The sequence below is a fragment of the Epinephelus lanceolatus genome, chromosome 2 (assembly GCF_041903045.1).
Source record: "Epinephelus lanceolatus isolate andai-2023 chromosome 2, ASM4190304v1, whole genome shotgun sequence".
Taxonomy (NCBI): Eukaryota; Metazoa; Chordata; class Actinopteri; order Perciformes; family Serranidae; genus Epinephelus; species Epinephelus lanceolatus.
The window spans coordinates 38,853,571-38,988,290 of NC_135735.1; the positions used below are offsets into that span (position 1 = coordinate 38,853,571).

Below are 134,720 nucleotides of genomic sequence, written 5' to 3' on the forward strand. Positions count from 1 at the left end.
TTGTCATTTCTGCAACAGGAAATGTTCAAACGTCTTCTCTACAACTATCACACTATGCATGTCAGTGTGGACACTGTAACTCTTTGTTGCTACAGTGAATTCTTTTATTTTTGCTTTTTACAGATAACTGTTATTTTAATAGGTATATACTCTTACTTACACTTATGCATGCTGACAAACTTGTAATCACTAGTTTCTAGAAGGTCTTGTGTGTTCTCACTAGGTTCTGGTATGGGGAGGTGTAGTGTAAAGTTTGGCACCCCTGCTATAAATGGTACACAAAAAGGACGTTGTCTACTCGGGCAGCCTGCCACCCTGCCTGCTGCTCGTCTATAAAAAGTGATAACAAACACCTACTTCTGAATGACAGCAAGCATGACGAGCCTTCAGTGTCAGCCTGTTGCTGTGACTCATATGGTGAGGATTCATCAAGCCTCACATCCTCTGCCAGGCCCCGGCCTGTCAGGAGAGAAGATTCTTTCAAGCTGCACCAACAAACTTTGCACACTAGCGTCTCCAAATGGTTGAAAACGATTTGAACTTCAAAACCCAGAAATCCTGTAAGGTGACGTCAGTAAACTGCCGTCAGCCTGTTCGTGTTTACCAACCCAACCAGTGTGTGATGCTTTATACCACAGGAAACATGAGTTAATAGGTGTGTGGATGGAGACGGCTTTTGCTTTATTGCTGAGTTTCAGTTTCTAACCTCCTCTGGGAGGAGAATATTTTTTCAGTGATGATACCTGACATTATGATGAATGGGAGGCCTACGTCTATTTCTGCGCCAGTATTTATTCGCCATGGTCAGCTTAGATCTAGCACACTATAAAAGATTATTTATTTTAGCACTAGGGCAAGCTACCTCGTTTGCCTGGCGCAATGTTTTGTGTCATATAGAGAGTTTAGCACTGTGAAATGCATTTAATCCACTTTACATGTCTTAGTAGTCACAGCTTGTTCATGCAGAGGACATTCGCATATGAATTTGCTACAACTGTGCAAAGTGCACTGAGGTTCAACTTACCTCAGATACTATTGTAGGAACGCTACATTTGTTGAAACTGAAAAGCCAATACTTAAGCAAGCTAACTAAGCCGTTAGGAAATAAAGTGGGCCTCTCCTCCACATATTTTTTTTACTTTAGTTTTTTATTTATGCTGAAGAAATGCCCTCCAATGAATGAATAGAGAAACATAAAATCAGATGGCACATTGAAATGTGTTTTAATGATAAAAATAAATCCATTTATCATCAAAATACATGTAACTTGTTTTGGCAGTGATATAAGTCAGTAAGCAAATTACTAACGACGGCGAGCCTGCCGCTGGCACCTACCTGTCCAACAGAAGACAGACCAACTCTGTATAGCTCTTCATCCCCACCCTCTCACCCCAGATTCACTCTTGTTTTGGAACAAGCTTTGTCTGTTTAGCATTTCACCTTACTATATTTACATTTTGGCACTGGTTGCTACCTTTTAATGAATCCTGACCTCACCTGTGAACTGTTTTTGGCAGCTGGTTACAAGCCCATAAACGGCCCGAAATAAAACAAAATAAGAAGAAAGTACAGGTCAAGGGCAGAGTCTGTGCAGATAAACACACTGCCACATATTTCCAGTGGGTCATAAGTGATGATCGAAAGAGATAACTTTGACATGAGGCTATACATTGTTATTTCTTTTTTAGGAAGGTCCTGCATAGCATACCTTTAATATGATTAAAAGGTGATTTTACGTTCTTCTCTGATACAGCTTTATTTATAATTTGTGATTTTATGTTAAATGGGAACACCATTAAAATTAAGAATTCCAATGTGTTTTTTCCATGGCCTCGGAAAGCCAGAAACCAGATAAGTAAGTCTCAAACTTGTGATGTCATCAAGAATAAAGTCTAGAGCTGCTCCATAGTCAATGAATGGGAGACTGATATTGTGGACCCACAGAGTGTTCGTCTTCTTTTTTTATACTGAAATGCGCTTTTGTAGTGTTGTCAGTCCTGAAACATAAAATGTATCCATATACTCCTGTATCCCCTGGGTGTTCTCAGTGTCATCTATAACATCTTTTCCAACTCATTGTCAGTGGAGTAGCCCCAGACCTTATACCCTATGACATCACAAATTTGAGTTTGACCCCCTTAGCTTTTGGATTTGGGAGACAGTTTTTATTGTTTACTAATATTTCTGGACTGTCTTCCTGTCATAGGGATGACATTTGTGAATTTTGAAAATGGGTGTAGTGCCTCTTTAAGGTCTTCTCTGGTGCAGCTTAAATGTTCTAATGCTGCCACTGTCTGCATTTTTTTCACACAGTTATAAGGGTAATGTAGGTTGGAAAGTTACTACGTGGCGGGGAGTGGTATCATAATGGTGGCTCCCAGGGGCCGTGGGGCCCTTCACCATCTTCGTCTTGGGATTGGTGTTGGCACGCTTCCTCCCCGCTGGCAACCAGCAGGCTGTGGGCCCGGGGCAGGGGGAGGTGAAATGTCAACAGCGAAATGCAAATTCATGCTGACAAGCGGTGCAGAAAACATGTTCTCTGCGACTCGGGGAACCTTGATATTTCACAAAGTCAAATGAACATGTCAGCCAACACTGCAGGGCAACTATTGGGTTATTTAAAGAAGAGGTTCAGAAAGCAGGCTTCTGTTACATCACAGGCAGCGGGGACTGTTAACGTGCAGCTCAGCGGACAAGGTTTGTTTTTGTTGTGGTTGTTATCCTCCTTCTCCAGTCTCCCTCTGTCTGTGAGCCATCACTGACTCTCAGAGTGAGACACTGTGTGAGAGTTGGCCGATAGAGGAGACACATACTGGCTCACATTAGTCCGTCATTGCATCACTGCTGCGCTCTCATCCTCCACATCCACCGTCGAACCCGGTTCCTGCGTGTTATCTGTCTTCAGCACTGAGCTCCCTAAAACACTATGTGGCTCACAGCTCAAGCTTTGATTAGCAGCAGGACACCATCAAGACTTAAGAAGCAGATTCTACCTCAAAACGTTATTAATTCAGGCTGCTGTTGCTGTTGATGCTGTTAAAATGGAGATCACAGTGTGAGGATGCTCATAATTAACATCTAACCTTGATTTTCTGGTGGCTTTTTTTTAATCACTTTATAAATACAGCACCCTCTACTGTGACAGTGGGATTCTGAACGCAGTCAGCTGCACGTCATGTCTCTTGCTTTGTACAGATATTCATGTTCCCCAGAGGATGACAACTTTTCTTCTAGCTCCATCAGCAGGTAAAACTTTCAATATGCCCAATACTGGTTTGTTGCTATGCCTTCATAAAGTGCGGCAGTAGGACGACTTGGAAATCAGCATGTCCCTGGTTCCCATGACAAAAAGCCAATGAGATTTTTTTTTTAATTTTTTGATTATTGCAGATAATAATCTGTGTGGCAAACAAACGTTTATGATAATTACACATTTTGTTCAAAAAGATAATCTCCACAAATGAAAACCACTTTTATGATTTTTGAAGCATAAATGCTATCACCAGTGGTAAAAGGCTAACGTTAAGCTATAGGCGATCTACACTACAGTCACATGACTAACATCACTACCACAACAAACACTGCATTTGGACCAAATGCAATGATTGGCCGAGCGTCCATCTCTATCTTCCCCACGTGGAGGCCTCCGACTGACGTAACTGCTTGCGGTTGACTGTCTTGGTTGTAACATTACACTCGCTCTCCTCTTCTGTGTATCTAACGTTACCTTGCCAACGCCAATGTCAATCATAGAGGTAATGAGGACTTAATGGAGGAGGGGGGAGTAGGCCTTTGGAGGGAGGGGGGAGTTGTGGATGTTAAAATTTTGCTGTGCTGTGTGAAATGCAAGAAAGGTAAGAGGAGCTTTAACCAAAAACACATTAAAAAACACCTGATTTCAAGCTGAGGGAATCGGAAGTGCAGAAATGCTACCTCATTTCTGGGTTTTAGGACTCATTCCTGCACCACTCTATTGCGGCCCAGAGAAGGAAAAAGTCAGTTTATTTATTTTTACACAGAATAAGCACTTTGGCTTTTGTCCTCCATCTTCAACAGATAAGTGTGTTAGGGATCTCTATACAGCTAAAATGGAGAGGAGCAATGATAACAACAACCAAAATCTGTCTCACTGTGCATGTGTTCATTTAAATATTGTTTTTACGATGGACTGGAAAATATGTAAACCTATCCTGTGAGGGGCTGAATTCAAACTGTATGTGCTGTACAGTTTGAATTCAAACTGCACAGCACATACAGTTTGAATTCAAACTGTATGTGCTGTACAGTTGGTTTCAAATGTAAAATAGAAGATTATATCAAACACGTAAGAATGAGTGATGAGTTCATTATGCCTGCATTTGATTTATAGCTGAAGATCTGTTCCCTCAGTACAGGGAGTCCTGATGACGCTCGCCGACTCTGTGACGTCTGAGGTCGCGCTCCCTTCTGTCATGAAGTTTATGGATGGTCACTGCGCTGATGAGTAGCTCTGTTTTATGAGGTCATGCCTCCTGTAGACATGAAAAGTACCCTGAGCTCTCGGTGCAGCTGAGAATCAGAACTTCCAAACGTGACGATCAGACATCAACATTTACATGGCAGACGCAACTGATGCTGTATCAGAGTAAATAGAGCATGCAGAAGAATAAACTCCATATGTTGCATATGACCATCAGGGGAGTGACTCAGGCAACTAAAACCTCCAACAGCACCACACACTGCTGTAACACAGCACAAGGATCTGAAAGCATTGCCCGACACAAGGACAAAAAAGTGGTACCCATGTCTGAAACATCCCTGTCTGCACAATTGTCCCCAAATAGAAGCTAATTGCAACAGGAAACAGCTTATTTTTAGACTGTTCAGTAAAGTGGTGAGCCCACACACAAAAAGGCATGACCAAGTGATGTGTCCATGTGAAAAGATCTGTCATGGAGGACATGTGCACATTTGACACAGCCAGTTGCACATTGGCCTGATAATGTCAATATCATTTCCCTCATCTCCTGTCAGCTCGACGCCCGCTCCTTGTCACTGAAACAAGCTGGAAATGGAGAACTCCCACACTCGCTCAATGACAGTGCTGGGGCTGTATAAACAAAGCCCACAGTGTCAGTAATTCAGGGGAGTCCAGACTTTCTCCCCTGCAATCTTCTGTATCACAGACCTGTCTTTAAAGAAGTAGCTCAGCAGTTTTTGCAAAACACTTAGTAGCTTTCTTGCTGAAAGTTAAATAAGGACACCACTCGAAGACCTCTCTCATGTATGTAGGGTAAATCATGGCGCTACCACAGTTAGCTTAGCATAAAGACTGGAAAGGGGGGGAACAGCTTGCCTGGCTTTGTCCAAAGGTAGAAAAATCTGCTTACAGGCATCTAAATTAAAGGTTTAGGCAGATATACAGGCAGAAACGGAATATGATATAATTAGTATGTTTTCTTTTGCCTATAATCACCTGAAAATAAGAATAACTGTGTTTGCATTACCTTAGAAGGAGCCATTTACATAGGAGGCAGGTCCATCTCTACAGAGACTGCCATTTTGCATCACAGTGTCTCCACAGTAATCCAGAATGGACAAACCAAACACTGGCTCTAGAATAGGGCCATTCGTATTTTTGTCTCAGCTACCATAGTTAGCAGCCCCTCCACAACAAGAGTGCTGGGAAGAACACAGATTTTTTTTAATGTGCAATGTGGGATTCATACTTCTGTGTCAAATTGACGCCGTACCTACGCCATAGCCTGACTTGCACCTTCCCAGAAATGTAACTATACGCTGAGGTAACGCAGACCTCCTGTCAATTTTTGTAAGCTGAAACCATTTCCCTCAGTGGAAATGAAGTTTTTATTTGCTTTTATTTCACAGATAAGAAACAATAAATTGTGAAGACAATAAAGCCTCCACAAAAATATCTTATTAAGTCTTGTGTGTGATTTGTTGTGTCTTCATATGAGCAAAGGAAATCTCTGCTCATTTCTAGGCTAAAAAAAGATAAATCATGCAATTGAAAAAAATAAGACCTCAAATGTCAAAATATATATGGAAGTGAAAAGTGAAAATAAATTATTTATTTAAAAGACTTACCAAAGTGAATCAAAATTATATTTAACCTGAAAAAACGTTTTATACACTTATTTTTATTTTGAATACATTGTTGTATTTTTCAAAATTCAAGATCAACACATGAATTTTCAGTTTCAAATTTTATTTTATCAAGTACAAAACTTTTGACCCTAATGTAGCTCTATAAAAAACCTCCTAACAATGAAGAAGTTCTGACCAGGAGGAGTTTCAGCAGGTTGCAATCTGCAATCCTCCTAGATGGCACTAAATTCCCCTATATCTTACACACTGAACCTTTAGCATGTGATATGACTATATCTATAGATGAAAAAAATGAGATGTTAACGTCTTAATTCGTGACCCTTAAATCTGTGCAAAAAAAGCAAAAAAGTGCATTTCCTGAAACTATTTTTTAGTCCCTATTTGTCTCTTGAAACGATGATGAAACATGCATAAACTCCATCGAAGAGCAGTTGGCAGCGTGGCATCAAGAAAAATTGAACAATACTTACCCTTTAATTAACAACTACTGTTGTGGTGCCCTTGAGCAAAATTTAAATATCGTTATTCAGTGATATACCCAAAATAAGTGTGAAAACCTGCAGTGGTGTAATGGATTCACACGTTGGTGTTAAAAGCCTGAGACACCTGGGAAGTGTCAAAATGACTCTGTTCTGTCATTTTGCACTGAGGTGCCCTTGATTCAATTTTGCAACCTCCAGCTGCTCCAGTGTAACTGGCTGGTTATACTAGTTAGTATAATATTAGCTAATATAAAGCAGAGCTGTGCTGCACAAACATGACACTTGGGGAAAAAAAATGTTGTGAAAACCCGTTAATGCTGTGTGATCCGGGCCAGAGACAGCACACAGATTCGTGTGTCTTCCTGGTGAGTCATGTGGCTTCAAGAAATCTGCCATCATGTTACCCAGCAACAGCACACGAAGCCAAGGCTAGCTGGGAATTAAAAAAAAAACAAAAAAAAAACTGACCTGACACTCTCCCTACCTCACCACCTTACCCTCATTCTGTCACACATGTAAATCTGTCAGGTCCAGCTTGACGCGCAGGACAACAATGCACATGCTAACTCCACAAAAACATGTGCAGCTCTCAGCATGTTCCTCGGACTCATCCCTAGAAAATTGTGTTGGCGTACTCAGATTAATTCAGGAGCTAATTTGTTGCTGTCGAGTGAGCCTGGCTGCCATCAGTGCCACAGATCCATAACTTATCGAAAGCTGATTAACACATCAATCCTCCCGTTTGTGCCTGCTAAGAACGCCGAGCTGTGTGGCTGTCAGGATTACTTAAGTGTGAATGGAAGACCAAGGCACGCAGACGTGAGAGCTGTGTATTAACTCTCACTCCTGTCACCACAGCCCCTCGTCATAGTGATACCTCTAGTTGGGCTTTACATTTTAAAATACATTAGAATAATTCACCATGTTTCATAAAATTACAAAGGTTTACTGTACTATGAGTGTAAAAATGAAGGATATGGTGATATGAAGATAGATGGTGTAAAGGTGAGAGAGAATCATGACTGTGTCCAGCTTTGACAAAGCGTCCTTCAACAAGGCCTGCTATTAAAGGATGCCTCTGACCTTTGACCCCTCCAGTCGAATCTCCAAATCTAATGTCAGATATCTTGAGTAACTCGTTCCCAATTGCCAATTTAAACCAAGATTTGAGCTCTGTATTGCTCCTTTGCAGCTCCCTTGGGAGCTTAGACTGTATTTTGCCTCCCGGTGGTGACTTTTGGCAGTCAGACGACATCCAAAAATGTTCCCCCAATCGGCTAATGAGCTGTTCTTTTCGCCAGCGAGCCAAGGAGACAAACTGAGTGTGAGGGGGAAGGGACCTCTGCAGCAGGCCTGTCTCGTGCAGCCACAGCAGGATGGTAAATTGGAGTTGGCGTGATAGGTCCTGACAGCAGCACAGTCTTGGCCATGAGCATAAACTGCCTTGCTTACGTAACCGGCCCCATTGTTACCGCCCTGCCACTGTCATTAAAATTCATTGGAATTGCATGAAATCCCACCCCAAACGCTTGTTTGTTTCAGCAGTGGAAGACGCAGGGTTTGATCAAAGTCAAAAAGATAAAGATTTGAATGAGAGTTGAAGCACAAGACAAATTCAGTGAGACTAGAAGACTACTGGTCTCATCCCACACTTATCGTCACTGGGGGCAAGTGGACGCCCTGCCAAAGAGCAGAGGCAGCACAGTTGAACCCTGCTTCGTGTTACCCGCTGGGAACTGCTCAGCTGACACAACACTAACACTCCTTCACACCTATAAGGCTCTGCTGACACTTCACCACCTGTTCATGGCACTTCTGCTATCAAAAGATGATCACCAGAGGATTTATTTATAGCTGTACATCTGTGAAGAGATTAGGCTTCGAGACAGATGCGAGACACACTTCTTTAGAGAATCAGTTCACATTCACTTTGTCTCGTGATCCTTCTCACAGGCAGCTCTGAATAGTTCAATCAAGAACTATTTTCTCTTTCAGGTTTGATGTGATTCAGGGGGACAGGGATGCTAAAAACAAGTCAGCGTTTTACAAATAAGACAAAACCTGTTGAGAAGATAGTGATGAAACATTTACCACCTGGTAAGTCACCTCAGACCCCTCATGAAGAGATCCTCAAAACCTTAAAACCCTAGTTTAAATTCTGTGGTTTCTGGTCTCTATCTCAAAACCTGGCTGGGCCTCAGTACTCTGTCTTACCCTTTTAGTTAGTAAGGAATCTCTACATGGTGAGTGTGAACAGAAGAAATGATTACTGCGACCAAAACATGTTCATATGTGCATGTGAATATTGTTTTAAGACAGACTTGCTAAAAAACATGAACCTATCCTTTAGTATTTTCCATTCCATCCCCCTTAAATATCTCCACATACTTTCTATTACAAGGGCTGCAAATTATGTTGCACTCTGACAAGTGTTCTTATGGTCTCCATTTTAAAGGAGATGGGCCAGAAAGATCTTATTAGAGAGAATGAATGACAAACCTTCACCCTCTTTATTAACGATTACTAGGAAGGTGCCTTTGAACCAGGTACTTAACCCTGATATGCTCCAGTGGAGCTGCTGAGTAAGCTGGCACTGTGACAGGAAGCTCTCAGGTGTGGCTGTGTGGAAGAATATGAATATGAACCAGCTAAAAGTTCAATCGACTTTCCTGAGTTAAATTACGGCTATTACTATTTTATATTACTATTCATCGTCCTGCTGTTGAATATTTCCACTGTGGGCTCCAGATAATGTAATAGAATTAAAATCCTGTGTGTTAAGGACATACTTCATCCCCCAAATGATCATTCGTATGTCAGTTACTTACCCCGTGTTACGCTGAATTTGTGAAGAGAATGTTTTTCTCGCATGTCTCCAATGAATTATGAATCAAAAAATTGAGAAAATTCTTCTCATTTATCCAGTCGTATGCTCAGTACTTTCGAACAGACTGCCTTTTTCCAACAGTGAATGAAATTCCAAGCCAGACTCCATTGACAAAAACAATAATTATACCTCACTGCACACAGGAGCTGCTAGTCTCCCTCTGCCCTGATCAGTTTGTTTGTTTGCATTACTGTGGGACTTTGCTTAGTTCACATTCAGCAAAGTCACACAATTACACAAACAAACTAATTGATCAAGGCAGTGGTAGCCCAGCAGCTCCTGTGTTCAGTGACGTAAAATCAATGCTTTTGTTAATGGAGTCTGGCTTTGAAAATACGACTTGATATATCTGACTCGGATTATACTCCACAAGTTGTATGAGAGTTTGTAAACAAATGTTTTGACATAATTTTGCTGTTGTTAAATATGAACCTCTTTTACTTACATTTCTCAATAATTTCCTCCATTTGTGGATTCTTTGTTCACCAAAGGCTTCAAGACAAATATAACACAGTGCGAATAATCGATACACAAATGTTAAGGACCCTTTAAACCCTACAACAGTGTGCGTTTAGTTCCCAGCCTCACAAATAACTGCACATGCATGGTCGGAAAAGTGCTTGTTTGTACACTCGCTCTCTCGCACACACACATACGCACTAATATAATGATGCAGGTGTGTCCACACAGTTCAGATGGAATGATTTATTCATAATCATGATAGCATAATAAAACAATGAACATTGAAAGCACTGACAGTTGAACCCAAGGCCTCTCACACACAGCATGCACCACCCCGACCCCAGCGTTCACAGAGACACTGAACATTCCTAACGCCAAGAGACTCCTGGCTTCTGAAAGTCCTCCTTTTTTTTTTTTAACTCTCCGCCCCAGTCAGTTTTTTCCTTGTTCTTTTTTGTTTTTTTTTTAATCCTTTAAATATATTTTGATATAAAAACAAGCCCACGTATGATGAATCAACCATGTTTGTGAACTGCCTCTCCCCGGTTTCCTGTTATTGTCCTGCCCCCCCCCACCACTCCTCCGGGCTGTATTGGTTGGAGGACGAACATGATACTGGCCCCCAAATCCTCTCTTTTCCTGTTCATGCTCTCTTCATGAATACGTGGTGAAAAAAAAAAAAAGTCCCCAGTCTGATGGGTGATGGTGGAGGTGGGGGAGACGGCACTAAAAAATAAAATGGTTTGATAACCTCCCTGAAAAAAAAAGAAAGCAATAAAAAAGATTTCTTAAAAAAAGTAATTAAAAAAAATCAAACCACAACAGTCCAGTTGAAAGACGTGCTGGAGGGAAGTCTGGAGCTCTGTAGACTGGAGGCACTTTAGCACAGAGCGAAGGCCCCACACCTGACACCATGCTGAGGGGAGAGAGGGAGGGAGGAAGGGAGGAAGGATGGAATGACAGAGCTGGGTTGAATTCATGCAGAGCCACATGGTGATACAGAGATCCAGGAATGATGGAGGGAGGGAGGGAAGAAGAAAGAGCACCTGACAAACGTGGAGGAAAAGGCCAGCCTCCCCTTTAGTTAATGCCATGTTTAGGAGAGGAGGAGGGGAGGAAAACATAAGAAAGAAAAGGGATCTTCCAGGTAGAAGAAGAGGAGAAACTTGGACCAAGAGAGGAGAGAGACAGAGAGAGAGTGAGTGAGCAGTGGCAGGTAGAGAAGGAGGGGAGAGCAGTGGCCCATCGAGAGAAGAGGGAACTGTCTGGCAAAAGCTATACAACACAAACAGGAAAACAGTCCTTGTATAGAAGCAGAGGGGGGAGGGGGACACCTGAGGTTGGGGGAGGGGGGTACAGTATGGCAGTCCCACAGGTCAACAGGCTAGGCAGGCAGGAGGAAGGCGCTGTGGTCCCTCTTCTTCTTCTCCTTCTCCTCTTCCTCCTCCTCCCACTTTACAGCTGTGTTGGGCTGTGTCTCACCCCCCTCCTCTCCCCCCATCGCCCCCCCCTGGGCCTCCTCTTCACAGGTAGAGCTCCTTAGCTCTGATATGCTGCAGCTTCTCCCTCAGCATGCGGAAAGAGGGCCGCACCGAGGCGTCCAGGGTCCAGCACTGCTTCATCAGGTCGTACACCACGGGCGGGCAGCCATCTGGGGCGTCCATCTTGTATCCATTCTCTACCCGGGGCACCACCTCTTTCAATGGCTGAGAGACAGAGACAGAGCAATGCTGACAGACTCTCCACATTAACATGGTGATTGATGTTCAGCTGGTGCAACTGACTCAACTGCATCACAACATCCCAGGCACAACAAATAACTAAATATGTAAATGTCACAAGTGGTGAAGTGTGCAGAAATAATTCATAACACAGCCCATATTGCGTCACATTTTCATCACCTGCTCCAGCAATCTAATGGCACAGACCTAATTATTTTGAGGTCAGCACTAAACGTACAAGACACTTCACTAATCCTGTACAAGAATAAATAAGACAAATAAGCACTGGTCCCAGCAATGAAGCCTGCCATCTGCTGGTATACCCTCAGACCTCGACGAGCCACAGAAATCTGGTGTTTGGGTACTTACAATTCTAGGGTAAGGCACGCGCCCAAAGGAGTAGATCTCCCAAAGTAGGATTCCGTAACTCCAGACGTCTGACTTGGTGGAAAACCTCTGTTAGACAAAAAAAAAAAAAAAAAAGAGGGGGGAGCCTGAATTCACACATCACACAAAGGCAGTCAGAGAGCAGCTTAGGTATTTTGTGCTTCCTCCATCTGTAAAAAACAGAATTGGTTTGTTTGCTGTAGTGTTTTTTTTGTAGTTCAAGTACTCCAAATTATTATGTGTGAAGAGTATGAGAATAAACACAAACACCATGTGCTCAGTGAGTTGAAATTCCATGTCAGCACAGGATCCAAAGAGCATGTGCACACGCAGATTTGGAAGATTAAGAGTAGAAAATGAAGGAGCAGCAGGCTGCCACTTAGTTAAACTGCTGCTATCAAACAAAGCCCTTAATGGGATTCCAGTCCACCTGAACTGGTAAACAAAACAGGTTCCAAGAGCAAAATGTCAGATAAAAGCTATCTAAGCTTTTCTATTAACACATTAGGCCTCGTGCAAAAAAACACCTGGATGAACAGATTTGCTCTTAAATGGCACGAATGGGTGATTTAAGAGAATTTGTTGCACCTGCCAGTTTTTCCTGACTAAGAATTTTCTCTTCCCCGTCCGAAATAAAGCATGGCCCGTGTACTGGTAGTTGGAGAGGTGCCAGTTCACCTCCTGGCAACTGCCGAGGTGCTCTTGAGCAAGGCACTGAACCCCCAGCTGCTCATGGCGCCTGTCCATGGGCAGCCCCCTCACTCATCTCTCCATTTCATGCATGTATATCCTGTTTGTGCATGTGTGTGTATTTCAGGCCTGTGTGTATATGACAACATATTAAAAAATTTGAATTTCCTCTCTGGGATTAATAAAGTATATCTTCTTCTGTTACATATAAATGAACGTCTGTTACATTCAAGCCTTTGCCAGACAAGTTCCCACAGCGCTGATTCAGCCTATCGCCGCCAGAGATAGCTCTCTATATTTCACAGTCTCGTTGTCGGGTGTAGTTGTTGGGTGTCTTTGGCAGCTTTCCCGTGCAGGCGCACCGGAAGCGATGCCTTTTACCACAACCAGACGCATAGATTTATTTATTTATGCTAGATTTGTTATATTTTTGTTGTCTTTTCTGTTTGGTACGCCTTTTTGTTTTAGTTTTCTTAATGCATCTAATATCTGTGTGTGAGTGATTCTGTTTAGGGAGAGATGAGATGAGAGACCATAGCAAGAGAGCAGCAGCTTTAAGTATGGCCGAAGCTATGGCAGAAAAAACCATAAGAGCCATCCATGAAAAGTTTCTGGAGGGGTTGCTCCAGATAAAAAGGAACTTTGTGTTCAGAGGAAGGATTAAAATCAAACAAGACTTGAAGAGAGCGCTCCTGGGGTGGGAGAGGTGCAGCGAGCTCACCTGCAGGCATATGTTTTAGGCACACATCGACAGTGTTTGTGTAATTACTCTCACTGCCAGAGGAGGGAGACAAGTGTTCTGCACTCCAGCTTTAACTACTTTAAATCGTCCTTATGCTGTGCTCAAATGAAAGTAGGTGGAGCAGATGAAAACAAATGCTAAGAAAGCGACAGCGCATTAGCTGAGGTCTGCTACCCGTCCACCCCTCGTCGTCTCTCACCTTCTCTCTTAGTGCTTCGGGGGAGGTCCATTTGACAGGCAGCTTGGCAGTGTCCTGTATGGAGGAGGCCTCCTTGGTGAGGCCAAAGTCGCTGACCTTGGCAATGTTGTCGTCAGACACCAGCACGTTTCGAGCTGCCAGGTCTCTGTGGACGAAGTTGTTGGCCTCCAGGTACTCCATGGCTTCACACACATCACTGGGTGCCACAGGGAGACAGGAGAGATGATGAGTGAGGACGGGATGACTAAAATCATAACAACCCACAGGTATGCATCTACTCCTTAATCTGTGTGGACATATTTGTGGCTGTGGTTAAGACTTACCAGGGCACATTAAGTGACAACTGTAGTGCAAATATCATTAATGCAGTGGAGGAGGTAAAACTGGCTAAATCAGAGAATAATTGCACATTACTTATACTCTTCTACTTGCCTCATGTTCGTGTGGTTAAAATCTTATCCCTCACACATCTCTAACAAGCTCATTCAAGGGTTACAAAGCTCGTACTGAAATTAAATTATGAATACTTCCTCCTGGATGCATGTTTTTCTGCCTACTGATCTGAGTGTTTACACTTATGTAATGGTTGCACTCATTTTAAGTTGCGCTGGGTTCAAGCAGCAGCTGAATGACTTGCAGATAAAGCAGCTATTTATCAAGGCAAACAACCTGCATGATGGCTGCTTGTGTAAGCAAAGGGCTTCTTTCATGTTCCCAGTCAAGAGTGTGACACTGTTCTTTTGAAATTCTATTCAGATTCTGACAGCAAAAAAGCAGCAGTTTAGCTCTAAACCCTGAGCTGTGCTGATTAAACGTTTGTCTTTTCTGCAGTAAGTGCTTGAAGAGAGATGAAGAGGACTCACAGTGAGAACTTGAGTAAGCAGTCTCCACCGAGCACGGTCCGTCCTCGGGAGCGCAGGTAGTCCACTAAGCTGCCCTGTGACACAGTTCAGAGAAGGAGGACATTTTTAGCACGGATGGTTCTGGTGAAAAACAAATCTGTGACCCCAAAAGTGTCGGTTTACTCTCAGCTGAGCTACATGGGACAACACTATGTTCGAAACATGAACAATTGTCATTCAAATATCAAGTCTTTTCTTATATACACTGTTCATTCCTATTTGTTATTAAGAAAATTGTTCATATTAGCTTAATTGTATACATTGCCATTCTGGGTTCCATATATGACATTACAAGGAAGATGTGAGATAAGACAACTGATACTACTTTAATATCTGTACAGTAAGTGTGAAGCTACCCAGCAAAGATCTGGATGCTGACGTTGTGTTCCTGGCCAAAAATAGTTGCAGTCGGACACCAAATACTGCAAAGCGGTTATGATGCAGACAGCTAGATGGTTACGTTGTTGTTTCCACGTCCAGTAATGGTCCATTTAGACCTGGGTTTCAAACCAGGAAATACTGATTGTATTGTTGCCATGAAAAAACCCCCCAATGCATGTATCTTTTTTTATTTATGCGACATTTTAGTGACAATTTGACGTCCACTACAATTTTTATGCTATTTATGACATGTCAATTATATTCCTGTGTCATTGTTTTAAGACTGTGGTTTTTCTAAGAGCCAAGATCTTTATCCAGGCTGTCTTTGATCACAGCTTTCCTTCAGGGCTTTCTGCCAGAAAGTCAGGTGACATAGTATAAGATACTGACAGAGTTTATGCGTATACAGAGCTGTGGTGGATGAATGGATAGGGTACAGTTCTTTAACCAAGGAGAGCAGAATTTGAGTCCCATCTGGGTGAAAGTTTATTATTTGGTCATTTTAATATTGTATTTTGACATTGCTGGGATGCTCACAAAGGACGTCCAGCTGACGGCCAAGTAACGTCACGGACATTAGCATAGCTTTACTTTTTGAACTATTTTTGAACCATAATGGGACATCTTTGTTGGATGTTCAAACAACGGTAATTCAGCCTCTAAATGTTTGCTGGGTACCGCCAGCAGTTGTTTTGCTTAGCAGCAATTTTGCTGTCTGCTTATGAAAAAAGATTTAGTAATAAACACGTGACAAACCTTAGCCATGTACTCTGTGACAATGTAGAGACTGCTCCTTTCCTCCACAATTACCCCTAGCAACTGCACCAGGTTGTTGTGCCTCAGTTGCCTATACAAAACAGCAGAGGAAAAGAAAAAAAAAATCAAGCATTAGCATGCTGGAAAACAACTGTGTCCACAAAAGGATACATCTGATGAAAAAGTACTTGAAAGAGAAAGGTGTGCCTGTGTGCGCACAGACACACAAACATATTTGTAGGTGGCGTGAAGGACAGAGCAAGAGTTGGAGGATCTTACGTCATGACAGAGGCCTCGGCGATGAAAGCCTGCGCTGTGGCGTCATTTTTGATGCACTTGACCGCAACCTTGGTCCCTCTGTAGTCTCCAACCATCACATCTGACAAAGACACACAACAGGGTGAAGTTTTTAGTAAAATATGCAAGGCGACCTTGGTCTCTGTTATTATGGCTCTGATGTATGAAATTAAATGATGCAAAGATCCTTCTGAAATCAATTCATCACCTCCAAACTCTCCTTTGCCAATGGTCTGCAGGAGTTTCAGCTCCTTTCTGTTCAAGGCCCAGCCGCCTGCCAAGAGAGGACAGACAACACTTAGCAGACTTCACAGTCAACAACAATCATGCTATGAGTCTAATGACATTACCGTAAAACACACAGAGAAGACCATGTATTAACAATCAGAGCACATTTCTATGATTCTGCAAACCCAGAACTATGGAACTAGGAAATGTATTTAAATATTCATTAGTGAGTTTCACAAACACCCTCTTCTTCTTCTTCCTGAATGATTTATCTTCATTTGGGAGAAAAAGTGTTGATATATTCAAACATTTAGCTTTTCCCAGTTATCCGGTGTTCCGAGTTAGCTGGGTCAGATGTGTACACAAAGAGCAATGGAGAGAGATGGAGGTGGAGGAAGACTCAGATTGACCTTGGGAACTGGTGAAGCCCAGCAGTCGTCCCCAGACGCACAGAGATTAATTACCCTCTAATGATTAATGCTATTAGGACGAGGAAGATAGTGGAATGTTGTAGGAGATGCAGGTTTTGTCGGTATGCTGTGCATGTGCCACAGACTGTATGCTTGTGACAGTATATAAACACAATAATGTCTCTGTGTGCATCGGTGCCAGTGCCCCTGTAGAGCAGTGTAATGAGCTCAGTGTATCCTTACTCCTGGAGAACTCGTCTTGTGCTGCCACTGTTCCCTCCATCAACTTGGGTTTAATCAGCCGGGTGCAAAGGCCATCGGCATCTTTGGTGTAGTGCTGTGGACAGAGTTAGAGAGAATTCAATGCATTTTCAATATGTAAAGACAGAAGTTAGTATGTATAAGTGTTGGAAATAATAAAAACCCAGGTTGTCATTTTCACAAAGGGTTTCACTGTCTGATTTTTTCTTATAACTCTAATGTTGAACAGTCAGCAGTATATTCTGTAATAGCTCACTCTCACTCTGCCACCGTAGACCAAGTTGAATGATCAAGGACTGATGATCAAAGATTAAATCTGAATGGTGAATCTGTGCACAAGCTTTTGATATGCAAAACAAAAGTGAGGCGGATGTTTCCAGCAACTCTCTACAGAAGAACATGAAAGTCGTGATGAAAAGAAGATTCAGGTAAGAGTTGATGTGCGGGGGCTCAGGTGATTTAATATATACGCGATATCGGTGGTGTTTGCTTTCACCAAAGACAGAGAGCATGAGATCCAACATGCATCACTGTTAAAGAGAAGGATGGTTGTCTTGAGGGAATCCAAGCCTCATTTCCATACAAAAGATGAAATAAAACAGGAGGAGATAAGTAGACCATGTGTAAGAAGAGGGTATGGTACTTAGTGCAACAAAAGTTTAGGGGCTCTGACTGGAACAGGAGTTATATTCCATCATAGGACCAGGTCAAACGACCAGGTCAACTAACTGAGATGCCAGTGTTGCTGCAGTGAAGTGCTGCTTTTTTTTTTAACACTGTGCTCCTCTGATCAGCTCCAACTCCAAGGGGGATTACTGGGGGATGCACCTGGGCTGAGCTGCAACCAGCCCATCATCCTTATCATAACGTCACAAATGCAAACATAATGGTGATTAAGTTCTGCAGTTTGACACTTATCTCATCGGATATGGATGGTTTAGATCATCATGGAAAGCTGATTCATACACAACCATGAATTAGAATAAATGCAATTCACTGAAACCCAGAGCATCTGTACTGCAATCAAACATCAATTGAGGTAACAGGATCTGTCTTTAGAAATGAATGAACCTCTGCTGATGACTGACAGAATGCGTTAGGCGGTTGAGGAAGACTCCAGAGTAGCTCCCCTGCTGGGAGCTGCGAAGTTTATTGTGGGAACCAGCGGCAGAGGAGAAGTGTGTGGGTGTGGGAGAGTTCAATGCATGTGATCCTTCACCCCCAGAAACACAGCAAACCAAACGACCCGTCAATATCTGCTCGTCATCATCATAACCTGTTAGACTATTTATGAATGCAAATGCCCCACTTTGGAGACATTTATATGTGTGAGACAAACTGTGAATCAGTGTCTTCCTAACACACATGGGTCATCAAACCTCTGTGTGATCACTGAATTAATAAAGCAAAAAAAGAAGGGTACCCATCAACAGCTAAACCAATGTTACACAATTGCAGCATGGCGAATTGACCACAGTGTAAGTTTGTGTGGCAACCACCAGGGGGCAGCATGGTGAAGGAGGGGTCAGCTCCACTACATTATTCAGCACTGACAATCACACATAAAGCCACATATGTGGAATAACAACCACACCACTCTCCACACATACATGTCTATACACATATTTAGATTTCCTTCAGCATTCATGTGATGTAGCTGTATTATTTGTGATTATATGTGCAGTGTTTTCAAGATCATCATGGAGAATGTACAGTGCAGACATGTTGCATAATTAATACTGCCTGTTTAACACATTACAGTTACATAAATTCAGTCTGTTAATGCATGAAAATATATTTTTAGTAAACAATGGTGCTGGATAAATCAAGGTCTTCCCATATGTAATTAAATCAGAAGGGTGTAATCACAGCGCAAAAATACAGAATGAGCATTGTGGCTGAAAATACTTTTACCGTGCTGTCACACCCTTCGTAAATAACATATGGAGCCATCTCCATCTCACTTCAGCAGCATCACTGCATCCATGTGACTGACATACAGAACATCACTGTGGATGTTGTGATTGACAGAGAGGAGGCCTGGGTGTGCCAGGATATATGTATGCGTGCAGAGTGTATATGCAGGTCCGTGTGAAGCCTGCTGTGACAGGCCAATAAGAGCAGGGCAGGCAGAGCAGGGAGACGATGAGCAAGCCGGATAAACACACAAGAATGCAAGGCATCCTCTCATAGCCTATTATAGAGAGAAAGAGAAGACACGGGGGAATGCAGACAAGGGAGAGGATAAAGATATAGTGAGATCGGGTGAAAGAGAGAGAGAGGAAGGCAGGAAGGGGAAGCAGAGAAAGAGGCTGAGATAGATAACAAAGAGAGGAGGAAAGAAAGCAATATGCCAGGTATCCACGAGGGAGCACAAAGAGAGAAAGAGAAGGAGGGAGGGAGGTGGAGAAAGGAAGTGGAGGCAGAACCAAGCCTGGAGGGTGTGAACAAGAGAGAGGAGGATAGAGATGGAGAGTTAGAGATTGTGGGTGGCTGATAACAAAAATGCATCAGGGATGTAGATGGTCTCGGTGCCAGCTGGCACATTCCTGTCGTCCACTTCCAACGCCCCGCAAGGCAAAGAGATGAGGTCCAATTAAAAGCGTGATAGCCGCCAATCCAGCTCTTCCCTTTATCTGAGAGGATGAAAGGCCTCTCTCTCTCTCTCTCTCTCTCTCTCTCTCTCTCTCTCTCTCTCTCTCTTTCTTTCTTTCTCTCTCTCCCTCTACCATCATGTCTCCTGAACTCCCCTCTCCATGTCCTTCCTCTGAACCGGCGTTCAGATAACAGACAGAGAGTGAGAGGATCAGACAGCTTTTTGAAGAATGTAAACATGTACTTGAGTCTGATTTTTAGGGAAACTCCTTGGGGACACTGAATATATGAGTGTGTGTGTATGTCTTGTGTTTACAGAGTTATGCAATCACACTGCTGCATGATTGATTTAATTTTCTTAATTGTCAATACTGGCATAAAAATTGGAAGATGGATTCCAAGTCTCAAACATAAGATCATAAATATATACAAAGAATTTAAATATGGCCTCAAAAAACAGACTTTTGACAACATAAACATTTCTTGAAACAAAGGGAGACAGTTGAAGGCATATATCCCACCTATTCCTCTCACTGTTGACTTTTTGGGGAAGTATCTACATCTAAGCGGAAAACATGAGCTCACAGGGCATTCTGATTATTTATTAATCGCTGATAAATCCGCACATTACTTTCTTGATGACTCATTTGGCCGAAAGAATGTCAGAAGTTCAGAAAACGGTGAGAAATGCCCGTCACAATCTCCCCCAGAGTCCAATGTGACATCCTCAGTAGGTTATTTGTTAATTTTTAACAGGGAGGAAGTTTCTTTCCTCTTTTTAGAAAATGCCATGTGAAAATACTTTTCTCTGACTCACTTGTTTATCTCACAGTTATCTCTCATCTCGTCTCTCCCCTGTGTGTGTATCTCCCTCACTGTGGTCGCAATGCTTATCGTAATGCACAGATTTGACTGACTGAGAAGCATCGCGTCGGAATGATTTACAACATGCAAATGGTTTTTGAGATTCCTGGTCATTAAAGCAGCACTACAAATGCTGCGCTGGTGTCAATAGAAACGCTCCATCACAAATGAATAATTCTCAGTAATTTATAGGTCTTAGGTTTGAATCCAGACCCAGGGTTAGAGAGAGGGATGGCAGGTTAACAACAGGGACACATTTTGGTCATTTTGCTAACAAGGGAATGGTGCTCCCCCAGAAAACGCTGATGTTACCGCAAATTACGTTTTGTTAAACTAAGTTTATGATAACATGAGACAAAAAAGAGCAGCAAATCCTCACAACTAAGAGGCTGTAAAACATTTACTCAATAATCAGAATAGTTGCAGATGGTTTTCCTGTTTATCGACTAACTGTTTAGGCTCCTCAGGCTTCTTGAAGAAAGTAGTGATGTGGTAAAAAGTTTGTGGAATTTACATTCTAAATCCCATTTTCTGCCACAGCAGCTGTTTCAGGGCAGAATGCATTTGAAAATGTTGTCCTGACTTTCAGGAGAGAGGAAGTATCTCCTGGAACCACATGAAACACGAGTGACCACTGGCATTCTGTTCATAAATGTCAAAGGTTTCATTTTCCAACAAACAACTCTCTTTACACGCTCTCTCTGCGGTTCAGCTGAACACTTGTGACTTTCGGTTCCCGCTATTATTAAGTTTAAAGACAAACCAACCAACTGGCACTGATAATGAGTGGCCAATTATCCTTTTCATCTGCCAGACTGAGAGCCAAGTGTATTATGGGTATCAAGGGTACCATGTGAAGAAAAAATAGGAGCAGAAATGGCAGCTATGTTCTCTGTTGTCCCTCACCTCAACCAGCTGCATGAGGTTCTCAAAATACTCCTCCTCATCAATGGTGAGCTTGCCATTGTGGTAGATGATGCGGTAGTGTTCCACCTTGCCATCGCAGCTGACGCACAGCGTGTAATCGCCAGGATAGTTGGTGCTCTCCCTCACCAGGAACAAGCCCGTCTCCGGAGGGTAGAGGAGCCGTTCAGCCTGCTCTCGAGTTATCTTCCCATGAAACCAGCTGCAAGGAGAGAAGATGGGCAGAAAATTAGAAACAAGACAGGGACAGGAGGAAAAAAAATTGAAGAACAATGGAGAGATAGCGTGGAAAAATAAGGAGAGCGAGAAATGAAGAGGGAGAAAAAGTGAAAGGAGAGAGTTATTGAGGAGGAGACGGTGAATCACGCATCAAAAAATGACAGACGAGGACAAAAACTGACAAAAACTGGCATGTACTGTTTGCATGAGCACACACACACAGTTGATGTAACAATCGTGGACAATAAAGAGACAAATCTGATCCATGCACAGAGATACCACAAGTGCCAGTTCTTGTGACAAACAACTGAAATCCTCACAACTGAAATCCTCATCTCCTCATCTCATCTGACACAGAGCAGATGAGGATTTCAGTTGTGACAAACAACTGAAATCCTCATCTGCTCTGTGTCAGTGCTAACAACATCAGATAGGCCTAAATCCTCCAACGCTCCCTACAACAGATCAAACAGGTCATTTTCACTACACTCGTCAACCAGACAAAAGGATCCACTTCCACCAATCATGGCCTGCAGCCCTCCTCTGAAATGAGAAGTGAAAAACAAAAGCGCAGCGGTAATGGGAAGCCGGCAGCAGCACTTCCAGTTGGTTCAGCTTGAGCGGAGCAGAGGGCGGGGTCGTCTCAACTCCGGGAGCCGGTGAGAAAGTACCTGAACCCAAACAACAGGAAACATGGCGCTCACAATCACACACGCATGGACGCACACACACAAGGAACCCGAGGCAGAGTCGGAAGCTGACACGCAGGCGCTGCAATAACAGGAAAATGCAAAAAGTGCTCAGACGAGGTGGTGGTGGGTAAGACAGGACCAAGTCATCCACTCCCGGCTGAGGTCAGGGAGACCAGGAGATGGACTGACTGAGAGTTTAAAAAATTTATTTAACTCAGGATTCAGCAGAGATAAAAAGCTGTTCAGAGCTGCGCTGGCTTTAACGTGCTCTGAGAAGAAATAAAGCTCTTGCTTTGCTGGCTGCATAACTGCTTCCACCTCACCATATGGCCTGCTGGGTATATCTATAGGCTGCTAATGGATGGATTAGACAGCTGCATTACAGTGAGTGCGTTTACATACACATTAATATCCTTCTTTGGATCATATTCAGAATATGGTGTTTATAAAGAACAGAGAAACCTATAGATTTGTATCTCTGTTAACATGATTGTTAGTATTGTAGGTTTTCTTCTTTCTCTGACCTGTGATCTGCAACTGTTCAAGTGTAACATATCTTAAATATCTCAATAAAATACAGTTAGACTGTAAGAAAATCAAAGTCCTCACTGTAAGGATTTGGAATTTACATATCTTCTGCCTGTATAGACATGTGGTCCTGAGCACTAACACACCATCATCCCGGCAACCTCCACCACAAAACAATGCACCGTATCCCATCAATTTATGACCCTCCTTATGTCACAGGTCGTTTAAGCTGCACACAGTAGTAGCCTACAGGGTCTCTCCACCCGTCTTGGCTAGTGAATGGGTGGTAATCAACAGCTATAATTGATTTAGCCTGTTTTCCTGTGGCTGCCTCCATCACTCCCTCCTCCTCCTCCTGGTACTCGGCCTCCTCAGACAGCGGAGGCCGTTGTGGTAAAGCAGCTTAATACGGGTTGAGTTGATTAGATCAGTGCAGGCAGCTTCTCCGATGGACAGCAGCTCCTTAACTCCCACTAATCCGAGAGCGGGCGCCAAGCGTGGACGGCCCAGAGACACACATAGCCCTTTGGTGGACACACACTAGTTGCTCTGTCCACACCAATTAACTGCAGTTTTCATACATTGCATCATACTGGAATAAGAAAAGGCACAAAAATGTGGTAAACAACCTGGTGGGGACAACAGGACAAAACGACAGCGGGGTTAAACCCCTCGGCTTTCTTTAGGGGTGGTGCTGTTATGTGTGGCAAATGTCTGCCACACGGGGGCAGCAGAGAGAGCAAGCTGTTAGATGCCAGCGAGGGAGGCGATGACTCTATCTGCTGCTGAGTATCAATCGGTCAGGGCGAGAACAGGGACAGAGGACCACAGCTGAACCCTTATGTAACTCAGAAGAGAGGGAGAGGTCTTCACTGAGACATCTGTTAGCGATTCACGACTAATTCAACAAGTCCCTGTGGGTTACAGTTAATGGCTCCAGACGAATGACTTCTGATGACTTGAACGTTTTGAGAAAAAAAACAAACACTTAACTATGCAGTGATCTCAAGAGCAGCAGCGAGAACATGAGGTCAGCAAGTGTAACCATGCAAAATGTTTGGGAGTCTAATCGTTCCTTTAAATCAAAGGAAAATTAGTGCCAGAGTCTACTTAGGCTGTAGTATTGACGGATGTCAGCCATTTCTCTCAATTTTCCCTCAACAAAGACAAACATTTATAGGAAAAACATACTGTGAAGAGAATTGGTAACGGCCATACTAAAGTGGAAAATCGACTTCTTGTCAGACAACAGGAATAATTGCAAGATCAATCAATGTGACCATCTCTCGGTGAAGATGAATCTAATCAGAACTCCGGCAAAGTCAGAGCTTGCATTGGAGTTTAGTAATTCATGCTGCTATTGTGTTCACAAAGCCCTCATAGCTGCGCAAGGCTAATTTAAAGTTACCATTAGGCCTCTTCAGACCACACGCAGCAACATGGCAGAGCTGGGTGACCCAGTGACCACTTTCAAAATGGTGCAGACAGGCAGCATGAGTGGTGGCAAAAGGAGAGGTTAAAGCTTTCAGCAGCAGTTGATGGAGTGAGACAAAGAGGGTCAAAAGTCTGTTTAAATGTTTCCTGCCAACAGGATGTTACAGTGGCGTACCATCAACTCTATAAGCACGGTTGAACTAAAGACTTCTGTGCTTATGGCTGATCTGGTTTTGGAGAGAGAACACTAAACTGTCTTTTCTGCAGAAGCACAAAAGCATAATACTAGAAACACTGATAAACTTAGATAAATGTATTTAAAGGTTGGGTCTGACTTTCAGAATGCTATATTAATTTCAATACATTTATGGTGGAGCATATCTCACAGTGCATCACTTCTCACAGGACAGCAACTACCCCTTTTTCTGATCCGTGAAACACTGGAATTAAAAACTCCTTCTACTAACCTGTTAAGTTAAAATTCTTGTTTATTATCACTTGCAGGATGCACACAAAAGCTTTGGCAATTTTCAGATGACAACATCTCATAGCTATGTGATGATACTGTGGCAGCTTGTGTGCTCACGGCTTTCCTGTCTCACTTCATTTGCATATGCCTCTCGTTATGTTTTTCCTCTTTTTGAAATCGCTGCTGTTTCAAAGAGCCCGATTCAAATGTAGTGCACAGCTGGTCCTGGCCTCTGTGGCAGCCAGACACCGACAAGAGAAGACGCAGCACAAACTAAAAGACTGTAAAAGTTGGAATTTCCATCTTTTGATGCTTTGCCTGACTTTTGAAATCAACACTACATCTTCCCACGCTGCGGGGAACAGAAGTGAACGGGGGTATGACAACTTGTTCACACACTTCACAAAGAAAGAGAGCGTATGTGGCAAAGATGTAGAAGACACATAGCTAAAATTGGTATTTTGATCACTGCTGCCTATCATCAGATTCACTTTGGCAATACATTTTAAAAATACTGTCAAAATAGAGTTAGGTTTGTGTATGTCGCAAAATAAATACATGAGACAATCAACAAAGCCCATACACACACATACACACACACTAATTTGGGTTTGTCCTCCATTACCCTCCGATACTTACGGCATAAGACTGAGCTTCCCTCCTGACTTGACTCCTTCCCTTTTCTGGACATAGTTAGCTGGGATGGTGCCCTCTCTGCCCACCGTGTTCCTCGCTCTGTACCAGTTGGGATCCTGAAACAGCCAAACACACAATGATACAGCCTTAATACTGATGCTAATAACTGAGGTATGTTAACGCGCCATGTCTGTCATGTCCTGTTCCTCATGTTCCTCTTTAAACACACTGAGTTGGTAGCAGAAGCGAAGCAGTGGGGTTAAAATCCTACAGTACTTAACATATAGCCGAGAATGGTACAGTAACCCACTTTAACTCCACTGGTTCAATTACATATTTGTGGGCAGAAGTTGTTGCAGCAGTGAGGGCTGCTGTATATCTGAAGCATTAACAGGAGCCACAGAGCTCCTCTAGCCTAAACGCAACCCCCTGACTGGGGCTACAGAGCTTTTTGATGGAATTCACTGGGATCTCAAGTTTTTTGCAAGATGATACACTGCAACTTATTTTGTGCCTTGTTGATGTATAGCATAGTTTGTTAATTGCATGATTGCTCTGACTGTTAGCAGCATGGCTGTTGATATTTTAATGTATTAGGATATGAGCAGCAGGGGTTAAGCTTTTGGTTGTCTTTTAGTATCCCAATTCAACTATAAACTACTATTGGTTCATAATTTAACTTCAAATTAAATAAAAGGTCCAGTTTGTAAGATTTAAGGGGATTTGGTGGCATCTAGCGGTGAGGATTGCAGATTGCAACCAGCTGAAACTTCTCCTGGGCAGAATTCCGTTAGTGTTCATTGTTCAGGAGGTTTATAACAGGAGCTAAAATATCTTTAAGTCTCCTCCTCTCCAAAAAAATGTACCCAGTAATTTAGCTGGTAAAACACTGAGTAAACGACCCTATTTAGAGTCAGTGTTTGGTTTGTCCCAGGGCTTGACGCTAACTTTTTTCCCAAGGAGCACATGTGCTCCTAAGTTGAAAAAGTAAGGAGCGCACAAAGAACTTCAGGGGCACAATGTAAATTGTTCAAATAATGTGTTTTCCGTAATAAACGTGATGCAAATAGACATTTACAAGCAAAATTATTTAATGAATTTGTATACAAAATGTACAGAAAGGTAAAATCATCAAGTTTTGAAAAAGTATTGCAATTTCATTTTGTCTTTAATGTTATTATCTTATATATATTATCTTTGCAATATGATTATCTTATATAATGTTATTACTATCCTAAAACATTCTCCAGGTCCTCTGAAACTCTGCAGGACTTATTTCCACCCTGCCCAGCAGCAGTACCGTGGTGAACGGTCCCTAACTGCGGGGAGAGCGGAGCAGGCTTCCCCGGAGGTCCACCGCTTTTCCTGGTCCGTCTCCTCCGCCACACTTTGACTTATTCCCACCCAGCCGACAGCCTGGCCATGGAGAACGGTCCCTAACTGCGGGGAGAACAGAGCAGGCTTCCCCGTAAGTCCGCCACTTCCTCCACACTTATTTCCACGCTGCCGACAGTGGGACTTATATTCATTGTGCCGACAGTGGCTTGGAAAACCGCCCAGAACCGTGTCACACGGGGAAGAGGGAAGGCGGCTGTAGTTCCTCCAACATTTGCGGTTAGATTATCTTATTTTTTTATTGACAAAAATATAGGCTGCTTCGGCTCATTTTTTTAAGCGCACATGTGCCCCTAAATATTTTTTACAGTTCGCACACACCTATTTTTAGTCGCAAATGCGAGTGAAACGCTTGCACTGTCGAGCGCTGTGTCCATTCTGGGCCACTGTAGAAACATCACATTGCAAAGTTGCAGTCTCTGTCGACGAGGACTCCCTCCCTATGTTGATTTAAATAGCTCATTCTAAGGTAGCAAAAACATGAAGATTCTTATTTTTAGGTGATTATACATGAAAGAAAACACATTTATTATATATTACATTTCTACCAATATATCCCCCTAAATCTTACACACTGGACCTTTGAGACAAGCGTCACATATTAACACAGGTACTGCAGCCCAAGTAAGACATGAAACACTGCTATGAGTTATTATTGTTGTTGTTTGCTGAAACAAGTCAGTTATATGAAACTGCTGCATTGACTATTTCAAGCTAGAAGAAGAAGCTGTCCTTTTAGCCTGTTATCATTTTAAATTGGTATCTGAAAAATTAAATAAAATGTGGAACATGAAGAACAGTAGAGACAACTTTAGCTGTGCTGGTGTTGAGGTGGGTTGTGGGTAGGCATATGCAATTATAACATAATGGCCTGACATGATTATCTGAGCTAACTGATCATTTTGCATAATTGTTGATTTTCATAATCAAGGGAATTTAAAGCCAATGTTAAAAATATGGCGACACATAGAGAGTGAATAAGGTGCACATTTATCAGCTGGGTAAATAAAGTGTCTACCTGAGCATGAGGTTCCAATGTCAGAAAAATAAACACGGAAAATGAGAACTTTGCTGTCCAGATTTTACTGCTTTTGGGCAGGTTCTTCTGTTTCAGCTCATATGAGACCATATTTGTTGCTTGCCGAAGCCAGATGAAGACATAGAGGTGCCAATAATGGGTCTCTTGCTATGTAGCAGAGAGTCTCCCCTACAGGTGCAGCAATGTGTTTGACAGCTCTGGGGAAAGGTAAGCCTGAGCTGCCACTTCCATCCAGCTTTTATTATTAGATAATTCACATAAAACTGTCTGGATGTTAACGTGGTGGTACAAGCTTCCCGAATAATGATCATTTGGCCTGGATAGCAGCTTTCAGCACTTTTTAGTACAATGTGCAGAATTTCCAATATATTCTGAGCCACCTGTCTACTTACCCTGGTGGCTCCGATGATGGTCAGTAAATCTCCTTTACAGAAAGGCAGGTCCTGTTCGTTGGCAGTCTGGAAGTTGTATTTGGCTACACACTCTGTGCCAGTCGACCATGGTGCCTTAAAGGAATAGACAGAGAGAACATTAATTACAGTGGAGCAACTCAGTTTAGCATGGGGAGCTGAACTGAGGTATTTGTGACAGACGTGTTACAAAACACAGCAACACAGTCAAAAATAGAGGTGACAAGGCACTGAGGATGGGCATGGAAAATCTTATACAAATAGTTGATAGATTTCCCATTGTCAGAGTATGCCTCACTGTTCTTTAGTTTTTGTGGTGTGTTGTGTTCGCTGTCAAGAATGTGCTGGAAAACAGGTTAGTAAACAGTAGACAGCAGCATGGAGGCCAGTAATTAATTCAGTCTCCCTTTCAAACTCGGTGCAGACTAATTTGGAATGATATTCAAGAACTGCTTGGACGGAGACGGACAGTATTACATGGCAGCGCATCAAAGCACTGCACCGGAAAAGGGATGAAAATTAACATTTCGACCTGGGCGTTGTATTTCCATCACTGCTGATCAGAGCTGAAGCTGATAAATACCTGAGACTACTGCAAAGTCATTTGCTCCGGAAATGAACGCTGATTGTAACCTTTCCCCGTAAATACAAAAGCCAGATGTTAGTGGGTGTTAGCTGGTTTTCTGTGCAGTGGGAAAAGGGCTTACATTGACTCTCTTAACAACCATTTAAACACAAAACAGAGGTCTAAATTGATATTTACATCGACCTTATGTGATTTTCACTCATGCCACCACAACTTATAATTGGTAAAAGATAAAAAAGACATAACTGAACATGGCTTGAGGAATAGTAATTCGCAACAATGACCACTATAAACTTCAACCTTCACTTTCAAAACAGGTGATGAGAACTCAAAAATTAAATTCAGTGCACGCAAAGTGATGTGGCAGAGATCCTTGGCAATAATCTATCTCTATGCCTATGCATGCTAACACCACCTACTTCAAAGTCAGATTACCCCCAGGTGGTTGTATGAATCTTGGCAAGAGGCTGAGCAGGCAGCACTGCCCTACAAAGGCAGAGAGCAGGAACTACAGAGGCAGTGAAGTTGAGAAAAAAAGTTTCCAGACTGGACAGCAAACTCTGAAACCAACAGGAAGGTTATTCCTTCATTTTATGCCTTTTTAGGCTGATTATTTCACCCAAAACATGATATTCATAGATTCTACATAAAACTTGTAACTAGAATTACCATCTCACAGTTTTATGCCTCTGCAAACCATTCAAGTTGCAGTTACAGTTTACATCCATGTCTGTCCAAACTGATATGTAGCAATGACAGTCGACAATGCTTCAAATATGGATGTTTCTGCAAAGAAGCTACAAATTCTAAAACATGAATACTCCACACACATCTTCAATCCAGCAGCACAGAAGATCTATACAATTAGCACAGGTTCAAGATGGGTATCCAAGATAAGTGTCACCAATTCAGTATCTGACCAAATGTCTCCCCTTCTTTTCCTGAATTATGATGTTGAGTAATGGCCAGAAAAGTGTTGCAAAACATTATGATGTCACAGCAAAGTTGATTTTTGACCTTTGGATATATAATGTCATCACTTCATCATATCCTATTACACATTTGTGTGAAGTTTTGTCATAATTAGTGTGGACGTTTGTGTGAAATCTGAAGAAATTCCCTCAAGGTGTTCTTGAGATATAATGTTTACAAAACTGGAGCGGATGCAAGGTCACAGTGACCTTGACCTTTGACCACCAAAATCTAATCTGTTCATCCTTGAGTCCAAGTGGATGTTTGTGCCAAATTTGAAGAAATTCCCTTGAGGTGTTCTTGAAATGTTTTGTTCACGAGAATGGGATAGACAAACAGACAACCCAAAAACATAACGCCTCAAACCATGGCTATCGTCGGCATGGAGGCATAAAAATGCAGATACTGCAGTATCATCATCAGGATATGCGGGTCCAACAATCAAAATGTATCTCAGCTTTCTTGTCAATTCTAACTTGTTGTTTAAGGAAATAAACTATATTTTGATTATTTAAAGTCCATAGCTTAGAGGAATTAAAAGTCCATCTGTTTTGTTAGGTAGATGTCATTAAGTCAGTCAGCGTACTATTAAAACGGATGACTGTGGCCATGTCACCAGCTAGCTATCATGTTCTTCTTACTGTAGTTGGTAAGATACAAAGAGTGTGCTAAATACACAAAACAATGGGTAGGAGTTGAATCAAATTGTTAGAAAAACCCCTCCTACATACAGTTTTATGTGTCTACTCCTGACCTGTGCAAGGTAATTGACTGTCTTTTGTCCTATGCCTGCTTGGACAGTCTTAAGTCTCTTTATGAGCCTTCAACATACATAAACAGCCATGTCAAATTAATAAATTAAACATATCTCACACCACAGGTCGGACAACTTTCGCCTTCATTAACTGTATGTTTAACTTTGTGACCTCAGGTAATTTCCAGCATAGCTCCACCCGACTGAGTAGAGGTCTCATCAGCCAGAAAGGAAATAATCAAATCCCCTGTGTGCGTCTGCAGTGTCTTTTAAAGAATAAAATCATCTGTGCTTTCTGTGAAGGACATTGCCTTTTCTCTGGCTCACATTAAATGAAGTTATGACACCACAGTCGCTGCCTCAGAATTTGCTTTACTGAAGATTTCTTGAAAGGCTAGCGGCACTCATTGTCAGTCACTCTGAATACTGTAAATGTGGCAGCTACATGCCTAAAATACGAATGTAAATGACAGCGAGGATAAGGATGCTTTGTGTATTCAGTTTGCACTCTCAGATCAGTACGGGGGGTGTGATCAAAAACATACCACAATAGAGGGAACGAGATGAAATGAGAAAGCCAGAGTACAAAGCAGCAGGTGTGAGTGAGCAGGTAAGGTCCTTGTACAAGCTGCTTTATTCCTCACAACACACGGTACACCTGAATGTGTCGCATGCAGTCTCAGTCAGTACTGCATAATGAGTTTGGATCACTGGTGAGGGTTATGTAGATACAGAGAAACCTTGTTTCTCCACTGTTATTAATTTACATTTGGTCACTTGGACAAAAGGACTTTATGAAAACTGGTTTCACAAGATAGAATGTATTGCTGAGGATATTTCCTTGAGGATCTTAAGTAATTTAACATGTAGCCTTGTGCAATACACAAACTGGGGAAGAAAATGGGCTACATTTAACCTGAAGTTTCATTAACACACGTAAGACCCTGTGTGTGCTTTCCTAAAAGGAAATTGCCATTGATTAATTACGTTTGTTGGCGTTTGATGAGTGAACATTTTAAAACAGCATATTCATGTAAAAGTATTTCCCTTGCATAGTCAAATATACTTGAGGTCAACTGTATCTAGTATTACATCATTACTTGACATCCAACTCTAGTTCACCTCTTGAGTGACCTACAAGTCAGTTTGGTTTACTGTATTTGCTTGCTCAAGGGTTTTTCACCACATGGCTGGATGCTGATAGATGCACAGCACTACTGTATCTGAGCCTTTTGGCCACGGGGTGGTAAGACAACCAACAGGTCACATATCTGCCCCTCAAAATAGTCTGGGTAAAAAAAAAAATGGTTGAGACCTCTTGACCTACAGAAACCCACTGAATAGTTTTAGAAATGCACCATCAATTTTAAGTCGTGATCCCACTGAATCCATAATGCACTCATGTTGCTATAAACCACAGAGCTTTCTCTCAGGGTCTTGAGGCTCAAAAATGCAGAAAAATCTGACATGATTATTAACTGTGACATTACAACATTAATTATTTGTTGCAACTAAGATTCACTATCAAAACAAATGTATCACAGCCTGACTCGTGCAGGGAAATACTGAATTTTCTTTTTTTTTTTTATGTGATAACACTTCCAAAACACTAACAGTTTCAAAGTGTTTAGTTGGATCCCAGCCTTGATCTTTTCAAATTCCAAAAAAGGGGATGTTTATAAAAATGTTCACCTTGACTGTAGAGGAGCACTGTGGTATGACAGATTAAAAACAGCCTGGATCAATAAGGACATGTGAAGGCAGGAAGCAGGAGAGAAAGTAATCCTGCTCTGAAGCTACCACTTGAGAGGCATTAGTCGAACCACTGCGACAGTTAGGTAATGTGAAACCACTAAAACTGAGCCGGACACACATTGATGGATGTGTGCTCACCAGCTATGTGAATTAATATGTTGCCACAGATATGGGTTCCTTTCAGCACCTCTGTGTTTTGCATGCAGTCCCTTGCATGTGCATGAATGCTCACGTTTGTGTGTGAGTGTGCATGTTAGCTAAGCTTTTTTGCAGTCAAGCAGTCTTAGTGAAACTGACACACATTACAGGAAGGTATTAAGGCTGGGTAAGTATGACCAAAAAGTAATATCATGGTATATTTTGAATAATGGTTGCTATAGATATAAAACAAGGTGGATCTTTTTCCATATTCTCTCAGCATCTGTGGTGAGAAGTGTTTTGTGCATATTGCTGAAACAAAAAGGTGATAAATCAACCATAAAAAAAATGAATCATCATCAATTGTAATGATTAATTGATAAGCAAACACACCTATAATTCTCTGGTTCCAGCTTCTCCAGTCTGAGGATTTGCTACCTTTTTGTTCTGTATCATTTTGAACGTAATACCTTTTGATTCTGGACTGTTATTTTATCAAACAAGGAATATAAAGATGTCATATGGAAACAGTTTTCCACTATTTGTTTTTTAAGACCTAGTGATTTATCCAGAAAATAACTGGCTGATTAATTAGTAATGGCAATAACCATTAGTTGAAGCTACGTCCATAATTTAACTTTTAACTTTTGCCTTCCTTGTTAATATGGACTGAGTGTGACTCCATGTAAGTAAAGGGTGCGTACTTCAGCCTCCTAACGTGGTGTGGCTGCTAAGAAGCCAACAGCAACAGACGCTGATTATCCTGAACTCTTTGTTTAGATTTGTGTAGTTCTATGAAATGTAGAGGGGGTAGTGCTCACTCTCAACTTGTCAAATACTGCCACTTTGTCAATGATGTCGGCGTCAGACACCAACGCACAGAGGTACCTTTTGCGGCAGTATGATACACACCAGACACACCAGTTGTAGAGGCAGTGGGCAACAACCCTACTCATCAGATACCGTTGCTTTGTCAGTGATGTCTGCATCAGACATGGATGCACAGAGACACCCTTCTTGATCAGGCCATGTCAGTTTGTAAAGCTACTGGCATCTACTGTAATAAAAATCAAGAAAGTTTGTACAGGGAGGGTGGAAACTGTGGTGGATGAGTCAAACCAACTCAAGACTTTCACCCAGGAGTCCCCTGTTTGTTTCCCATGTGAATATTAAGCCAAACAATAATGTTTTCTACTCGACCTAACCACGTGCTTTGTTGCCTAAACCTAAGGAAACAAACCTAAAAATGAAGTGTTTAACCTACATTGTAAGTTTATTTTGAAAAAGTATGCATGTAAAGAGCAGAAACTGTACATTTACTGTGATAACAAAAGTGTTTTTTGAAAAGACACAATGCATGTAACAAGCATATAATGACATGCAATCTCTGAGTGTCCAAAACAGACACAGGAGGGTAACCACAGTGTCATGTTTACATGTGCAGCTCCACTGACAAAGCGACGGTACTTGACAAGTTGGGTTGAGAACATGTTGGCCTACCTGTGCAGCTGTAAACCTGTACACTGGGTAGGTATATGTAAACAACAACAAAAAAATGTGTGCTTCACTCACGTGCATCCCAGACATGATGAAGGGAATTGGGCAGCAGGTGTCCTCAGGCAGGTAGCGGTCACTGGTCAGCTAGTACCATCAGAGCTGTAACAGAAACAAGCAAAGCATTACAAAACACAACCAACAATCTCTTTACTTCAGAGGCTTAATGCAGGCTACACTCTTATCAACACTACAGATAATGACTGATCTGTCTTTGTCTGCAAGATGCATATGCAAGAGTGGCCATTATTTTAAACCCATAACAACTCAGCTGACAGTGATTATCAAAGTCAATGTTTTAATATCTTATCTTCAGTTTAGGAAAGCCAGTGGTGCATATACATAAAACCTGCCTTGACTGTGAACACTGTAATGTAACGCACATACGAATAATCTGCTACAGCAGGGTTACCAGAGTTTAGTGACATTAGTTCAATAAGAATCCATGTACAGATCTCCGCCAACAAAGTATTTTATAGCACAACAAACTGTGCAAAAACTCAATAAGGTTTCCATGCAATGACATGGCACAGTGGGCATGTTTCACTGGACAAATCGCAAATTATTGCAAATGTAACGATTTCTGTTAATACTCAGTAGTTGGTGATCTTATCCATCCTCCCCATTTCTAATTTTGATGCCTTCGACAAATAAACTTAGCTGCTGTGCTGATAAAAGACAGCAAAAATATTTATTTCTAGCTGAAAGGTGTTTTTTTAACTCCTTAATTATCCGGGTTCCAATAATACTCTACAGATTGGATGCAAAATCTGAAACTCTGAACCTAGGAAATGAGTAGAAGGCAGCTCTCTGGTATTAGCCAAGTCTGCTGAGCATCTTGGTTTTGCAGCCAATAACTAGTCTTTAAAGGTGACCTTGATACAGCGACAAAAAGGAGAGAGGGAGTGAGCTGCAGAGAGAGAGAGAGAGAGAGAGAGAGAGAGAGAGAGAGAGAGAGAGAGAGAGAGAGAGAGAGAGAGCAGGAGAAAGGACGTGAAGACAAATTGTTAGTGATGAGAGGATGTATGTACTGCTTGTGTCTCAGTATGCATCGAAAAGAGTCCATGTCTGGTTGTGTGTGTGTGTGTGCCTAGAAGAGCGTGTGTGTCAAAGCGTGTTGCTGAAAGTGGGTAAAAGAATGTATAGGGTGTTGGTGTGTGCCAGAGAGGGTGTGTGTTTACAGCTGTGCCTTTATACACCCATATCTGCGTGTGTTACATTGTCTTTTTCTGTGCCTGACAAGTGAATGTCTTCTTTATGTGTCTCTTAAACACCACATGGACCGTAAAAGCTTTTCTTATTTCTACTGTGATCCTTCCTTGTCAAAGACGGTGGTAAATCAGTGGCAGCACAGTAAAGATTACAACTGTTTAAAGGTGTAACAATAACTGAGTAAGGCCTCCCGCAGTAGCCTCCATTCAAAGCATCTCACTTCCGAACAGCCAAGAGAACAGGAAGTTGAAATCGGGAGGGAGGTGAATGAGAAGGAGGAAGTAGCTGACGCATATTTTCCAGGGCTTTGTAAAAGGTAGGGAGGTGCTCTAGCTGGAGTCTAGTGTGAGCATGGGTACTCTGGTCACTGCCTCCCTCATTAGACTGACTACAGCCATTCATGTCAGAATAGATCAATAAACATGGTGTATAAAGCACTGCGAACAACTTGAGTATAAACGCATAGTTCAATGATCCAAGCTTAACATGTGTTCTTTAACACCTCCCTTTGAGTTCCCTGCCTGTCTGAGGCGTATACAATTAAAAAAGAGCTCATAACTTACACTTTGATTAAATCTGTATCATGAAAAGTAACATTTTTTTCCACTGAGCGTTTGCCAGTTGTTTTCCACTTACAAAGTAACTCAGTGCTCTGTGTAATTTTAGAGCCATGAAAATGATGCATCTCCTTCAGAGGGCCTGGCTATTGGCTAGCAGGCTCCCTGAGAGCATCTATGGCCAGACTTCACAGCACTGCCATATCCTGTGTTGAAACAGGAAACAGCCTAATTGCAGACCACTGCAGATCTGTATGCAAACTGACAAAGCCAAATATATCCAAGGCCAGGCTGCTCTGTCTGCTGCACCCAGAGGGCACCCGCTTCTTTCCCTTTGCTATTCTTTACGTTTAGAGCAGCACTGCTGAAACAGAGCAGCGCGGCTCACCAACCCACAGCCACACTAGATAGCCAATAGAGGGGAGACGAGTGAGTGCTATTCTTATCTCTCTCCAGTGCTGAGGAATGCCTGCAAGCTATTCAAGAGCTCCAGCATCACACTGCTTACATCGCTCTCCGTAAGTTAGTCAAGTGGTACTACGTAAATCCTGTGAGTGAAAAGCGTTCTTCAATTCAATTTTCTTTGGCAGACTGTGGAGAAAATCCACTGTGTACACTTCGGAGCCAACACTTCACTGAGTTTCTCACAGAGAAGAATGAGGTCCCAACACCCATACTGATAAATGCATTGTGAGGTGCTAAGTGTGTTTAGGCATGCTGCTACAGGTAATGGTCAGAAGTCAAAATATGAACCAGGAAGTCCAGTTTGAAGGCTTATCAGACACCAGGATCCCATTAAAACAGACATTTACAACTCTGCAAAGTTATTACAGCAGTCATGACTTACTCCTCTGTCTTGACACTTGCTATATAAACAAGAGAATTAACAAGGCCACATGATGCAGGGTATTTTCTCAGGTGCATGTGCTTTGCATCAATTGGGCCCAATCCCCACTCTTTGCCCCTTCCACTTCGCCCTAATCGCCCTGTTGTGTGAGTTCATGTCAGGGGTAGGGTGACCTGACTCTTGTTGGGATAGAGGGGTAGGACAAAGTGTTAGAGCTGCTTGGCCCTCCAAACAGAGGTTTTTCAGAGGCACACTCCAAAGCGAGTGTTTTGAGAATTGATTGGCAAGGTGGCTGCACAAGCAACAAAAGAAACTCACTAATGTATTATCTTCAATACAGATTTAAAATGACGATAACCAGCATATTATCTTAGTTTAATGTTGCATTAATGGTCTGTTCCTTAACAACAAGCATAACATAAGGAATCACTCATATGCTGATCAATAGCTAACTAGCCAGCTAGCTAACGTTACATTGTTATTGCTGATTTGTGTATGACAGTCCTGAATTTTGATGTATTTCCACATTGCACCCAAGTGATGACATATGATGCCCTAAATTTAACTTAAGCCCAGCACCATGCTAACATTAGCCTACAGAGCACTGCTACTCGCCTGGTAATGAAGCAATATTCTTTTTATTTTTGATGACTTATTTGATTGATTGATAGCAAGGAACTTAAGTTTTAAACGAACTGCAAGCATCCTTACAGTACAACCACAAAAAGCTGCCTGTAGCCCATGCAAGAGGAATCACCACAGCAGGAGACAGAATATTCTCAACTTCCGGCAACATTTGTCACAACTGTATGTGTAAACGCCACTATACCACTGACGTATCAGGGTCTTGAAAGGTTGTCCTACTTCCAAGGAGAGGTTTTCATCCACTGCCCCTTGTAACTCTTCCAAGAGGCAAAAGAGCACTCGACAACAAAGGGTAGGGGTAAAAATAAACAATGGGATTGGGCCTTGGATTGAAAACAAATAACTTCCAGCTGATATCGCGCTGCATAACAGCAACGCTTGAGCTGAAGTTGACTGTTTGTCCAGACTGCCTGCATTTTTCTTTCTGTAATGAATCAAAAGCCTTACAATTTTTGATGCTATTGTTGGTCTAAACACGGCCTAATAATCTGTATTCTAACCATGAACAAGGCTGCGCTGAGTGCTTGACACCAACACTTGAATCTAAATAGTCTAATTTCCGTATGACTCTTCATATGTTAGGGTCACACTTCAAAGTATACATTTAGCATTCTAGTTCACTTCAGCTACCAGATGTGCCACACACAAGTGGAAATCACTCTCCACTCCCCTCCTCCTAATTTTCTCCCACTGTGCAACAGAAGCTGCTGGTGACAGTGTCATGGCAACACACAGTGATGTAACAGCAGCCTTTGATGTAGCACTTCCCAGAGTGTGGCACTGGCTTTCTTTAGCAAAGCCAGATGACAGTAATATTATTACTGTTTGTGTTTTATGTGCCATTTTCATTATGACTAGTATTGTGTTCTACTTCAACTGTCTGCACATGCCTTTGTGCTCCATGTCTGCTGCTGCAACCTTCTGCGCTGGAACTGCTTTGATGAATCTAGATTAAAGTGATATAGTGAATGTGGGGTCCTGTTGCTCATCTACTATCTACTTTGTATTATATTGTTTCACCATATTAATATTTTACTGCAGTGCGCCTCTAAGACAAATTCCTGCATATGCATTATACTTTTGAGAATCAAACAATGTTATCTTTTATTTCTGTACTACAATAGCATCCAAAATCCTGGAGCTATGCTGCTTTGTTCTACACAAAAAATAACTGCATAGAGCAGCCAAAAAACATCCTATGGCAAATCTGTGTCTTTGTTGTAAGCCGCCCAGGCCTTGTTAAAGACTTCTCAAAGGTGCTGGAAAACAAATCATCTCTGAAAAGACAATCAAAGGTGTCTCTTCCACCTTGTTGCGATAACTCTTAAGATCACTCCTTAGCGTTAGCTGGTAAATGGGTCTTTGATTATTAAAAAAAAAAAAAACAGAGACAGGAAGTCATGAGTTAAAAGGAAATATTTATCTTTGTTCATGACTGTGACAGATATAGATATTGAAATTGTAGTGAGAGGTGGTACGATGTCAATGTTATCATCAAAAGACCATTTTCACTGTGTTTTTGGTGAAAACGCATGGGTCATGTGTAAAAAATACGTGAGACTCCTGTTCGCTCTATGTTCCACAGATGAGTAGCAGCTTAGCCATGTCTGAGTAGCACTGCTTACACAGGCAGTATGACTGCTCTAACCTGTTGATATGGGTGCCAAAAAAAATTTGTTACGTGATGTACATGTGCGGCTATTGCAGGCAGTGTGTTCCGGGCATCAGGGATGAAAACCATCACTGCACGCCAGCAGTGATGCACAATGTTGCTGCTGCTTTACTGAAAGAGAAAAAAAGGATTAAAAAGACTAATAGGTTTGAATTATAGATAATTAAATAGGGACATAAGAGCTGACAAATGTGTTTCCTTTGAAAGGCCTTTGGCTCTCTGCTTATCATATTGTTTCTTCTGCAGCAGAGTTTTATCACACCCTCTCATTATGCACTTTGCTTCTTTTTGCTTTATGTAGATATAATTTGTTACAATTCAGACAGCACCTTACTTTTTTTGCTGCTTTTTAGCTGCTCTGACACTGGATGAGAGACTCGATTCTTTGACAGTACAGACAATAATAGAGTAATAGCACCTATTTTACAATTGTTAGCACTGCAATGAAAATAAGCTCACCTCAATGTAAAAACTTAAATCACCATCTTAGAAATGCACAAATCAGTCCCTTGGTTCCCTGTCAATGGAGCACATTTGTCTCTTGATGGAGTAACAAGCCTTCTATCTCCATATTTCAGATACAGCAGCAAGGTATAATTTACAATTTTGGACATTTATCTTTCACTCTAATCCAGCTCTTATTAGCTGACATTAAACCTGAGCAACACAATGCTGTTTGTACTGGACACCTACCATAGGCAAGCAACTGTGAGAATGTTTAGCTGATTGTTGCTCTGTCAGCTTTCCCTGGATAAACAAAAGCTCGAACAGAAATCACCAGAGAGGGCTGGTGTTTAACTGAGACTGCTGCTGTCAGTTTCCAAAACTACTGTGGCAAAGCCTAGGGTTATGTAAACCAGAAGTCTGGTCCAAGGAGGCCCGAGGCCATTCACAGATTACAGTCCTACTAGCACACCGTCTACCAGAGGTTATAAAAGTCTACTTTTACTTTGGGTGACAATTTAGCTTGGCTCAGATAAACGTCTGTTTAAATAAGGATGTCATTAATTGTGCTGAGGGAAATTCAATTTACTGAGCTTGCACTAAACAACAGCTCCAACTGCATTCAACAAAGGACAGCATTATATAAATTAAGCAGTAAACAACATTCCCATCAAATTCCAAGTTTGTTTAGGCAAGTAATACCACACAAGAGCTCTATATGCTGCAAAGACAGTGCTATACCCAGCACTTAGTGGTTTTACATTGGTGCACATGTGGATATGATTAATATAGCATTCACCCTGACCAAAATCAGGTCAGACTCAGGTGTCTGGCCATTTTCTTTTGTTGCTGTAGCTGAATGATTTGAATATGTGCACCATAATATGGTAAGCTGCCTTCAGGTGCAAACTCAGAGCTAAATATTTGCTTATGTACAGACCTGTCTGTGACTGATTGCCTTCTTCAATTATCTGACTGCTTGGCTACAGCTGGGCTGACAAAAACAGGCCAGAACACCCAATTGCCTCCCTCTACAAACAATCACACATAATCTATAACTAAATTACACTGCTGTTATTGACAGATGGAGAGGAGGTGCTGAGAACTACTGAAAAAAAGGAATTAAAACTGTAGAACGCAATTTGAGCATCAAACCAGGTTCTGTGATATACGGTAATAATCAACCACGTTTAAGACTAAACATTGGCAATTCGACTGTTCCAGTAATTATTGTGCCATCCATGCTGCATGTCAACCTGTGTCAAAAGGTCTATTTAAGGTATGTATAACCACATTTGGTATAGAATACATGCACCATCTATTTTTAAACATGACATAATCCCATCAACAATGTCCTATCTTTTAAATAAAGGATTTTCATGGCAGCAGCACAAGTACAGTGCAGCTATGGCTATCGAACCTTGACTCAGAAGAGACAGAGCAGAGTCTGTATGGTAGAGAGCAAAAGGAACAGGGGGAAAATATGGAAATGTGACCTACTGGGTATGCAAATGTACAGTATAAGCTCACAAAAAAACTCTCACAGTGCTGGAGGCTCTGCAGAGTGGACAGCATGGAACTGTCAACAACAAATGACTCGTGGCTGCATCACATTTCCTCATATGTAAAGTACTTGACAGCTGGCCTGTTTGCAACAGCAAATGATGAACACATATGAAATGGTGTCCAGTAAACAAATATGATACCCATGGTTGGGAACTATGCAAATACAGATGTGTGTACAAAAGTGCAGTGATGCATTTAAGTGTCTGTTACCATTTTATTAGTCATCCGTCACAGTTTAAAATTGACATTTTTTTTGACTGAGCACACACATTGTTACTTTTTAATCACAAGATAAACCCTTCATCTACTTGACCACTTTGCTGTTCAAACTTTGAGCTCTGGCTTCCAGTAACAATGGTGAAGTTGTGTGTGACAAATTTAGCCCAAGCAAAGGAAATGCAAAAGGTCACTTCAAGTGCGAACCAACAATAAGTGCAAGTCTAATGATAAGGAGCACACACACACACAATCTACAGACAACCCTTCAAAACTTGTGGCTACCCAGATCATGTGTTCATTAAATCACAGCTACTGTAAAACTAAAAGGCTGACAGCTCAATAGCAGAAGTAGATCTAACAAGATTGTCAGAGGGGGGAGCACTGCGCCTGAAATCAATCACTTTCTGACCTCACGCCTTTTAATTTGACCAAATTTTTCCCTACATGTTATCTTTTTAGATTGAGTGTTAGAACGTGGTTTGTTTAACCAGAATGACCACCCATTCGGGAGACAGGAGCCCTCAGAGTTGACCCATATTGGACGCCCACCCTTCCTAAAATTAGAGTATATTTTGCCCTTATAACTCAAAACTGTGGGGTAGACATTTCTTTACATCTCCTGAAGTTTTCTCCTTGTGCCTGCTATCAGTCAAGCAAAAGCAGACTTCCGAGTATGTGATGAGCAGGCCAGTCAAACACACGAATCCTTCATGTTGCTTATGTTTTCTGTTTCACTTCTAATATCACTTCTGTTTTTCCATTTGTTCATCATCATGATTGAAAAACAGAGCATTTAATTGAAATGATGTGAGAAAGCCTAGACAGCAAAAATGTGCAATGCAAAGCCATGTTATGGTTTGAAGATCTTTTGATTTTGAAGCCACTGGTCAAGGGCTGATGATGCTTTGCTCATATCATCTAAACTTAGATACTATGTTCTGCCTCTTGCTATGTATGGCTCAAATGAGGTGAGCACATCACCAAAATCAAGCACCAGTTGATCAGGATGTCTTGGGCAAGTAAATGATGTGTTAAGTTCCTTTGGTTACTACCTGATGATCTACAAACAGCACTATACCAGGCCACCTGTCTACTGAACTGTGGCATAGCCTTTGATTTTTGCAAAGGTCAGGACACCATCTGCAACTGTGATTGGTTCTTCTGTTTGACTTGTTGCATACAAAAATGTTGTCGTGCCTCAACCTTCGTCTTGGAAAAGAGTTGAAAGTAATGACGATTCCTTTTGCCTGGTAAAGTTCTTGCCTGACTGAAACTCAGCTTCAGAAATTTTTTCGCAATGAGTCACTGTGATATTGTGAACTTCAATGGTGGGGATATTGTCCTTAGCAAAGAGGTTCAATTTATGTGGAGTGTGTATTTGGTCGATGTTTCGTGCAGGGATGAGATAAAATCACAACCAGTTTTTCCACCAGGCCAACACAAATCTAAAAAGTATTCTTCCAAAACATGAAAATAAGGATGTATTTCAAAAAAAATATAAAAGACCTATTGGGGCCAACTGGGCATATTTTAGAGGATCGGTATCAGCTTAAATAAAGCCGATCAAAATCCAATCCTTTCTGTCCTGTACTCTACTATGTTGTGCACTGCTTTACAATAGCCAAAGGTCATTTGTGGAGGATGAAGCTCAGCTCTGCAAAACTACTGTACAGTCAGAGTGGATGGAGTGCTGCAATGATTCCAGCAAGTCCAAAAGAGTGAGGAGTCTCTTGCCTCAAGACACACTCAGCATAAAGGTTCACCCATTTTAACTTTTATCTATATCATATCAATAATTTAAGCTGGTTAACTTAATAGTTTTGAATCAGAATCTTCAGTATTTGGGTCATAAAGCTCTTAAGAAAATATGGTGTGTCAAATTTAGCATTCTTCAAATGTTATTTCAAATATATCAATCAGAGCAGAATACGAATCAGAAGATACCCAAATGTTACGATCTCAGATGGGGCTAAAAATAACTCATCAAGAAATGTCTTACCACGACTAGCTCTGCAACTAGCGTTTATTTTTAGTTAGATAATCTGTCGATTAATTTCTTGATTAACTGATAAGGTGTTTAGTCTATAGAATGCTTTTCCGAAGGCCCAAGATGATGTCCTCAAATGTCTTGTTTTGTCCACTACCCAAAGATATTCAGTTCACTGTCAAAGAGGGGCAAAGAAAGCAGAAAATGTGCACTTTTAAGAAGCTCGAATCAGAGATTTTTTTTCTTGAAAAAACGTCATACTGATTAATTATCAAATTAGTTGTCTGTCAAATTTATAGTTGACAATGAATCAGTCAACTGTTGCAGCTCTAATGTAATCACAACTGTTTAAAAAGACAAAGAGTGACATGTTTATTTCACTGAAGTCCTCTTCTCAGCACCTCTAGTTACATGTTCACTTTTGCTTTAGATGTGGTTTTGCCCATGAAGTCCTAAAAACAACACCTTGAGCTCTGGCTTGTTAGCTGTTCAACTCTCTCGCACACAGCCCTTTCTTTGGTCTCACTGTCATGACCTGCAGTGTGTGTAAAGCACAACAGACATTGAGTAGTAAGACTGGCAGAGAGGCATTCAAGCTCAAACATACAGACTGGAGAATCTGAGCTGAAGGCACCCAAAGCTGCAAAGAGCTGAAGCCTGGAATGTTGATTCTCAATGGGACTGGCAGTACAACATTTTGACATCAGAAATTCCTTCCATTTATGTTTATATCAAGAACATTTCTTATTGAAGGTCTAAAATTTCTTACGCAAATAAAGTGTTGCACCTTTACCTCGTCACTAGAGCATACAACAGCATGTTTACAATATCTATTACCTGGCAGATTATCTATTCACCTACTTCTGAGGGGTGAAGAGTGGACCGAAAGTTAGATATATTACTCTCCACCATCCTACATCCTACTTACCCTGTCTACAACTCTATCTTACTGTGCCCGAAATCTTAGGGTACAAGTGGTGGCAGTCTCTACTCATTTTACACAAAGTAGGAACCTGATTTGAGAGCTGATCCTACAGTCAAGCCATTTCAGACTGTCTACTAACGTATTACCAGGTTACACTAAATTCAATGAGGCTCTTTATTCTATATTTACACACAGGGTTAAGTGACACGCTCATGCAGAAATCTGTCAACCATCACAGATTTTACCATATCATTTAAGATCTTCCCTTTTCTCTGGGCACATTAGACTATTGAAGGCTATGCTGCAAATGACTTAGCAGAAACACTTAAAAGGCAATAAATTTAAATACTTTTTTGCATTAATGAAGTACCTTGTTTTGCCAGGTATCCAATATGCTGTATTTGCAAAGACATTCTGACATATTCTGACAAATTCTGACAAGTCTGATGGTGAAGTTAAGCGGGTAAGAGCAGATTCGAAATATGTCCTTCAAAAATCACCTGCTGAGTGGTAATCAAAATCAACAGACAACAATCCTTGAGCACATGCCGCGCCAATGATTTAGTCAGCAGGAACAATTTAACACAAATCACACCACTAATCAAACCTTTCAAACCAACAAAGATTAGAAACAAAGTACTAAATATAAACCTTAAAAGCTCAGATACTTTAAATGCAGATCGATTCCTGCTCCTGAACGAGATGGCTGAGATTATACTGGGGAGGAAACTAAAGTTGAGTGAGTATTCTGGTACAAGCAGGTGCAGGGGAAGAGACGCTTAAATCTCAAGTAGAGCAGAGAGACAGGAGAGAGCTGCAAGCGATGGTAAATAATAAAGGAGCAGATCATGGAGCAAAAGGAAGTTAAGAGAGACTGTGGCTTACTCAATCATTACGACTGTGTGCCTGCCTCTGCCATCTGCCACATGAAACATTTCTAGCCATCTTCACCTTTTTTTTTTTTTTTTTTTTTTAAAAAGCTGTGGTGCCGTTTTCACCGTCCCACAGAAACTCTTTTCCAATGTTCTACTCCTCTCGTTGGCTCAGCAGTAACAGGATGCAGTCTTCTTAGTTGAGGCTGCTGCGGTCTTTAAAACATTTACTTAACTTTAAAAATGCGGCCCAACACCACCACAGACCTCCAGCATCAATCAGCAGCTGCACTAGAGGGATTAGATTAGGGATAAGATATAAGTGCCTTGCTCAAGGGTATCTCACTATTAATCGTTTAGGGAGGAGAGGACTGCATGATTAATGACATTTCCCCTGCAGAGATTCACCAGATGGCTCTGAGATTTGAACTAACAACCTTTAGCACACACTTCTGTAACTAGATCACTTTACTAGCTTTACTCTGGGAAGTGTTGAGTCAAACATCCATTTGTCCTGCTCCTTCTAATGGACAGTAAGAAGACATGATGGTATGAGTCAGTTTGAATGTGTTGGACACACCATTTGTCATCAACTCCCAAATGTAACCAGCAAAACCAACAAAGAGCACCGAGGTGGCCTCCTGGAATTCTGAACTGAGCAAGAGGAAAAAAATAATCACATCCTTTCTTTGCAGTAGAGCAAAGGAGTCATGCGCGTGTCTAATCCACAGCCGTCGTCCCCTATTTTTATCTAACTGAATGAAAAATAGAGCAGCGTGACAGAGAAACCTCTCCCAGCACAGGCAGGCAGGCAGGCAGACAGACAGACAGGTGGGGAGACAGGCAGCCCTCGTGCCTGACTCTCTGACGTAACAAGTGACAGGCTCGGGCTCGCCACTGATGACAGATTACAAAAGCAGGGAGGCAGGAATTGGAAGAAAGAAAGGAAGAGGAGAGAGAACCCCCTCCGCCCCCACCCCTTGAGCTCTGGGAGGCTGCTGGACTGGAGAAAGCGGAGGGGAGGAAGGGTAGTGGTGACGGCTTATTGTTTGAGCTCTGTGTGCTGCGGTTCCAGTGTCAGCACACACTCATCCAGGCCTGGCTATTTATATCCTCTCAATATCCATGCAGACGGAGGTAGGCTGCAGTCGTTTTCATCATTGCATACATTATGGAGACGCTGCATTAAAGAGTCTGCCTGCTGTGGGTGCGCCTACTTGTACTAGTTTTCTGTCAGGATTTCCCCATTTTTACTTGGAGCATGTTGGGTGCTGCATCCATGACTGTATAAAGTTTTATTGTTTTTAGAGGCACATATACAAATACAGCAAATAGGCATCATTCAATCAACTAAAAAAAGCCAAATATTTTAAACAAATACCAAACATATTAAAGAGGTAGTCCAGAAATTTAGCATCCCATTTTCATAAAACTGGGGGACTTATGAGAGACATAAAGAAACAAGAATGGTCAAAGTCAAAGCAGAAGAGGCCGAGATATCCATCTTTTACTACCTGGTAATGGTCAAGCTCCAAAACCTCTGAACCCCATTTCCCATAATGCAACTCAATAGCATCTTAAAAGATCAGCAACATCAAGTTTATTTTCCCTAAAGGATAGCAATCCCGAGAGCCACAGAAGACACCAAACAACTGTTTTTACAGGATGAGTTCCTCATGACAAATAAACTGAACCCTATGTGTAAACCTGGTGGAGTGCCTCTCATCTGAAGTTACCTCCTCTCAGCTCATCAAACTAGCAATAATGTGTAACATGGCAGAAGTGGAGTTACAGGGCTCTGTGCTAAGTTATTCTCAAAGGAGTACATGTGCTTCTAAATGAAAAAAAAAAAAAAATAGAAGTAAAACAGAGTTTAGTTACAAACAATGTACTAGTGTTATTGTGATACTGGGATTTCTAGCTTCAATACCTTGAAAAATACAAATTGATCAATACCATTTTTGATACCATGAGCAGAAACTTGCAGTAAGGGTATGAAATTTATAGTTTTTTTAAAAAGATAAATACAACAAGGCTATATCTGACAATTTTGACTTTTCCTTTACTTGGTTAATAGAGGAGAACAGCAGAAAGACTGCAGTAAACATCAAAACGCAGCTGGTACCAGTGTATCGATACTGTGGAAAATGAGAATTGAAACTGTTTTAAAGATTCAGAATCAGTATGTATTGATAAATGGATATTGTACACTATTATATACATCTTGATACTGTGTGTGCTCCTTCTCCGTCTGTGCAATTGAGATGTGAAAACGAGCTAGGGACTATGGAAGTGGAAGTCCCTAGACCCTGGGCATGAGCTGTGAAATACTGACAATTTTAAAACATTGACACAGCTTTTTAAAACACTGAAGTGTTGAAACAAAGCTTTTTAAATGAAATATCACAGAGCGTTTTAAAACTTCAGAGTTGAAACAACTGAAACAACTTTTTAAACCACTATTGACAATACATTTTAATAGACACTACTTGTGTGCTTGCATGTGTGTATTGAAATTGTACAATATTTGCAGAACATGATGCTTTGACACTCTAGCCCTGGTACCTCGAAGTAGACGCTTAAGTGACAGTGAGAGTCACTAACATAACCAAACATTATTCTCAGCTGCCCTGTCGTTACTAGCTGCCATGCTAACTTTAGCCACCTCAGTTAATGCAAAGCGTATAGCCTTATTAGCTAAAACCCTGTGAATTCCCCTCGCTGAAACCTGTGAATCCCCTTTGCCTGATTCCTCTTTCTCTTGGGCCCTGGGTTACCCTCTAAGATTGAAAATGCAGCTGCAGAGGCGTTTCAGAATAAACTCAAGTAGCCATGAGGAACGGAATAAAGGGATGCATCACCCAATGCAACAACAAGACCCTTTCATTCTTTTTAATGGTTAAATTACACTGTCAGACAAAACCTGCTGGATGAATTCATTTTTGGTTCAAGTCTCTTTAGGAGAAATATTGACAATAACAAACTATATTATAATAACACAATCTATGTGATTGAAGATAACATGCTTTGTTCATAACACACAGTCATTTTATACTGAGCATGTAGTGATAAGAGCTAATAAATCAAAGTAAAACATGCTCAAAAGTAAAGTATAACAGCACTGCATGTGTGTCGGACAGTTCCTGCACTTGGCACCAACTATCCATTAGCTATTACGTGCAAGATGCGGAGGCTATCTTGCTGGTGGAGGTATGCGTGTGTCTGTGTTAAAAGGCAGAGCGGAACAGAAGGCTAGAACGACTGAGGACTACTCTGGCCTGAGTGCAAAATGAATGTGGAGGCAGGTAAGAGTAGGAAGCTCCCAAAGTGGTGTGAGGGGAGTTGGGAGGTGGGCACAGAGCCAGAGGGTTGTGGGATTCTGGGAGGCTCTGTGCTCTTTTGACAAGACATCTGCTTGGCAGGTTGCACAAGTACACACACACACACACACACACACACACACACACACACACTCTTCAACCTTTGCTTATGCTGTCAGCGTTACTGAACTCTCACTGACAACATACACACAACCACAAAAGTACACACAAAATGCCCTCATCCTCTGTCCTAATATATGCTGCCATTTTCATACATATGCAAACACCGTCTTTGACCATGGCCTAATATATGCTGTCTCTCAAACACACATACACACACATACAGAAGTGGCTTCAAACATCCCAGGAGGTGAGAGAATGAGCGAAGAGGACGGGGGGGAGGAAGCTGCTTGCTGCTGCTTTCATTGCCTCTCCTCCTCCTTTGATGGCAACACACGACAAGTCCTCCATTCAGACCAGAGGAGGAGGAGGAGACGAGGAGGCAAAGCACGAGGACGGAGACACAAAGAATGTCATTAGCAGCAGCCACAGCGGGGTGCTGGTACAATATGGCAGCGGCATTAGTGGTGACTGGAGCTCCAAATCTCTTAAATAAAAGAAGCATTCAGCGGCAGCAGCACTGACACCATGGAGGAGAAAAATCAGACTCAGTGGACTAAAAAGAACGGAGAGAGGGATCAAATGGAGACTTAGAGGGACGCTAAAGGCAAAATTCGAATCAAAAGGACACTGGTATACTATTTGGCTCAAAATAGAGATTATACAGATTACCTGAGTCGAGAGTAATCCCAAATTGAGAAATTGACTATGCAGATTTAGTGTGTGCAGCCTTTTAATAAGAAGGTTGGTAGACAGACTTGGTTGCCCAAGAGGGAACACAAGGACAGATAAGAGCTGAATTTCCTTTTGAAAAACAAGACACACTCATCAGGTTGTCACATTCAACTAAATGAGTAGACAGCGGTCAGAATCTGGTTCCCTGAAAAACTGTGCAACCATTTCTGATCAGTAGTCCTCCCTTAAATTACTTCTAGACATACAAGTTTGACACATTAGCAGACATTGCATGAAATAACTGGCAATGCATGAATTAACAGACAAATCAATACTGGCAAAAAACTTGATAAATTAAAGGTAAATTGAGTGAAGCTGACCACATGTTCATTTTTCTGTTAATGTAATTATTTGCCTGAGCTACATTCCAGGCCTAGCTGAATATCTAATACCTTTATTTTCTGTTACATAACATTTTCTAACCACAAATTAAACTTGCCATTGGAGTTTTTTGAAATTTAAAAAAACATCTTGTTTCAAGGAAGCATATTGGAATTTGAGTGGATAGAGTGGATAGGAGACAGAGAGGTACAGACAGCACAACAGACATGGGGAGATGTAGAAAGTGAGATACTGATGATACAGAGTGAAAGGAAGAGATGCTCACAGATGGAGAGGACAAAGATCAGGAGAGCAAGGGCATAGCAACAGAGGACTCACAGGAGTGTGCACGACAGAGGATGGATGGAGGATAGAGACGGACATGAAAGTGTTGAAGACAGCCTGGTTTCTTGGCGGAGGAGTGCGTCTGCCGGTCCTTAATATTAACAGCAGTCATCTGTCGGTTCCAATGCCAACCATGAATAATGGAGGCTCCACCCAGCTATGCCAGCACTCTGAATTATTAATTCACAACCACAGACTTGCATTAGCGCACAGTGTGGGGCACAGGCACATTTCGCCTGCTTTGCCTCAACCACATGCGGCACACGCTCACACACAGGAAGTGTGCGTGTGTGCACAGGCAGAGTATGTGCACAGATTTAACACATACACAGTCTTGCATGCATATTCACACACCGACAGGAAGTGAAACGATTGTACTCTCTGAAGAGTCTAGCAGGTTTTTCCCTAGAAAACTCCTCTGGCGCAGAGCTGCTGATACATTTCACATTTTGGGAAACAAAGAAAGTGGTTTATTTAGAATAAACAGTCGGGTCATATGACCATTTCAGAGTCAGTGATTCATAATCGTGGAATTGTGGGCATTCAATCGACATCGCTGTGGCCAAAAAATGCACTGATATATAATAAAACAAGAAGTACTTGGTTCCCCAAATTTTTGAGCAATCAAAGGGACAACTAGAAGAGCAATATCTAGCAAAATAACCAGTTAATAATCATCACTGTTTTAGCTACAACAGTACAACCCCAGAGACAATGTTAACTAGGTCATTAGTTTCTTTTCATAGGCTAGGTTAAGAAATGTACCCTAATTAGCTGAAAGGAGAACTGCCTGACAGATGTAAATCAGTGCAGTGCTGCTTTGATAGCACATCATACGTTGTGTATATATACCAGATATAGGTGAAGGTCTGAGGTCTCTGCGTGCGTCTGTCTGAGTGTGTGTGAGTCAGAGACGAAGCACTGTGGCATGTACTTCTCCCCGTGTACAGTATGCCCTAGTTTAAGCTCTTCTTAAAATCATGCCACATATACAACCGCAATTCGCATGCAAACACAATCTTGTGCACACCAGCAACTGTTACTCTTATCACTGTCTTTGCATCTGTTGCAAGGAGTACCTCACCTAGAAGACAGATTTGACTCCATACCTCTCTTGATCAAAGCAGAAAACAACCGCGCTTCCACACGCACACACAAAGCCAGCCAACACAGCCTGCCAACCAGTCTCTAGTGTCAGGCAGCAAAACAATACACATCAGCTGAAGCAGAAAAAACTGAAACACAGTTAAATGCCAACCGTGAACAAATATAGACGTCATATATAATCATATGGACTGAAAGAACATAGAGCTGAGTTAAAGTATTTAAATGTGTGCGCGATCTACAGAGAGTTCTGTGTAGGCTGAAAACACCGCATTCAGAGTCAGTTTTCACCTGTAGAAGAGGACATTGGGTGATAAGGTGATGGTAATGATGTGGGCTAGAAAACCCAGGTAGACAGTGAAACACACAAGGGGGATCACGGACGAGAGTTTCTGCTAATGCAGAGCCAATGTTTGCAGAGGCAGCAACTGCAATTCTTGCCTGCGGAGAGCAGGGCTCAGGGATTTCTTCAGTAAATTCACAAAAGCTTCACACATACTGCGTGCAGTGATAACCCTGTTCACTCTCACAGCCCAGAGACAGGCATAAACCTTTAAGAGAAGTCTGTGTAAATAGGCCTAAGCAGTATCACCACACCTCTTTTTAATATTCCCCTGGAAGAATTTTGTCCCTCATTATTTCTACTGAAGTATATGCAAAAACAAACAGCACACACTATATATACACATTCTCCCTATTCACCTGTAAGGTAAACTATATCAAGGACTCAATCTGGTCCAATATAATAAAAAAAAATCTTATGGATCTTAGGATGCACCGACTGCATTTTTCTTGGCCAATTCCAAGTTCCAATTTTTCAGCAGCCTGACCTACTGATTCCAAGTTTGGCCATTCCAATTTTCTTTCTTTACAAGAACTATAGTTGACAACATATACAAGTTTTTGACTTTTCTTTAATGGAAAATTCAACTCTATGTTCCATAAAAACACTGAATATTAAATAACTGCACCAGCTTACAGTATCTTCTCTCACTTGCTCAATAAAAAAGTGCTTCAGGTTACTGGACAGAGCTTTTTTTGTACAAATAAAATCCAACTGAAAATATAGTAATAATAATAATAATGCTGCACGATTTGATAAAAATGTGCAATTGCGATTTGAGTGGACAATATCGCGATTTGCGATTGCAATTACAATCTAATTTTTAAAAAAAATGGTATCATGAGTATTCTTACTTGATTCAGTGTTTCCCCTACATTATATTAGGGGGGCACTGACCTGACCTGACATAGTTATTGTTATGGACAGTGTGTAAATAACCATCAACAGACTGAGCACAGTCAAACACGCAGCACGGCACTGTACACACAGCGGAGTGAGCCTGTGTTGCGTTCAGGCATTGTCAAGTAAATGACAAATTCCAGCACCCCATAGCACAACACAGCAGCATGTCAAGTGGGCTGAAACTGATTAAACTTGCTCAATTTTTCCATTTGTTATTATATAGTTTGTTATGGAGTCCATGATTTCCCTGTGACACTTACAAATGTTTGCATAACTGTGCTTGGATGTTGTTTTATGAGGCTCTGGCGGCTTTCAGTTGTCTCTGTCTTTAACGTTACACGGCTTGGCTTTCTCTCGCATGCTTTGTTCCTACCTTTCTCTGTGCTGTTTCAAGTGCTGATATAGATTGGTCGTGTTGCCGCGGGACCTGGTGACTTTAACTTTTAAACATTTACACAACACTTCTTACTGTTCAACGTCGCCGTACCTGAATCCAAAGTATCGCCATGTAATAGCCATTGCGTTTTTTTCGCCACCAACAGCCTGATCATGGTGCTCATGCTCTTCTTCAGCGTCTATGTTGGTCACTGCTGCACGCCGGGTGGTCACCTGACCATACGTGCTGCACACACCAGGATAGCTTGTGGGCATGATGTCAACAAACTCCAAACACTACAGGAGAGGTAGTCACGTTCACAGGCACACACATTAACATTTATTTACATTAAATCGCAAATTGCAGCCTTTTATGCGGTTATTTAATCGCACAGCCTGACATCCTGATTGCGATTAGATTAATCGTGCAGCACTACAAATGAATTGCAGTGTTTCCATTTTTTAGCAAACATGTTTTACTTTCCCAGACAAGAACAGGACCAACAGACCTGAATATGCTCAAACAAATTATTTAAATATCAGAGAAGAATCTGAAAAAATATTATTCTATGTATTGTCTATTTAAAATTATGTATTCGTTTATTTACCTATTTATCTGCATACCATATCTAAATCAGTATTTGTTTGAAAGAATGTAAAGGTGTGTGTATTGTAACTCACACTCCTGCAGCCAGTGGTGTCCATCTGTTTGCCCCACACCTACTGACTGAGCACAGTGCAAGAAGAGGGGATGAGATGAGAGGTGAGGCTGCCACTTTGGTCGGTTACCATCCGTGCTGCTGCATGGTATATGAACCATTGTGCTCACATGCATGTAAGTTTAACCGACTGTATCTGAGACTCTTCGACTGGTCGTCAATTATGGCTGATCAAACTCAAAATTGGCTGGTTACGGACACCTGCCAATCAATTGGTGCATCTCTAGTTGGACCAACTGAGCCACAAGTATAAACACAGCGTTAGTGTTACTCAGGGACTCTATCTAGTTGTTTGAAATGATAAAGGTAACAACTACTGGTTATTCTTTGAGCTGCCACGATTAGTCAACTGATCAATAAGTCAAATTAGGTAAAAATGAATCAGCTGCAATTTGAATAACCAATTAATTGTTATGTGTCATGTTTGAGGAAAAATACCAAAATTCTCTGGTTCCACTTTCTCAAATGTGAATGATTTCTTGAACCTTAAACTTGTGTGACTGTTGACTTGACACTCTTGAGCTGCACAAAACAAGGTATTTGATCACCTTTGGGAAATTGTGTTGGGCACTGCTCATAATTCTCTGGCACTTTGTCAGCCAAACAATGAATAGAGAAAATACTCCAGAGATTGACAATGGGAATAATCATCAGTAGCAGCCTTAGTTATTTTCATTATTCACTAATCTTAAACTATTTTTTAATTTTTTAAGCTCATAAAATGTCCTAGAATAGTAAAAAGCAATGTTGCAATTATCCAAGAGCTTAAGGTGATAACGTCAAATGGCTTATAGAAAAATTATATTCAATTTAGAATTAAACAGAAAACTTTTACATTTGAGTACCTACTGTTCATTTGGCAGGCTTAATGACTTAGATAATGAATTATAAAAGTTTCTGTGTTGTTTCAGCACTAAATCATATTTTCTATTTTTATATGGTAGTGAGACAGAAGGAAGGAACAGGACAGGACACACTATGGACACCTGAGCAAATATCCTGACCTTGTGTTGCATTGTACAGTTAAACACAGTATGACACCGGTGATTAAAAATGTAGAATAAGACTTCAGCCATGTGCCGAATTCACCAACGACATATCATCCAATGCACACAGATATATGGCCATACTCTTATAAAAGTGTTTAGACTGGTCCTGGAGAACTGCTTTACATATAAACAGACTGATACTTTATTACAGTAATAACATCACAGTGACAACATGAAGTTCCCCCTATGCCAATAGCAATAGAAAATCTTCTGTCTGCCTGGCTAAGTGCAGGAAGCATATTTGGCAACGAGCATGAAAATAATCTACAACCTAACATTTATCTAAACTCTGCCCCTTATTCGACACAATGAGGTTACCACTGAAACAAGTCGCAGAATATGCAGGGAGGGGTCTGCGAATCCTAAATGGTTGGCACATTCTTATGTTCCCCAGAGACTCAAAACAGAGCTTTGCAGAAACTTGAGACGGGTGGCTTTATTTTCCTCCGATGCTGACCCCATGGTCTACTAGGGGCTTGGACATGAGTAAGAAGAGCAGATGACCTGCACGTGTGTGTGTGTGACAGGGGATGACCATGTAGTAATATATAGGTCTGAGTGAGCGTGAGTGACTGAACGTGTGTGCAGTAAGTCAAACTGAGAACGATACTGGAATGAGTGGAAGTGTGAAGGTACTTGTGAATGATTTAGTGAGAAAAAAGAAGTGAAAGGCAATGAGTTTGCTATGGCTGCATTTACTATAAATACAAGTCACTACAAAAACTCATCTGCATTACTGCAGTAATCCTCCCATTTCCTCAACTGAATGGCATCATTTATAGGAACCCAGAACTGCACACGTCATATTGAAACACATAAATAGATATTTTTAACAATTATAGTACTCTAAAGAGCAAAGCCGCAATTTCACACAGCAAAGGCCATACATTTAGCGAGGTTATCACTTCCTAAATAGATTGATCACAAAAATGATGGATTGTGTTCTGGGTGATTTACCAGCTTGGCTGAACAATTTCAGGGGCGAGACCCTGTATCAGGTGGCAGAACCATATTGATTTTTCACAACCTGTACTAAGCACAGGACAGAGAGAAACTATGTACTGACATACACTATAATACTCTGGAAATTATATCCTGGCTCTTTAACGGGATACAGTGTTTGCATGAAATAACCAGTACACAGTTTATTCTAGGTATCTGAAGTGTTGACTATTGGTGCTTTCACTAAACATTCACTCATTCACTCATTCATGAGATTTTTGATAAATAATAAACAGTACTGTGGATATAATGACTCAGTGGGTAAAGGCAAATAGTAGAACAACAAGAATAGTCTGATAAGTTCAGAATTACATCAGTTCACTGGAATGCAGCCTTTAAAACTAGGAAAACACTTATGATATCAAGTGAAGACAATATCTCGTCTTGTATCATGATATCGATATAATATACGATATACTACCCACACCTATCACAGTCCATAATATACTGGCTAATATCCATATATATTTGCTGGCATATTACTACAGTATATAGTGGTGGGAATCACCAGAGGATCCACAATACGATATTATCACGATACTTATGTCATGATACAATATAACTGCTATTTTTAAATATGTTGCGATATGCTGAGTATCGCGATTAAATATATTGCAATATACTGCGATTTATTACCTTTTATCAACTGTAAATTATGTCCCCAAAGGAAAACTTTGTCAACATCTGCTTTATCTTATAAGATAAGTTTTTAGTCTGTTCATCTCACTTCAGCCATTTTTTGCAGTAGCAAAATGTATCTAGTGGACTGAAAAAGTAATTAATTATGTAGTTCTAGTGGGCTGCCTAAAGTTTAATTTGTATTTGTCATATTTATAATTTATATAATACAAAAACTGATACTTGGCACTGTGTGACGATACGATATTGCCTCAGAGAAATAGTATAGCTTTTTTCGCCCACCTCAAATTACTAGGTTCTTCTTATTAAAGCTCCAGTAGGCAACATTGTTTTGGTATAATTGAGTACCAATTATGCGGAGAGGGAGAGCCGAGCCTCGGGGGAATATGTGTGGGGCCGCGAGGGAGGGATGGGGAGGGCTGCTGTGCGGTGAGGGAGAGCCGTGGCTCGGGAGTATGTGCGGAGCCGCGAGGGAGGTATGGGGAGGGCTGCTGCGCGATGAGGGAGAACCGAGGCTCCCAGAGAGGGAGAAATAAAACCAAGTAGGATAAAATACTCGCGTGCTCGTCTGGTAGGAGGGGCTCAGGGCAGAGACGAACGAAACCTAACTCAGATGAGACTCAAAAATCAACCATTTTCAGGCTTTCTACCTACTGCAGCTTTAATGAGCACATAAAATGCACAGAATGAAAAATAAAGTCTCAATATGATGATATTCAGGTGCATGTTAAGGTAATGAGCATGGAGCAGAAAAATAAAAGGAGACTGCTGTTGTGCTTTACAAGTGTGTTTCATTGTGACCAATGTTTATGTCAAACTGAAAGAGACTGCTGCCTTTCCTGCTGCAAGGAAAGATGCCCACTAGATAATAAATAACAGTATTAAATGGTCACCACAACATACTACATCTGTATCATATTAATGTTTTAAAGTCTTCAATTACCTGGCTACATCAGAATGAACGGTGAAGATGGGTTAGAAGAGAGCACAGGCATGTGAACTATTGCATTCACTGCACATCAAGTTGTTTGTACACGAGAATAATATGCTACTTAAAAGTTAATGTCCAGTCCCTACTTATGCATGCATGACAACCAGGTGCCATTGGCCCACATGTTGAGTGAGACTAGCTGGTGGACACTGTTTGCTAAAGTGGACCCCAGTAAGATAAGTTGCTGTGTTGGTAACAGCTAATGGTTATTCAAATAACTGATCATAAGTATTGATTCTCAGGTACTGGTGAAGAATATGATATCAGCTTACCCGGTGCCAGCAAAGCATCTTTATTTACATTTTAGCTGCAACCTTTATACAACAAGAAGATATAAACCATTTCCCTAAATGTTGAACACTTCAAGCACAGATTAAAGTGTACTTTGGGCCACAGTACCATGATGACAGGGATGAAACAGTTACCGGTTTCATGATAATACATGGTAAAATGATTTGTATTACTGCTTCGAAATTTAATAATCATTAAAAACCATGTTTGATTACTGTACTTTGAAAAAGTCAGAGTAAATACTATCCAGCATCAACCAAAGTAAGCAACAGTTTCTCAGATGCAGGCGCAGCGATGTGGGTTTGTTGTGTCAAATTCTCTTGTTTACAGAGTGGGCATGCAGCAGGCAAACCCAGTGACGCTACTGGTCTTTGTCCTCATCAGGGACACAAAAACAGGTTATCTTTACTGGTAATGCACATTTGATGTGTGTCATATGTTTACATAAGGTATTGGCTATTATTATTTTAATGTTTATGCAAACAAAAAAGTGCTGCTGGCTTTATATGTGGTAAATATCAATTTTTTGTGGTGAAATTATCTCAGTGTTTGTATTGCTACTTTTGGACATTTTCAGCACCAGTTTGACAACACCATGATAATACTGATAATCACTACAATCAAGATGAAATTTTCATACCGTTTCATCTCCAATGACCACAGTCTCGTTCTGCTAGGATTTCCCTGTATGATAAAATGGCAAAAAATTATAACATAAAGAATTACCCATCTCCACTTCTCTAAATCCATCATTCTGTATCTATTTATGTATCCATCTACCTCTCAGTAAGTCATGGGGCACATCAGCTGGTGCATGAGAAACATGCCCAGATGTAGGCCACAGTCAACAAAAACATCTCTACCTTAACAGGTTTAATCTCTCATTTGAAAACAGGAAAAAATATTTGCTTTTATTAAAACGATAGCCAGACGGGAATTCCACACAAAGAAAAGATCAAGTAAAATCTTCCTTAATTAGAGAAGCCTGTATTAGAATAGACCTCATTTGGGTCACTTTATTTTTCAGCACTCTCTGTGACATCATTAAAGTGGAAGCATTTGTGTTTATCTTTGAAGTGCATGGGATGACTCAATTTCACAAAAACTACTTGGGAGTGCATGGAGCGGCAGATGAAAGAGGAAGTACTGGAGCCTCCCTGCTGAGCTAGGATTCATTGTCATTATCATCATCATCGTCATCAGTGATTCATCCTGTATTCTTTGTAGGACATTCACAATACTGGCAGCAGAGTTTAATGTCTATAAATGAAGACAAGCCATCAACTTTATGCTGACTGCATCACTTCCTCTTTATCTCCACACATTAGCCTGAATATGATGGACCTTAGTGAACCAGGATACTTAGTGTCGCTATGTGCAGGCTAACAAAGAGTGATCAGCCAGTGGAGGGAAGCAACACAAGCCCCACATATAAATGACATGTGGGCAGGGGTTTTTGGTGCAATCCACTTCCTGCTTGACTTAGGAACACTCAAGAGAGGAAGTGTCCAGCTAATTCCCTTGGCCGAAATTTCTCCTTTTGCTCATTAATTCAAATCAGGTGCCGCAGAACCCAAAAATGCAGAGTGATGTCATGCTGCTGATCCGTCACTTAAATAACAGACCATTGTGTCGTGCTGGTTGGCACCCTGGACTATCTCTGGGTATATGAGGAGGGACCCAAAGGCCATATTAAAGCTGGTGACCTGGTAGTTTTGCTTGATGTATGTCTCGGAGCTGAGAAATTCTTCACAATGGCGTTTCTAAATTATCACCTCAGGTAGAAAATCATTATGTGGATAATAAAACATTTCAGCTGCAGGTTACAGGAGCTGGTGGAGGTCATCTGGGCTGTCATGTGACTGATGAGGCTACTTATATGATACCATTAGCTCTTAAATGTAGTGAGCACAAAAACAAAGATTAATAGTGCTGCAACATTTGCACTGCGTTTAAAATGCAAATGTTTTTCTATGATGTCCATATACCTTTTAACACAACCACAGGCTGAGAGGCAACACATGGACAGTGCAAAGAGAAAAAAAGAAACAATAAGCTATGACTTTTCTGAATTGGCATATTCTAGAAATACTAAAACTTTGAATTATCATTATCTCTATGAGAAACAGTTCCCAGTGGGAAATCTCCAGAGGCCGTGGGCGTAGTGAAAGACTGGGCATGTGTCAGGCCTGTGGCTCAACTCATTGCCTACATTGTGCAGCTCGCCAGCAGGCGTGGCAGTAGAAGCCTCCCGGCCTTCAAGGAGCTGCCTGACTGACCGGCCGCTGCCCAGATGGAGAGGCCTCGCTGAGTTTGCACGCAAGATGGCAGCCACAATGCCACTATTCTACTGGGCAGCATGATCACTAGGAAGGAGGGTGGGGGGTGGGTGGGGGCGCCTCTATCACAGCTCAGCAGGTGCTGAACAGAGAAGATGGGAGTCAGCAGTGGGAAAAAGTAGAACCACTGATGATTTTGTTTTTTTGTTTCTCGGGTGCTGATTTTTTTTTTTTTAGACAGCCTGGCACTGTTTATATAGCACCTTCAGTCAATTCTACATTAACATTAAATGTGATAGCTTGATGTACTGTTATACTGCTGAAAGCTGGCGTTTTCCATCCATGTATTTAAGGAGGAAAAAAAGGATTTAAAGCCCCCGTGCAGCAATGTGTCAGTGAAATACTCATAACTGACTTGATCTCTTGATGCTTCACAAGGCAACACTTGTATCGCACTGTAAGACAGTGGTTCCAAACTGTGGGGACGTGGTCCAAAATTGGGTCGCGGGTCCATTCTGGATGGACCACAAGTGACTTGCGAACTCATCAGTTTAATAAAAAACACACTTTATTTAAAAGTACAGCAAATGAGAATGAACAGCTACTCAACAGAGACTGCAAACTAGCTTGATACATGGCTAAACACAAGTATGACGCTAAAAATATTAAACTGTGTGGGCCTCTAATGTCCAAGGAAAAATCTGGACCCCATAGCTGGACCAGTTGGGAACCACTGCTGAAGAGACTTAAATATTATCATGGCAAAAAAATAACCTACAGACTGTGTTGAAATGGCAGATGTAGGTTTCAAGGCAGACACAGGGGACATGTGGCCCCTGGTTAGAGCTGAAACATTGGTTGATTAATAGATCGGTTGACTGACAAAAAACTAATCTGCAACTATTTTGATTATGGATTCATCATTTAAGTTGTTTTTAAAGCCAAAAAAAAACCCCTGAAAATTTTACTTACTTTAACATGAATATTTGCTGCTTTTTAATCAGCCCTTTGTGGCAGTAAATTGAATATCTTTGGCTTTTGGACTCTTAGTTGAACAAATATCAAAAACCACTAATTGATTCATTGGGATTATAATCAGCAGATTAATTGATAATTCAAATAACCATTAATTTGTGCCCTAATAGGAACACATATGTGAATGAGTATGTATGCTTCACACACAACTGTAAACAGTATTGTGATGTGATACACCTTTTCTGTCTCTACACATTTAAAAAGAGGAAGAACTGCAGGTGCAGTGCAGATCCGGTGCCAGTTTCACTCTCTATCACTCTTCCTAAACAAGTGGACCGTGGCACCGCTCGCCACTTTGCATCTGACAATGTCTACAATAAACCTGCATAACTCAGACTGTGCACATACTTTATCAGACACAATAAAATACATCCCGGTGTGCACTGTGTGTATTTGGGTAGAAAAGACTTGTACTGACACACACTATACCAGGCTGCCGAAATGCAGACAGCCATGAAGTAAATGATGTTGGATGCATCTATGCAGAGTGATGTAGCCTACTGTGCAGAGTATGTCTTGCACCATCTGTGATGTCCTGTTGCTCACGAGTGTCAGTATACTGTTAAGCTCTGCACCAGAGTCACCAAGATAAATCCCTCCTCTGCTATTGCACTTGCTGATTAAAGAGACAGCGGACATTGGAGAGAAGAGGCTGGAGGGGGAGAACGTACTAAACGCGGCCATTGTGTTGAGGTCAGCAGGGCCTTGGACAGGCTTCAAATGTGCAATGAGATGGTCAGTGTACAGACAGAGGAGCCATTACTTCCCTGCTGAGCACATAAGACAGGCTCAGAGCTTAACATAAGACAGTAACACAGCTCAGCTCCTCGCAGCTTTAAGGATTGAACAGACAACGATTTTTTCCCCTCATCATAACTCATTAGTAAAAAGAAGAGGCCACTGGCCGACATGCAGCTGGGCCTGCAGATATGTCCTGTCACCTTTAGTCCTTGTCAAGCTGCACCTCAATTAGACTACGACGATCTAGCCGTCAGTCAGTCAGTGTGATGGAGAGAGAGCTATCGACGAAGAGAAGATAGGGAATGGAAGAACTTAGGGTGGTCGAAGATTCAATCTGTGAGTCTACCGCTCACTAGATGGGTCTGACTTCACAGATGGAGAGTTGTACAGTCTCACTATTTAGACCAGGGCTGAGTCATGCTGAGTTTAGAGTGACTGGTATCTCACACAGGGTGCTGAAATAAAACAGTTAGTGCTTAAACTGACTCCAGTTCTTGCACCAAAATAAAAAGGCATTCATTGCATCTACTCCCAGCACAGACACTTGAGGCATTATGTTGAACACCCTAGCATACCAGCAGCAGGTTAGGCCTGACAGACGCAGCATATGGATTCTTAACATGTTGCAGGTTGGTTCAACAGATTCCTCTGGGGATAATGAATGCCAAGCCCTCACACACCCACCTTGCTCCAACCAATCTTGATAACACATTTCTCTAATAGAGAGCCCAAAGCCATCATGCTCCCTCATCAGCACTCCACACTCACTGCAATCAGCAGTTGAGACAGGTGGGCATCAATATGAGGTAACAACTATCCAGTGGCGAAGAAACAAACAACTGATAACTACTCTGATAGATGTTTTTTTTGAACCACTATTTTTTAGACCATTACATAAAATTACTGCAATATTAATGATAAATTAGTGACGAACAAACAAACAAATTGTCTATACCTATCAAATTTGACAGTCCACTTGCCGGATTATTATTATTAGGCAACATGATCTGGAGGGGTAATGTTTTAGATTTTGAGCAGTAACATGTAAGGATAACAGGCGCAGGCACTCAGATAATACTGTAATCGCAAGATTTGTTCCCTGAAAACAACACAGGAGTATGACTGCAAGCGATAAGATGCAAAGATAGCGCTACAATGGAGAGCAGTAGGGCCATTCTTCACCTAAAGTACACGGGAACACCATGTAACAATGCACTACAGACACTACATCACTTTTGTCAGTCATGCCACAGCTTGCAGAGGTATGCACATTTGAGCATTTCAGTCACAGTTACCTCGAATTACTGAGTGAGGAACTAACGTACACAGCCAAAGCTTCAGGGATGACAGACTTCAGTGCTGCTTTGACTCATGAAATCCCAACATTTAACAATAACACAATTTATTGTTAATGTATTTCATGTTCTTTAACCAGAGCGAACACTGATGCTGAAGTGTCCTTGAGCAGGACCCTGGAGCTCTACCAGCTCCGGGACAGTGTTCAGTATCTTAACCTGACCTTTGACCTCCCTGTGGAAGGGTGCAGCAACATCTCAGTGGGGTAAACAGTATGATCACAACTGTGTTTTTACCCCAGTTAGCTGCTGTCATTATAAACAGGACAACTCTGCTTAATCACTTCTCCACAAGTATATACAGTAACGTATTTCAAACAAAGACAAATGCTAAAGAATGTATTCATGGAAGACACATTATATTAAAACAATATCAGTGGAAAGATAGGATCAGTGTTTCCTCAATGCAAGGGGCTGAACCTCAGCTCCAGCCCCCCTGTTTAGTGCAGCGCGGAGGTGGCTAAAATGACTGGGTCCATTATCGGACGGATTCATTCTTCCATGCTCCTCGTCCGCATTTCCCAGCAAAATACAAAACAATACTAAAAGGTAGGAGCACAGGACTGGTATAAGTTTGATATGCACATGGTTTTATTCCAACAATACTATAACTGTCCCTCTACTCTCAGTAAAACATTTTTCCACAAATCCAGGACGGCGCATCCGCCTGTAACACAATGCTGCATGGTTCCCTGTTTAACGGACTCCCATCTTTATCTGTGGGCTTCCGTACAGTGCTGGACCACAGTGTGTCAACAAATTAACTGTGGAAGACAGTGATTGGTAAAGGTCAAAACCGCAAAGCCAACTGCGACCAAGGCGTCCGATTATGGAACCAGGGGAGAGGAAGGTGGGTGACTCGGAGGTTTTGGGCACCGCCACAAAATCGCCCCCGACAAGAACATGACTGCAGGTAATGAGTTAAAAACACAAACGTTGTTGAGCTGTTACCTGTTTTGTTTTTGTTAATGCGTTTGCTGCTCTACTGTCAAACCCAATGAATGTATAGGGGATAGACTGGACGTTTACAATCTGTTTAGACCTAGCATAAATAGTGTCCGATAATGGGTCTCGTGACGTTACAGTGTATATTAACTAGCAGCTAAGGCTAACAGGTTTAACGTTAGCTCCCTGTACCCGTTCAAAGCCGTTAGCCAACATGAAGCAAACCCCGGATAAATACAGGCTACAAAGCCCAAAAATGACATTCCCCTGTGCTGTCCCGAAGCTTCCCGAGCTAAAAAAACGTTGCAGCGGCAGCAGCAACACAACGAGACAAAACAGTGACTGCGCTGTGGGCAACTCACCCCAAAGATACCACTGTAGTGTCGACCAGATGTTGCTGCAAATTAGCGATGAAGGCCCATTAGGATGACTCCTGCGGTCGCGGGGCATCCAGGTTTAGCGGCGGTAAGATAAGACAATCCCAAACGTGGCTTTGCTTTGACGCTCGTCCGTTCCCTGTCTGCATATGTGTGTATGTTTGCGTGTGTGTGGCGGAGCTCTGTGAGGCCTGCTGCTGGAGGAAATGGTCTCCGCCGCTCCGTCAACACAACGCGCATGCGCGGAAGAGCAGCAGAGCCACGGGGCGAGCGGTCTGTGAGCACAACCGTGTGGCCAACAGGTGAGGCTGTCAACTGATGGCTGACTTGTTACTGTTACTGTTACTGTGGGAGGGAGATCTCCCCTGAGCTGTCTGCATGCTTATATTATGGTATGCAGTGGTACAGGATGTATGTACGCTGTGAGATACCGGTACATCTTGTACTAGGGTGAAGTCAGGTCATTTTAGACATCAGGTAAAATGGGATTAATAAGGTTTTACATTGTGGGCTCTTTAAATATTGCCAGCTCATCACCACACATGCTATTGCATTGTTAATACAAATGCGTTTTACATTAAAAACAATCATTTTAATTGGTCTTAGATAATTAGTGTGGACACACTAAGGATTTAAAAATCCACTGGTCCCAGAACTTGCAAGGAAAGCCACGTGGCATGCTGCTGATAAAACATGAAGGTTATAACAACAAAAAAGGTTGTGGAATGTTGCATTTTATTAAATGTGTGACAAGTAATCAAAACATTTTCGCAATAAACTGTACTTTTTATGGAAAGGGGTTTTGGGTGAGCACTTAAAGCATTCAGATAAAATGGGATGAGAAATATGAGTGAAAATGGAGCATTTTCTGAAGTGAAACCAGCTTGTTTTAGGCTACAAGGCGCCATAAAATCATGACTTACCATAAAATCTCAATTCATAGCCCGGGCGATCACTTGCTCAAATCACTGAAGTCAACAGGCTTATATAGGGACAGGCCTTTAGTCCTTTTCACACAAAACTGTTGCTCAGCAAAGATGGGAAATATGATCAAATTGTTTATATAAATCAGTATGAATATTACTTGTATAAAAATTAGGCTTTAAATAACATATCTATGGATATTTTCACGTTCTAGCAATATATTTTCATGTTAAACCGTGATGACTTACATTGTAAAAACGTGAAAAGTTTCATGTTATAAGTTATAACGTGATCATTTATATTGTGAGAGCATGAAAAGTTTCATGTTATAACAATATAGTTTCATGTTATCCGTGTTTTGGGCCATGTTGATGCCTGTTCATTGCAAATAGCCAGGTGTCAAATCACAACCGGAGTTTATGGGTGCACCTCCTCCTGAGACCAAATATTGCATCATAATGTGGAACTTTTAATGCCCTAACAATATAAATCATCATGTTATAACATGAAACTTTTCACGTTTTTACAATAAGTTATCACATTTTAATATGAAAATATGTTGTTATAACGTGAAAAACTTCTTGTTAGAACAATAAACTTTTCACGTTATAAGGTAATACTGACTCATTATTTTTTTCCTGGTGTGGCAGCAATATGATTCCATACATATCAATTATGTGTTATGTTATGACACTTGTTTCACAGCACCCGAGGATAACGGCACCCAACATACTGACACAACACCACTTTATCCTGTTAAAACAATATTCATAACTTGGATTCATTTTTATGAAAAACACTTTTGATTCTTTTGATCAGTGGACCCTTACGGACTAAAGGAATATGAATAACTCATTGGGTAGAAACATATTCATTCGTCATGCTGGTAAATTTGAGTGAATTATGCTCTTCTCTGGTGCTCATGGGTTCAATAAAATGAACTGAACTAACAATGTGTCGCATCTCCATACAGACAAAAGTTTAAAAGATTATATTTGTATGTGCAATCTAAACAGCTATCTTATGCTAGCTCAAGTGGGTAGTCAACAATCCATCTTTATACATCCAAAGAACTAATTAAAAGACCTGCTTTGCAACTAGACCAGGCGTCTAATTGAGACAGGCCTTTATTTGTCAAAATGTGTTGTCACTCTAGGTTAGTAAAAGGGACTAGGCTTTTAATTGGGACTAGGCTTTTAATTGAAGTTTTATGGTATGCTATTGTGTGCCATTTATAGTATTTTTGTCACTAAAATATTTTTTAAAGATGATGCGGTGAGTCCATGTCAGCCACAATAGTCCAGAAATAAACATCATTGTTACACACGCGTAAGCACACACATGCGTGTCCATTGTAGACAATATGGCACCAGGAAAACAGGCAGCAAAAGAACAGGGAATGCATGGCAGAAAAGTTGGACAATGTTTTGTAATGAATAGTAAAGTTACAACAGTGATTTAATGAATTTATGACCAAACTAGAGCCTATCCTATGCAGCTGACATTTAGGCGAGAGGCAGGGTACACCCTGGACAGGTTGCCAGACTATCACAGGGCTGACACATAGAGACATTAATGATTTAACTGATAAATTAATTTAACCATTTGAAAACAAACAAACATGACTGTCCCATTTTTCCAGCTGTCCCATTTTACCTGAACTTGTCATTGGAGTGAGTTAGGGGTTCCCGATGTGTTTGAATGTCCAAAGTCTCTGAAGTATTTTACCTGGCAAAATATTTCCGTTATAGAAATATAGCAGAGAACCATAACAAGTTCTCAAAGTCACGCTCAAGGTAGTCTTCAGAGTTTTCGGTGGTTTACTTGGTAAACCAAAAAGTGTCCCAAATCTCCTGACTTCACCCTACTGTATTCAGGCCAATGATAATTCAGTGCAGTATGTTCAAACTGGACTCCCACAGGTGTTTTTGATTGACAATTTAACTGATAATTGATGTGACCAGTGTTGTTTAAGTATTTCATGCGGTAATTAAAAACAGCTGTGTAGTAGCAGTAGAATAAACTACTGTTACAAAAGACAGCCTCTCTGTCCTGTTACACACTAAACATTTTACAGGTATGTAGATAAGTCCCTTAGGGGCCCCATATTTATTTGTTTTGTAAAAAAAAATTCAAAATTTGGCAGTGTCATTCATTTCATTCGTTTCATGCTGACCATTCCTAAATAAATTTATGTTTAACTAATCATACAGCCCTGGAAGAGGAACCCCTAAATGAAATGCAGTCGGAATTGATGTCATTAGTTACACCTATGCTTATCATGCTGTATGTTAAAATATCTACTGTTAAAAAGGTAAACTGGCAAAACAATCAGTTTGCTGTCAGGTTTATTAGGGCCACTGACATAGATGAATGTCACTGGAAGCGCCGGGGAACATAACGCTGCAGACATCCAGACTTAATGGCCCAATGCCATGGTTTACTGGGAATAGTACATAGTCATTGTTAATGTTAACACCTGTGGTTTTTCTGCTATCACAAATACATGTCTGCTGTTTAAAATCCTATTGCAATGTGTAACTGAACTTTATTATAACTTAATTGCAGTAATATAAGTTTTTATATGTACTTCAGTAAAAATAGTCACTGCCAAAAACAGACTCCACCACAAGTAGTCTTATGGTAGTATTATGAAATGATGTACGTAAGTTGCATAAGCAGAGTAACTCACCATGCGTAATGGCCTCTTTAGCGCCACTGGATAACTCTCTGATGCATTCATGTGTGATTAGCATTAGCATGAATGTTGCAGCTGGTCAAGATGGAGCTAATTCTATCTGCTGTACTTGAATCCATAACACATCATGTTTTATAAACTGATCATACAGCCTGTTTGTTATTTAAATCGTCATACCAAAGTAGTAACAATTATAGCAGTCAAAAAATAGAGTCAAATACAGTTTGAGAACATTAGATGAAATACAAAAGTACAGTGAGTGGCTCAAAACTGCACTAAGTGTAGTAATCGAAGTGTATTTTCCTCAATGACCAAGACCTCTCAGTTTATACACTGTTTATTTATTTACTCATTTACATACAAAGGAGCACCCACTGGCAGCACCAGTGTCTTGTCATAAGATCCAGGCTGGATGTTTATCAATGACTTTTTTTTTTTTTTTTGCAGTCTCAAATGTTTTGCCTACATTTTGAACATGTTTTTAGATCACATTCCCCACAGGCTGTATTTACCAGGCTTGCTTACTTAGTGCTCTCATCAGCAGCTTTATAGAAATAACCAAGGTGGCTAGCAATAACTTAAGTCAAAATCTCAAGTAAAAAATATTTAAGACTTTACAAAGTTGACTACACTCTAGAAAAATGTGAGATACAAACCCATCAGTACTATATTCATCTTGTTTTGTATTGTTCATGTCTTCCTTTTTTCCCCTCACATTAATATCAAGATGAGACTCTTCCCCAATCAAATTTACAGGGAATGTTTTTAAGCATGATTAATTGCAGCGTTTCATCTAGTCTAGAAAAAGAAAAGTGGTTCTGAGAACGGACAGGAAAAGAGGCTACAATGACATTTCTTATTTAGAACCTTGTAGTAGCACCAAGAGATTACTCTTAATCTTCTCTGCCCTTCTCTTTGTACACCTGGTTCTAGACAGTTTTAAGCAAAGTTCTCTCTGAAGGAGATTACAAAAAGTGCAATTCTCATATTTCTCGAGGAGCTGTCATGATTCTTTGTTCTTGATTCTTTTCTATTATTTTTGACAGAACAGCCACGGCTACTGCTTCAAAAAGATTTTTCACCCCTCTGTCACACATTACGTTCAGAGACTGCAGTTTGCTTAAGTGCATTAAATGATTCATTAAATTCAAAGTGTAGAGGTCAGTTAAGTGAGAACCCTGCAAAGCCTATCAATCTGTCATTTATAAATTATGATTACATTTTTTGGCTCACAGGTTTTAACTTGAAATATTATATATATTTTTTGCAATTGAAAAAGAAAACCATGACATGAGGGCTTGATCGCTCTTAAAAAAAGCTACCAGCATAATTTCAAAAGTGCATAGCTGCCAGTCTAAATATAAGGCTGTTTTCCTCTTACTTGTAACATTGAGGTTTTAACAGATCACTGTGCTGACCAAAAGAGAGGAAGTGGTTATTTCACTGAAGGTGGCTGAATCTGATGTGTCAAAAATGGAAAATAATAATTGGGTTTTGCTGCACCTAACTAGCTATAATCCCTGGAGATTAACCTGGTCCAAGATGTTTTTTGGTCCTTGGAATGTGTGTGTCAAAATCCTGTCTGGTCTGCAAAACTTGAGAAATACAGAATATGAATCCTCAGGAGTGCCTGCTGCTACATCTTTTCACTTTCAGTGTCAGTGGTTATAAACTCAAGACACCCAACAGCGCAGAAAGAGTGCTATCAGATGTAATGTAAATTCAAATATAAAGTTTTTCCATTTCTCAATCATTGTTCCTGAGATGTATTCCAAAAATAAATACAAATAATACAAATATAGATTCTGTGTAACACCACCCCTTTTCAGTGGAACATGCTACAGCCATTAATAGAAAAAAACACACCCATTTAAGTGAGTACAAAATTCAAATAAATTGAAAGACAATGGACATGGACATCAGCTGTAGGACAGATGAGTGGCAGATTCGGGTTGGCAGACAGCTTTAGGCTGAACTGTGTATAAGGGTCACAGGGTCAGGACCAGACTGCACATGCAATCTAAAAGAGGAAACAGGAACTGTGTCTGTGCTGTTCTGACTGGTCACAGGATCAGAGGTCACAGATAGACTCACAGTGGTCAGCATTTTGTAAACATATTCACATCGTCACAGAGCCCTTATCAAAACATACCAAAGAACAGGAAACCTTTCCCTCCCAAAAACAAGAGGTGTCGCACGCAACGTGTGGCAACCCCCGGGAGTTTCCAGCAGGGTAAGAGGAAAGACCCGCACTGTGTACTTTCAGACGTGTCATGAAGTTGTTTACACTTTGTAACAAAATATTTACATCATACAGTTGGTCTTTAGCTATAGCCACATACACAATGGCACTTTTACCCACTGTGGAAAAGCAAAACATTCCCTCCTATTGTCCATTTGTAACTAAGTGCATTGTCAGTGAGGCCTCTGTTATGCTGTGTGCAGAGGAATGACAAATTTACACCCAAAGGGTGAGTGGTAGCGGATTCCAACTTCCTGGAAAACCAGCTTAGGGATGCCAATGTCACAGAGGTAGACCCTGCTCTCCGTCTCAGTTAAAGGTAGTGGAAGGCCCAAAGACAGAGTCCACTTCGCCTCCACAGTCGGAGGCTGACCGTTGACCGCGGGATCGATACTTAGGACTGGAGCCCGGTTCTGGTTGGCCCAGTCGGCGGCTGATTGGTACCAGGTCTGCTCCCTCAGCAGTGGGTTCTCGTGGCAATCCAGGCAGTTAATGACGAGGTCGACTGGGCTCACAGGCAGGTCTGCGGCAGAGGAGGAGAAAGGGACATAATGTTGGTGGATGCAGGGTTTTAAAGGTGCCTCAGAAAACCATGAGAAATACATTTTTTGGTGCACTAAAAAAGGTAACCCTCTAACACAATCTTTACTGTTAATCTAAAGGAATTTTAAATGTGAGGAGTCATAAATGGTGTTGCTCCACTAGAGGGCAATATTTATCTGTGCTGGACTGCTGCAACAGGACACCATGAACTAATCCTGTAACAGACACTCTGAATCATGTTTACATTTATCACCATCACTTTGGACACAGATCTGCCCATACACCTAGCATGGTCCTTTCCATTAGTGTCACTAAATCCTGAGTAGACAGGGATTTAATCATCTGAATGCTCTCTGTTGGTGTTTTCTACCTTTGATGCTGGCCACTTGCTTGCTGCTGGTCCTGCTGTAGAGCTGGACCTCATTGGTGACCGACTCCTGCATCTTGACAAAATTGGGCAGGAACAGGATAACCTCCACTTCATGGTTGGCCAAGTGTCTACCACAGCTGATGCCCTGGGCTCCCTGGACGTGGGGCCCGCACAGAATGACCACAGTTGGCCTCTGGTGGACATTTTTTGGGGTGAGTCTGAGGACATGCAAGAGATAACAAAGAGATTACTCCACAAACAAACACAACTGATGTAAGTGTTCGTAAGTTAAACAATAAAGATGTTATCAAACAAACTGCATCATATCCAGCATGCCGGCTGGCTGATATCCAAGTGTAGCCCAGCCTCAATCAAGGACAACATGAGATATGGTTCTTTAAGGACACCAGGAAGCCCTCTATCCTGCCAGTGTACACAAGACGTGTTGTTCAGAGCTTGTCATGCAATTTCAACTCACACTGTGATTCAATCACTTTAAAACACACAAGGAGCAATCACAGCATCTACCTACACTGATGGTAAATACATTACATTCACGTTTACACTTATATGAACTGACAAACATTAACAACAATAATAAAGCTAGAGCTGGTAAAAAGTAAAGAATCTGCATGTTCAACATGGTATGTTTACTGATGTTTGCATTTTAAAACTTTTATACTGGCTACTTATTTTCCTCCCAAAATCTTCATGTCCTATAACATCATCACCTACTTTTGTACAACTGGGATTATTAATCTGTTTTATTATTAGAAACATGGTTTAGGTTAAGGTTTAGGTTTAGAGGTTCAGTAGAACACATAAAAAGCTGCACATTTCTATCAGATTGATTGGAACCCATGCTATTTACTATCGCACGGGCCAACACAGCGATGCAGTGGTTAGCACTGTCGCTTCACAGCAAGAAAGTGCTGGGTTCACTCGGCCAGCTGGGGTCTTTCTCCATCCACAGTCCAAAGATATGCAGGTTAGGTTAACTCGGACTTGTAATTGCTGTGAGAGTGTAAATGTGAGTGTGAATGGTGGTCTGTCTTTGTGTGTCAGCCCTGTGATAGTCTGGTGACCTGTCCAGGGTGTACCCCACCCCTTGCCCAATGTCAGCTAGGATCAGGTAAAAGAAAAAAAAAAAAAAAAAAACTCGTGTAGCTGAGCACCTACCTACATAGCTGTCCTACAGATCCTGCATACCTTGGTAGCTACCAATAGTTGTTTTTTTTTTTTTTTTTACTATTGAACATACAAACAAGAAAGAAGCAATAAACATCTGAAGTTGGACTGAGTGCTTGCATATGTTTACACCTTTTGAGTGTGAATTAAATGACTTGTATGACAGGGAATAGGGAAATAGTGGAACACCATTGTAGTGTCAGTGGGCTTGATATTACAGTACAAAGTTACACTTGATCTGAGCTCACAGTAGTCCCAGTGTAAACTTGAGACACTCAAATATTAGAGTGCCAAATTGATAAAAAGATCTGAGACAGTAAACCTGTTTGTTATATGAGCCTGCGTGCCGAGGTTCTTTGATTTAAATAAGACTACACCGCTCATGAAGGTACACAATACCAAACAGGGCTACTTCAGGCTATTATGCAGTGTGACTGCTCGCTGTAGTGCTATCCTGAGAAAATAAACCCTGAGGAGAAGGTCAAGGTTAACACGACATAACGTATGTAGAAACATGGTAGTAAAGATGATTGCCATGGTAACTGGAAAACAGAACATGAAAACAAAAAGTTGGACAGACCTGCTCTAATGATTGTATAACTATTCAGACAGGGATGTTTGGCACATTGGCGAACATTCTTCTTCTAATTATACACATGACAGCAGCTCTGTGTGCACAACAGATGAGAAGCAGTGTACGCCAGAAACTGACTAACTTCATTCTTTTACACACTTACCAGGCATTACGCTGCACCTTTACACCAGAGCCCAGAGCAGTATTGTTTACCTGTTTGGTCCACCCAGCAGAGTGAGAGCCATCTGACTGGAACAAACGCCGACCGTCTCCAGCCTGCGCTCGAGAGACAGGCCCCAGCGCTCTGCGGCTGCTAGTAGGCGCTTATGAAGCTCATAGGGCACGCTGGGAACCACCAGGCCTGAATCTGCAGAGAGAAAACATGAGGTGAGAGGGGTAGCGTGTTCGTGTTGCTGGATACGTTCTCATGTCTGTAGTAACATAACGTAGACCATGTCAGGATGGATTAGTAGTTAACGAAAACAGCTTCCTGATCTTGCAAACATCTGCCCTAATGAAGCGTCGCTAGGCAAAACACAAGGCACAAAATAGAATTTCTCAACTAATAATAAACTCTGTCATTAACATTCCTCCACTGGTATCAAAGTCATGTCAAGCGCCATGCCAAAAACAGGCCTTGCTTTTAAAAACAATTTATGTAATGTTGCTAATGTTATACACAGTGGGAGTTAGTAGTGGGAGACATTTTGTTTGATTTAATCTATACCTAAAACAGTGAAAGACAGAGCAGCATATATCACATTTAGGGAAATTGGAGGGAATACATCTAATTTGACCAAAATTAACTGAAATAATTTAATATTCAGTAGTATATTTGTACTCTTACATTCCTGCATCCACTGGAATGGTCTGACATGTGTCATATTTCTAAATTGGACCTGCCTTTAACACATCTTTGTAAGCACTATGTCGGTTTTCAATTTATCTCCACCTGAGCACCCTGAAAAACAACAACTGGAGTAGAAGTGAAACCCAGAATCCTGACCTCTAAGATAACGACAAACGCTGGTCTACAGATAAACACAGAGGAACCCATTCCCCAGGGAAAAAGCCCTTCCTCCTCCTCATGACCTGATCTCGTTCCCATCACGGAAGATTCTCCATTTCCTCTCCTGTTTGTCACTGCTGTCTGTGGCAACAAAGGGAAGATTGGCAGCCTTTACAAAACATGACAAACATGAGGCAGCCAGAGTGAGACGCCTATTCCCCGCAGGCTCTGAGTTCACACGCACCAGCACATGGTTTCTGACCAATCCCCAATCCTGAGCTGTGGGATGGGGCTGCACTGGGCTGGACCCCCCCCCCCCACATGGGCTGCTGTCTCAGTCAAAACATACTGCAGGTTGGCGTGACAAAAAAGGGACAAACATCACATATAAATATATGTGCACACCTGCACCTGTATCCCAACAGCTCATGGTGAGAGATCGGGGAGAGCTAAACATGGGGGAAGCATGATAGTGACTGAGCTGTAGAAATTCATGGACTGTAGTTTATTATTTGCAGTTTCTGTATTAGAACATTTTATGTCCACATTATATGCCAAAAGTAATTGCCAGTCACTACATTTTCCCAATAAGCATCAAAATGTCCTTAAAACTCTTTTTAGTGAGCATCCTTTTCTTAAAAAAACACTGTAAAAAAATAAGGCTTTAACTATTTGAAATGGCCTCATATCTTGATGCTTGATTAAGATCTAATGCATTTTTTGAGGTTGTTGCAGCCTGTTTTCGCAGGGTCTCTTTATTGTTGGCTGCCCAACAGTCTCTTTGGGTGCTGCTGGACACAATGGTCACAATTATCCCAATAATGTAAATTCAACACATCTTACTGTGTTACCATGAGGCATGATAAATCATATATCGTCCCATCCCTATTCTGTATTGAACTTTGTATAGTATTTCAAGGAATGCACAGCCTTTGGTGCGGCACTCGTCAATACTTAATAAAAACACTGTCAAAACTCTGTATTTCCAAGGCAAAAGAGTCAGCGCACCTTCAGTTTCAACAATTTCCCCCTTTTCACATTAGGGGCCAATTTAAGATGTTGTCTGTGAGCGTAAACAAATGGTACTATGAATAGAACCATGTGCACGTCCGCATGACCACAGCTCTCTGTGGACTTTCGTTGTGGCAAGTATGCCCAAGCCTTGATGTCTGGTTTTACGAATTGTGCAAAAGTTTACCTTTTGTATGAAACCCTGATCAAATATCTCATGACTACATGTGGATTGGATGTCTTTAAAAACCTGAACATCTCCACTTATTACCACTATCACATTAAGCTTGTTTTTTAGTAACCATCTTTCTTTTGAGAAAAATGCTCTAATCCATATGTCTTGTCATGTGAAGTCACCTTAAACTGTCAGAATTGTTCTCCTCTGTGTATTTCTTGAACTACTGTATTACAGAACTAAAGTGTGTGGGGACCTTTAAAGAGCCTGTGCTAATCCCTAGCTGTCTATTGCCCATGGCACATTAGAAGGGTAATGAAAGTCAAGCTGGGGGAACTGCAAGGCTCAGGATCCCTTTGATAAATAAAGCTGCTGGGAGGCAGTTAAGTCCTTAATGGCCTCCTACAGATTTCTGGCCTGGTGGCTGAGAACTTTGTGGCCTCGTTGGCGTGCACAAATTCGCACTGACACACACGCACAGCTAGCACACACCTCATCCTACAGCGCCCTCGCAACGGGCTGATGTACAAACACATATACGCCCACAACTTTTCACTGTGGCATGCAACATGGACAGAGTGACACACACACACACACACACACACACACACACACACACACACACACACACACACACACACCCTCATACACAAGATAATTACACATAAACACAAAGACTTATGCCGTGCCTGAACCGAATTCTTGCTTATCTTCAGGTTGGCCCTGCTCCCCTCCCACCATTCTTTTATTGATACCGCGCAAAGACTGCCAATATGTTTATGTGGGCTACAGAAATCTGGAACATGCCAATCCTCACGTGAGCGATAAGCACAGGAAAGTCAACTGCTTCTTGTCATGCAAACTGCTGGCTCGAGTGCCAAGCTCAGAGGAAGTGGTAGTTGCACTAGTATGCGCTAATTGCTTTTCAAGCATCCCACCAGGTGCACTTCTTAATAACTCTCTTGCTGAAGTCGCCGCTACCAAACTACACATACGCACGCACACACACACGCTATCTCCTCCTCCCTAACATTCTCACTCGCATGCAATGATTTATGCACAAACACACACACACACACACACACACACACACACACACACTCTCGATGTGGTGCGAAAACAAAACTCAACGGGCAACTAGCTAAACCGGGTAGCCTTGAGTATGCAGTGGCACTAAAATAAACTGAGCTGGAAGCAATCCTTCAAGCATGACAAGGGAACTGACGGGACTGAAAGCAATACACGCTGGCTGGATGCGGGCCATGTGTGACTAAGGCTGCTGCTGGGTTAGGGAGGGTTAGACGAGGCTGTTACATTCCTCCCTGCTGCACTGCAAGAGTTGAACTATGTTGACCTGCACTCTGAGGAGGTAGCAGGATGGGGCACTGGTTCATTGGGGCACAGAAAAGAAGCTTAATGCAGTAATCTGCGATATTCCTTTTTACCGTTTTGGTCATATGTTTGGTGCCAACAGCTTGTTGGTGGGGCCTACTGCTCACTTATCAATCAAACCACGTCATGTAGTGCATTTAATTGGATTTTCCGTTAAAGACAGCAGCAACTCTACACCCTTTTCTGTGGCAGACTGAAGACACATCTGTTTAGACTGGATCTAAAGGTTCACAAATAATAATATCTCATTCTGTATTAAAATGTAGCAGTTCACACTTAAGCATATGCACATTTATTGTAAGGCACTGAGGATAAAAGCATACGCTAAATATTTCTAACTAGGGACGTGCATGACTAGTTGAGAAGGGGATTAAATGGTGCTACCCTTGCTAGTTGGCACAACAAATACTGGTTGGTTAAACTTATTATTAAAATTATTATTATTTTATGTGATTGCTTTCACCCAAACAAAATGCCCTTGTAATTATCACTTATGATTCCTAAAGATTTTTTTCTCCTACAGAATACTGTTTTCAGTGAATGATATTTAGGATAATGAGCAGTGTTCATAATGCACGATGCAAACTGCTACACATTTCAACATTTAAAATACAATCTGGTTATTGAAAAACATAATTTACAACTTTAAATGGCTTTTATAGGATGCAGATGCAATATTTTTTTCCCCAGACATTTAACCTTGTACATTCAGTTACATGGAATTTTGACTATTTTCTGGATGTTTTCTTACTTTTAGATGAGTCAACTAGTCTTAGTTTAGACTTCCGTTTTAACATCAGGGAAATAAGTCATTTGGAACATCCCTAAAGCGGCCTTCACATGATAAGAATAATGTGCTTTGCTCACCGCCAGGTGCGGCGCAGCGGCACGGACAAAGTTCAAATAATTTCAACTCTGAGTGCAGCGCTCGGGCGTAAAATCAGAGCGGTGCGCGACGCCAAGGGTAGCGGTGCCGCTTTGTCAGGCGTTGCTGCCCTCTCCATAGACAAACAATGGGACAGCCAGCGCAAAGCGGTTTTACAGCTGATCATGTGTAGAGGCCTTAATTGTAACTAATTGTTGGGGGGGCATGGTGGTGTGGTGGTTAGCACTGTCGCCTAACAGCAAGAGGGTTGCCGGTTTGATCCCGGGTGTGGGAGCCCCTCTGTGCGGAGTTTGCATGTTCTCCCCGTGTCAGCGTGGGTTCTCTCCGGGCACTCCGGCTTCCTCCCACAGTCCAAAGACATGCAGATTGGGGACTAGGTTAATTGATAACTCTAAATTGTCTGTAGGTGTGAATGTGAGCGTGAATGGTTGTTTGTCTCTATGTGTCAGCTCTGCGATAGTCTGGCGACCTGTCCAGGGTGTACCCTGCCTCTCGGCTCCAGCCCCCCCGCGACCCTCAAGAGGATGAAGCGGTTAGAAGATGCATCAATGAATGAATGTAATATAATATAATAATGTAAAGTTGCAAATCATGAAGTAGGGTAGCATTTCAGGCCATCGTCAGGTGAAACAAACAAACAAAAAAAATCCTGCATACTGTTGATCATTTACACTAATTTCATTTGCAACCTTTCTATCCTTAGACGTTCGTCAGGTAAAATTCATATGAATTTGAATAATAATTTATAGATTCTTTCTAGGGATGGGTCACGATTTTCGAATTTCGAATAGTCGTTTTATTTTTGAAAAATCGATTTTTTAATGGGACTATTACTGTTCGCCATCTTATTTCCCCCCTTTATTTGACATTATTCGAAAAATTTTCGAATAGTTGCCACGATTTTCGAATAGTGTTTTTGCTTGTGCTGCCCATCCCTAATTCTTTCACAGAGTTTAGGATCCCACACACCTGTAGATAATACTTTCTGAAGTTTAAGAACTTTGTAGTAAGTGAGGCCTCCATCAGGTAATATTCATATAAAGGTATGTGGATAAAATTGTCAACACTGCAGCCTTCTCTTTACATGACAGCATTCAGTTTCAGGAGAAGTAATTGATGATACACACATTCACCTTCCCATCTATCCCAAGGTCAGATGAGTTCAAAGAGTTTGTCATGACACACATTTCTTTTGCATCCCGATTCCTCCAAAGTGCTACAGCTTAAGTAAATAAATCAAAGAAAACTAGGAAAACCAGCTGACAGTTGGCTTGCTTGCAATTTGTGTTGCAGCCGCACTTGTTTGCACTGAAGAGGTTTCACTGCACAGCTGGAGTCAATCACACCACAGGAAAGCAAAACAATAGCAAAACTAAACTTAAATGGACTGCAACCTTTACAATTGACAATAGCCTATGGAAACGGGTCTGTCAAACACCCATGCCGTTGTGCTATGGCAACGCTAACACACAGGCAGGCATTTTGTTTTTCTTTCTCTATGCTTGTATTGTTGATTTATCTGTTTACTGGCAAAGATTCCAGGTCAAGAGCACTGCGGTTTGTTCCTGCTTCAGAGGTACTGTTTATGTAAGGCTGTACGGCGGCATGCTAATTACAGAGTACAGAAGATGGGGATTATGATGACAGCCCTGGGAAGCAGATCTGCCTGCACGTTAAGAAAAGGAGGCTCTGCTTGGCAGCTGTCTGCTGAATGGTAGACAGCAGCTCCCTGCTGAGCTGCTCTGTGTCACCACAATCAGATAGACAGTCTGGGATAGAAATGCTGGAAACACCATCACTGCTAATACCGGGCTGTCACCCATAAAGCCTGGTTCCAGTCATCCTAGTCCTATTATTGTTCAAGACAATGGAGATGCTGCATATAGAAGCTTGGATGCTGAACTGAGGGAGAGAAATAACTTAGAAGGCTTTGTGGAGCAGCCAAGGGCAGGGCCTTTATTGGCTTACAACAGGGCCGATACATGCTTGCTTCCCTAACTTATTCCACATCAGCCCTGTAAACTACCTTAGCGTGTGACCAGACAAAGGTGGCGTTTAATCCCTCTAGTTGTAGTATAACACATACACTTGCACCATACAACTCAGCCCTTTCTCCAAAACCACCCACCCTCCACCCTCTCACTGCTCCAGGGCTTGTGTTAGCATGCCATTTATTTATCTTATGTCTGCATTAACCAGTTATGTAACACACAGGTTTCTAGAGTTAATCATCTCTGTGGGACCATTGCAGGGGAGTGTGGGGAGTCAAAAGTCATGATAAACAGTAACCAGGAGGATGTGGTTCCAGTCAGGCTGCCCCAAGGTGACCTTTCTCCAGCCAATGCATCCACTGAGACCCCCTTTTATGGTTCATGTTGTTTTTCTCATTGTGTTCAACAGAATGAGACATTACAGCACATTCCTCAGTGAGAGCTTCTCAGTGCTGTGCTCAGGAGAAAGTGTAAAAAAGTCAACTTTTGGCAGGAGCTGTATTGTCCAAACAGGGTTATTATATTAACAGATGGTACTCCTGGTCAAAGATTAAACACAGTGGGAAAAAAAGACTCCTTCCAAAACAAACACATGCTCACTGATAAAATGTCTACAAAAACGTGTATGTGAGGTTGCCAAAGTGGCTCCATAAAACCCCAAGGCCTGCTCTAACCAGCCCCTGAATACTCATTTTCTTCTCTAATATCCAGTTTATAAAACTTCATTTGACAAAACAAGACACGTTTTGTTTGTTTTGAAAATGTAAATCTATAAAATCAAGTCAAAAATATGTGGATTTGTCAAAAAATAAAAAATAAAAATAAAAAGGCAAAGTGATTTTCTGTAACAGCTGGGATCTGTATTTATTTTAGCAAACATGACTCACACCAGAAAAAATGGTGCATTTGTAAGGAACTATTTTCATCAGTGGATTTAGTGCCCCAGTGAGTATTTGAAACAGAAGGACAGTGTATCATGTTGTTCATGGTCACCCAGGAGTGGCTCAGTAATGTGTTTTTTGTTTCTTAATCACATTGGAGGTTTGAGGCACAGAGGAATAAGCTGCTGGCTCTGGCTGCACACACAATACTTTGTTTTTGTAACAGATACTGATCTATTTCTTGGAATTTTTTTTCATGGACTAGCAGCCCCAGTTCTTCATGGGTCATGTCAGGATCAGCTACAGAATTTCTGAGGCAAGTTGAACATGGGTGTTTAAGCTGAAAGCTGGTTTCACAGGATTCAACAACTGTCTTTGTAACAATATTTGTAGAACTGTCTGTTTTACAAATATTGTGACTGACAACACTACATTGAAGAATCTAGAGTAACACAGGGTGCCATAAGTACACAAATGAAGCCCTAACTCTAGTGTATTCATGTGTGCTGTATGAGTATGCATGTGTTTTGTCCTCACCAGTACAGTACTCTTTGCCCCGATGCTGTGGCACTGTTATCTGTCGGTATATGACAGGCTTCACTTCCAGAATATTCTCATCATGTCGATAAGACAGGGACTTCTGTTCACCCTGTGTGCTCTGATGCTGTGCCCTGTTGCTGTGGCTGTCGATCCCATCAATCTGGGAGAAGACAGCGGCTTTGTCGAACAGAGCCAAGTTTCCCTCAAAGTCGAAGTCTGCATCCATGTTTTCATCGGTCCCGCCTCCAAAGCACTCGTCATCCTTTGTCCTCATCAGCCCTCCGGCACCTCCATTCCTCACGCTGTTTTTCTTAAGTGTGGCCTGTGTGGCTCCTCTGCTGTTAGTTGGGGCTGTAGGGGCTGGAGAACACAGAGACACTAAGATGTCAGCAAAAAGACGTGTGAGGCTGTGTTTGATAGATATTTCAGTCATCGACTTGCACCTATGCCAAACTTTTAGACTTTCTGAATCATCATCATTATCATTATCATTATTATTATTATAATTCACTTGGATTACATTCAGGGTACTTTGGTGGTAAGAAACATCACATTAATTAGCAGGTAGACATCCAAGTTTTCACATCTGAATTGGCATGCAGTGATTGATTATTGCACTGATGCTCTAAAAGAATAAATTAATTGAGAAATGTATTTATTCATAGTAATTTATTGTTAAAAAATCAATTTAGATGGATTTATTTCAGAATTCTGCTTTATTTCACTTTTTAGGAAAATAAAGGTTTTATCAAATCACATTATTGCACATTTATTTCTGTTAATTCAAATGTATATACTGGATATACTGGAATTTATACACACTGGATGTAGCAACCTAAAATTTCACCAGTGAATCACAAATTCAGTTGTATCTACAACCAGCAGTTCACCTTCAACCAATGTTACTGAAGATTAAGCCTGACCTGTAGATATTATATGAACATATAAACACGGAAAAATGGTATTAATGTAGTTGTAAGCAGATGAATGTTATTTGTCAACAGCTATAACTCCTCCTTTGGGCACACATGGGTGGAGACTGGTGTTGAAACAGATAATTAATGACAATATAGCAAAACACATAATATCAAATATGCCTTTACAGGAGACGTTATAATTGCTGACAAATACTGTGCATAAATAAGTACTCAAAAATGTCTTTATAGCTGCGTTCAACTATGTTATAGTTACAAACCATTCATTAAATGCTTGTATACTGCTTATCAATGCTAAAAATGGACAGTCGTACAACATTTCTAATATATCCCTGAGTTCAATTTGTATTTGTGAGTAAACACTGACACCTTACAGCAAAAGCACACAAAGTATTTAAATGGAAGAGGTGACAGCAGCTCACGGGCAGGAAACAGTGTTCCCATCAAAATGTAAAATATTTACATTTATCCCAACAACAGTGTGATAAATGCAATCTAACATACAATTCAGACAGCTATATAAGCACTTAATTCATAACATACAACTTTGGTACAGGTCCCTCGGACTAAATTTTATAAGCTGAGGGTCCAAACAGAGCAGCAGGCTTTGCTCTGGGCTACCACAGGCCTATCTTGGTTTCAATCCAAACCCAAAATGCACAGATCACCCAGAAATCCTCTCATGTCTCAACTTTGCTCACATCCTAGTTGGTGAAAATACATCTGTACATCATCGTGTATTAATGACAGTACATCATCGTGTTGTAAATGCTGTAATCCACACACAATAAGATCCTGCACTCGGCTGTTTCAAATTCTGGCTACATGATAGTGACTCCTTTTATCTTGTGTAACTATGACTGCAAACTTTTCTTAACCTGTCTCAGAAAGTTACTATAACTCGCCGAGAACAAAACACTGCACATTTTACACACAAAACATACAATGGCCAACTGAGCCGCACTCAATTAAGTTTACATACATGTATGTGCAAACAAAAAAAACTAAATGAACAGAGAACAAAAAAAAAAAAAGAAAAACTGGAAAAACCTGGCCTTCAACCCCAACCATGCCGAGCTCTCACGCTAACCAGGAGACAGAGAGGCACAGTCTCACGCTACTGTCACTGTGACAGCTAAGGTACTTTGGACTCTCTCACGCAAGACACTGGGAGGCTCAGTCATAGTATACTGGTATTGATAAAAAGCCACTAACCAACTAAAAGCTAATTTGAGACCTGCCTAAATATCACAATACGGTCTTACAACACCCACTACAGACAGCACTGAGTTTTTTTCTTCCAAAATATGAAGTCATATTAATGTGCCCGATTTCCCTCTAATCACAGACAAGTGCACTACTTAGTATTCATAAGTACATTTCAAATTAGGATCCATTATAAATAGCAAGAAAAACATTATTGAGACTGGTCCAACAAGTTGGGGAGAAGGTTGGTGGGTTTGTGTGTTCACTTCACCTGTGTGAACAGAGATAAAAGCTACCGCGCTTATTAGCACAAGCCAACAATGTCTTTATTTACAAGGAAGTGTTTTGTCATGGTACGAATCAAAAATCTGAATGAACTGGGCAGAGCTCCAAGGTAAACAGGCTAATGAATAACAAGTGAAGAGACAGACAGTGAACTGATTTTTCAGTTTAGACAAATTTACTACCACAAATTAGTATGACTACACAGGTCAGGAATATTTAAAACTGAAATATGAGGCATGATGAAAGTGCACTATTAAAAAGAGAGTCTATAAGAGACTAGATATCAGCTTAGATCTTTGATATTGTAATATTCTAAGTGATGTCTTTTTCTGGTTTTAAAGCTGCATTACTGTTCTAGCTGTTTTATTATTTGTCTTTTCCCAATTAGTCATTATATCCACATTACTAATGATTATTTATCAAAAATTTTATTGTGTAAATATTTGTGAAAGCACCAATAGTCAACCGTACAACAGCATTATCCAGAAATATGATTTCTCGTTATCACCGTGCCCAATTTTTAAGTGATCCCCCAGCTAGTTATCAAACATTTGATACTCAATTTCAATCACAGTTCCTAGCGTCCTCAGTTTTTACAGATGTTACAGGCCTAGGAAATGCAATATTAAAGCTGTTTGTCACCAGAATCCTGTCATAAATACTGTTGATCAATACTATCAAGGAAGGATAAATTAGTTGGATATAAAGATAAACAGGAGACCGACAGTGTGTTAAATCTACAGGCCAAAGGGGGGTAAAGGCGTTCTAATGAAAGACTAAACAGACATCCAGCCATAACAACTTTGCGTGTGAGTAACATCCAGTCAAGAAAAGGAAGAGAGCTGGTGGAGATGGCGGTGAGAGAAAAGCAACAGTGCTAAGCACTGAGCTACCAACATTATAATAGGAAAACTTCTTGTGTCCAGTTTGAATGACTGAACCAGCTAAGGAAAATAATCTGCAACGTTCTTCACCGCCTCAGTAACTACAGCTGATGGGCCTGTGGGCAAGGCACTTAAAACACACAGGAGTTGCTGTGTGGTTACAGGTAGAAGTCCGTAATCACACTGGGAGGCTCTCAGTGCTAATGTGTGGAGCTGTATGAAGCTAAACAAAACATGGATGCACAGCAAAGCCTCTCCAACAGAGAGAAATCTGAAGCAGGGATTTATGGGAAAAACACTGGGCTGCACACAGTTTCACTCCATATACAGAGGTAGAGTGCTGGTTCTGGGAATAGTTTTCATGAGGGCAGAGTCCAGAGGTTCTCTTTTAAAATGCCCTTATAATGAGATCTGTTTGGACCTGATGGAATTCGACTCTGCATCATTCACAAAAGCAGTTCCTAAATTCCCATCCTACTCTCCCAGAAAGATAAATGGCAGATATTCAGAAACCATTTCTGGAATCCGGGATCTTGTATAAGCAACGGCCCACCCTGCTTTCCCTTTCTTTGTGGATGGGGGCTTCTTGGGAGCATGGCATTGCGTGTGAAAGGACCAGCCCTGCCCAAGCCACTCAGCACTTTGGCCCCATGCAATTTGGGCATTAGCTCCCTGGCCACCAGCCTGAGAGCTGGAGATTAAAATAAAAACTCAAAAGGTAAACATTGCTTCCACAATTGATATCGCTTTGGCCTTCCGAGCACACTGGGACAACATGGCTTCCTGTCGGGGAGGGGGGGGCGGGTGGTTTCCTGTGCTGAGCAGGAGTGAGGGAGGGAGAGGAGATGTGGAGAGAGAGAGAGAGGACAGGAGGGCATAGAGGCACGAACACCAGGCTTTGCATAACCTTCTCTTTAGGAACAGACACGGAGAGGGAGGGGGAATGTTTATTGATCTTAGTCACACACATATTGTAAAGAGGAACTTTGGTACAAGCCTTTAGCACGCTATGGGAATCTCAGGGGGGGGGAGTCATAGCAAGACAGCTTTTGGTCCCATGTGCAGGCTTCTGATTAGGAACAAGTGACACAGGGAGTAGAGATTGAGACTGAGTCAACGAGTTGTGAGTCTTGCTGACACAAAATGAAACATGCAGGCTACAATATGAACAAATTTATTTATTTGTATAACTGATTTTTCTCATCTCTGGAAAAAAAATACTTCTTTGGTGCTAGCTTCATCTTCCATGCACAGGAAACGCACCAAGGCAGAGGTCATTTTTACAACCAGGCTGAGGAATATTACACAGTGTGCATTAGCCAATTCTACTGACCTCTGACTTCTCCATTGTTAAGTTATCCTGAGTGTGAAAGTGAACTGATTTAAGTTGATTCTGGCAGAGGCCACAGAGCTGTCCAAGCAGACTTCCTGCTGACTGCATGTTGATGAGAGGAAATGCTGTTTTTAGCCTTTATCTAATCAGGAAGGTTGAGTAACACATTCTGATTTTTACGGCTGCATATGCAACTTGGGACTTGGGAGCATGCAAGTGTGCATTTCTGTATCACTGTGTGACTGAGACACATGACAATAGAACTGCACCGACAAATAAGCATATTTTGTAGTTATTCTGACCTTTTATCAAATCAAAGTTTGGATATAAAAGGTGTTAATTTCACTTTAAAGGTATAGTACACAGGAATGGTCGGTTACGGTTTGCAAACATGGCTGATGAAAGTGAAACTGAAAGCCAACCCCAATTAACCCTCATTTTGGAGCAAGCTTTGTCCACTTGACGTGTCGCCTCGCTATATTTACATTTTTTTCTGCACTGTCCGCGATTTTCATAGCTACCTTTTTATAAAGTCCAAACCACACCTGCATGCCGTGCTCAGGCATGTCCCAAACATAGCTAAATGAGAAAAAAAAATTTTCTTCTACTGGCTCATAAGTGATAAGTGAGAGGGATTACTTCTATATGACCCCATACATTGTTTTTAGGAAAATCCTGCATAGTATACCTTTAACTAAATATCAGAAAAATATTGCTGCCGTAACAGTAAAAACCATGATAAAACCATGATAAAGAGTTTTCAGAACTGACCTAAAAGCGTGCACACGCAGCATAAAAGCCAATCTGGGCAGGACCAGGGCGACGAAATATCAAGAGCGCTACATAATACAGCATATTATCTTTAAAAAAGAAAGCTATATATGACTCATAATACATTCTTAAATGACACTAGACAAGACAGTTCCTTATCAACAGTGTTGGGTAAGGATTACTTTAAAAGTAATCAAAGTACGTTACTGTGTTACTTTTTAAGTAACCAGTTACTTTACTGCGTTACTCCCTGAGTAAAGTAACTCACTTACTTTAAAAGTACTTCCAACGTTACTCCCTGAGAAAAGTAACTCAAGCACTTTTAAAGTACTTTTGAGTATTCTACATTTCCTATTGGGCAATAGACCACAGGGCGCTAAGCCTACATTTTTTTGTCTACAAAATTAAAGTTATGGACCATTTGCCCTTCACTGAGATCCAATTCTCCCATCACAGCCGTCACTTTGACCAGTAGAAACACAGAACGATCTGCTGCCGTAGACAACTGTATGACAACAACACCCCAGCATTTTTAATATTTCCTCTAGGGATGTTACCACACAGAGTAAAAGGGGGAAATGATGGTGTGAAACAGCAGAGGCACTTTGTCAACCCGCTGAGTTAACCTTACTGTCATTAGCATCAAGCTAGCAAACAATGGTACATCCTCACGGTCGGACATAAAGTAATAACATTAACAAATAGCGGTGGGGCTTTTACTCACCACAACTGCAGAGGCTCCCAGCTTCATTTGAAACTGACTACATTATAGACGGTTCGTTATTTATTAATCCCTCTGTGTGTTTATATATTTACTTTTTATCCGCTCTGTTGTCTTTGTAAAGTTAACATATTGCACCGTCATTTCAAACTCAACACTTGTTTCAAATTAAAAGCCCCTTATAACCTCAGCTGAGAGAATCCCTCCATTTTCTAAATAGGCTTTTATTCTGAAACATTTGTCAGAACTTCCTGTGGAAGATACAGTAGCTTGATAGTTTACGTATGGCGCTTCAAATGTAGCTCCTGCCATCTGCTGACGCTTTTAGGTGACTACAACAACATGTCGGCTGGCACATGAACAGACACAGTTCTGGCAGTGACTCAAATAATAGTGAAAGTAATAAAAACAGGACAACAATAACCCGATGACATCACACACACCGTGAAAGACGACTGGGGATAATTGGTGAGTACCAGCGTGTAGCATGTACCAGGCATAATGCAAGTCCTGAGTCTGAAATATGTCTGTCAGCGAGTCCTACTCCACCTATTGAGACTCCACCATAGACAATGGCAGCATTTCTCCGACCACGTAGCGAGCCACAAGCTCCGTGGCTTCTTTCAGACTGATAGGTTTAACGTTATCTCCGTTATTAGAACCAAACGACAGCCGTTGCTGTTTCAGAGCTGAAGGACCAGCGTTCTAAAAGTAACGGAAGTAACTGATGTCTTGTTTGAAAATGTACTTAAGTATTTGATTACTCAAACAGCAAACTAACGCGTTAGGTTACTCGTTACTGCAAAAAGTAATCAAAGTACTCTAACGCTAGGAAATGAACGCGTTAAAAATGAACCCAATTCTGAATGTTACTTTGTAATGCGTTATACCCAACTCTGCTTATCAACACTACAAATCATGGCACCACAAATAACTACAAAGTACTACCACAGAGTTGAATCAACCCGTCTCATAGAAAGTCTAGGCTCTGATATAAACAACAACATTAGCTTCACAATGGTATAATGTTTTGGCTAGGGCCACTGTGTTGCAAGACATTGCAAAATGTTCCTGTTGCTTTGTCTGCCCTATCCTTAGACTGATAGAGCAGGTGGTAACCTAAGAGTCAACAACATAGAGTTAAACCTCACTTTACATTTACTCATTTACAATTCTAATCTCCAAAAAAATATTTTTTCCCCAAAGCCCAGTGTCCAACACACATTCAGCCCCAGCTCCCTGTATATATTTGTTATAACTATCAGTGTATCCAAAGCCAGATATACAGTATCTTTTGCCTCTATGCCACAGAGCTCCATTGTTGTCTAAAAGCAAACCAAAAAATAATAATACATGAATACTGCTGCACTCAAGCAGCAGCCTCCAAGGCTGAAAAAATGAACCCAATTCTGCAGTTGATCGAATGGCCACTTAACGCTGGTTCAAAAACAGAGTAAATCCCAGTAGAACCCCGATGCTACACTGCCTGACTTAACAGCATAAATAAACATGTTTACAGCCTGGTACAAAATTGCTTTTGGTCTCTAGCTAATCTAAATATTTATGACAGCTGTATGGAGGCTGAATTTTTTTTATAACTCACCCATTTACCTTTTCATTACGTTTTAAGGTTATGCATATTTAAGGGCGAGGGCACTTGAGGAACAGGCTGTCTGTGGGGTATCTGCTGCAACACCCCACCACTCGCTTCGCCACAGCTCCAATTTCTCATCCAAATATGGTCACTTCTCACTCCAAACAATCAAAATAGCAACAGCCGAAATTTCAAACTTGAGGCATCAAAACAGCAGTCCACAAACAGGTGATGACCAATAGGTCATGTTAGCTCAGTCCATTACTTTTACAGTCTATGGATGCACTGGCTGGGACTTTCATTACCAGGAACACTACACTATATTCACTCTCATATGAGAAACATTTGTTAAAAGCTACAGTGTCTATTTGTTTAATAAAATTACTGAGCTGTAATTCAAGGAAATAACATATTTGAGAACCATTTTAAAGATGGATTTCTTCAGAGGGAACTAAAGTGTTGAGAGAAGCACTGCAGTACTGCCAGTTAGGGCTACAACTAATGATTATTCCTATGGTTTATTAATCTGTCAGTTATTTTCTCAAATAATTGATTAGTTGATTGGTCTAAAAACTAATAAAATAAAGAAAAATGTCAAGCAGTGTCAATTAACTGTTGCAGCTGTACTGTTGATTTTGGTCTTATCATGAGATTTAGAATCATCACTCAATAAGTGGTATTGTTTTTGGTGAGTGAAAAGTTGTTTGCAAATTTGAACTTTTTAGCATCATGTGACATCTCAGAAATCATTTGACCTGCTGAGAAAACTGACTTCCTTCCTATTGTTGACGAGTAAACATCACACGTCTGTTGAACAATCAAAAAGAGTGATGTTGAGTGACTCTGCATTTTCAGCCCATTTTCAGTCGCAACACTCTGGAAGATACAATAAGGGGTTGGCTAATATGTGACACTGCTGTGTGTCACATTTCCTCCCGTCGATGAACAATATCTATGTTCTGTTCCTCAACAGAGGCTTACTGTATAGCCATCATGCGGTAAATTCCTGTCATGTAATACATGACTCCCAACACGAACTTTGCAACAATAGTTCTGTGAATTGAGAACTATGAAATGCAGCTTCATGATGAAGCAGCAAAATCTTTAAATAAACTGGGCTTTCCTAACCTATGAAAGCCTGTGTCAAACTGTCTCAGCGTTTTAGAGCATTAGTAGAATAACCTGTCAATCTCCTAGTATTTCACTGCATGATCATGCTCTCCTTTGACAGTGTTCACTTGTTTGTTTACCACCTGCAGTGTTAAGTGTCACAGGCTCAGTCGAAAAACCTGATTCTGTTATCTGCAGCATTTGTTGTAACAAACTGTGTATTCTTTACTCATTAGAAAAGCACAAAACATTGGTAACACAAAAGATGTCAAACAATTCAATCATGCAAGCTTAAGCTAAAAGGACTTCAACCCCATGAGACATTAGTTAAGTCTGATCCGATAATGAGAAATTGTTACGTGGCATTCTACAATGTCACTTATTATTATGCATTATAAAACTCTAATGTCAGTTTCTTTAACTATGCTTTCTATTGAAGAAAATCAACTGTGATTGATGGGTGATTAAACTCAAAGTTAACCATCTACCTACCTCTGCGTAGGATGGTGATGGGAGCAGTGCTGGACTGAGAGCTGCTGCTTGTTACATGAGGTTGAGTGACTCTGTTACTCTGACCCTGGCTTCCTGACAGTATCACACTGGGTTCTGTTGCAGCTCCCTGACCAGAGCTGGGCTTGTTGACTGTATTCTGGATATTTAGGAACTTCAAATCCTTGATATCCATGGCACTAGAAGACAAAACAAATTATGGAACCTAATTAGAATTCAAACTACAAGTTTACATCCATGTCTGTCCAGACTCATCTTAGCCACGACAGTTAACATTGCTTCAAATATGGATGTTGCTGCTTACAAATTCTAAAACATGGATACTTTACACACATCTTTAACCCAAATGCCCAGAGAATCTATACAATCAACACAGTTTAAAGGCGAAGACCAAAGATTAGGGTCATCAGTTTAGTGCCTGACCAAATGTCTTCCCCTCTATTTACTGAGTTATGACGTTGAGTAATGGCCAGAACATTATGATGTCACAGCAAAGTTGACCTTTGACCTTTTGGATATACACTGCTCAAAAAAATTAAGGGAACACTTAATCGTCAGTTAAGTCAGTTAAACTTTGGGGATATGAATCTGTCCATTAAGAAAGCTCAAGTGATCAATTTCACCTGCTTTGGTGCGAATGAAAGTGACAACAGGTGCAATGGAGAGGCAAAAGCAAGACAACCCCCAAAAAGGAATCTTTTTTCATGTGGAGGCCACAGACATTTGCTCTCTCCTTATCCTTCCTGACTGATTCTTCTCTGGTTTTGTGTTCTGCTAGTGTCCTTGTCGCTGCTGGTAGCATGAGGTGATACCTGCAGCCCAATCAGGCTGCACAGGTAGTCCAGCTCCTCCAGGGTGGCACATCCATACGTGTGGTGGCAAGAAGGATTGCTGTGTCTCCCAGCACAGTCTCAGGAGCATGGATGAGATACCAGGAGACCAGCTGTTACACGAGGAGAGCTGGACAGGGCCGTAGGAGGGCATCACCCCAGCAGCAGGACCGGTATCTGCTCCTTTGTGCAAGGAGGAACAGGAAGAGCACTGCCAGAGCCCTACAAAATGACCTCCAGCAGGCTACTGGTGTGCATGTTTCTGACCAAACTGTCAGAGGGCACAACGTCCTCTAGTGGGATCTGTGCTCATAGCTCAGCACTGTGCCGCTCGACTGGCACCAGCATTCACCAGAGAACCCCAGATTTGGCAGGTCCGCCACTGGCGCCCTGTTCTCTTCACAGATGAGATTAGGTTCACATTGAGCACATGTGACAGGTGTGAAAGAGTCTGGAGATGCCAGGATGAACGTTATTCTGCCTGTAACAATATCCAGCATGACTGATTTGGTGGTGGGTCAGTGATGGTGTGGGGAGCCATATCCTTGGAGGGTCACACAGACCTCCATGTCATAGCAAACAGTATCCTGAATGCTGTACTGGGATGAAATCCTCAGCACAATTGTCAGACCATACGCTGGTGCAGTGGGCCCTGGGTTCCTCCTGGTGCAGTTGGCCCTGGGTTCCTCCTGTTGCAGGACGATGCCCAGCCTCATGTGGTCAGAGTGTATAGGCATCTTCTAGATGACGAGGGCACTGATGCCACTGACTGGCCCTCTTGTTCCCCTGACCTAAATCCAATCGAGCACCTATGGGATGTTATGTACCATTGCGTCTAACACTGCCAAGTACTGCTCACTGATGCCCTGATCCAGGTCTGGGAGGAGATCCCCCAGGACACCATGTGCTGACTCATCAGGAGCATGCCCAGACATTGTCAGAATTTTTTCAGTTTAAAATGTCATCACTTCATCATTTTATCCTTTGAGACATTTGTGTGAACTTTAAGTTTTGGCCAAAAATTTGTTTTGTGAGGTCATAGAGACCTTGACCTTTGACTACCAAAATTGAATCAGTTCATTGTTCATCTTGACATATTGTGTTCACAACAATGAGAAGGATGGGGTCACATTGACCTGGCTTCAACCACCAAAATCTAATCAGTTTATCCTTGATTTCAAGTGGATGTTTGTGCCAAATTTCAATAAACTTCCTTAATGAAATATTACTTTCACTAGAATAGGATGGTGGTCAACTCAAAAACGTAATGCATTGGTTAATAGTGGTTGAATGGTCAAAAGCACCGTCTTGTAATGATGAGAAATTGTTTGAAATTTTATGAATCTATCATGGATAAAAATGATCAATTTAACATAAGCCCTTTCCACCAAATGTCATTTAGACCTTCTAAAAAGTTTTGACACTAAAAATATAATCTCCCAGAAGATGGTATTAATACACATGGCAGCATGCAGACATTAAGGTTTTTTATGGAAACTGTTGAGGCGGAGGATGAAATACAAACACCTGACTATTTGGAGAGCCTTCAACATACAGTCAGGTCCATAATTATTTGGACAATGATACAGTTGTCGTCATTTTGGCTCTGTACACCACCACAAGGGGTTTTAAATGAAACAATGAATACCTGCTTAAAATGCAGACTCTCAGCTTTCATTTAAGGCTTTTTTCAAAAATGTAGTATGAACCGTGTAGGAATTACAACCATTTCTTCACACAGTCCCCCAACTTTAAGGGCTCATAAGTATTTGGACAAACTAACATAATCATCAATTAAACAGTCAGTTTTAATACTTGGTTGCAAATCCTTTACAGTCAATGACTGCCTGAAGTGTTGGACACATAGGCATCATCAGATGCTGGGTTTCTTCCCTGGTGATGCTCTGCCAGCCCTTTACTGCAGCCGTCTGCACTTCCTGCTTGTGTTTTGGGTGTTTTGCCCTCAGTTTTGGCTTCAGCAAGAGAAACGCATGCTCAGTTGGATTCAGGTCAGATGATATGACTTGGCCATTGCAGAACATTCCACTTCTTTGCCTTAAAAATGTCTTTGGTTGCTTTTGCAATATGCTTCAGGTCAATGTCCATCTGCACTGTGAAGCATCATCCAATGAGTTTTGAAACATTTAGTTGAATCTGAACAGATAATGTAGCCCCAAACACTTCAGCTTTCATCCTGCTGCTCTTGTAAGCAAGACAAGACTTCACTAGAATAAATACAGAGGGTTTATCACAAGATGTAAACCACTGGTTAGCCTTAAAAATGGAAGGCCAGATTAGAGTTTGTCAAAAACCATCTAAAAAGCCTGTACAGTTGTGGAACAGCATACTGTGGACAGATAAAACAAAGATCAACTACCAGAATGATGGGAAGACAAGAGAAGGAAGAAGGGAAGGAACTGCTCATGATCCAAAGCACACCACCTCATCAGTGAAGCATGGTGGAGGCACTGTTATGTCATGGCCATGTATGGCTGCCAGTGGAACTGGTTCTCTTGTATTTATTGATGATGCGACTGCTTACAAGAGCAGCAGGATGAAAGCTGAAGTGTTTGGGGCACCATTATCTGCTCAGATTCAACTAAATGCTTAAAAACTCATTGGACGATGCTTCACAGTGCAGATGGACATTGACCTGAAGCATATTGCAAAAGCAACCAAAGACATTTTTAAGGCAAAGAAGTGGAATGTTCTGCAATGGCCAAGTCATATCATCTGACCTGAATCCAATTGAGCATGTGTTTCTCTTGCTGAAGCCAAAACTGAGGGCAAAACACCCAAAACACAAGCAGGAAGTGCAGACGGCTGCAGTAAAGGGCTGGCAGAGCATCACCAGGGAAGAAACCCAGCATCTGATGATGCCTATGTGTCCAACACTTCAGGCAGTCATTGACTGTAAAGGATTTGCAACCAAGTATTGAAACTGACTGTTTAATTGATGATTTTGTTAGTTTGTCCAAATACTTATGAGCCCTTAAAGTTGGGGGACTGTGTGAAGAAATGGTTGTAATTCCTACACGGTTCATACTACATTTTTGAAAAAAGCCTTAAATGAAAGCTGAGAGTCTGCACTTTAAGCAGGTATTCATTGTTTCATTTAAAACCCATTGTGGTGGTGTACAGAGCCAAAATGATGACAACTGTATCATTGTCCAAATAATTATGGACCTGACTGTAGGTGAAGTAGTTAAATCTGTGTATTTCCAGTCAAGGAGCAATATAGGAAAATATTTCAGCATCCTTCATCTTTCTTACCTGAAAGTGACCTCGGGAAGATGACATCTGATCCCATTGTGATAGGGCTGTCTCAGTGAGATGGTCTGGCTGGCGTGATCAACAGATGACACCTCTCCCTGGTAAACTCCCAACGCCAGTCCGCAGTTGATAGACACAACACTACCCAACCAGTCAGCGGCCATTCTGTTCACTGTGGTTCAAAAACATAAAAAACAATAAATGATAATCAACCTTAAGTAGTTGAAACAGGTATTTTACAGATATTTCATTTTCATTTCGGGGGGGACTTTGACTTATTGGTGCTGAAGAAGAAAAACAATGGAGAAGAAATTGGTAATATACTGAATATATATATTGTGTTTCCTCTTCTGAACCCATACAGACATGCGGGTCCATCCTTTCTCCTTGCATTCTTCAGCCTTCCACTCATCCAGAGCAAGTCCTCTACGTTGTGCTGACATGTTTACTTCAAGGGATATTCTGTATCATAGCAAACAAATGCAACCAAGCCTCTCAGCTGAAAAAAAAAAAACACCTCCAAAGCACACTCCCAGCCAGGCATTTCCTGAGGAACACCTGGCATTTTTAGCTGAGAAAAAAAAACCCTTTGATGGACACAGGGCCATATACTCAGAACATTACACCAGGTGCTTTCAGTGTCATGTACAACATCTTTCACCATTCAATGTCAATATAGCAGCTCCAGATTTCATTGCCAGTGACATCACAGATTGGAGTTTTAGCACTCTACTTGTGAGATTTGGAACAAAGTTGTTCATGTTTACACATATTTTTTGACTTCCTTGAAATTGAAATACCATCTATGAATTTTGAAAATAAGTGTAGTTCCCCTTTAATGTTGTTATTTCATTGTCAAATTAATCAAAGAACACTTTAAATGTAGACATTATACAAATTAATATGGTCTCCTGCTATACTTGGTCCACTAAAGGTTACAGCATGCAGCACCTGGTCTTAATTTATTGGTCCATGTTGCTCCCCTGTAATGTATGTGGGGCTAATTACTACTACCGGTGCAGAAATGGCGATTAAATGATACGTTAAACTTGAACAGTAATAGTGACAGGACCTTACTAACTGACAGCTTAGTGTTATGGGGTGCTCGTGGTAGTAAAAACTGGTTCCTTAAATTTAAAGTTCTTCATTTATATTCCACTATGTAGCGTCGCCAAGCTTTGTGTACACATGAGCTAACAAACGTTATCGTTGATTTAAGTTTCTTCGCGTACTGCATGACCCTGCTTGAGGTAGAGTTGTGTACTAAGTACTTTGGGGAAATGAACCTAAAATAGCATCTATATGAGGGCAGTGTTCAGAGAAATATAGAAAGTCACAACAAATTTAGCTTAGCAACCAGTAAGCTGGGTATGCTAGCAGGGAAACTAACATTAGCTTCGTCTTCGTCCGCCCTGTTTGTTTTTTGTCTAAGCGGACTGTAACTTTGTGACGGGTTCTTACTCCTTTTAAAAACCAAACCCGAGCACATTCAGTCGATAACATATTGATGTAGGCTACCTTGTCGATAAGTCTGTGGCGAGGTATCCTGAATGCCAAAGCTCCAGCTGTTGTTTGTGTCGTCTTCCGGGTTGATACGTAACGTCACTTCCTTTATCTCCCACGTGGGTTTGTTGTGATTTTTTTTTTTCTCTCCAAAGTTTCAAGCCGTGTGGTTTAATATTCTGTAGTCTGACATGGATCATAAAATTCAGTCAGTGACTGACTTATATGATGGTCCTCACCATGTTAGTGTGTGTGGGTAAATTAGTCTCTTTCAAATCAAGCAAACAATAACAACAAGATGATCATTACAGCATATTTTATTTGCGTGGCAGATTAAAGGATGCTCCGATCACATGCCCTTACATGTTATACAATCATTGATACATTAGAGATTAACAAAATCTATAGCCTACTAATATATTCCAAAAATCACTGGAACTCTTTTGGTGTCCTGATATTTTTTATGTAGATGCAGAGCAAATCTATTTCACCTCAAATATACAAACACTAGGCACATAAAAATGACTTTATAAAATACAAAGTACTTGATATACAAAAAAATCACATTTTTTTGGGATACAAATATAGCTTCAGTGTCTTACATCCCGCATTATAATGTCATACAAATAATTAGCTTACAAGTGGCAATGGCATCATAAGGTAGGCTAATATCCTTTCAGTTCAGAGTCCTGTGTCACAGAAGACAGCAATTTAGGTTGCAGTTGCCTAAATAGTAATGCCTATTCAGTAAAACATACTGTGTGTCCCAAAGCTGAACAAGGTGACTTAGTTACAGAGTGTTTTACAACTTCTTAATGGGAGTAGTTTAGTTTACTACATAATGCAGGAGAACCAGGTATCTCCTTATACTTCACTGAGAAGCAACAACCATGTGCACGATTATCACTCAGAGAACCAAAAACATTACAGAGGTGCGTTCACACAAACCAAGACACCTCTGATGATCTGCAGCAAGCACATTTCACTCATTTGTTTCAATGTCATTAGCTCTGTCGATCAAATTCGGCAACCAATGCCTTACATTCTGAGAAAGATGCTTCTTTCACTGACTGTTATCATGGCTGTGACCCATACAGTGTTAGAGTCAACTTAAACCATCTATTGAGTCATACATCACACATTAAAAACAGCTTCACTGCTCATTCCTCGCTCGCATTGTGGCTCTCAGGTGGCAGCGTTTGTGCTTCATTGTGAGACCGTATTCTGGGGTCATGTCCAAAGGCTCTCCGGGCATCGTGTGGAAGTGCAGCTTCTGGACGATGATTGCCAAGAAGAGGTACACTTCATTTCGTGCAATGACCTCGCCGATGCAGCGCCGCTTTCCCATGCCAAAAACCATCACCTTCTCCCCATCCAGCTTGTTGACTTCAGTGCCATCAGCGCTCAGGAAGCGGTCTGGGTTGAAAGCAGATGGATCTTTCCACAGCTCACTGAAAAGTGCAGAGAGCAAAGCAATAAGATAAGATGCATGAATAACCATGTCAATAAAAATGCAAGGCTATGATCAATTGTTGGTCATCTTAAACTGAGAAAAAGAACTTACGGATCATGGTTGATCTGCCACTGATTGATGAAGATGCAGGTGTCTTTGGGAATGAAGTAGCCATTCAGAGATGTGTCTTTTGTTGTGCTGAAAAGAAGAACAAATTGTTAGTCCATCATGTATTGACAGGCTCAGACATATTCTTGGTGATAGCTATGTTTTTGTTGTATGTTGGTTCTGTGAGAATACGGCATGTCATTAACATCTAATTTTCACAGGCATGTGTGGTACTTTTGTGTATCTAAAAGAGATTAACCTTACCAGTGAGGGATAGTGAAGGGAAGGAATGACGAATGGCGGAAGAGCTCCAGGATGAAGGCCTCCAGAAAGGGTAAGTGGGGTTTATCAGAGAGAAGAGGAGTACGATCGAGACCCACATTGTCCTCTGGAAAAAAAGTCATTGCAAGCATTTAACTACGAGAGCCACAAAATGTGGGTTCCTGCATTATTTTTTGTTTAACCACTAATTGGCGCAATCATATACATCATACACAAGCATTATCAAACACTGTTCACTAGGTACATGGTTAGTTGTGGTTGTTTTAATAGCAGTTCATAAAATTACAATGAATGATTGCATTCCTGATTCCCCTTTAGCCACAGTTTTGATCTTGGACAGCAGGGGGGTTCATTATCTTAAGGGGATGACACATGAGGATGAGGGTGGGGCCAAGCTGTGGGTGATTTTATAAACTAACTGTTCATCAGGAAAATATGAAATATTCAAGGTTCAACAGGTTAAATTTGCTAAGAATAATGCAATGGTGGTGGTGCTGATGGGGTTTTTTTTTCAGAGATTTCTTATAGACGGATTAGAGGGGCTTCAGGGTGGTTGTGCTGGACTAGGACCAGCTTGTGTTGCAAAAGGCCAGAGGACAGAAGAACATGGAGTGTAGAAAAATCTGGGCAACTCACAGGGAAAGGTATTGTTGGATGTGGCTAACATTTGAAATGATGAGTTCTAGAGTGGTTATCTTTTTGGTCTGTTTTTGGAATATACCCCCCAAAAATGGAACTTAAAAAATGGAATAATCAAGGAAGTATTTTGTGTAAAATAGCTGTACTTACTCAGTTCTTGATAAAGCCTTTCCTGTATCTCTGGGTATGCCACCAAGTACATTACTGACCAAGACAGGGCAGTGGAGATGGTGTCAAAACCTAAACGGGAAGTTCAGTTAAGTTAGTTAAGTAAGTTATGGAGGTCACTTCACACATCAGATCATTTAATTTGCAGAGAAATTCAACCTACCAGCTCCAAACAGGTCATTGACGATTCCTACAATCTTCTCATCTGACATCTGGACATTGGAGTTCTCATCCAGCTTTCTGTCCTCACAGTGATCAATGAGGGAGTCGGTGATGTCACGAATGTTGTCCTGAAAGAAGATTGGACAATCTCAATAAATCCTTTATACGCAGTGATTAAAAGGGAAAACAATGTGTCATTTTCATTAAAAGAAAAATGGATTTAGTGGATGGTGTACCTTGTCAAAGGTGGTGTAGTGCTCGCTGACAATCTTTTGCACAAAGTTGTTGAAGCGGGCATTGATGTTCAGAAACTTCTTCATTGTAGTGCTGGGCAGGTACTGAAGAGCAGGTATGAAGTCTGCAGGATTACCGCTCCCCACCACCTGGCCAAACTCATCACTGAGGTTCACCAAGCTCAACAACTCCTGGTCATCATGGGTGTAGCGTCGGCCAAAGCACATTCCACAGATCACATTAGCGACAGAGACGACAATGTGGCGGAAGGGGTCGAAGCTGCCGTCAGCCTTCATGACGGTGTCAAGTTGTTTGACCAGATACTCTCCCTCTTTGCAGATGTGTTCCTCCAGCATGCAGGAGTACTCTGGGGTCGTGCCTTCCAGGGTGGAGAAGGAACGCAGGGCATTGTAGGCCAGCTTCCTACGGGCACGCCAGACGCCGGCCTGGTCTGTGCTGAAGGCCAGACTCTTGCCTTCGTTGATGAACCTGAAGCTGTACAGGTCAGGTCTACCAGAAAAATCTTCCCCTTGCTTGATGAGAGCCTGCCGAACTGTTTCACTTCCACTCAGCACGACTACAGGGCGCATGCCAATCTGGATCTGGAAGACATTGCCATAGTGCTTGCTCATGGCAGTGAGGCTCAGGTAAGGATTTCTGCCCACCTCCAGCACATTCCCAATGATAGGCAGGGGCTTTGGTCCAGGCAGCCGCTGAAGTCCCTCAGGAATCTTGGTGTGGAAAAACTTGAGAATCAGGTAGACCAGACACAATGTTGTCATGGCAACCAGACTCTCAGATACCGACACTGATCCAATGAACGGTAGTATCATTAGCGCCATGATGACAACTCCTTTTTTTCTGGCCTCTGCACAACCTGGAAATTAAATAGGAGGGGCATGAGAGTAGTGAAGGCAGTGAGGAGGAGAAGTATTGTGCAACATGTTGACTACATGCACCATAAAGTTTAAAGTAAGTGAGGACTATCACACGCCATGTGTTTAGTATTAATTGGACTTCATGTGTTCACATGCTGCACCATAATTCTTTTTACAAATGGTAGGCTATGCAAAGTAACAGGCTATTTAAAGTGTATTACCACCTTACACTATGACTCAGAAAGCCCATGAATACAACACAAGGATTAAAAAGAATAAGCATATTCAAAGTTGCAACTGCAAAGACTCCTATTGATTTAGCTTGCAGAAGAATATCCAAGTCAGCACTCTGCTCTTATCACTCTCACATATCTTCCTCAGGTAGAAATCAATCTGTCACCATGCATAGATGGAGCTTACCTTAGTGGAACGGTGACAGAGGAACAATGCTGTGATCCCAAAAGTACTTTGCAAGATAGTATAAATATCGTTAAGTGGAGTTATTGTCCGAGGTAACTCTCTTGATGTCCCCAAAACAGAGAATGGGCTCTTGCTTTATAGTGCGCTCCACAGCTTCATTGGCTGCTGTTCATGACGTAATCACTCTTTCCCTCCCTCCCTCCCTCTCCCTCTCTCTCTGTTTGTCATGAATGAAGTTTAGAAAAGGTGCGTGTGTGTGCGTGTGTGTGGTGTTTGGGTGCGTGCGAGATTAGGAACACTTTGAAACTTCATATCAATGAAGAAATCATACTTTTTCCCAGTTGTTGTAACAAAGTTGTGGGCTTGCATGACTTTATAGCCTGTTATGTTTTATAGTTTATGGTCAGATAAGACATAATGGCTCACACAGACAAATATCAGGTCCACCAATACACAACTGTTTACAATCTCTGATAACACTGTTCAGTTTCATACATGTCACCTAGGCTACTGTTCTGCAGGATTTGTAGATGCAATCTTCTGTTTGGGTTCTATTTTTATTATTTAGGCTATTTTATTTAATTGCAATATTTGGGCTATGATATTTACTTTAGCCTAATTTTAATTTCAAAATGCGCTGCCTTTGTGGCTATAAAACATAATTGGACCCTATATGTGCCAGTGTTGTGTTTGCTGATGCAGGAACCTTATTCATAACTTCCATGCGATCAAATAATCTAATCCACTCGGCTGTCAGTATCCCATACAAATTAATTAAGGCGATAGCAGGTGGATATATCTTAAACCATGTGAGAAGCTCAGCTAACCCTTTGATGGGGTAAAATTATTGATTTAAAACTGACTTGAATCAATAATTGGAGGAAACTTGTTATCAATGTTTGATTTTCTTTGTCAAGATTAGGAAGAATGATTTGTGTTTTGCGCGGAAAAAGTCTACAACACTGTATCAAAGGCATTAGTCTATAAATAACTTTATTCCGCTCTAGAAATGATGGAATAACGAGCTTTAACACCATACAACAAGTGTCACACTTCTGTCTTCCAAAGGCAATCCTGTTTGCGTGTGGTAATGAAATCAGGGTTTGGGTGTGAGAGCAGGAGTTTGTGACAACTTCCACAGTCACCACCCAGGCAGCTTGCAGTCCTGATACAGCAGTCAAATGCCATGTCGTGCTTGTATCTGTTAGTTCTCCGCTGGAGTTAAAGATTGACCAGTTGCGTGAGAGCGCAGTGATCAAACCCTCACCTCCCCTTTGAAGAGGATGCGGGGGGGGGGGGGGGGGGGGGGCAACACTGCTGGAGTAGTGCAAGGGTAGATGAGTTCAATACCATTCCTCCTTGTCCCCTTTTCAACCTTTTATACCCAGAGAGCATTTTCTAAGTAGGCATTAATAAGGCACGGCACGGCTTCACATTCAAAGGAAGCTCTGCACCGTTACTCTCTGCCTCAATAAGCGTAATATCTGATAAATCCTATGAGAAATGAGAATTATTTAGCATTGATATTTTTTTTATATCCCTAAACTGTCACACCTGGGATTTGCGCACTCCAACCGCTGTCCTGTGGCCACTTGTGCAGCAGGTGTTACACCAAAATCTGTGACCTGTCAAAGTCTGTGACAGCCGGAGATGGAGAAAAAACTGGCGGCTCCGCAGACAGATGTAGTCCTTACACTAAGCTGGCCCTCAGTCTGAGCTATCAAAACGTGTGACTGTCTCTAACATAATGAAGTTATAGAAGTAGGACTAAATTGTCTCTTTATAGCTTCTCTAACTTCCTTTGTCTCTAAGTTTACATTATAGTAGCTGCTACACAAAGTCATTTATTCACAGAAATCTCAACAGATATGACCAGGGATTAATTTTCTGTTAGCCTAAATCCTATTTTATCACCAATAACATATTTTATATGGATGGTTTTTGCACTGACAGATTTTATCCCTTTGTTTGGCTACTGGACTCATCTTTGTCAGTGGAATGATGTAATGTCTTGTGATTTTCTGTTATTTGCTGCATTTTTGTGTGCAAAGATCAGTCATTCTAATAAATGAGTTTATTTGCACTAATAGTTTATGTGCATTAATGACTTAGTCATATGGAGCTTTATCACGGGAAGGCTCTGAATCTAAACTATCAAAAGCATAAAAGAGAAAAAAATACTCACTCTATCACTCAGTGTCTTTTAATGGGGATCTAGTCTGTAAAATGTGACTGTCACACCAAGAACTTCACACTAAAAATGTGAAAACTCAGCTTTGGCCCCTGAAAGCAGGGCGTTTCTTTTTCAGGTGGGTGCTCTAAGGTTCAGTGCTTTTCTTTTACTTGAAATAATAGGTTCATGTAAAGGCACAATATAATCTGGGGATTTTAACTTTTGACCTTGTTGAATTGTGAATTGTAATTAGGCAATTCCTGTTATTTCCTGAATGAGACAGGCATTGTCTGTCAGATGAGAGCATATAAGAAAAGCCACATATATATAAATATATATATATAGCCTATAAATATATATATATATATATATATATATATATACATACATACATATATATATATATATATATATATATATATATATATATATATATATATATATATGTATAGCCTTTAGGGCGCCAGACATGTCTCATGTCTTTATAAATAATCTCTTAGCATTCTGGAGATCAAGTAGTCAGTTTTTGTTTTGTTTTGAAATTTATTTATTTATTATTGCCATATCGCCCTATAGGGGTGAAAAAATAAAGTGTTTTTATTTCCTTCTGGATTTATTATTTGATTTATTTATTACTGTCTCATAATATAAAACAATGTGCAATGTACTCCGGTGGGAAACAGCATACTGTTTGCAAAGCCTTTTAAAAAAAACTACAGAGAATTTAAATAACTAAATAAATAAATAAAAAGATTGTTGGCTCTTTGGAGGTTACTATTAATATTGTTCGGTGTATCCAAATCGTAGGTTAACTTGTTTGTGTTTAGAAGCACATACAACTTTTTTTTTTTTTTTTTCCCCTTTTTTACCACACATACACCGCGACCCAAAAGTATAGCTATGGAATCAAGGGACGACTTCGAATTCAGGAAAAAGTCCTGCAGGTCAAAGTTTGGATTATACATTTATTTTGCGTAATCCGTGCGGCTCAGCGCTGTCCTGATCCTCCCGGATTGTGTGTTGACTCTCCGGGGACTCTCGCCGTGCGCCGCGGGACTGCGCCTCTGGTGCTGCAGGTTGCGTGAGAAGCGGAGCTGGCGTCCAGAGGGGAGGGTCTCGGTCTTCTGGACAATCCTAAATCTGCTTGGTCAAGTCACGCGAAGGCAGCAGCCTCTGGAAAAGACACAAGGGTCTTAAACTTGCAGAACAAAGAGCGCAGGACGCGAAACTCCCTTTTTTTCCCCTGCTCGGGCACGAAGGTGCACATATTTGTGCGCTATAGCTTCTGTAAATGCGAGGATCTTGGGGCTTTGGAGTCATGCAATCTGCCACTCAGGCTTCATTCACTGCAGTCATGCAACACGGTGGGGCCGGACTGAGCAGTCACACAGGCGAGAACCCACGAAACGGCAAAACAAGTTATGAAAAGTGGAACTTATAAAACAAGGTGAACTAATCACCCTCTCTGTCACGCAGCGGGTCCCAGAGTGGAGCATGGGATCGGTGAGGAGGGTGCAGGGAGTCCGTCGGCAGAATTAAGAATAATTTCGTGTTTAACTTGAAGTCAGGGGCGTGAGAAAATGAAAAAGGACGCTTCATTTGAGCATTGGATTTACTCTCCCAGCCTTTAATATAATAGATACACAAGGGAGCTTAATAGGAAGATTTGCATTATTTTGAGGGAAATCGTGTCTTTTATTCAACAGGCTATATATTTAAAATAAGGCAGCAACAACATATATAATACATACTATTTATAGCTCACTGAACTATGGAGAAGAAACAACAACCATGATTATAATAATTGGGATTGGAAAAAGATTACAGCTGCAACAATATGCCACACTGCCTAGAGACAAATAACAAATAAGTGCTGTCTGTGTGCCTCTGATGGACACAATGCTGGTTCTATGTGAATGCCTTTGGTGACATCCTGGTGCTCTTGTGGGTCAGTATAGAGAAACCCATCTATCTGCAGTGTTATAGTGTCCATATATAAACTCATGAAGGGAGAATTACTTGTCAATATAAACTTATTTTAATACAGTTAAATGAACCTCAGTAAAGAGCTCCTGTTATCGTGCAGTATTCAGCTTTCAAAGGGATTCTGATCCACACCTCTAAGTGAGTGTGATCATGTTCCTCTGGGGTGAAATTGAACCTGATTAAAGATGAATGTGACTGTGATTGTGGACCGCCCGAGGTGGGAGCCAGCTGCATTCTCAGTGGGCGCTCAGGCTGCACGAGTGTGTGTGTCAGATCACAACAGGTGAGCAGCATGCACAGCTGGAGACGGAGCAACTGTAAATGTCACACAACTTGGCTAAAAACTACACTTTACCCTTTTTAAAATTACATTTTAGGCATTAGGCAATCACTCATCTCACCAGCTAAGCTCCAATTTCTATTTTTTAAACCTGACAAGCACAAAGACAGCAGGTCAGACAGAGAAAAATCAAAGCTAAAGTGAGGGGGAGAGAAGGGAGCAGAAGTGGCAGGATGTGGAGGCTGGGATGTGAGTCAGTGGGGAGATTCTGACTCTCCTAACTTCTTAAAAAGATTAAAGCGATTACAGGCTACTACAGGAAAGGAAGAGTAGTGCTACTGTGTAGATCCAAAGCCTGACCGCAGCCAAAGCAGCGGTGGGTCGTGTCAGGATGCACAGGATGAGCTGGAATGCAGAGCTGGACGCCGGCCTGGAGGTGTGTGGTATTAGTTTGCTCTGTGTCCATTTCACAGAGCTGGGGAAGGGAAAGAAAAAAAAAAACAGGCAAAAAATGTTTTGCCCTCAGCCATATACCTCTTAAAGAATTCTTGGACATAAAAGCAGGTGTAATGACTGTGAAGGTTGTTAGTTTCTACTCACGCAAAGGCTGTCACGCACACACCTTCAGAGCAGGTGTGTACCTCCGTCTCACTGTGCCTTTGCATACCGCCGCTGTCAGGAGGTTGTTTTTTTCTTTGTGTTGGTTTTCATGATTTAGCACGAGCTGGCTGAATGAACGCACATCTACGGGTTACCATAAAGCTATGAACCCAGACACAAGTGTACTTATAGCATTTTCCAGCATTTTACATAGTCAGTGTTTCTTCTTTAATGTGTTTACATGTACACATACTTTTAAGTTGCTTTTGTAAGTAGAAAATCAAACATAAAGAGCTTTTTAGATAAGGATGTACTCCTAATATGGCTCAACATAGAGCATCCAGCCGTTAAAATCACTGATCATGTTATCACCTCATCCTTGACAAAAAAAAGACATTTGGTGGTCGGGTTCTTAAATAATATCTGAGACAGCACTACCTTAAATATCAAGCTCTGACAAAAAGCTGTCCGGCTGAAATGTTCTCAAACAAGACACCGAAATCTTGAACTGAACCACAGTTCTACAGTACTGATGAGCTCTAAACTTCAAGGAAGTGCATGATGGGGAAAACAAAATATGTCAGAATTTCCCTTCAGTGATTTGTCAAGTATCATGTTAAAGTCTCATGGAAAGTACATGCCTCTTTCACAAACTCACACATTCATGTTTGCACGTATCCCAGTTTTAGTAATGGTCTTTATTTCATATTTTACTTTTTACTATTTGATCAAATATCATATGTTGGTAGAGCACTGAGGCTTTAACTACTGGAGTTACACTGTTTGTTACCTGTCACTTGAAAGACATGGGAAATAAAGGGGTACTTTACATTACACTTCCCTAGAAATGGGGGACTCACAAGTTACTTGAAAAGAATAATCAATTACTAATTGCACATTGAAAAAGTAATTACAAGCAAAAGTCCATCCATCCATTTTCATCCGCTTATCCAGGGCCAGGTCGCAGGGGCAGTAGTCCAGATGAGGAATGTAATCCGTCCAGCGTGTTCTTGGTCTACCCTGGGGCCTCCTACCAGTGGGACAAGCAAAGGTAATGAGTTACATTACTTGTTACTTTTGTTTCCCTGCACAACTCTGTCAGTGTCCTTAAAACTATTTCAAATTGACGTCACCCACAGGTCCCATCTTTTGACTTTAACACTTGTGGAAACAGAAAATGACACATTCACACGCCCTCTGACTCTGAGGTGGTTTCTGAATGTAGGCGCACCAGCAAATGAGCACACACAACATGTGAACTTTGGAGTTACTGGAAGTCACATTACTTCTCTTTTGCAGTGGTGGAGTGGGCGAATCTTTTATGTTGTTAAACTACTTTCAACTTTGTGTAATTTCCCCACAGTCTCCCCAACTGTACCGGCAAATCAGTGAAGGAAAAGTGCTTTAACTTCTCCGTTGGTAATGCTGTTTAAGCAAAATTCCTAGCCTATCTATGTTATACAATTTAGAAATAGTAAAATCAGACAATTTTGCATCTTTTTAGGTGGCAAAATTGAAAATTAGTCATCCTCAATATTTGTTGTGTTATGCTTTCAGAATGATGAAGACAGTTGGAGAACAAGTAGATACATGAAGGCTCAACAGGATGATTTTTTCTTCAGCAACTATCATGGTTTTCCCCAATGGTGTACAGATTTGATTTTATCAAATGGCTTGAAAAATAATGCGTATAGCTGCCGTAAATGGGAAAAAACCTTTTGGGCTGAGCCCCGAATGTCTAGCACCTCCCCCTGCCTCAAGCCCCTGCACAGGGCTTGCACGTGAACTGAACTGATATTAACCCTCCGACAGTGAACAAAATGACCCCCCAATCCCAGAGTGTTACTGGGATTAGTAATGTAATTGTAATTCCAGTAATGGACATCGCTCATGGGAGACGCGTTAAAATAATGGTCAATGGTCAACAGCAGCAGAGGCTGATATTCTGACTTCTAGTCCCTATGGGTAAAGCTGGGACCCACATTTCCCGTAATTCAACTCAATAGCTTCTCTCAGAAGACCCTTCCTGCCTCATCACCAGGGTTGCTCTCTTCGAACTTTGGAAGGCTCCCGCCAAAGTCACAGAGGACATACAGCTGTTTTACTCTTCATGACGATGAAACTGAACATCATGTGTAAAAAAGGATGGACTGCCCCTTTAATACTTACTCCACATTAAATTCAAATTCAAACGCAAAACCTTAAAGCAACAAAAATGCAAAACAATAATACAGTTGTTCTACTTTCAAAGAGAACAATGGCTTGATCAGTAGGACATCAGCGAACAGGCCTTGCGTGTGCCCGATCTAGCAAACCTTAATAGGATTATTTTACACTGCAGGTCATGACACCTCACATGAATGTTGCCTATGACCTAATACAAATTTACAGTGTAACCCATTCACTGCATTGTGGACAAGAACTAATATGGAGCTGAAACAGGTATGATTGTGTCAAACATTTAAAATAAGCCCATCACTTAGGCTTTGTGCACATCCCTTTGACAATAAGACAATTTCAACTCCTTGTTGCAGGCAGGGTGTAAAAGTTCTTGTGGTTGCAACTCAGAACACGCAACACTTCAACATCTATTGAGTGATACACACATTTACAGTACTTCGATTGTATAAAACCTTTGGCAGAATGCTCCCTAACTGTGTTATATCATTTTAATCAACCCAATCATCAGAATAAATGTTGGCACTGTACATTTCTGCAAATCAAAGATATGTTACATTTGTTCCTTTAAGTATCATATCAACATTTTTAAAGTGGCATAGTTCAGATTACATGTGTGCAGCCTGGGTGTCTCATAAGGAGGAGCAGGAGCTGGTGGATGGCGTGACACTTCCCTGAGACAGCTGTCAAGCAGCAGACAATGGCAGACCATTGTTCAAGACCAGTTGCATTTCCAGCCATGTTTGTGGTGACAAAGCAGGTATTTGTGTATTTTATATGTAGCGGATATGTTGAAACTTTACATTTCTTTATGTTTCAGTTTTCAATTTTATGTTGTTACAATGCTGTGGTTAACATTTGGTTTGGGTTAGGCACAAAAAAACACTTGGTTAGGGTTAGGAAAACATTGGCAATGTTTTGGCTTTGGTCACCACAAACATGGCTTGAAATGCCCAATTAAATAATACCCAATGTGTTCGCCATAAATGCACCGGGAAATGTCCTGAAATCTTGTTAAAAATACCCAGTTTTGTTGGCACAAACATGGCTAAAAATGTCCTGACGTCTTGTTAAAAAATACCCAGTATGGTTACCACGATCATGACTGGTAATGGCAGTGGTTTCAAACATTGTTTTGCTTCTGTCTTCTTCTTGGTAGCAGTCTTACCTTGGTGTCTTGCCATCCACCAGCCCCTTCTCTTCCTGATGAAAAACTTAGCTCATATTTGTAATGTGAACTCTGCACTTTAGAAAAGTTGATATGATATTTAAAGGTCCAGTGTGTAGGATTTAGGGACATCTAGTGGCAGAAATGGTGTATAATCTTCATAAATATATTTGGATAAGTTTATAAACACTTGAAAATAATCAGCCGTCAGCCGTTTAAATGTACAAATAGAGTAGGTCCTCTTCCACAGAGACCACCATGTTGTTCTATAGTAGCCTGGAATGGACAAACCAAACACCGACTCTAGATAGGGCTATTTGCATTTTCGAGTTGGCCACCGTAGTTCTCCTCCATCACTTGGCACACCCGGAAAAGTTTCAGTTCTGTAACCTCACTGCTAGATGCCACTTCTTCCTACACACTGAAGCTTTAAACATAAAAATATATCATATCCATGGTTTGCAATAACGTGCAATGCCAACATTTTATTCTGGGGACCGGGCTGTTTTAGTTTAAGATAATTATTATTGATATATTTCTATGTAAATGGTACTTTAATATATACTGATTTTAAGAAACAAAGCACTTACTGGGAACAAGCCCTCTCAAGTTTAGGAGAATCTCCTGGGTACCCACAGAACCCATTTTCATTCAGATATGTTGAGGTGAGAGCTCAAGGGATGCCTCTGAAAATGGTCATGCCAGCTGTTCCCTCACCAAAATGTAGCCTAAACTTGGAGCATTATTTAACCTTCTTTCTGACAAGCTATGCCAACATGGTTGGTCAACCCGGTCTCACTCTGAAGTTGTTGAAATACAACACTTGGGCAGTGACTTGGCGTGTCAGACACCAACGAACAAAGCCATCCTTTCAAGTTGGCATGATACAAAGCATGATACGTGGCCTGTTACAGCAGTGTTGCGGAAACGCCGTGGGACAAGAAGGAAAGTTAAGGCGGCAAAAGTCCAAGTGGGGCAGGCTTTTACCCAAGAGAGCGGTGGTTGGCTCTCGTAAGATTGTAAAGCCAAACCCTGTTCTTTTTTCCTAAACCCAACCACGTGCATTAGTCGTTGAAGGAAAATATTGTCAATTTGCGGTGTTGTATCAACATAGTGTGTTTAATTTAAAGGGGACTGTATGTAAATGGTAAATTTCCTGTAAAAACAGAAGCATATTTTGAAAGAAGTCAATGCATGTAACAGGCAGAACTTGACACTGCGTCCCAGAACATCAACAACCAACACACCCAGGGTACCTTGCACATCGTATCTGGACGTGGAAAGCCCATGACCAAATACTGATATGTGACAAGGTCGGAGTTGGTACCATGCCTAATTTCACAAGATACGTCTACCCTTGCAGCTTCAAAAAGTAGGGCCCCACAGCCTCCTAAAGACTATAATTTTGACCTCCACTTATTTTTGCCATGTGCTGTGAATGGGGGGCCCAGCAATTAAATCAGGGTGGCCAAGGCCCCCCCTGCCCCCTCTTAGGGGCACTACTGGTGTTAACATTAACATATGTAATTGTATAGTTTCATATAAAAAAAGACATCCTATTTTATAAGATGATTATCTGTTTTGTAAATATAAACTTAAACTGAAAAATAACTATAGCTGTGGAAAATATATATATTTATTTGAAAATACTACAAATATGTGCTACCTGATGTTGTACATTTGGCCCTCTGTTATTATTTTATTTTATGGAACACTAATTCTCTAATAGAGCAGATAAGGTAACCAAGCACAAAACTTTATTCAGTTCCATGATCCTTATCAAACCAATGTGGGAGCTGTACTTTGAGGTTCAATGTTTTAAGAAACAATGAATTCATATTTTTCTGAAAACATTTATTACTGGATGTTCACTTTCCGTGTTGTTGATCTCAGAATAAATGTGACATAAGACAGTGGTTTATCAAAAGAGCAATGGCAGGTGCAACAGGTGAGAGCTCTGTTTTAGAGGAAAGAGTCAGATGGATCTTACATCAGCAGGTCAAACGGAGACAATCAATAGATAAGAGGGACAGGGTGGGTCACCAGTAAGCACCACAGTCAGCCGATCAGCCGCTGCTGATATGTCTTTCACACGCAACCATGAACTCAACACAAAGATGATGAAGCGTTCCTCAGAGGGAAAATACTTCTCACATACTGTGCGTGTGTGTGTGTGTGTGTGTGTGTGTGTGTGTGTGTGTGTGTGAGTGTTTGCATGGCGGGGAGAGAAAGAACTCGCGTGTGTCTGTATGTGTGTGTGGGTTTGTGGGGTGTGTGGGGGGGCACTGGATCACCTTCCCTTCCTGACCAGGCGTGAATACCAGATTAGTAACTGAGCTAATGGTTTCCCCTCCCTCCTTCTCTCCCTCCCTCCCATCCCCACAACCCTCAGTCCTTATGCAAGCCAGTATTTGCGCTCCGCGGCAATAACAATAGTTGCGTGCGGAAGTATCTCGGTCATCCATCTTTCTGTCACCTCTCCCTCTCGCGTGGAGCACGAAGGTGTCATAACTGAGCGTAAATAGGCAAGGCAAAAGAAGGCGAGGTCATAATGGAAACCCCTCAAGATGCGTGTCAGAGTAGAGTCATGACCCACACAGGGAAAAGAAAACACCAAACCAGACCAGGCACGATGTGCGTGTGAGAATATTTGGCTTATTGTCAATATAACACAGCCGAATGTAACAGACATAACTGCTGATGGAAATGGGTTCACAATTTATTTTCCCATGAAGTCTATCTATTTATCTATCTATCTATCTATCTATCTGGTATGACATACAGTGAGTATCATACTCTCTTCTATGATATAGTTTGAAGTAAGGTAAAAAAAAAATTTTTTAAAATGGCATAAGAAAGCTCATAAAAAGGCTTTCTCATGACATTTTCTGACATAACACAATGTTCACACTGTCAATATTAGGCATGTATATAACTACTGAAAAAAAAAACGAACAACTGGAAAACAAAAGTTAAAACATGCTTATTGGACTTAAGGAAGTTGTATTTTTGATTAAATGGGACAAAGTTGGGACCCATATCCTGTTTTAAAAGCTTGGCCTTTGATAGTGAGCCTGTGTGTTGTGGAAGTTTTGTGGTGGTGGGACAAAACGTGACAGCAGGCAGCATCACACACGATGCTCCGAGCGCTGCGAAAGAGTAAATGAGTAGAGTAGGGTCATGGCCCCAATTATCTGTCTGGTCAGGGCTGCATGCTGGCGCCACACACATACACAAAAAAATAAGAGATCCTGCACACTGTTACACTCACGTTTAATCGCCATCAAGAGGATTCACCACCATTTTTACAACAGTGATCTCAAATAGCCGTACTTGTATCCACTATAGTGTATTAAAGACCAACTTATAATACACTCCAGATTCAAGTAGAGCATAAGAGTATACAATGTTGAACATACCTGAATGATTTATGAAAGCTGCAAGGCCGATGTGTTCATTCATAAGATCTGCATATTTAGTAGGCTAAATAATCTTGTAAGTAGACTTAACTGTGTAAGGAGTCTGATTTTTTTGTATGGGGTGTACAATGTGACAGGTGGTTCACATGTTGCTGTCTATTCTTGAGAAAAACACCCACAGCAAATGAACTGTCCCACACCTGTGCACATTAAATATGCAGAGCACTATCTATCTAAGATCAGTATTGCAACAAACAGTGTTGAAAAGTGTTGATGAATGTCCAGAGGGATAGAAAAGTTAATTTTATAACTAAAATTGTGAAGCTGAGCAAGAGCAGTGTGTGGGATCTTCTTTTCAATTGCACCTGCATCTGAGACAGCTGGATGTCTGAATGTCTCCCTTTAAACATACTAACATTGAATAAATGGCTGCGTGTAATGTGAACACTGTTGCTTACAGTAGCAAACCCAAACAGAATTATAATCCCTTCATCCAGCTCTGTAAAATCTTTTCCTTTAGTTGTTTGTTTTTGATTTAACGACACATTTAGTTCTTGTTTCCAGCAGCAGCTGCCTGCCATTTTCATCAGAAAAGCTCTCACAGTAAACAAAGTTTGCATCTAAAGTTAGATGGTTAAGACAGTTAATCAGCCTGCAAAGTAGAGACCTTTTCTCAGGCCCAAACCTGGTGAATGAAAAACGGATTTCTGCCCTCTGGTGGCAAAATATTGATTGCAGCTTTGAAAACATCTAAAAAAAATAGCTCTATTTGGAAATTTAATTTGTAGTTGAGAAGTCAAATGACAATGGACTAGTTGCATTTACATCTAAAGTAATATCTTGTAATTTGACCTTGATAAATATTAACACCATATGAAAATCAACTGTTGTAATATTCAGAAATAGCTTTTGAAATGTCATACCTATTTTATGCATACCCTCTAGGATTAAAATTCCAGTCATATGCTTTCCGTTACGTGAGCAGTGATACAGCACTGATCTCATCAGCTTATGGTCACTTATTGGCCCATTTATTCTCTATAGTATACATAGGTTTACCAGTGTATGGTATAGCTGAGGCGTTTGCTCTGGTAGCCAATGCTTTTATTAGATATGGATAAGCTTGTCACGCAAAACAAGTCATGCATGATACAAATTAACCTCTTCTGCCCCCTTAAACACACACACACACACACACACACACACACACACACACACACAGATATACACACACGCGCGCGCGCGTTGCCCCTACCCCGACCTTCATTCTCTCAAACCGCCGACCAGCCTATCATCCACTGGTTAATCCACTGGGAATGATTCCAGTAACGAGGTCTCACTCTGATCCATTTTCTGGGGACCATAGGGAATGAACCACGGTGGTGTCAGTGTCAAAATATGCATTATCAAATGTTCTAGATCACCTCTTTAAACTTTGACCCATTAGGTATTTTCCTGCGGACATAGTCTAAGTGTTACCACCCATAAAAGACTTTGGAAACTGATTTTTTTAACATATACAAAAGGAGGTTTGTCAACTGTTTTATCAATTTAGATTATTAATATTATTATTATTGTTGTTGATTTGTGATTACATGTGTAACTGTGACCCAAACCGTATTTTCAGGCTTCATGTCCAATTTTTTCCCCTACAAAAATCAATGTGTAAAAATTTCCATTTGGGGAGACCTTTAACACGGCACGTCTTGGAAGAGAAGTGTGTTCCTTTAACAGAGACCCCAAAAAAAGCACACAAGGCTTCACACAGAGGCAGGAAAGCAAAGCCAGTAAAAGAGGGGAGCAGCAGGGTGGTACTGTGGACTGCAGACAGGAAGCGAGACCCTTTTTTGCCAACAGAGTGATTCCTCCCTCAGCACACGATCTACGGGTTAATCATTGTGCATTGCGTGCAGACTGTGTTTGCTTGGACAGAGCCAAGGGTCGGGAGGTTGTGTACAGAAAGAGCTGAGGGAGGTATCGGTCACCCTTTCTATCAAAACAATCATCGGCCGTTTTTTTAGACAGCACGCTAAGTTGTGTAAAAGAGCAAGAAAGAAAAAAAAAAGTTTGCAGTTATGAATTTGTAGCTGCCATGTCAGCGGGAAAAGCTGGATGTGCTTTATGGGCTACTGCATCTCTAAAGATGAGTACACTCACTGTAAAAAAAAAAAAAAAAAAAGAAGGTTTTCAGGCCGGGAAAGTTTGTTGCTTTTGTCAGTTTGCTGAGATTATAACATTAGGAAACAAGGAAACAAATTGGCTTGAAATAACTGGAAGGAGTAAAGGCAAACTTCTCACTACATTCACCTGCTCCTCATGTGAATTATGAAGTTGACCCATTTCAGCATTACTGATTTTTTCTCCTGCCATCATTAAGTTTTGGCAGCTTAACCACTTGGGGAAGGTTAAGGATCATTTGTGGACACAGGTCAGAAAACTAATATTGAGTGTGGATAGGAGACACAAACTCTGTCTCCAGTCATGTTTTCTCCGTCAGAGTCAAACACACTGTACATCCATCTGCCCTTTCCTGCTTTTGAAATAAACCAAACAAAAGCAGTTTTAAAGTGTTTGAAGAAGTGACTAATGCTGTCATATCTCTCCATGTGAGATTGTTTTGTATAGTAAAATAAATAAGAAAAGGGAAATATTTTGACGGACAGAGACAGGATAACGGTTTTGTTGTGCACTAAAAGCTTTAACGGACTTAGCGGACTGAAGTGTGGCTGTGCTGACCTTTATCCAAAACCAAAACTGGAGACCCTGGGGATAAAAAAAAAAGGTAAAAACGAAACCTCTTTGATGTGAACTCATGAGTGTGAGTGCTCTTCCATGCATGTTAATATAATATTCCAGTCCTCCTGGCTCCACAAACCTGGAAAAGCTCTTAAATTGTTTAGACAAACCCAAGCATGTTATGCATAATTGAACTGTAGAAATCAGGGAGCATGTTTATTCAGGTTTCTGATTGCTGTCTGCTGTCTATGTGTCCTCGGGCCTAATTTGCAGCAGTAGTAGTAGGAATCAAGTGAAGCCAAATCTAGCAGAGCAGTGAATACAAACCGCCAGAAATCAAACCGAGTTCGTTCTCAACTGCTGAGGGAACTCTTTGGGTACGGAAATGATGTGCGCACTGACACTGATGATCACAAACCCGGATTGTGTCAAAATGCATAGCATAAGCAGCCCAGTTGTCAGAATAAAATGCTGGCATTGTACATTTCTGCAAACCACGGATATGTTACATTTGTATGTTCCATGATGTAGTTTAGATTATATGTGTATGAGCTGAGTCCCTCATCAGGAGGAAGAGGGGATGGAGAATGGCATGACACCGAGGTGAGACCACTGCCAAGTGGCAGACCACAAGATCAACATTTATTTTTAACGACATGTCGGGACCTTTCCACCCATGTTTGTGGCGACCAAACTTGGTACTTTCAGCCAAAACATGTTGTTTTCCTTGCCCTAACCACTTGGTTTTTGTGCCTCAACCAAACCACTTGTTATTTACCACAGCGTTGTTACAACATAAAATTGAAATGCAAAGAAATGTAAATGTAAGTTTCAACACATCTGCTATATATGAAACATACAAATGTAATATATCCAGGGTTTGCAGAAAAATATGAAGCAAATATTTATTCTGGTGAATGACAATAGTGGAAGTGGATGCCACAAAAGGTTTTCAGGGTCTTCGGTTGGTACCCAGCCTAAGCAAGGGAGCAACATACTTGGCTGAAATGCTGTTTCATTTTTAAAAGGTAAAAAAGATGCCAAAATTAACAGTGACTGAATAAGTGAATAACATCCTTCTGGCTTCTGAATCTCTCAGGAGAGGGAATCCTCCAGTGTTGGGGAAGTTATAACAGACTTTTTGACTAATAGAATACAGATTTGACGGTGCAACCCAATGTGCACATGGTCATGTTGTACACCTCTCTGTCCCTACACCTTACCATGTGTAGCAACCACTAATGCCATGGCTTCAGGGACAAAAGAATGACAAGAAGATGAAGACACTAGAGAAATATGATGCTTACACGTGGTTGGACTGACAGATTGGCACTCCACACTGCCCCCCTGCTCACCTTTCAGCTCACAGGGCATCTTTTTACTGGAATGTCGTCTTGCCAAGTCAAACAGGTCAGATGCCGACCGTGACCAGAACAATGACACAGTCAAATACTGCAGCCATGACCCCAGTGAGGTTGTTTGTACAATGTGCAGGTTTGCGAACATGATGTGTAATTTTCCCTAAGTTTAGATTTTTTTTTTGTCCTTATCTGTATTTTTTGTTTGTCAGGTGTTTCACCATGTGCCAAAATGGGAGTGTAGTGAGTAGTGGTGTAACTATTTTGGTGTCAGGAGTCACCACATGCTGCCTGCACAGTCAGATCAGATCAGCAGTGCACGGCAGTCCTGTGATATATTTTGTCACTTAAGTTGTTAAAGCAACACCAACATATACCTCTCCAAAATCATAAAACCCACTTTATCTCTATTTGACTGTTTGACTTTAGTTATAGACAGTTAAATTAGGCCACATATGACAGTGATACCAATAGTGTGTGAAAATGTTCCGCTTAAGTTCATTTAGAAAGTGAAATTACGCCCATCAGATCCACTGTGGGTACCTTAATTATATCTTCCACCATGCTGTAATAACCACTATCATATTTGAGCTGCTGTATATTGACACCTATGATAATAATGAAAGATTCCTCTGAGGAGAGGCTGACCTGGACTTTCTTCTGTTACCAGTTGCCATGGCAGAGAGAGCACTGCTTTATAAGCGAATGAGAAGACACAATGTGAATGTCAATGATTATAACCAGCCGCTAATAGATCTGCTGATAATGATATGATAATGGATTCTTTCTTGGCCCAACTCGTTTTCACGTGGCCGCGGGTGTCCCATCCATCTGCAGCCACAAAGCTACCAAAGTGTGCTGCCACATCCTCTGCACATTGCACCCTGTTTCTTTGTGCTTGATGCAACAAAATTAACTTCCATAGGTACCACTGGGTTGGCTCTTTAATACCTAAGTGCTCGTGTACGTGTTGTGTGTTATAGCATAGAGTTATTATTGCTTTCACTCCTTCCTTGGCAAAGAATTCCACATAACTTTCTGCACCCCTCAGTCTTTGTCAGTGGTTTAATTTTCCATCAATGTGACCCAAACTTTTCTCCATATTGCTACAGATAATAGTCCTGCTTTTTCAAGACAACAAACCTTGAAGGACTCAAAATGCCCATTTATAGAATTATGACAGATGGCTACACCTTCCCTGTTGTTGGCATTCAGGAAACTTGGGTTTACAGGGTGTTAGAATCCACAATGATCGGCAGACATGAATAATTCCCTTGCGTGAGGAAGCTCTGGCTATGCAGGTACACGTGTAGCACTGAGGCTATTGTGTGCCAAGCTTTATCTCCTTAATCAGTTCTCTTTGCCACCAGTTAATCATTTGTGCATGCCAGGGCTCAGACACATTGGATTCATTACACGCAGTGGGAGAACAGGGGCAGGATGACGACACCCTGGCTGAAAGTGCTGACTTAGCCGCTGGACAGGGGTGTAAATTACACAGCCACCGGCCCTCCTTTTGTACCAGCGGGAATAGATTTAATCGTGTGCATTGTAAAGCACTCCAACATCTGATCCCTCTGTGTCTCAACATGCTCTTTTATGCAACACAGTGAGTGACAAGGAGGCAGATAAAAAGAAATGCACAAAGACTGACACATCAAGCTACTATGCTTGTGCATGTATGCATGTGTGTTTATGTTTGCATGTGGACATGTGGGTTATTGTGTGTGACAGGGCCCATATAAATGTGTGTTTGTGCGGTTTCACATTATATTTTTCAAGTGATTTGCAGTAATGACGTGTGCAGTTTATTGGCACAGTGATAAAACATGAAGGAAAAGTGAGCAAACAACACTTCTGCGGCATGTATACAAATATATATGCATGTATTATGCAATCCAGTCAGATAAAAAGTGAAGAAGTGTGTTAGCAGTGTTGGCTGCTGGGTGCCGTGCTGGCATGTGTGATAAGGAAAGGCAGTAACCCAACAGCTTGTTCACTTGCAGGCTCTCACACAGCAGGAGATTAAAGATGGTGATCATGATACGGGAATGTTAAAAAGGCACGATATCAACCGCCAAAGGAGCTGCCACACCTGGCGTACGTATATGTCGCAACGCTTGTGTTCATGTTTGCTGCTGTAGGTATGTGTAGAAGCTCTAGACGTGAGCGTGTGTGAGAATGACAGAGAGAGGAGTTGGGTTGTTTGTTGCCAATGGGTGTAACCTGGCTTAAATAAATTTTGATCCCTACAGGGCAACACTGCTTGTCATCCACCCATCTCTGGGATGTGAGCATCTCGTAAACACAACAACAAAAATTTGGCTCCCCTCCCGTTGTCTCCCTTTCCACTCCTTTACGTGTTTACAGAAACACAAGATCCCCACTCCTCTTGTCCGTGCATGCACTCTGCAGGCCCTCCGCAATCAGACAAGCAAGCGCTGCTGAGTGATTTCATAATATCGTTTGGATTGGGGAAGTTTTACAAGGGAATGCTTCTGATGTCACATCACATGCAGTGGTGACAGGACATAGTGTTCACACAGTCTGCCCTCCAGTGCCACATCAAATGAAATTACAAATAGCTCTGCCAACAGCCCCTTACCCTGCCTGTCAGGTGAGAAATGACTCTGATCTGATCTCAAGCCAAGTCCCTGCTTCCAAATGAAATTTATGAGCAATAGTAACTGTAGCAGATTCACAAGAAACTTGCCTAATACATTACTGCTTGGCCTCGGGTGATTGCTCTGTAGCTTTTCATTGTCAATCAGAGTGTCTTTGATGTTTATGTGTTCTGCACAGATCATTCTGGAAATGTCTCGTATGTTAGAAGCTGCCTTAAAGTGGTGCAGTCTGTTATCTGAACTTGTACATATAGGCTTATACCAAGTTCATGAACAGACTGTCAGTTCAATTTATTTTTTAGTAAAGAGGTTTTATTGTCAGCTGTATCATTTCCATGTGTCAAATAAACACGACACCTTTTGTTGTAAGGTAAGCAGCTGACGCCACCAGAAAAGATGGATACTATAATTTCTGTAGACAGTAAGATAAGACTTTGGCACCAGTCTGAATATTCACTCCGTCTCCCATTCACTTCAGCCGAAGTTAGGACTGCATTCCTTTTTCATGCAGCTACCAGCTGGCTCTGAAGGTCAAAGGTCAACCTTTGTTCAGCTATGACCTGTAAATGTGCACAGCCAGTAGAAGAAGCATTGTGCTGATACAGAAGTCACTCTTTTAAGGGCATGCAAGCATCCAGTTTTGCTCCATGTTACACCACTGTCAAGCTGGGGAGAAACTGCTGGCTTGTAATTACATTGTTGATATAATCAATTACTGAGAAAAAATATTGTTTAAATTAGAGTTACTGATCAAAATGCTGGTGATTACAAAGGGGTCACATCTGAACATATTCTTTTTAGTGAAAAGTTTAAATGTAGAAAATAACATTTATGCTGTTGCTTCACATCTGTCTGCTGTGCAGGAATGTTTTGTTTTTTTTGGCATAGCGTATTTCCAGACTTTTTTCAGGTTTATTGCCCAATTTTAAAAATGTATGAGAAAAGTAATCAGTCAGAAATCAGTTGTAATAACTTATATTACTTTTATCAAGTGAATAAAATAGTTACATTACTTATAACATTCTTACAGGGCAACTAGTAATCTGTAACTTATTACATTTCAACACTGACTACTGTACATAGTGTTTATATGTTACGCATGTTCCCTCCAGGTTGTTACATCATTTTTCTTTGTTTGTTAAATGCAGTGCAGTTTGTTTAGACTGAAAACAAACTTTAGTCATTACATAATGATCCCTGGTCGTGGTCTCTGTGTGCGATCAGAGAAACAGGACTTACCACAAATTAATATTTTATTTCACACGTGACTCACTGTCTGACTTTGTCTTTACAGGCTCCCTCTGTCATGACACAGTGACGCAACTTGACCCATTGTGTAAGAGGTCAACCATCAATAACACAGCATGTCTTGCTGTACTGTGCAACAGTGTATGAGTTACAGTCATAAGTTACAACATTCATAAGATTGTTGATCACTGCCAATCAGCGATTATTTTAGCAAAAAGTCTGAAAAAAGGGAAGCAGCTACACTTGATTTTTTTGTACAGATTTCATTAACAAGATATAACTTTTAGCTTTATAGAGTTGCTGTTAGGTGGATTTTGTCACACTTGGACAAAGTCTGGCAGTCTCCTGTATTCCAGGGTGTGACATGCAACAAATGTCCCACGGCTGGAACTGAACCCAAGACGGTGCGGTAATGTGGGATATGCTGTAACCACTCAGCAGCTACTGAGGCTCCTGTTACCAGTCTTTATGCAAATCTAAGCTGAACTAAGTAGCTGTAGCTTCAGATTTAGCATACAGGCATAAGAATGGTCTTCATCTTCTCATTTATCTTCAAGGAAGCAAATAAGTGTATTTCCCAAAATGTTGAGCAATTCCTTCAAACGATAATTGTGGTTCTGCTGTGTTCCCTGATCTCAGCAATTAAGTTGGTGAGCACAGTTTAACCACAAAATGAGGGCCAAAATTAGGAAAATAAGAGAAGCAGGTCCTTGTCTAAGAGATCGCCATGTTGCACCGGCATGTTTCTACAGTAGGTCAGAATGGACAACCCAACACTGGCTCTAGATGGGGCCACTTGTGTTTTCACATTGACCAATGTAGTTAGAAGCCCCTCTGTGATGAGCAGTGTTGCAAAAACACAGATTTTCTTATGGTGAAACTGCTTTATTCAGTGTTTTTACCAGTTTAAAACATCAGGTCCCCTTGTTTTAGAGAGACAGAGATCTCTGTGGATAATTCAACGCCTCGTAAAAACCCTCCCAACAACGTACATTGAACAGTGAAGGAAATCCAGTGAGAAGTGTCAGCTGGTCACAATCTGCAATCTTCGTTGCTACGTGCCACTAAACCCCCTAAATCACACACACTGGACCTTTAAGTTTGTCTCTTGATTCCATTTGCAATAACATAAACAATGTACAAAAGGCTTTGGAGATATCTAAACTAGGCTTAGACCCTGTCAGTGAAATCATATGAAATATTTGTGATTGCAACACAAAAGTATCTAAAAAATGTTGCGTGTAAAATCATGCAGAGTGTATAAAGAAGGAATAAAGATGTTCGTGCATGGGTGTGGCACCAACAATGTCCTCACTAAGTATACACGTCAGTTTCTTGTGTGTGCATGAAGGCGAGTTAGTAAATGTGCAAATATGCCACTTTGCATTCCAGCTCCCACAGTGTGACTCATACGTATGCTTTCGAGCAATCAGCAAAGGCTCACCTGCAAGTACTGCTTTCATGTTAAGGAGGTAGTTTTGGTAAAGACAGGTAGTGGTGGCTGCACCAATTAAAAAAAAATCTATTGAATATGGTATGATTTGACTAACACAGGCGGCGGCGTTAGAAATGCATAATACTGCACGTTATCTCTGTCATCTTATAGGTGTCACTGTTCAATAAATTATACAGTATTACAGTGCACAGTGACAAGAAGGATCCACATGTACGGCCAGCTTTGCAAGATATCCTTGTTTTTCTCTAAATCAAAGTCGTTAAGCTCCAGGCTCCTCTGTAAGCACATAAACAATCTCGGAGACACTCCCATGCACAGATGAATGAAAACTTTTTGTGAATGATAGCAGCTGCTTGACAAAGAGTTCTCTCCTGTCTGTCATTCAAGACCTTTCATACTGAGGACAAGCTGTTTTCTTTGGCAGAAGCAGCCTGCAAGTTGTAGGGCAGAGGAGAACTTGGAGACAGTTTTATGCAGTACAACCTTCATCACAACCTGCGACCTACTGTGGCTTTGATTAAGGGGTGAGCTGAGGTACCAGGAGGAAATAAAAGTCATACCAAAAAGACAATGATCCAGTGAAACGGACATTTGAATGTGGCCAAGAACTGAGTTCTCTGGCATCTGTTTATGTCAATATTCAAATAAGTGCAGTAAAAAGTGTTAACACCAGTGTACTATGTTAATGCCTTACTGTAATATTATTTTTTGGTAGTAATAAAGTAATACAGTGAGTTACCAATAAGATTTCAGGTAATATTCTTACATGTACAATTTCACATAATGCATTACCACCTGGAATAAAGTGTTTGTTTTTTGTTTTTTATTCATCAACACTGTGCCACTTCCACCAGTGCGTCAACAGAAAAAATACCCACCAAAGGCCTTGAAATATCATCACAGTCTACGTTATAAAAGGGTGCCAGTGATTGACACATCTGCAGCGTATTCTGTTCTGCTTTTGCATAAGGCTGCTTGAAAGCAGTTGGGATAAGGAGACAGGGTCCAGTTTATGTTTTTCCTCATTCCAGTGATCAGCATTCCTGGGTGATGCCGCCCAGTGTCCGTTAGCATGTCGAATTTTTTTTCCATACGCAACCCCTACCAGTGTTGGGCAAGCTACCTGGAAAATGTTGTGAGCTAAGCTACCAGTTCCTTTACATCAAAATGAAGTTTCACTTGCTACTTGCAAAGCTACTTTTATTTTTACTTTATGTCAAATCAGCGTTATCTCAGTAGTAAGAAAAAATGTCGGTTGAAATGAACGGTTTATAATAAATAACAGGCTTTGATTAGAATTTTCTTCTTTCTTTTTGAAGACTTCGTGACATTTGAACTTGACCTCCAATAACATGACATCATCAGTTGGCCTATTGCACTCTCTCTTTCTCCTCTTCCTACTTAAAGGGCTCTAGTTTCGCAGACCGGGCGAGGCAGAGGCGCAGCGCACCTGCGCTTTGCCAACTGGGTGTGTCCAGGCGGATTTTGCAAGTTTGGCACACCATGCGTGCTGGCGCAGCTACTCCTCCTTCCCACCTCCGTCCCTCCTACCTGCGCAAGTCGGAAAGAGGGAGGAGAGAAGGCGTGGAGTGGGTTTTACACACATGACACCAATCAAATGAGCCCCTCTCCTCGCCCTTAAATGCGCCGCGCGAAGGCGTAATGAGAGTTTACTCAATTCGCCATGGCAGAAGAGAGCAGCAGCGTCACACGGCCAAACTCCTCCCAGGAGGAAACTGATGTTTTGGTCCGGGAGGTCCAAGCTTGCAGTGTCCGAATATATGGAACTACGAGCAGACCTCCACTGGCTGATGATGCAAAGGTAGCCTGGGAGGAGGTCACCACAACTGTAAATCAATGTTCTCTCGTGCGCGCACGCGCTCGCGCTCTCCCTTTCTCTCTCGCAGTCTCACTCTGGGCCGAATTCACAAAGAATGAACTGCGGCCGCTGATAGCACCTTGAATTGCACTTCACTTGCACCCGCAGTTTGCTCCGTCTTAACATCCTATTCACAAAGGATATTGTGCTAATGATATACCAGCGCAAACACGCCCACAAAGTTTGGCAGCTGAGTGCAGTTTGTCCCTGATTTGCCCCTGATTGCAATCAGTCACACATGGCAAAGTATAAATGCTGGCTTTGCACCAAGAACACCGTGGCAGAACAATGGCAGACTTTGTTTGGCAAAGCACTATATACTGTATACCCTCATGTAGTGATGTCTGCTGGTGAGTCAGTCTAACAGTGTCGGATGGGTTGAGGCTGTGGATTTGACCAAGTTTGACCACTTTATCACTATTCCCTCTCACTTGTAGCTGTTTTTTCGTTATCTTTTGAATTTAATATGAATTATGGAACCGTCTTTGTTCACGTTTGTTTCCCCCATTTCATTAAATAAATAATTGAAAGTTGCTTTTGAAGTGCGTGACAAAAGTGTGTTTTGAGAACGACCGCAGACTGTCACCTGTTCAACGCATCAATATCTTCGGATGCCATTAAAGTAATAATGCTTATAATAATGTCAAAATATTATTTACAGACTGATTTAACAGACGATCACTGCTGCCACGATCACTGGAAAGTCTGGGCGAGAGGCTTCCACAGAGGAGCGCCCAGTTTGTACCAGCTTTCTAAAGACGTTATTTACTTCACTCAAACTGCGTGTGGCTATTAGCGCTGGTGTTAGTGAATTAGACGTTGTTTATCAATGAGGCTCATTTGCATAGAAAGGGGCAATTTTTCCGCCAAATATATGCATATTACCTCATTTAAATACAGTCAGGTCCATAATTATTTGGACAATGATACAGTTGTCGTCATTTTGGCTCTGTACACCACCACAATGGGTTTTAAATGAAACAATGAATACCTGCTTAAAGTGCAGACTCTCAGCTTTCATTTAAGGCTTTTTTCAAAAATGTAGTATGAACCGTGTAGGAATTACAACCATTTCTTCACACAGTCCCCCAACTTTAAGGGCTCATAAGTATTTGGACAAACTAACATAATCATCAATTAAACAGTCAGTTTTAATACTTGGTTGCAAATCCTTTACAGTCAATGACTGCCTGAAGTGTTGGACACATAGGCATCATCAGATGCTGGGTTTCTTCCCTGGAGATGCTCTGCCAGCCCTTTACTGCAGCCGTCTGCACTTCCTGCTTGTGTTTTGGGTGTTTTGCCCTCAGTTTTGGCTTCAGCAAGAGAAACGCATGCTCAATTGGATTCAGGTCAGATGATATGACTTGGCCATTGCAGAACATTCCACTTTGCCTTAAAAATGTCTTTGGTTGCTTTTGCAGTATGCTTCAGGTCATTGTCCAACTGCACTGTGAAGCATCATCCAATGAGTTTTGAAGCATTTAGTTGAATCTGAGCAGATAATGGTGCCCCAAACACTTCAGCTTTCACTACTACTACCGCCTCAGGTTGCGCTGCTCGAAACTAGCTCTGTGCGGGGTTCGCCACCCTGCCCCACCCTGCGCTGCGCCGGGAAACTAGAGCCCATAGTCTCTGTCTTTTCCTCTTTGAGTCGGCAATCTGGCTATGTCAGTGATTCAAAAACAGAATTCTAAAATATATTTTTCAGTCGATAAAACCACAACAAACAAAAGACAGTTATATAAACAGTAAAAATAACAGATCTAAATGAAAAGTTTTCTTTTTGCGGGACATTAGAACATGAACATGTCCTGCAGTTAACACATGACATGAGTATGTCACTCTCTCTCTTCTCTTCCTTCTTTATACTGTTCTGTCTCTCTGGCTCTTGTTCTTGGCCCTTGTTGTGTCTATTTCTCTAATGTCTAATTAAATATAAACAGTCTATAGGCAGGACATATGAGACAGTAGGGTGGGTCTCCTCAAGAAAAGCCAAAAGCGAAAGCAGCAAGCAGAATAAACTGAAGGATTATTATGTGATGTCACACAGAAGTGCTTCCCTCATCTACATGCCTTGGGGTGGCGCTGGCATCAGGCACAGGACTTATTCTCAATGTTATTATCCTTAGTTTTATCCAGAATTCCACAGAAACAAAGTCTGCTGCACTTCAGAGCTTTTCCTGGGAAAAAGAGCTTTTAACTTTCGTGGATGCTGCCGCACTACTCTGTCAATTAATTCACTTTGTTACTGAAAAACTATTTGACTCAGAAAGTAGTGATGTTACTGCCATGCTACTGAGAAATACTGTTAAATTTGTAACATCGACACTTGTAGTGACGCCACTGCTCGACATATGCTCAACAAGTAACTTACAACTTTCAAATGAAGGTAACTACTGTAGTATGATGTGATGTAATACGTTTTGAAAGAAACTTGCTCAACACTGGTTAACACTGACATGCATTCAAGTCCAAAAATGTCTCTTAAGTTTCAGCACCAGAATTCTGATTGTCTTGCTGAGTTAGCGTGACCTGTTTGCTTCTCTTCTCTTTAGACTCTAGCAGGCTGAATCTTTTTATGGAGTCAATTGCACAACGGTGTTTACTATTATAGCAGTGTTTCCTTGCTTTTTTTTTCTTAAATGTGAACTCACTTGGCAGACACTGAATGTTTGCATGTTTGCCACTCAGTGAGGAATGACTGTGGTAATAACAACACAATCTCTCAGGGGTTTACCACCCTTAAATACCATCAGTTGTGTTTAACAGAGCCAGAGGCAATGGCAATGGGACTGAACCCAGATCTTGCACTGCATTTTACACGAGTAATCACAACATGCCTGGTAGAACAAGTCATGTTTATTTGGTGTGAATATCAGATGGCAAAGATATTACGTGCAAAGCCAGGCTGTGTGGTGCCAAATCAGTTTTCATGAGAAGATTCAAATCTGGAATACACTGATTGAAAGTTGACAGATATGTCTTGAAACTCACGAACAACAGATTTGAAAATCAGAGGCAAATACCCATGACAGCCCAAAGAGTGTTGTGAAGGAGAAAAGTGAATGTTTTGTACAGCAGTATTGAATTGTTTGTCCCACACTGAGCAAAGCCAAAATTGTGCAAAAGGACTCCAATGAGCTACTTTTAATGTAGAAAGAAAGGTGCGTTCTCAGATGTGAAGGTACCAGACCTCAGTGTTCACTCTGGCATCATCAAACAGGACATTCAGCTGCACCTCGATTGCCCCTCCATGAATGCACAAATGGGAGGGTGACCCCCTTGTCAACGTGCCCCACCGCCAAGAATGTAAACAAAGCTCTAACTTCCAGGATACAGGAAATGAATGCAGCAGTAAATTCCACAGGGAAACATGGTCGTAAGTGTCCAGATTGACCAAAATGTACACACACCAGATTAGCAGATTCAGATGAACCATGAGTAGTCTGGTAAATTGGATTATTGTTGCTCCTGAGTGTAATGTTCAACAAGAAGTACTTTCTCAGGACCATAACATATGGCTTTCCAGTGGAAGATGAGTGTGAGTGAAAAGAAGTGTCTGTTTAAGTCCTGCTAGTGTCATGACTCTAGGAATGGCAATGTCCATCTGTTGGTCCACCACTTTGGTTCAGACTAAAATACTTACATGTTGTCACGCCCCTCTGTGTCTGATACCGATGCACAAGTCCCTTTAGCATCTGTATGAGACTCAATGGGCTTTCAACTAATCCCAATGTCAAACCATCCATGGCAATGTTAGTCACTCAGAGTAACTGCTATAAACAATGACAAAATCCACATAGTGAAGTGGTCAGTCAAACAGACGTTGGACTTTTTCCCAGGAGACTATTGTTTATGACCCATGTAAAACCAAAAGTCAATGCTGACTTATGTTAATGTAACATTACGTCAGTTACTAATGTACCATGCACTAATATCACGTCTCATCATTCTGTCCAACCATAACCCCTTCACAGATGTACTTATTTTAATCCAAACCATGATCTTTTCCTAAACCTAACCCAATACACTCACTGGCCACTTTATTAGGTACGCCTCTTCAACTGCTCATTCACACAAATAGCTAATCAACCAATCACATGGCAGCAACTCAATGCATTTAGGCATGTAGACATGGTCAAGACAGTCTACTAAAGTTCAATCCGAGCATCAGAATGGGGAAGAAAGGTGATTTAAGTGACTTTGAACGTAGCATGATTGTTGGTGCCAGATAGGCTGGTCTGAGTATTTCAGAAACTGCTGATCTACTGGGATTTTCATGCACAATCATCTCTGGGGTTTACAGAGGATGGTCCCAAAAAAGAGAAAATATCCAGTAAGCAGCAGTTCTCTGAGCGAACATGGCTTGTTAATGCCAGAGGTCAGAGGAGAATGGCCAGACTGGTTCAAGATGATAGAAAAGCAACAGTAACTCAAATAACCTCTCGTTACAACCAAGGTCTGCAGAAGACCATCTCTGAACCAACAACACGTCAAACCTTGAAGCAGATGGGCTACAGCAATTTGCACAGTCTCATCAAAATTGGACAAAAGAAGACTGGAAAGACATTGCCTAGTCTGATGACTCTCGATTTCTGCTGCGACATTCAGATTCGAAGGTCAGATTTACGTAACAACATGAAAGCATGGATCCATCCTGCCTTTATCAATGGTTCAGGCTGCTGGTGGTGTCATGGTGTGGGGGATATTTTCTTGGCACACTTAGTACCTTAGTACCAACTGAGCATGGTTTAAACACCACAACCTACCTGAGTATTGTTGCTGACCGTGTCCATCCCTTTATGACCACAGTGTACCCATCTTCTGATGGCTACTTCCTGCAGGATAACGCACCATGTCACAAAGCTCAAATCATCCTCAAACTGGTTTCTTGAACATGAGAATGAGTTCACTGTACTCCAGTGGCCTCCACAGTCACCAGATATCAATCCAGTAGAGCACCTTTGGGATGTGGTGGAACTGGAGATTTGCATCACGGATGTGCAGCTGACAAATCTGCAGCAACTGTGTGATGCTATCATGTCAATATGGACCAAAAATCTCTGAGGAATGTTTCCAGCATCTTGTTGAATCTATGCCACGAAGGCAGTTCTGAGGGCAAAAGGGGGTCCAACCTGGCACTAGCAAGGTGTATCTAATAAAGTGGCTGTTGAGTGTATTTGAACATCTGCTGGATGGATTGGCCCAAATTTTTTGAATCCCAAAACCGTATTATTCCCACACAAACTATCCAGGCATGGCCCTCTTAGGATGTTACATGTTAGCATGCTGATGTAAACATTTATGTAAAAGTTTTGTTGTGCTTAAAAGAGCCTCACAGATTGCTGCTGACCTTTGTTTGACAACAGTGACCACCACCCTCTTTATTAATCCAAGGCCGCTGTTCCATGATATGCTGGGGAACGTATCTATGTTTCCTGGGTTCTATGTTCCCCACTTAACCCTGCAAAAAAGGTTCTATGTTACCCGCTTACACAAAAAAGGTTCTATGTTTCCTGGGTTCTATGTTCCCTGCTCAACCAAGCGGGAAACATAGAACCCTTTTTGGTTGAGTGAACCCTGGAAACATAGGGATGACCCCATATGCTCATGGCATTGCAAATGTGTCATTATAGCCCAACAGTATTTAAAGCATTTAGCCACTTTGGACCTAGTTAATACTGTACTTATCTGTGCTTTCACTGTGTCCAGTCCAACCATGATTGCCTCCATCATTGCTATTATTCACCATCTTGGTTTAGACACATTTTTACAGTAACACTTTGTATGTCTAGAGCAACAGGGTCGTTGAGGTCTCTTTGTGGTATTATAGGGAATGATAGGTCTTTCTAAATCACCATAATTTGATCTGGTTGATCTTCAGTGGGTCTGAAAAACATTGCGTCTGCATAACTGAGCAACATACACCCCTCCACCATCATATTTGTACAATTCTGTGTTTCATGTTAAATTTAATTCCAAGTTGATACATTGTGGAGCAAAATATTAGTACATCAGTACAGGCGCATTTCAATAAGATGATTCAGAGTTATGCAATAGAGAAATGTGCGTGCAATGGTGAATGTTACCTAAATTACAGTAACACAGAGTACAAAACATAAATACCATTGAGAGCAGTGCCAGGGTTAATTACATGTCATGTTTTATTAACAAACTTTCATGACCCAGCAGGCACTGCCCTGTTTTTATTTTAACTATTATCAACAGGATGGGCATGCTCGCTCTATGTGAAAAGTCCACAGCTGAGACATCAGTCTTGAAACAACCTCTTTGTAGAAAAACCATTAATTTCTAATAGACAGGCAGCACTGATTTCCTTTCATTTACTTAATTTGCTTTCATAAGTCAAGAATTTTATAGATCTAAGTGCTGCAGAAAAGCCACCATGCCCTCGGGGTGAATCCATCAAAGAGGCACGATGAAACGCCACCACGGCCCGTTGATGTTCCTTGATTTGTATGATGGACTGTAAATCAAAACTTCTTTTTAACTGTCTGTCAAGCATTTTTATAAGTGGAATGTTTCCTGCCTTACTCCCCACCTCCAGTCTACACACCTGGTGATGTGCACGCACAGTAGCACCCATGCACACATACCAGCACACACACACGCTATGTATATGCATTGAGAAAATCATTTTTACCCCAACATCTTCAGCAGCTGAGGTTGGCGATAGTTTCATCTGTACATAAAAACACAGAGGCTTTCATCTTCCGTGATGGAGTTTAGTTTCCCCCGTTGTGACCTCATAAAGTGTTATGTTTGTCTTTTTTTACAGATCAAAAAGTGTTTTTAAAAGTCTTTTATTTGTCTTGGTCAGTGAAACAGTTTAATCAGGGGAGCTTTATTTTGCTGTAAACAATCAAACTGGCAAAATAAATGTTGGTGTTACGTCTCTGCAACCCACGGATATGTGAGATTTGTGCATTGATTCTTTCTATTAAAAAGCACAATGGTTAACACGTGGTTATGTTTAGTCCTAAACCCCACTTGGTTATGGTTAGGAAAATACTTACAATCTCCTGCTTTTATTGGCACAAACACAGCCGGGAACAACAATGGCTCGCTAAAGTGGTCTGCAGCAGCCTTTAACTTGGCAAACAAGTTGCCTAGATGTCGTGCTATCCATCATCCACCATCCCCTCCACCTCCCAGTGACAAAGTCATATACATCTAATCAGAACTGAGTCATTTTTCGAAGATTGAAAAGGCTGTATTTTTTTTTTTTTTACAGGTGCAGATGATCATCCTGCACCTGTGGATTCCTATAAAAACCACATATGTTTAGACTGCTGCTGAACCAAATCTTAACATCCATTTTGTGTTTTTATTAGCCAGTCACAGGGACTGCTGAGTTGACTCTGACATATTTAGTTTTCTTCCCTGTCAACAGATTGTGAAATGATAAGAATAAAATACTTTTTGATGCCTACAGACAAGTGTTGATAACAATTTAATAGTGCCTAACTTGATACCATTTTGTATCACGGAGGGCTGGTGGTTGTTTTGAGAGGTGACAGTAATGTTCTGTCTTTACTTGTTGAGATGGAAAAATGATTTGTATTTATTCAGAAAAAAAATGGAGCAGGGTATCTGTTTGTTGATCTTTTTTTCCCCCGACTCTATTACTGCATTTATCATTATTATTATTGGCATCCAATGCATCACTGTTGTAAAATTACCATTATTTGATGAAAGGAGCTGTCAAATATGTCATATATTCTTCTTTTACATCTTTCTTGAACTATTTCAATTAGTGTGACAGTGTGGTAGGTTCAGTGGAAATTTAAACAAGATTTCACAAAAGGATTGCCTGGATTACGCAGGTGTCAAGTCCCTGCAAGTTGTTTTTTTTACAGGAAAAACATTGCCTGGAAGATATGAGAAAAATCCATGTAGTAATCTGTGAATACACGTTTGTATTCTATGAGAGGTTCAGCAGTATTTAGCAGATGTAAAAGGATTGAACACAATCATAGAAAGAGAAAATGAGAGAGAAATCCAGTCTCCTGGTGTCCAGGCCAGCAGTGTAAATCTGCAAACGTCTGCTGCTGGATAAACAACAGCTCAAAAAAGGGCACTAGACTCCAGTCTCCATGCCACTCTCCAGCCAGTTCCAGGCAGCTGCTGTCTAAGCAAGATCTTTGTTCTGCTGGGAGTCATTTCGTAATGCTACTGGTGTGTGCACATTGGTTGCCAAGCTCTAATTGAATTATCAGCCTGTTTTCCAAAGCAGGCCACTTGGAAATTCCACTATCATAGATACCACTATCATGCCAGAAAACTCAGTCTGCCGGGGCCAAAAACAACAGTTTGTGATGCTGTGCTGTGTGTGTCCATTTCTTTGCACCAGTGTCAGAGGATGGCTGTGTTCATATATCAAATCAAACTGATTTGGACTCAGATAAAACGAACATGGGTTTAACCAGAACGCTCCAGGTGTCTTAAACAGATCTTTTACCCACATGAGTGCCATCGGTTGATTTAGTGGTTCACTGGCATGCCATCACAGTTAGCTGCGGTTTGGCCCCAGAAAAGTCCTCAGTTTCACACAGCAGGTAAGTGGGTAGCAAATGTAGGAGATTAACTGCCATTGCAAAACCAAACACTGTTGACAGGATTTGTTACAACTCGCATTTGTTTTGAAGAATGTGAAGAGTGTAGGAACACACGTCATTATGGCAATAATATTATTTTCTTAAATCATAAAACAAGCCTGTGTGAGGTGCCGCTATTATGCTGCTGACAGGAAAGTGATTGACAGGGTGACACTGTGCAAAGAGTTGTTGGTGTGAGAACAGATTCAATTTCGAAATATTAATCAGTGTTCATCATGTGCACATAAACACTGACATTGTGAAATAAGCTAATAGATGTTATGATGACTTGAAGTGGAAGCTGCCAAAGTGTTCATGTTATGACAAATTTGTCAATTACTTATATTTGCATACACTGGTGGACTAAAGGTGCTCTGTCAGTCAAGAAAACATGATGCAGAGCCCTCTAGGGTACCAGCCAGGTTCTGAAATTAGCACCTGACAAATACAGGTACATTTTTGGCAGTGGCGTGTACATTCGTCAGGCCATCTGCCACTTTGGCGAACAGAGAAAAGGTACAAAAGACATGTCATATGTGCTATATAAGAGAAATACTATTGACTGTAGAACCGTATTCATTTTGAGTTACAGCTGAAGTTCACAGAATGCTTACCTATCACCATAAAGGTGTGCACATGCATACTATACGCATCCACTTGTTGCTTTATGAACTTCACTACCTCACGTCAATTTCCAGGGGTGGGTTGAAACACTGTACAAGTAACGCACGTGAGTATGACAATGGGTACTTTTCAAGTTCCTTTTTTTAAACTGTGCTTTTACTCTTTATTCAAGTATAGTTTTGAGCCAGTAATCTGCTTTTACTTCACTACACTTGCCATTTATACATTAGTTACAATGAGCCTGCTCTAAAAGCAGTATAGGGGGAAGAGCACGCGAGGAGCACCTCTACTGCAGACGCCGATGACAGAGCAAAACACTCAAAAAAGTACATTTGAAGGTATTTTTTTTACAGCTAACTAGAGCATAAAGGTAAACATCCTTCTGACGTTATAATGAATGGTGATTAAAATGAAACTGACTGCACACACAAACACACACAGCACAGAGCCGCTAGCCACTGACCTCATGACAGCAACAGTGAATTCAACCCAATTCACTGAGGAAGGCATGCTATTAATTGTATTAATGTTAACGTTACCAGTTAGCGAACATTAGACTTGATTTTAACGCTAACGTTACAGTAAACGCTAACAAGCAAGCTGTTGTTTGCATTTACAGTGAGTGAGCTGACAATAATACTAACATTTACAACTATGAGAAGTTAAAACTCTGCAACAGCTCAAATCATGCTACTAACATTAACCACTTACTAATCTACTTACTTCTCTTCATCGTTATAATGTTATAATAATCCATTGCATTTTATCCTTGGCAACATGCTGCTCCTCTCCCCTTTACAGTTGCGTCTTGTCCAGTAGACACACCAGCTACCAGGGCTGCTTCTAGCTTTTTGGGGGGCCCTATGCAAAATCTTGTTTTGCCACCCTATCAATCATAAAAACACACCACATCTGTATCATATTACATATGCGTGTGAGTCCAAATGCTATTTTGTACAATCAAAGAATGTATTTTAATGTAACTGAGCTGCACTGTCAGCACTGAAATCAAAAAGCCACTAGGTTGCCAGCCCTGCCAAAGATTTGCCACCCTGCAATCCCTGGCTTCATCTGGCCACACTTTTTATACCAAATTCTAAAAAACAGCAGTTATGATGAAGTGCTTGTTGTGCTTCGTGAAAAACATTGAGATCTTCACTTTTAAAAACTCCTCTTCTGACGTGCAGCAGCTCACTGAAGTTGCACATACTGTAGATAATGTGGTTAGCTAACTAACGTTAGTTGCAGGTATGTTAATTTTTCATGTGTAACATTAGTCTTTAATGTTATTATACTGACATTAACTTATCTTGTAGTTATTTGGCTGTTGGACTTTTGAATTAATTAATCCTCATCAAAAAGGGTTAGGATTATTTATCATTAGAGAAAAGTTTATTATCATTATTATTGCACTGGCCTACGCACCCTAAAAAATATTAAAATGGAATGTAACTTGTACTTTGAGTAATTTATTAACCAGGTACATTTTTACTTGAGTAGTAGTGGGAGTAATTATATTTTTACTTCAGTATAGATTTTGATTACTCTTTTAAACTTCACTTGTAAAAACTCCTTCTGACCAGCACATTGAAGCTGCACATACTGTAGGTGAATTGTAGTTAGCTAACTAACGTTAGTTGCAGGTATGCTAATTTTTCATGTGTAATGTTTATCTTTGATGTTATTATAATGACATTAACTTGTAGTTAGTTGGCTGTTGGTCTTCTGAATTCATTAATCCTCATCAAAAGGGATTAGGATTATTAATTAATTGAGAAAAAGTTTTATGAACAAGTGCTGTTTTTTCATTGTTTTGCACTGGCACTCACACCCTAAAAAACATTATGGACAGTAACTCATACTTTTGAGTAATTTATTATCCAGGTATATGAGTACAGTCCAAAGACAAGATATTTAATGTTCAAACTGATAGTCTGATAGATCAGGATGGTCCCTTTTTGAAAAACTGTGGGGCCAAATAGTCCAACAGTTTGAGAAGAACTATTCACAATGCACAATTGCAAAGAATTTAGGGATGACACCATCAACAATCTATAATGTCATCAAATAATTCAAAGGGACAAGACTGGAAACCAACACTGATTGCTGTGACCTTTGACCCCTCAGAGGACGCTGTATTAAAAACTGACTTGATTGAACGAAGGAGGGGGGTTTGTTAGTGCCCATGGCATTATGGGTAACTTGTTCATTTGTGAAGGCACTATAAATGCTGAAAGGTACATACAGATTTTGGAGCAATATATGCTGCCATCCAGATAATATCTTTTCCAGGGACATCTCTGCGTATTCTAGCAAGACAATGAGACACATTCTGCACATGTTACAACAGTGTGGCTGTCTGCAGTCCAGACCTGTCTCCAACTGAACATGTTGCACATTATAAAACACAAAATGCAGCAATGGAGACTGTCATGTATCAGGCAAGAATGGAAAAGAATTTTATTTTCAAAACTTCAACAATTAGTGTCCTGAGGTCCTATACACTTATTCAGTATTGTTAGAGGAAAAGGTGATGTAACACAGTGATGATCATGCCTCTGTCCCAACTTTTTTGGAACATGTTGCATGCGTCAAAATCAGAATAAATGTATATTAATAAAAATAAATAATATTTTTGTTATTAAATATCTTGTCTGTGGACTGTATTCAGTTGAATAGAGGTCAAAAAGGATTTGCTCATCATTGCATTCTGTTTTAAGTTACATTTTACACAGCATCCCAACTTTTTTGGAATTGGGGTTGTACTTAAAGGTCCAGTTTGTAAGATTTAGGGGTTTTTAGTGGCATCTATCAGTGAGGATTACAGATTGCAAC

At 41.1% G+C, this 134,720-nt stretch overlaps 3 protein-coding genes across 3 annotated transcripts; all 3 read right to left on the reverse strand.

The window, feature by feature from the left end:
- Positions 1–10,167: 10,167 nt before the first annotated feature.
- cskl (c-src tyrosine kinase-like) lies at positions 10,168–64,050 on the reverse strand. The gene is made up of 13 exons (XM_033628456.2): positions 63,798–64,050; positions 33,896–33,979; positions 28,101–28,214; positions 25,278–25,390; positions 21,279–21,498; positions 16,896–16,989; positions 16,223–16,288; positions 15,997–16,096; positions 15,718–15,808; positions 14,542–14,615; positions 13,679–13,874; positions 12,030–12,116; positions 10,168–11,645 (listed from the first exon to the last, which is right to left on the reverse strand). The coding sequence occupies exons 2-13, from the start codon at positions 33,908–33,910 to the stop codon at positions 11,463–11,465; spliced, it is 1,353 nt and encodes a 450-aa protein (XP_033484347.1). The 5' UTR covers positions 33,911–33,979; positions 63,798–64,050; the 3' UTR covers positions 10,168–11,462.
- A 3,705-nt stretch (positions 64,051–67,755) lies between these two features.
- Positions 67,756–95,273, reverse strand: LOC117251806 (enhancer of mRNA-decapping protein 3-like). The gene is made up of 7 exons (XM_033618364.2): positions 95,207–95,273; positions 93,689–93,860; positions 89,568–89,764; positions 80,234–80,596; positions 72,565–72,718; positions 70,590–70,807; positions 67,756–70,199 (listed from the first exon to the last, which is right to left on the reverse strand). The coding sequence occupies exons 2-7, from the start codon at positions 93,850–93,852 to the stop codon at positions 69,865–69,867; spliced, it is 1,431 nt and encodes a 476-aa protein (XP_033474255.1). The 5' UTR covers positions 93,853–93,860; positions 95,207–95,273; the 3' UTR covers positions 67,756–69,864.
- Positions 95,274–95,490: 217 nt separating this feature from the next.
- cyp1a (cytochrome P450, family 1, subfamily A) lies at positions 95,491–99,652 on the reverse strand. The gene is made up of 7 exons (XM_033618350.2): positions 99,536–99,652; positions 98,240–99,114; positions 98,005–98,131; positions 97,824–97,913; positions 97,017–97,140; positions 96,756–96,842; positions 95,491–96,642 (listed from the first exon to the last, which is right to left on the reverse strand). The coding sequence occupies exons 2-7, from the start codon at positions 99,077–99,079 to the stop codon at positions 96,345–96,347; spliced, it is 1,566 nt and encodes a 521-aa protein (XP_033474241.1). The 5' UTR covers positions 99,080–99,114; positions 99,536–99,652; the 3' UTR covers positions 95,491–96,344.
- Between the last annotated feature and the right edge of the window lie 35,068 nt (positions 99,653–134,720).

What these genes read in the sequence shown, in the direction of transcription:
- LOC117251806 (XM_033618364.2), bottom strand. Translation starts at nt 93,852, where the DNA reads ATGGCCGCTGACTGGTTGGGTAGTGTTGTGTCTATCAACTGCGGACTG. An exon ending in GGGCAAAGAGTACTGTACTG is followed by an intron (nt 72,719 to 80,233) that starts GTGAGGACAAAA and finishes TTCTCTCTGCAG; the next exon opens with ATTCAGGCCTGGTGGTTCCC. An exon ending in CTGCTGGGTGGACCAAACAG is followed by an intron (nt 70,808 to 72,564) that starts GTAAACAATACT and finishes GCATGTCCTCAG; the next exon opens with ACTCACCCCAAAAAATGTCC.
- cyp1a (XM_033618350.2), bottom strand. Translation starts at nt 99,079, where the DNA reads ATGGCGCTAATGATACTACCGTTCATTGGATCAGTGTCGGTATCTGAG. An exon ending in CAATGACCTGTTTGGAGCTG is followed by an intron (nt 97,914 to 98,004) that starts GTAGGTTGAATT and finishes CTTCCCGTTTAG; the next exon opens with GTTTTGACACCATCTCCACT. An exon ending in CCCTTCACTATCCCTCACTG is followed by an intron (nt 96,843 to 97,016) that starts GTAAGGTTAATC and finishes TCTTCTTTTCAG; the next exon opens with CACAACAAAAGACACATCTC.
- cskl (XM_033628456.2), bottom strand. An exon ending in CCATCATCGGAGCCACCAGG is followed by an intron (nt 25,391 to 28,100) that starts GTAAGTAGACAG and finishes TGGCTGTTTCAG; the next exon opens with GATCCCAACTGGTACAGAGC. An exon ending in TCACAGAGTACATGGCTAAG is followed by an intron (nt 14,616 to 15,717) that starts GTTTGTCACGTG and finishes ACTGTGTCACAG; the next exon opens with GGCAGCTTAGTGGACTACCT.